The 107,058-nt window shown below is 36.5% G+C and overlaps 4 protein-coding genes and 2 long non-coding RNA genes across 10 annotated transcripts; 4 read left to right on the forward strand and 2 right to left on the reverse strand.

Annotated features, from left to right (window-relative positions):
* Nucleotides 1-16,852: 16,852 nt before the first annotated feature.
* LOC129923484 (uncharacterized) lies at nucleotides 16,853-23,648 on the forward strand. Its single transcript, XR_008775454.1, has 3 exons — nucleotides 16,853-17,136; nucleotides 22,988-23,130; nucleotides 23,545-23,648. It is a non-coding gene; the product is annotated as an uncharacterized LOC129923484 (long non-coding RNA).
* Nucleotides 23,649-25,445: 1,797 nt separating this feature from the next.
* On the forward strand, nucleotides 25,446-34,159 carry LOC129923520 (uncharacterized). Of its 3 annotated transcripts, none has more exons than XR_008775487.1 (6): nucleotides 25,446-25,650; nucleotides 25,722-25,825; nucleotides 26,069-26,262; nucleotides 26,985-27,093; nucleotides 27,573-27,750; nucleotides 33,498-34,159. It is a non-coding gene; the product is annotated as an uncharacterized LOC129923520 (long non-coding RNA). The 3 variants fall into 3 exon arrangements; XR_008775486.1 differs by having other exon boundaries at nucleotides 25,447-25,650; nucleotides 26,968-27,093; XR_008775488.1 differs by having other exon boundaries at nucleotides 25,448-25,584; nucleotides 26,968-27,093.
* Nucleotides 34,160-39,722: 5,563 nt separating this feature from the next.
* Nucleotides 39,723-50,817, forward strand: LOC129923256 (uncharacterized). Its single transcript, XM_056013436.1, has 3 exons — nucleotides 39,723-40,364; nucleotides 43,279-43,333; nucleotides 49,238-50,817. Exons 1-3 carry the CDS (start codon nucleotides 40,338-40,340, stop codon nucleotides 50,203-50,205), a joined length of 1,050 nt encoding a protein of 349 aa, XP_055869411.1. The 5' UTR covers nucleotides 39,723-40,337; the 3' UTR covers nucleotides 50,206-50,817.
* A 7,039-nt stretch (nucleotides 50,818-57,856) lies between these two features.
* On the forward strand, nucleotides 57,857-68,100 carry LOC106075941 (uncharacterized). Of its 2 annotated transcripts, none has more exons than XM_056014436.1 (7): nucleotides 57,857-57,998; nucleotides 61,826-62,025; nucleotides 62,433-62,560; nucleotides 63,641-63,833; nucleotides 63,952-64,006; nucleotides 65,429-65,485; nucleotides 66,644-68,099. In XM_056014436.1, the coding sequence occupies exons 2-7, from the start codon at nucleotides 61,876-61,878 to the stop codon at nucleotides 67,630-67,632; spliced, it is 1,572 nt and encodes a 523-aa protein (XP_055870411.1). In that variant the 5' UTR covers nucleotides 57,857-57,998; nucleotides 61,826-61,875; the 3' UTR covers nucleotides 67,633-68,099. The 2 variants fall into 2 exon arrangements, with proteins under 2 accessions (XP_055870411.1, XP_055870412.1); XM_056014437.1 differs by having other exon boundaries at nucleotides 57,899-58,002; nucleotides 66,644-68,100.
* On the reverse strand, nucleotides 67,640-70,390 carry LOC129923304 (trichohyalin-like). Its single transcript, XM_056013576.1, has one exon. It carries the CDS (start codon nucleotides 70,388-70,390, stop codon nucleotides 67,640-67,642), a length of 2,751 nt encoding a protein of 916 aa, XP_055869551.1.
* A 1,056-nt stretch (nucleotides 70,391-71,446) lies between these two features.
* LOC106079184 (uncharacterized) lies at nucleotides 71,447-86,052 on the reverse strand. Of its 2 annotated transcripts, none has more exons than XM_056013369.1 (9): nucleotides 86,003-86,052; nucleotides 84,869-85,093; nucleotides 82,828-83,004; nucleotides 81,860-81,999; nucleotides 79,886-80,088; nucleotides 76,064-76,217; nucleotides 75,333-75,419; nucleotides 74,705-74,766; nucleotides 71,447-71,588 (listed from the first exon to the last, which is right to left on the reverse strand). In XM_056013369.1, coding segments are annotated over exons 2-9 (912 nt in total). In that variant the 5' UTR covers nucleotides 84,871-85,093; nucleotides 86,003-86,052; the 3' UTR covers nucleotides 71,447-71,501. The 2 variants fall into 2 exon arrangements, with proteins under 2 accessions (XP_055869344.1, XP_055869343.1); XM_056013368.1 differs by having other exon boundaries at nucleotides 85,991-86,052.
* Nucleotides 86,053-107,058: the final 21,006 nt, after the last annotated feature.

The following is a 107,058-nucleotide window of genomic DNA, read 5'->3' on the forward strand; positions in this document are numbered from 1 at the left end:
AATTAAAACAGTTGTTTTTGTAACCTTCTCTGTTTTGAAAGTTTTTGTTACCTTTCCTTTAAATTGAAATAGTTTGACCTCCCTTTGCAATGGAAAATAATAAAAATTTGTTACCTCCCTTAGCACTGAAACAATTCATAGGTTTTGTTATCTCCCTCAACTTTGATAAAGTTTACCTCCCTTTGCATTGAACATTCTCGCTACCTCCCTTTGCACTAAAATAGTTTTTTTTTTGTTATCTCCCTTTGCATTGATACCTTCCTTTGTATTGAAACATACAGCAGTGTTTATTTTCCTTTGTAGTAGAAGTTTTTACCGCCATCAGTTTTTGTTACCCCCTTGGCATTGAAACACATACAGTAATTTGGTACTGTCCCTTGCATAGAAACATAGTTTTTGTTACCTTCCCTTTGTATCGAAAATGCTGTAGTTCTCGTTGCCTCCCTTTACATTGAAATGCATACAGTTATGAAATACATTGCTTTTGCTGTCTGCAGTCTTTCTAAATTGACTTAGTATACTTTTACTACACCATTGGGGTCTCCTAATAATTTTCTTCAAGTTGGATGTATAGTGATGTCACACTTAGTTTTGTTGTGGAGTATATTTGTAAAAATGTACACCATCAAATAGCACAACTTTTCTCTATAGGCGATGACTTCATTTGAGAAATTTTATTTTGTGTAGTTTTTTTTCCTTGTTGAATCATCATAATTTAGAGGGACATAATTTATAAGCTTTTATTTTGTGGTGCATTTATAGTGAGCTAGACTTTGTGTGGTCTTGAATTATTTATACTACTGGACAGCCTTAGCATATTTTTATGAAGTGAAGAAATTGTGATTTCATTGAAGTCAATGTTATCAGGCAACATAACATAACTACTTTATTAATGCTATTTAAGTAGGCAATTACATAGAATGAAATTATGACTTTGTCAGTCTCATGAATTTAGGTCTTATTATTTTCAGACTTATTTCTGTATTTCTCCTTACTTCTCATTCATATCCATGCAGCTCTACATCATTGTATAAATATCATTGCATTCAATTCATATTCTATTTTAAATCATCATACACACAATATTAGTTTGATGTACAACTGAGTCTATCGGGTCTGTCTTGTTACTCTGAACTTCTGTACTAGTATATTTATCAAGGAAAATGAAAAGTATTTTTTTTTTTAAATAGACACACATACTGTAGTTAAGTCTGTGTCTTGCTTTATACATCAATTTTCCAAAACAAATTTGTCTTACTTATTGTTTCTTGTACCAACTTCACTTTCCACGTGACTAACTCAACAGTAATGCTAAAAAAAATGCCTATTTACTTCTTAGTAATATTAGGCCTACTTGGTAAGTTTTAATATTGCTTTAAGATATTTGTACCACACCATTATGATATTTCTCACAAAAATCATAATGAAACGAAATCAAAATACATCCAAATGCAACAAATCCACTAGATGTTTCCTTTCTCATTGTTGACAACACACACACATGACTACTTTCCAGCCCACTAACTGGCCAGGTACTTTTGACCAAGTCACGGTTGGCCACACATTCCATATAATGTCACAACACTCTACTTCTATTACTTTAACTCTTTTACATTTCCTTTCCAGAGAAGTCAGAACTATGATTTACTGCTTTGATATTAGCCTAAACTTGTATCTTGTATTGGTGAACTTGTATCTTGTATTGGTGAACTTGTATTTGCAAATTATTTCTTGTACGCAGAAGACAATGGATTTCTTCTTGATTACTATTCATTATAGTCACTAGGTATGTCATGTATTATAGACATTACTTCAAAAAAGTAATATGAAAATCTGCTTTTACTTTACTTTGGGAACTCAATGTTTCCATAATCTTCCTTGACATATTTTTTAAAAACATTATGTTGACCACTTGGACATGTGTGCACCCTGTTTTAGTTCATATTTTTAGGCCTTTTGTTTTTCATTCTAATTATCACTTTACTTATCACAGATGGAGTTATGATTCTTGTTTCAAAATGGTTTCAGAGTAATACATTTTTTGTGTACTTTCTAAATAACTTAAATTGTACTTACCACACATGCATAGCAATCATAACATTATTTTATTTGTCTTGACCTGGTACAAAGTTGTTTGAGAAGAACATTTTTTTTATTCTTCTAGCTTTCTAAACTTAACTATGCTAAAAAAGATGTGCAACAGTGCGTATTACTTTCATATGTTGACTCTTTTTTTTTCCTTTTCATGATCCCTTCATTATTTTTCAAAATAATCATTTATATATCAACTAGGCAAAAAAAAAAAGATGAAAAAACAAGGACTGTTATCTATATTCTGGGTTTTCTAATCTATACTCTGGGTTTTCTCTTGTCTCTTCTATGTCTCATTTTCACTCTTTGACATGGACAGACACACAATTTGTCAATATTGTTATTTCGACTTGGAAGTACAAGAGTAGCACCTCCTGTACCTATCTAGTTTCGCTGTGAATCTGTATAGTATTAAATGATATTATTACGCTTGTCACTGTATACAAATTTATACAGGAAAGTGGAATCCCTTATTTCACTTCCTTTTGCATTAGAACAAATACTATAGTATTTATGTTACTGCCGTTTGCATTAAAATTGTCTTTGTTACCTACCTTGGCATTGAAAGTTTTATCTCTCTTGGCTTTGAAATATGTACAGTTTTTTGTTACCTTCCTTTGTTTTGAAACTCGTAGTTTTTGTTACCTCCCTTGTTATTGAAATAGTTTTGACCTCCCTTTGCAATGAAACATACAGTATTTTTTTAACCTCCCTTTGCATTAAAAGTTTTCATCTCCCTTTGCATTGAAACTGTAATTTTTGTTGCGACTCTTTATATATATACAGTTGGATACCGCCCTTGCATTGAAACAAATACAGTTTGTATGTTACTACCCTTTGCATTGAAACATAGTGTTTTTTTTTATTACTCTTTGCTTTAAAACAGTTTATATTGAAAAAATGATATTCTGGGTTTTCTCATCTATATTCTGGGTTTTCTCATATCTCTTCTGTCTCATTTTCACTCTTCTACATGGACAAACACACACACAGACACACAATTTGTCAATATTGTTTTTTCAACTTGCAAGTACATAGATGGAGACTCCTGTCCCTATCTAGTTTCGCTGTGCACCTGTATAGTATTGACTGATATTATTACGCTTGTCACTGTATACAAATTTATACAGGAAAGTGGAATCCCTTATTTCCCTTTCTTTGGCCTTTTGCATTTGAACAAATACTATAGTATTTATGTTACTGCCGTTTGCATTAAAATTGTCTTTGTTACCTTCCTTGGCGTTGAAAGTTTTATCTCTCTTGGCTTTTGAAATATGTACAGTTTTTTGTTATCTTCCCTTTGTTTTGAAACTCAATTTTTTTACCTCCCTTTGTATTGAAATAGTTTTTGACCTCTCTTTGCAATGAAAGTTTTATCTCTTTTGGCTTTGAAATATGTACAGTTTTTTGTTACCTTCCCTTTGTTTTGAAACTCATATTTTTTTTTACCTCCCTTTGTATTGAAATAGTTGTGACCTCCATTTGCAATGAAACATACAGTATTTTTTTTAACCTCCCTTTGCATTGAAAGTTTTCATGTCCCTTTGCATTGAAACTGTAATTTTCGTTGCGACTTATTATTTTAAAACAGTTGGATACCGCCCTTGCATTGAAACAAATACAGTTTGTATATTACTACCCTTTGCATTGAAACAGTTTTGCTGTTTTTTTGTTATTACTCTTTGCTTTAAAACAGTTTGATATCATCCATTGTATTGAAAAAACGATGAAAAAACATGGATTGTTATCTAAATTCTGGGTTTTCTCATCTATATGCTGGGTTTTCTCTTGTCTCTTCTATGTCTCATTTTCACTCTTCTACATGGACAAACACAGACCCACAATTTGTCTATGTTGTTATTTTAACTGGGAAGTATATGGCCACCGCCACTTGTCCCTATCTAGTTTCGCTGTGCACCTGTATAGTATTGACTGATATGATTACGCTTGTCACTGTATACAAATTTATTTAGGAAACATACAGTACCAGTATTTATTTAACCTCCCTTTGCATTGAAATATACACTAATCTATGTAATGACCCTTTATATGAAAACATTTGGATACCTCCCTTGCGTGGAAACAAATACAGTTTGTATGTTACTACCTTTTGCAATGAAACAGTTTGTTTGTTTTATTACTCTTTGCATTGAAACAGTTTGATAATATCATCCAATGTATTGAAACGTGCAGTTTTTATCTCCCTTTGTATTGGAACATTCTACCTCCCTTTATATTGAAACACATATAGTATTTTTGGTACTACCCTTTGCACTAAAGCACAGTTCTTATGTTACCTTCCCTTGTATTGAAAATGCAGTAGTTCTTGTTACCTCCCTTTGTAGCACTTTCCGCATTATTGAAACACTTTATCAGAACTCAATAGAATACCTTTTTGTTTGTAACTTTTTAACTGGAGTACATGTTGCATCTTTACAGGACCATAATTAAAAGTAATATACAAATGACTATTTACTTTGATTAAAACATAGTTTATAGTTCAAACTTGTGTCATATGAGATTGGGTTCTTTATTCTTTTGACGAGTTATTGATTGCTGTGAATATGTAAAAATATGAAACTCTTGTATTACATCCTTTGTATTTAAATGGATGGAAGCTTTATTTTTGTTTTTACCTTATATACAGTAATCTATGTTATGACCCTTTATATGAAAACATTTGGATACCTCCCTTGCGTGGAAACAAATACAGTTTGTATGTTACTACCCTTTGTTACCGTGCCCTTTTTAAACAAAATTATATAATAAACTCAGTTTGTCAACTTCGTTATATGCTACTTTTGATCAACTAAAACTTGTACATACATACACATACATATATAGGTTGAATAAAAAGACAGTAGTTCATGAGTATACACCTCAAGTATGACTTGCATTTTGATCTGCGGTCTAATACAAAATTATTTTTCTGTCTGCCTAGTCTTTCTATATTGACTTGTGATGGATGTATAGTTTGCTATTCTGTAATATTTTTACTACACAATTTGGGGTCTTATAATAGTTTTCTTTAACTTGGATGTAAATGAATGCCGCAGTTAGTTTTGTGGTGGAATGTATATGTGTAAAAATGTAAACAATCAAAAAACGCATCTTTCTTTTATAGGCAATGACGTCATTTGTGTCATTCTGTTTTGTGTAGTATTTTTCTTGTGCATCATCATAATTTAGATTGACGTAATTTATAATCTATTTTGCCTTGCAACATACAATTGATTTGGGATTGAATTTGAAATGCTATACCTGACGATATTTCGCTTTTTTTTTTTCCCGTTGTCATGTGGTTTGTTGGCAACTGGGTCATGTGTTATTAGAAACTATGCATGGTTGACTCTAAAGCTGTTTCTATCAGTTCATAAGAAATGTTTTAAGATACTGTTGTAACACAACACAACGATTACATAACAATTAACATGTAAACAATTAACGCAAAAGAAAACACATCAACTCTGATTTTAAAAACATGACTTAAACTTTTGGACCTTCCCTTGTATGACAATGCTAGTAGTTAATTACAACATCCAGCATTGGGTCATTTTGATTATACACTAATTTTATACAGCTTTATACAATCCTTTTCCTCATAATGTACCATCTCATTATCAACTTTATCATCTTTGTGATATTACGCAATTAAAGCGCTCGGGTTGGGGTATTCTAAGTAATATCTTTACCATCTTTTGAGTTTCCCTGTCAGAAAATAGTCTGCTCTTCTGTATTCAGTTCAATACAATAGAGATATATTAATACAGTGATCTCTTCATTCTATGGGTAAACAACATGCAGCTTTATGTTTAAACAAATGTTAAATAGTAGTCTTACGATACAATTGGTTATGTGTTCATTTAATACTGAAAGGAATCATACATTAATACATGTGTTCATTTTTTTTTCTTACAAATGTTCTTCCTAAAGAGTTAATGTCCGGGGAAGGTATGGCCAGAGTGAATATTTTGTTTACATGGTATGAAAGAGTTGTATCCCTTTGTTTATATCCCCAGGTATGAATGTGCACATATACAAGTTGTTTTTTTTCCCCTATATTAACTCTATGATTCTGGCAGCTACTTTTGGACATTAGTAGAGAAAGGGCTATATGACATATTGTATTTTGAGACATGATTCTATTCCTTATGCTCATTTAATCACATGCTTGCTTATGTTGGAAGTTGTTTTTTTTTGTTGTGTTGTAATATTATAGATGTTCAAGCTTAACTCCACACGCCCACAAATGAATAACCCACGCTTAAGTCAATGTGGTTTCTTATAGATGTTTATAAAATTGTGTATATATATATGTGTGTGTGTGTGCGTGTGTGTGTATATATATATATATATATATTCATTTATGAATGCATGCATATATATGAATGCATGCATATATATGTGTATATATATTGAATATAATGAAGTGTAGATTCACTGGATTATAATGACTAATCTTTTTATATTTAATCTATTTTTCAGCTTTCTAGATTTGACAAAATATTTTTGAATTATCTCTTATACCAGATAAAAAAATAATGTACTTTTGGTCTTTGTTTCAGAATCTTCTGTAGAAAGAAATTATTATTGTGCATGTTGTTGGTTTTTTTTGTTTTTCTTTTGCATGCTATTAACATTACTAATGCCGATGACAGTGAACTCGAGAAATAGTAAATGGATTGTTTGCATTGTCTGAAAGGCAAAGGCTGGGATTGCATGTTAGTTTTGGTTGTGAGCTTTGAGTGAAATTAGAAGCAACTCACCGTTAGGATTGGTTGTGAGCTTTTAGTGATTTTAGGAGCAAAAGTGACTTGACGAATGTGATTTCTACCGTTGCAATCCGTTGCGCAATGAAATTCCGCTCTACATCGTCGCGGACGGCCTTGTTTTTACTAACTACTAACCCAGGGTGTAGGGTAGTGAGAAAAGTGAATGACAGCCATATTCTTTCAACTTAAGAATAGTCATTCACCTAAATGTCTCAACTACCTAGCTCATGTATGGCTCCTCGAATGCCACATCCTGGGCAACAGTCTTGGCTGACTGGCTAAATACATGAGTGATTAATTTATGAGCTTAATACATTTTACAGGGCAGTCCACCATGTTTTGTAAGAATAAAGCAGGAAATGACAATTTGTTACACAAGAAGTATGTATGTCAAAATCATTTTTTAAATTCACTTATCACTTTGTGGTTGTAGATAAAAAATATTCTATTATTTTATTTTAGTTTCTGCATTAAATTAACTGAATTATGACTAGTAATAAATTAGTTTTTTTCTTTACTTTAAATTGTTAATCTTCAATTTTGATAATTTGAGGATTTGAATTTTAAGTGTGGAAAGAAAAGCGAGAGAATCACAGGCAGTGCACCATTCCTTCATAAAGAAAAAACTTTTCTCACTTTCATTTATCTTTGAATATTTTGAAAAATAAATGTATTTCTTGTTAGGCATAGATTGAGTGCTGTGTCTACCATGGTCATGCAATCTTTGATGGCAAGCAAAGCTGTCACTTTGAGACATTCTGTTTAATGACACTAATTCAATTAAATTAGTTCTCGTAATTTATATTTGTGGTCTAGATTTTTTGTATGTATTCTTTATTATTGTATTTTTTTTACCCTCAGATTATTTTTCATTAGCAATGAGGAATCTTGATACAAGACACCAATGACAAAGACAAACAGACACTCTTTTGTTCCCCTGGCAATCAAATCATTAAATAAGAACAAACTGATAAACTTTGTCAATGTAATTATGAGTGAGTCTGGTGTGAATGTACACTTTGGTTTCTTATAGTTATAATGCTTTTTGTTTGGTGTAATGCACAAATTGTAAGACAAATTTCCAAATGGACAATAAAGATTATTATTATTATGATTATTGTTTCCTAAACTAGGTGTAGTACATTATAGTAGAGATACAATAGATCCTTTGTTCAGATAAATAACTTGTCCAGATAGTGTTTATATATTGTTCGATTCATAATCCCAAAGAGGCATTTCTTAAACATGGCACCATTTTTATGACTAATTTATTGTTGACATTTACATTTTTTAAAGCATGAGATGATGCTAAAGTGGGTGTTGGGTTTATTTTGCCAGTTAGTTTCTTAGAAACATGTAAAATTTAATCTTAATTCATAATGAAATGAAAAGCATTTAAACTTTTACAGATCTCATTGTACTATATGAAAATATATTTTATCAGTTGTTAAATAGGTTACGTTCATCATTTTATAACTGTAGATAAAACTAGTTTTAGAAACCACTAAAGTATGTCATTTTTGTTTAAAACTATGTGTAACATTTCTTAAAATAAAAATATTTTAACCACTATTTTTTCTTTAGTTAATGTGATTTTGTTTGAAAGATGTCAAGTGAAACTGTCAGGAACATAATAACTAATGGTTTCTATGAATAGAGAACTTTTTATTTACATAGGATATAATATAATATCAAATAAATGAAAAGGTAAATAGTAATGGTAATCAGTTGTAGTAATCAATCAAAACCCACAAAAATGTAAACTTGATTAGATAGCAGATATTCAAAATCAAGATTCTCTACACATACATCAAGAATCAAACTCATCAGCTGCTTCTAGTACAAGTTCAAGTGTTGTCACCTTGTCTAGTCAGGGACTCAGGCCATAAAACAATATTGTAACAATTTACTATTTTTCTAAACTACCGAAAATTCAATTTACTTACCCACTAAAAATTAAACATATCAAACAGTACTTCAGTCAACAACATGGCCTTCAATTCAAAGTACACACTGGTCATTTTTAAGTCATAACGAAATTCATATTGAGTTAGACAGACTAAAAGTCACATTCAATAGACTTTAAAATAGTATGAACATACTGACATAACTACATTTGTATGCTGTCATCCAATAGACTTTCAAACAGTATGAAGATACTGACATAACTACATTTGTACACTGTCATTCAATAGACTTTCAAACAGTATGAAGATACTGACATAACTACATTTGTATGTTGTCATTCAATAGACTTTCAAATAGTACGAAGATACTGACATAACTACATTTGTATGCTGTCATTCAATAGACTTTCAAACAGTAGGAAGATACTGACATAACTACATTTGTATGTTGTCATTCAATACATATACTTTCAAATAGTACGAAGATACTGACATAACATTTGTATACTGTCATTCAATAGACTTTCAAACAGTATTAAGATACTGACATAACATTTGCATACTGTCATTCAATAGACTTTCAAACAGTATGAAGATAAATTGTATGTTGCTATTTAATAACGGGATAAAACGTTCACACCAAGACTGCAAACAGTAATTTAAACTATTGCATCCTGGCTTACCAAAGCTCTCAAACAGCTCCAGCTCCCACAAGTTACATGAGGATTATTTTTACTATAACTATGGTATCTGTGAAATTGACAGTGAACAGGCAGATGTGTATTTCCTAGTTGTCTTTGTAATGGTTATGCTTGCCTTGGTTGTGGCAAAATATGTAGGTCACAGTGGGGGCTGCGTAGCCACGGGAAATACTGCATTCCTAATTAATCTTTGGGCTCAAAGACAAGCCTTCTTGTAATTGTCCTAATAGTCCGAGTCGAAGAATCTAAAACTTTAAGATCTTGAAGGCTACCATTCATCGGCCTGTCTTAACTATTGCTCAGTCCGGGAGGGACCAAAGCAGATGTAATTTGTGACATGTTTACTACTAGTGGTTCGTATCCAAAGACGTTGTATTAGAACCTAAAAGGAATGGGTTTCCTGTTCAGGCAGAACTTAGCCGTGTGTATGTTTCTATAACATGATTGACACATGGATTTGAGTATGACGTAATTATCTTATGCTAAGAAGAATCCTCTGTAACTTAGATGCTAAACGTAACGTGACTAGTGATGGGAACTAAAAAGTTACTTTAAAAATTAAACTAAAACTAGTTTTCAACTAAAATAAAGTAGTTAAACTAAAAGTTTATCATCAATTTCAAAATCTATTTATATAATTCTCTTCATGGCTCAAGAGTTTCGCGACATCACGCTACGTAATTGAAAGATCACTCTTTTGTTTTTGCCAGGTGGACGGGTTAGAGCAGTGGTTCCCAAACTTTTTTGTCTGGTAGACCCCTTGCCATGTTTTCTGGTTTTCCGTAGACCCCCTACTTAACTTGTATTGGATTTTTGCAAATTCATAAAAAAAAATTAAAGCAAATTTCTAACTGTAGTGAGCCAAAGTGTGGAAAAGTAATTGAAAGCTACATATGAAGTTATAGAGATCTATTTTTAATTGATAAAATTTAGGTTTAAACGAATTAAAATAACAATTTATATTTTTACTGGAATCACCAAACACACTGGAAATGTTGTATTTTTTTTTTTTTTGAACATCTATTCTCCGTTGCTACGGATAAATGTTTCACGTAGGATATTCTTGTTCTATGAAGTAGTCCTTCAAATATTAAATAGTATTCAATCAATTAATTAATTTGCCTTATGTACAGTGGCGTAGCATCCATGGCGCGAAGGGGTTCAATGAACCCGGGCCCACAAGCAATTCTAGGGGCCCACAGCTGTGGCGTAGCAACCATGGCGCGAAGGAGCTCATTACCCTCGGGCTCATGCTTCAAGGCCAATTTTAGCCCACATTAGAACTTAGGAAGAATATTTGTTTGTTCATTTGAAAAACTTTTAAGTCGTTTAACTCTGTTAAGAATTTGTAAAAATATTGACTTTTAAGACACTATTGCTTATATATATATATATGCAGTCCTAACTGAATCAAACGTTATGACATAATTACTTTTTTAAAGAAAATGGTACTATCTATACATTGGAATGTCTTTACATTTAGTTTACTCATTTTTATCACACACTAAATTTGTCTTATTGGCTGGAGAGGAGCCCATCAAGATGTTCTTGAACCCGGAGTACTAGTGTGATATTTACTTGTGTAGCAGGCAGTGGTTACGTCGTATACATCTACAGTCTCTGGCCATCACCCAAATTAAAATTTAACTTAACACTAATAGTCCAATATTTAAACTACATGCTTACATATTACTTCCTAATGTGTCTTAAAACGAATAGATATTAATTAATAATATCGTTTTATCCCGTGCTTTTAAGAATGTGCGCTTATAATACTGTCTCTAATTCAGTCACAAGAAGCACTGGAACTTGATTTCCAACATCAATGCGGCCCAACACCAAGCCGTGTTTATGCCATCTCCCATTTAGCTCGAGCCTGTCACACAAGTCCTGGGTTGGATCCCGATACTAAATGAAATATACGATGCAATGCCCACACATTCACATCGTATGACTTTAAAACCATCCATTCGAATAACTTATTTTTTTTAAAAAAAGGTATGATCTTTACATTGGAATGTCTTTGCATTTAGATTACTCATTTTTGTCACACACTAAATTTGTCTTATTGGCTGGAGGGGAGCCCACCAAGATGTTCTTGAACCCGGGCCCACGGTACCTTGCTACGCCACTGCTTATGTATCGTTGTAAAAGTTTTCGCAAAGAGCAGTTCTCGTGTGGCTCAAATATTATTGCGCAGAACTATTTTCACTAACAGGAGAAGGGGTGAAGGTGAGTACCTAGTGAGCACCTAAACCAGTCAGCTTTGGGCAGGAAGGGCTCATTAGACTTGGCTTGCACCCTGCTTAGAAGAAGGAAAACTGAATTCCAACTGTGATGCCTTGCAGCTATACCCGAACATTGGAAAGGTTTTGTGGGTCAACACTGTTAAAATAAGGAGCCGGCCACCCTTAGCAGCACCTTCGCCCTTAGGCAATTTGCAGCACACAGCGATACACCCTACCAGAGTCTGCGACGCCGATGACCCCAAACTGTATATATGTCGTTTGCTAAGAATTACATAAGAAGCTTTTAATTTTATAACTCATGCCACGGATGTGACCTTGAACTGTATTGTTGCTTAAAGAAATTCGTTTAATAATATCAGAGTGTAGGTTCTTGTAAAACAGTTTTTAAAACTACAACGGTTAGTAAAATCAATGTTTTACCTTTAGTGTTTTCCATATTTTGATATAAGTAAAGAGATATTGTAAGACTCTCGCAAACCATCATCTTCTCTAAATGATGTCGAAGAGAGATTTTGTGGGTCTATTCTTTATCTTTGAGTGTTCTAAAGCTAATCAAATCATCATCTATTTTGTTAGGGTGGAATTGTCTGAAATGATCTTCCAGCGTCATTGGTTTCATATCGTTATGAAAAGGCAATTAGGCAACCGCGAGTATGACAAGGAAAGAATAAATACCAATTTAAAATAATCAACGCTGTAATTTCTACATTCTTTTTGTTAAACATTAGTTACATGTAGACAAAATTAAGCTAGTTAAAAAAGTATTGAAATTAAATATCACAATTTTTCGTTTGAATAGCAGGATAAATACTTAAAAGATTAACTCGGGTACAAATCAACAAATCATATATTTGTGTATAAAAGAATTACATTCATTTGATGTTTAATTAAAGTCACATGTTTAAATGAAATCTATTATCGTAGACCCCCGTGGACATCTCATAGACCCCCAATTTATTTTTTCCCTTTCGTAGACCCCTTGGAAGTCTTCGTAGACCCCTGGGGGTCTACATAGACCACTTTGGGAATCACTGGGTTAGAGTTACCGTACGTAATTTAAGAGGCGAAAAAAATGAGGGGTTGGGGGGAGGGGGAGTGAATCATTGTAACCTAGTAGTCTACTCTGTATTCACCTGTCACAAAAAAGCAGGGCCGGATTTAACCATTGTGGGGCCCTATGCGAAACGGATTTTTCAGGGCCAAGTTTGGGTAGGGATACGGATAATAAGTGAAAATTAAGTGCTTGTATTAGAAAATAAATTCGTCTTTGCATTTTATTTATTCTTTACTACGTACAGAATTACTTAACGAGCCTTGCGTGTATAGAAGAGATAGAGGACCACGTGGCTAAATGTTGTTTGTTTACGATTGGTGAATGAGGTCCAATGGATAATTCCCTATACGATCGAGTCTCTATATTATGTAATGACTCTTAATCAGGAGTCATTTTTATCCACACATTCTCATGATTGTCACTTTGTGTGTGTTTTTTTTTTTTGTCCCATTTTTTTGTCAGCTTTTCTTTAGCTAGAATCGAATTATTTTTTTAATTATTTTCAAAATTAAGGTCACTAATTAAAGAGTGCCTAATTATCCAAATCCTAAATTTCCGGCTGCCTAAATTTATCTTATGTGTTATTTGTTGGCTAGACAACTCAAGTCTTTTAAGCACAAGGAAAAACACATGGCAGTCTTTTCATATTTTGTAGCAACTAGTCGACATATCGACTACACACTAGACTAGCCCTAGCTAGAGCTATCTAACCTTCAATACACACTGGTCTGCTATTTACTTTTGGGCAGATAGGGAGGGGTGGATGAAAGTGTTTTTTTTTTCTAGGGTTGGTTACCCGAATGCTAAGAATTTAACTGTCTGTCAGTGTAGTCCGTGTAGATCAAGAAATCTAGATCCTGCTCGCGCTTCGGTACCTTCCATCAGAGGTTTAATTATTTTAGTGTAAACTATTAAGAAATGGACCACTACATTCTCCTGTTAATAACTAATTATGGTTTGGCGCTTGTTGATGTGTGTTTTATATAGGTTGCACCAATCGGTGTTTGGGAGTAACATCCCTTGTAACTGTTGTTGTCAACCAATATGGCGTGAGATTAAACAGCTGATTTCATGTCTTATAAGTTATATCCAGAGTCTTGTTATTATTCGTTCATAATAATTAACAGCGCTAATGACTAAATTGAAACCACTAAATATTGACTTGAAACGCTTCAGAGTTCCACTATAAGTAAACTGAAATTAAGCACGGCGCGTGATGTAAACACAACCACCGCGTGGCTGGGAGGAAATTCGGAAAAAAATCATTCTACAGAGGCGCCACCGGCCAAGGGAATCTCGTTGAACTATTTGTCGTGGCGCCTTTCTTGACCTCCTCCTATCCCTTGGTCTGTTAGCCCATTGGGGCACCACTCATGATAGGTCAACCTTCCTCCTCCATCCCTCTCTGTCCTTTGTTTTGAATAGAATCGCTTTCAAAGACAGGCACGTCCATTCTTTAATGTTGTTCTCTAGTCGCTTTCTTATCCCACTGTCGGTCAGAGTGTTACAAGAACATAGTCATAAAGCGCTGGTTGTGTATGTGTTTCGTGTGTGAATGTTGTTCGAATTTTTAATCAATATTGTTTTTGTACAGTAGTTTCGCTGAGCTTGTCAATTGTAGTCAAACTGAATTTCCATTAGACTGGATCAGTAAAAATTAAAATCTTATCTTTTCTCTGTCTGCCTCTTCTCTTTTTACTGATACTTTTCTCTGAAGGAAGGACTTAGCAAGCACAGAGAACTTAGTGGTATTATCATAATAATTTTTTTTTTTAAAGTGGTCAGCAGGACTTCATTAACCTATAATAATGTCTTGAATTACTTCCCTTATTTCCGACCCAGTGCAGTCTTGCCAATGTTGGCATTATTTTGACAAGAAACTCGTGCGCTAATGGACACACGCGATGGCTGTGTAGAAGCACGGAGATACTTTTGGGCTGTATGACACGTTGCGGGGTTGACTGCAGACGCTTGGTACTAGATTGACACACGATATGACATAATTATCTCGTATTTGAAGTAACGCTTGTAATATATAAGATACGAAGTTAAGGTTACGCAACAAGATCCACTTAATTTAGAGTCTTATTATTATTTTATGCGTTATGGATCTAGATTTAGTCTAGAATCTAGACGTGGGAGGGGGGAATATTATTGATCTAATTGTTATAGCAATGTTAAAAATTTAGTTTTCGGTTTGTCATCACCGGGAAAATATAAATCTATGGTAACCAAAAAGAATATGATTTTTTTTTCAATTTATTGTAGTACCGGTATCATAATAATATTGGGTTGGAAATATTCCATGTCTCTTGCAAAGCAACACCAAGTACGCAACGACATTTCCAACCATTAATAACCTTGACCTCATGCTAGTACACGTAGGGAAAGAATAAGGTCATCAGACGTCTGCGCATCCGTGCAGACAACTCTTGTTACCTGCCAAGTCTGAGTGTCAAGTTTTGGTGACGTCGCTAGGCTGTGGGGGAGTTAGAATATCCAATCAGGAACAAGATAACAAGTTCAATAAATGTCTTTAAAACCTAGATTAAAAAAATATATTTAATTTATGGCTGTGTACTGTGTACCAATCAATAATTGTATGTAAATAGCCTATTAGGTAATGTACCAATCAACAATCAATGATTGGAGAATTGGAGGTAATTAAGTAGTGTATCAATCAATCAGCGTTGGTTATTAACAATATAGACTTTCAGTCAGTGATTGTAGGTAATAAACTAGATTATTTGTTTTATGTTTGATAACAAAAAAGCCAAGATTTCATTTTGGAAAGGGGGCGATATGGTAAGACCATTGATTTTTTTTTTTGACGGTACGTTATTGTTATTGTCTTTTCTTCTATTGCTGTGTGTGTCTGCGGGGGGGGGGGGGGGGGGGGGTCGCGGCTAAGTGGGGGGATTGTAAAAATGGGTCGCCGAGCATAAAAGGTTGAGAACCGCTGGGTTAAGTGCTTAAATTAACTTATTGACACGAGTCGCCGTGGGCGAAGCCAGGATTTTATTTCGGAGGAGGGGGGGGGGGGAGGGGTTTAGGGGGATTGTTTCCCTCCCCCGTTTACGATGGGGGATTATTTACGAGGATGGCTGCCTAGTCGTGCCGTATGCGCGCTGGACTGTCGTTCGTACTTCTCGATGGTCCCGGGTTCAAACCCTGCCCGCTCCCGTCGTCATGCTGGAGGTTTGGACTAGGAAGTAAACTATCTTCAACTCTGAAGGAACATCCGAAACATGTCAAACATTTGACAAACAAACATTTGACAATAATTGAGTGTCAGAGACATATGTTATTCTGCAATGCTCTGCGTACGACATGTTTATAAGTGTTTTATTTAGCCATCGTATATGTCGGCACATCTGGGAAGCGTGGTCGAGAGGCTAAGTAGCCTACGCTTGAACTTATCTTGGCTTGGCTACCTATGAAGGGGACTCGAGCAGAGTTTTGTTGACTGAGAGCCTACAAGCATGAAAGTAGCGCTATATAAAAGCTAAATTTGTTATTATTATCTCTTCACACAACTTCCATTCTACACTGCCAACATAAATTCAACACTCCTTCATCATAGCGAATCGTTCAGCAAAGACACTCTGTTGCTCGGATGTGCCACGTAGTGCGCAGAGAATAAAACAATACAAATTAAACCCTAGCTGGCAAAGTCCTGATTATTTCATTGCTAAATATGTTTTGGGGCTCTATATAATAATAATAATAATAGTAATGATAATGATAATTTTAGTTATAAAGCGCTGTTAACAAATAGAAAATGTAGGCTCAATGCGCTGTGATAAATCCTAACATGTGTTGCCTCTAGGTAAATCCGGACCTGGTATGATACTATGTTTAATTTGATGTAGGCCCCCCCCCCCCCCCCAAGCCTAAGACAAAGGTACCGGTAGTCGCGAGATTGTACTTTAAATCCTAATTATTTCAATAAAACTGAGTTTGTAACTCTGATCAAACTTCAATTTTGTATTGTTTAGATTTCTCTCTTTTGGTTGACGAGTTTGCCGCCCACAGGTTAATAGATTGTGTGTATGTGTATTGAGGGGTCACGGTCAAGGTGTGTACAATTAGTAGGCTTAGGGCTAGTGCTGGATGTAACATAGAATCTACACATTTTCACATGTCTCGGGAAAAATTGACCAATCCCTACGTCTTTTAGATTTAAATCAAGTTTTGGCACAGAAGCTTATTGAGTCACTGGCGCCACTGATGCTCAAGTGAACAGTGATCCATGTGTTTGCTAGCATTCAAACGGGACCCTCCTTTTATCTAGATCTAATCTTTTAATCTACCATAATCTTATATCTATCTCTTGTCATCTCGTGACATCTTCGGTTGAAGGTAGGCCTGATTCTGTCAAAGATTCAATAACTTCTATAACATGATAGATCTAGACTAGATCTATACTTAAACTTATAGGGGTATAGACGGCATAGGCGCCATAGGCCAACCATAATGATAAAGACAATAAAGTAATTTGCTAAACGGTAATACCAGCTTATCTGTATATAATCTAGCTCTTACTTAGTCTTAGCTGATCTAGAATCTATATTATTCTATATAGATCTAGTTATTCTAGTTATCTAATATCTAGATCTAGATGTAGGTCTAGTTATCTAGATTCTTCTAGTGCCGTAGTGGTCTTTTTTTTTTCTAGATCTGTATCAATATCAGAATATCACTTCAATATGCCCATATATTATTACTATAGATAGTATAGATCTAGATTCTAAGATCTAGATCTAGTAGGCTATATTATTAATATTAGCCTATTTCAAGGCTAAAAATCTAATCTGTATATGGATCTAGTAAACACTGAAAACAGTAACTACTGACACTACTGTTGTTTTTTTGTTACCTGTGGGCTACTTGCGTTGAAATCAAAAACCAACGTCCTAGCATACTTAAAGTAAGTTAAAGCACCATCTCTGTGCAGACACCCACCACAAATTTTTTTCCCAAGAAATCTTAGTTTCCAAGAAATGAGCCTACTTTATTAAATATATAGCGTGCTGTAGGAGAGGTTGTTTCAATAAGTTTGTAAAATAGAAACTCTTGAAAATCATGTAAACCAGTAATTGTGAACAATTAGCAACGTCTGTGAATTCATGAAACTGGATACTAAATATTGGAAGTGGAGAAGATATTGCCTGAATTACCTGATCAATAATATCAGCAGAACTATTCTCAATGGGAAAAGTCATTAGATAAGAAAATTGCACTAAATTTAGTCACAAATTCAGCTCCATTCATAACTCCAGCAATTTTAACTCCTTGGCAATGGTGTGAGATTTCATAGATCTGTCAATTCAGAGAGAAACCGAATTGGAAACGTCTGCTGTTTTGATAATGAATTTAGGTTTTTAAACTCTGTGAGCTTTGAAGTTAAATTACTGGATATCCTAATCGCAAAAGCTTAGACACAATCTTTTGATGAAATATTCTATTAATGATTCTGAGTGATACCCCTATACTGTATTCATTAGATTGTAAATGTTTACCATCTTTAGTACAAATGTGTTTACTACAACACATAAGAAATGACCAAAAAAAAATTCAATGTAAAAGTTACGAAAAACTGTTTCCAATGGTCTTAGGCTACCACTGGCAAATGGTCATTAGACACCCAAAGGGGTCGCCACCCACAGGTTGAGAACCCCTTCTGTATAGCCTAACTATTTGCGAAAAGAAAATGCTGCCCTAATAACATAACTAGTTACTTAGTTTAGATTTTGGGTCTTAAGTTGTTCATTTGTTTCGAAATATGCATTGGACAACTTGGTCTGCATAGCCATGTGAAATACTGCAGGCCTACACATCCATAACATTAGTATTAAAGATGGTGTCACACATCCACAACATTTGTATTAAAGATGGTGTCACTCATCCATAACTTATGCATTAAAGATGGTGTCACACATCCATAACCTACATATTAGAAGATGGTGTCACTCATCCATAACCTACGTATTAAAGATGGTGTCACTCACCCATAACATTTGTATTAAAGATGGTGTCACTCCTCCATAACATTTGTATTAAAGATGGTGTCACACATCCATAACCTACATATTAGAAGATGGTGTCACTCATCCATAACCTACGTATTAAAGATGGTGTCACTCACCCATAACATTTGTATTAAAGATGGTGTCACTCCTCCATAACATTTGTATTAAAGATGGTGTCACTTCTCCATAACATTTGTATTAAAGATGGTGTCACTTCTCCATAACATTTGTATTAAAGATGGTGTCACTCCTCCATAACATTTGTATTAAAGATGGTGTCACTCATCCATAACCTACATATTAAAGATGGTGTCACTCACCCATAACATTTGTATTAAAGATGGTGTCACTCACCCATAACATTTGTATTAAAGATGGTGTCACTTCTCCATAACATTTGTATTAAAGATGGTGTCACTCATCCATAACATTTGTATTAAAGATGGTGTCACTCACCCATAACATTTGTATTAAAGATGGTGTCACTCACCCATAACATTTGTATTAAAGATGGTGTCACTCCTCCATAACATTTGTATTAAAGATGGTGTCACTCATCCATAACATTTGTATTAAAGATGGTGTCACTCCTCCATAACATTTGTATTAAAGATGGTGTCACTCACCCATAACATTTGTATTAAAGATGGTGTCACTCCTCCATAACATTTGTATTAAAGATGGTGTCACTCCTCCATAACATTTGTATTAAAGATGGTGTCACTCCTCCATAACATTTGTATTAAAGATGGTGTCACTCCTCCATAACATTTGTATTAAAGATGGTGTCACTCCTCCATAACATTTGTATTAAAGATGGTGTCACTCCTCCATAACATTTGTATTAAAGATGGTGTCACTCCTCCATAACATTTGTATTAAAGATGGTGTCACTCCTCCATAACATTTGTATTAAAGATGGTGTCACTTCTCCATAACATTTGTATTAAAGATGGTGTCACTTCTCCATAACATTTGTATTAAAGATGGTGTCACTTCTCCATAACATTTGTATTAAAGATGGTGTCACTTCTCCATAACATTTGTATTAAAGATGGTGTCACTTCTCCATAACATTTGTATTAAAGATGGTGTCACTCCTCCATAACCTACATATTAAAGATGGTGTCACTTCTCCATAACATTTGTATTAAAGATGGTGTCACTCCTCCATAACCTACATATTAAAGATGGTGTCACTTCTCCATAACATTTGTATTAAAGATGGTGTCACACATCCATAACCTACATATTAAAGATGGTGTCACACATCCATAACCTACACATTAAAGATGGTGTCACTTCTCCATAACATTTGTATTAAAGATGGTGTCACACATCCATAACCTACATATTAAAGATGGTGTCACACATCCATAACCTACATATTAAAGATGGTGTCACACATCCATAACCTACATATTAAAGATGGTGTCACACATCCATAACCTACATATTAAAGATGGTGTCACACATCCATAACCTACATATTAAAGATGGTGTCACACATCCATAACCTACATATTAAAGTTGGTGTCACACATCCATAACCTACATATTAAAGATGGTGTCACTTCTCCATAACATTTGTATTAAAGATGGTGTCACACATCCATAACCTACATATTAAAGATGGTGTCACACATCCATAACCTACATATTAAAGATGGTGTCACTCATCCATAACCTACATATTAAAGATGGTGTCACTTCTCCATAACATTTGTATTAAAGATGGTGTCACTCCTCCATAATCTTTGTATTCAAGATGGTGTCACTCATCCATAACCTACATATTAAAGATGGTGTCACTCATCCATAACATTTGTATTAAAGATGGTGTCACTCCTCCATAACATTTGTATTAAAGATGGTGTCACTTCTCCATAACATTTGTATTAAAGATGGTGTCACTCATCCATAACATTTGTATTCAAGATGGTGTCACTCCTCCATAACATTTGTATTCAAGATGGTGTCACTCATCCATAACATTTGTATTACAGATGGTGTCACTTCTCCATAACATTTGTATTAAAGATGGTGTCACACATCCATAACATTTGTATTAAAGATGGTGTCACTCATCCATAACCTACATATTAAAGATGGTGTCACTCATACATAACCTACATATTAAAGATGGTGTCACACATCCATAACCTACATATTAAAGATGGTGTCACACATCCATAACCTACATATTAAAGATGGTGTCACTCATCCATAACCTACATATTAAAGATGGTGTCACTCCTCCATAATCTTTGTATTCAAGATGGTGTCACTCATCCATAACCTACATATTAAAGATGGTGTCACTCATCCATAACCTACATATTAAAGATGGTGTCACTCATCCATAACATTTGTATTACAGATGGTGTCACTTCTCCATAACATTTGTATTAAAGATGGTGTCACACATCCATAACATTTGTATTAAAGATGGTGTCACTCATCCATAACCTACATATTAAAGATGGTGTCACTCATCCATAACCTACATATTAAAGATGGTGTCACACATCCATAACCTACATATTAAAGATGGTGTCACACATCCATAACCTACATATTAAAGATGGTGTCACACATCCATAACCTACATATTAAAGATGGTGTCACTCCTCCATAATCTTTGTATTCAAGATGGTGTCACTCATCCATAACCTACATATTAAAGATTGTGTCACTCATCCATAACCTACATATTAAAGATGGTGTCACTCATCCATAACATTTGTATTAAAGATGGTGTCACTCATCCATAACATTTGTATTAAAGATGGTGTCACTTCTCCATAACATTTGTATTAAAGATGGTGTCACTCATCCATAACATTTGTATTAAAGATGGTGTCACTCCTCCATAACATTTGTATTCAAGATGGTGTCACTCATCCATAACATTTGTATTACAGATGGTGTCACTTCTCCATAACATTTGTATTAAAGATGGTGTCACACATCCATAACATTTGTATTAAAGATGGTGTCACTCATCCATAACCTACATATTAAAGATGGTGTCACTCCTCCATAACATTTGTATTAAAGATGGTGTCACTCCTCCATAACATTTGTATTCAAGATGGTGTCACTCATCCATAACCTTTGTCTTTGTATTCAAGATGTGCCTACACACCCTTAACATTTGTATGAAAGATGGTGTCACTCATCCATAACATTTGTATTGAAGATGGTGTCTCTCCATCCATAACATTTGTATTCAAGATGGTGTCTCTCCATCCATAACATTTGTATTTAAGATGGTGTCTCTCCATCCATAACATTTGTATTGAAGATGGTGTCTCTCCATCCATAACATTTGTATTGAAGATGGTGTCTCTCCATCCATAACATTTGTATTGAAGATGGTGTCAGTCATCCATAACCTTTGTATTCAAGATGGTGTCACTCCATCCATAACATTTGTATTGAAGATGGTGTCAGTCATCCATAACCTTTGTATTCAAGATGGTGTCACTCCATCCATAACATTTGTATTGAAGATGGTGTCAGTCATCCATAACCTTTGTATTCAAGATGGTGCCTACACACCCATAGCGTTTGTATTAAAGGCTGTGTGTACTTATTCATAACCTTCACAGTCCTTTGTATTAAAGGCTGTGTGTACTTATTCATAACCTTCACAGTCCTTTGTATTAAAGGCTGTGTGTACTTATTCATAACCTTCACAGTCCTTTGTATTAAAGGCTGTGTGTACTTATTCATAACCTTCACAGTCCTTTGTATTAAAGGCTGTGTGTACTTATTCATAACCTTCACAGTCCTTTGTATTAAAGGCTGTGTGTACTTATTCATAACCTTCACAGTCCTTTGTATTAAAGATGGTGCCAACACATCCATACCCTTTGCATTAAAGATGGTGCTTGGTATGCTAGAAATATTACTTTGATCTAGTGCTTAAGAAAATTTAACACCAATGGACCTCATTCACCAATCGTAAACAAACAACATTTAGTCACATGATCTTATTGATAAAACAACGAAAAAAACTGTCACGTGACAACCATCATGAATTAAACATGAGATTGTAAATTATATAGAAGAGATAGAGCACCACGTGGCTGAATGTTGTTTGAATGAGGTCCATTATATTTTAAACAGGAGTGTTGTAGTAAATAGTTTTTAACCTTGCAGATTTTGTTTTTCAGATCAAAACACAGATCTCTTCTTTGTAATATAAAAAGGGAACATCATACAGATTGCTAGAGATTATTACCTTTGAGAAACAGACAAGAAATAAAAACACTATAAAAAATTGGTGTATCAAAGATGCCAGCATTCTTTAAGGGACGTAAGTCATTTACAAATCTAGAATTTTAACTATTTTGAATTTAATGTCATTGTGTCATAGTTTTCTTAATAAGCAAGGTCAAGCTATGAAACTACCGATCTAGCAAAGCAAGTATCTTTATAAGTTTCATTCTTTTTGTGTGTGTGTTGCTTTATCTTTTGTGTTATTGCATGCAAATTGAGCATGTTTTTAATTATTATTTTAAGAATAATTAATATTATTTTAAGAATAATTGTAAGATAATTACTCATTTTGCTCCATATAGTTTTTATAGATCTATTTTAAAAAAAAAAGGTTTTAATAGTTAAGTTGAAATTTTATCTTCAAACATACTTAAACTAAACAACTCTGATGATTTCATAGACTAATGTTTTATGTATTCATTATCATAATTACAATTTGGAACATTTTCAGATCAATGTCTAGTTATCAGATGATTAGAACCATCACTTGTGAGGAACTGGCCAGAAGGTGAAACATGTGTTAAGTGCTATGCCACAAAGTGTTATTTAAGGCAAGTAATCTATTCAATATGCTTTAGGCATTTTACATTTCATTTCATAGTTTCTTTTGGTTTATGCTAATTAAGAACAGGAAAGCTGTGAAACTACTGATCTAGCAAGGCATGTATTTTTTTTGAATGTTTCAGTTTTATTCTTTGTTTTTTTGTGTTTTTTTTTTGCATGCAATTTGAGAATCTATTTTCAGTGTTTATATAACATTTAAAGAATAATGTTCTGATTTTATAGAACATTTTGTAATTAAAAATATATGCATAACAATGGTTGAACTTCTTTATGCTTGATGTGCAACATAGATTTAGGAGTATAATAATATAAAGTTTAACAGCATCTCGAAATAATGAAATAAAACTTTTTATTTGTTAGCAGCCAAAGCTTCAACACAAGCTTCATGTCACATTAAAAATGTTCAGAACAAGATTGTGTACAGACTTTGAGTGCAGTGAAGGAGGACAGTCAACAGATCATGTGGAGCCCCAACAGGCCAACAGACTAAAGGAACAGGTGAGGGTGTTGTGATGGGTGATCAAGTTTGTTTTTTTAAAGACAAGTATTACTTCAAATACTATGTTTTTTATAATTTAGACTTAAGTTTCTTTTGATGCTTGTTAAATAAAGAATAGGCAGGCAATTGGTATATATAGATATAGAGCAGCACAGTAAGTAAGCTTTCAATTGTATAGTTTGTTTTTTTTACTTTGTATTGATACCGCCTACTAATTAGACCTGTTTTTAATATTAACATAATACTTTTGTTATCTTAGTTTTTGGAAACTAGTTTTAAATATATGCATATTAGAAAAGCCTCATTATGACTGATGTATCATTTATTGAGATAGATAATCTCAGGTTTAGCCTTACTAACTTTATAATAAAATCAGTATCTTGACAATATAGTCTTTCTCTGCAGCCTTAGCAATATATTCACATTCTCATATTTTATAACATTTTCAGTTCCTAATGCAATTTACAGCCTGGTGATCTAGTAATGGAGCATGAATACAGATTATGAGAACTAGGACTAAGAGACATCTGAGAAATAAAAAGCACATATAATCAAAATTGTAGCAAGCTTGTAGCAAATGTTTCTTAAGGCAAGTGGTCCTTTCCAAATGTTACAATTTAATTACTTTAAATTTACTTAGTTTCTTTTCATATATGTTATATAAGAACCAGTTTCTTACTACAGATCTATCAAAGCAAGTATATTATTTCTATGTATTTGTATATTTTAATTGCTTTTTTTTTTTTTTTTTGTTGCTTTTTTATTGCATGCTAATTGAACATGTTTTAAATATTTTCCTAACAATTTAAGAATACATGTTTTCTGTTATCTCTTAGCCTTATGGTAATTAGTTTCAAATGTATACATAACAATAAACTTATTTTTCAAAACTATGAAACTACAGATATTGCCTTACAAGTGTATAGTGATTAATTTTAAGCAATTTTTTTTACATGCAATTTATTTACTTAAATGCTCAGCTATTTGATATCTGGTTGAATTCAGATAACACTTGTCTCTTAATCTGTAATTATCAAATTATTTATTTAGCTTGCAGTGTTTTTTTAAATAGTTCAAGATGTTAAGTATTGATTCAACTTTTAGCCTGGGAGATAAATAGCCAAAGCTGTAAATAGACAGGCCAGGTAATTGAAACTAGAGGTAAACATCATGGAAACTCCAATTATAGGGCAAGTATTTTTCCTTCATATCTTATTTAACATAATTAGTCAAACTATGTAATACTTATAGGCTTAACTATTGTTTCCATGGAAACGACATTTTTTTAAAATACCATGAGATATAATATTGTATTTAAGAGATATTCTAGCTCAGTATATGATGTTTCCATATATCATCAGCTTAACAAGCACACATTCTCTGCTGCCAACAGTACCAATTTGTCAACCAAGCAACAAATATTCCTTGGTAATCTGCTATCAGATAACAGTTTTCTCATTGGCATTTTTATGAATTAAAGCTTTCAAGGCTTAAGTAAGACTTACTTTTTTTTTCTTTGACTGCTAATTCTAAAATAATTTACATATTTCTCTACCATTTTTCAGTGTTTTGGTCAAGTTTCAGATTTGTTTAGCATAATCCTGTACTACATATTAACAAATGTTTGGTGTGTCTAGTTCATCTCTCTCACTATGAAGATGGCTACACAGTGAGTACAAAGTTTTATTTTCATTCACAACACAAATTTTACTATAGAAAAAAATAATAAAAGCTATAGGTATTTAGTTTGCTAAACAACCTTCTTGTTATAGTGATCAAGTTTATTTGATGCATAACTAAGCCTTGAACAATGCATCATCATAACTAATATAATGTTAAAAGGCATTTATTAGTTTAAAATTTAGGCCAATCAAATAAGATAATGTGATCTAAACTGTTTTCTGGGTACCAGCTATCAGCAATGCACCCCTATGATATACAAGTCTTCATTGCCAAGTCACTCTGCCAAACAGTGTGTACACCTTTCTTGCAATGGTAGTACTTTACTGTACTTCAATCACTTCAGGAGTCTGGATATGTCAGCCCAAGGCCAAGGAGATCAAGTTTGTGTCCAAGGTTACTTAGGTAATTCTCTAAGAACAATAGGTGAGTTGAATTCTAGTGTACCAGTCAAATATCTTTTAGCAAAATGAAAAAAAAAAATAAAAATTTTTATAACATATAAAAAATCTATTATAAAAACACAATGTCTAGAGTTTTAGAGTACTTGTTTCAGACCATCTGATCATAGGTCAGATAGTGTTAAGCTCAACTGTTTCTATGGTCAATGGTTAACCATGGGTTGTTTGGCCAGCAAATTTTCAGATATTGCTCTAGTTTTAGGTTTATAAGATACATTTTCTTCTAAAGGGAATCAATTAGGACCAAAATGTAAACTTTTATAAAGTGGTGTACTTAATCACGCAAGAGCTGCTTCACATTTACTGTAAGAATGTTTGAATAGTGCATACATTTTCATAATAACTTACCCTCTGATTTGTAAGGTTGACAATTTATTATATATATATTTTTGTTTTTAGAAAGTATACTGTATTATATAAAAAGAGCATGCATTGTCCTATAATTCTATACCAAAATGTAACGTTTTCTGATTACAAACAAAAATGTTTTTGAAGTTTAATCATAACAGGGTGGAATTGAAACATTAACAATTCTGTCAGAATGTGGAAAATAATTAGGGAGAAAAATTTATACACATGGGCAAGGGCAATTACTGTGTTTCCTTTTTTTTTTTTAAAATATATTATTGCCATTTTTCTTTCAATTTGTAAATTTGCTTCAACATTTCAGGGTTTTTTTTTTTAAAGACACACACTACATGTTGCTGATCTGTGGGTTAGTGGCTCAATCATTGTGCACTGATTCTCCACTGATGCCTTGATTGCCATAAGTTTATCTACTGATCTACAGATCAAGGTAATAAATATTTTTCTACTCTATAACCCAAAAGCTTCTTGTTTAGGATACATTGTTTTTACACTATGCGCCTAATTCTGTTGTATGTTTTAGGACCCTAGCAATAGTTTCTTAAACTTTCAGACAATCAGAGCTAGTTTAGAATGAAAGCACAAAACAAAAGCCAGATCTGTATAGTGTTTGTTTTTTTCTGAAAATGTTTTTAAAGAAAAGTCCAGATATAGCAGCTTATAAGGCCAACTTGGGAAATTAGGTATTTTTAAAACTTGTACTTATACTAAAGATATTTGAAGTATTTTTAAACTAGCTCTGTTTTTCAAGTTTTTTATTTATTTGTTTGCATTAGATTTAAATTTTTTAAATTAATTATTTGAAAAAAAATATTTAGTTGCACTATTTTATCAATACTGCATTATATGGTAATGCATTTAGATGTGATATATATCTGTTAAACTGTGAGTTTTTTTCAAATCAACTAGGGACTAAATGGTCTATTAAACATGAGGTCAAGGAAAAAGGATGAACATTTCAAGGCTGCAGGAGGAACATTAAACATCTCTCTCACTGTGAAAAGATTCTACTGATCTACAAATGATCAACATGTTTTATTTAAAGTTCATCTGCCATTTCTTCAAATGGAGCCATAGTCAGAATAAGGTAAGAAATATTCTTATACTTCACAGCATTTATTTTGTGTAAAATGATGATCCTGCATTAGTTGTATGTTGTTTGTGGATGTTACTTTAAATATACTGTGTTAGTTGTATGTTGTATGTGCATGATACTTTAAATATCCTGCATTAGTTGTATGTTGTATATGTATGCATGGTTCCTGTATTTGTTTTGTATATTATGATGTCAGTAATTACTTCACAAACACATAACAACTTCATACACAACTTGTAAGTTCACCTGTCTAGTTAAAGAAATTTGTATTGTATTTGTTTTAGTAGTGTCTAGTTATGAAAGTAAACTGAATTTTTATTTGTTAAACTTAGTGATATACCATTTTAATTTCAGTTAAAATATGTGGATGTTCCTATTAAATTTTTCAGAAAAACTGAATTGCTCTGAAATAATTCCAACTGTATAAATGTAAATATATTTCAACAAATAATGGAATAATGGAATTGGATTCTTTGTCATTTGGATTAATTCAATAGTAATGTATTCTAAATATGGAATTCAAACACAAAAATGAAAAGTTGTGAATCACCATCAACTTTCATTTTGCCACTTGGAGATTGGGATGATTCAAGTTACTGGAGATTGGGATGATTCAAGTTACTATTGTAGCAACTATGTGTTAATGTGCATGGTCTTTACACCCCAGTACTTAATTGGACAAAAAAAAAGGATCTGCAATTCACAGTGATATGATGTACTATTGCATAAACAAGTTGACTTGACTTCATGTAGATCTTTAACTAAATAAACTTTTTCAATTCTTCAGTGTGTGATAGTGTGACAAAAAACATTCATGGTTTCTTGTGATTATGTGCAATATAATGACATATTAAGTTGACTTGAATACTCTTAAACTGTTTCATTTCTAAGGTGTGGAAAAATTATATTTTCATGTTGGGAGTTAATGTTAATGTGAAAAAAAAAATCTACTATTCCATGTGATATGATATACAATTGCATGCAAAAAATCCTAACCCTAACACATTCAATGAACAATCAGTATGAACGTTTCCACCAAATGAAATGTTGCCGCTCATGATGCATCTATTTATTTGGCTCCAGATATTCAATGCACATTGGCAAAACAAATGTAAAAAAAAAAGATGTAATCCATTACATGTATATAATTGTGTAGGAACATTTGGGGTTGTCATTTGTATCACACTCATCTCTCATTCATTGAGACTCTACACTTAATCTGGTGATCTAAATGTATTTGCAATTCACAGTGAAATCATTCTTTGAGTGCTTAAAAAAGAAATTCATACGGATGTATAACTGTGTTAGACGTCTTCATTTATATTCCGATGGAAGGTTTGTAACAATAATTAAGTCACACTCAAGGAACATAAGAACCTGTCCATCAAAGGAAATATCGCCGCTCGTGATGCAACGCACACTAATCAACATTTGTACTTGCAGACCAACTAAATAGTTGCGGAGAAAACACATTTAATTGATGACTTTACTATGTTTAGCTTAGGACTTTTCAAAAGCGAAGACCGGACTCTTTAGCCATCTTCGTGTTCATAGGAATGATTAATGGAGGACTTTTAAAAGCGAAGACTGGACTCCTTAGCCATCTTCGTGTTTATAGGAATGATTAATGGAGGAATTTTAAAAGCGAAGACTGGACTCCTTAGCCATCTTCGTGTTCATAGGAATGATTAACGTAGGAATTTTAAAAGTGAAGACTGGGCTCTTTAGCCATCTTCATGTTAAAAGGATGTAGTTGAGGACTTTTTCAAAGAAGATCGGTCTCGGTGGCCATCTTTGTACTTATAGGAAAGGATATTGTATTATGTTTTAAACATGAGGATTTTTAGCTGAGGACTAGATGTAGTAATATAGTCATCAATTGAATTGTTGATCCAAGACAAAATAGTTGGTTATGTCTGTGTGCATTTGTAGACAACCCAGCAGTGCACATCCTTTTTCTTGTTTTGCTTTTTTTCACGTGCTACAATGCCTTGGACAAAGCATCATCATAACTTGGAATGTTTAAAGGCATTATAAAAATATCATAGAAGAATGAGTTTGTGAAATAACCGGTTATTTCAGTTCAGTTGAATAATAGTTGGGACATAATTAGTTGAGTGCAAGCTTTGAGGCTGATTCAACTCACTCAACATTAGTTGAGTGCGAAGTTTGTGAGGCTGATTCAGCCCTCAAACCGGATGCTTGTAGACCACCTTCAATAGATTTAACACGACGCCATCGTAAAAATTCGTTGCAGTCAGTTTATCAAAATGAAGTTGTCTGTCGACAAGCTCAAAACAGGAGTCAGCCGAAAATGCAAGCCTAAAACTTTTTATTGGGCTCCAGCTATTCAACTGATGCACGTTTGCAAAACAAATGTTAAAATAAAAAAAAGGATGAAAATAGAAGCCATCAGATATATGATGATTGTGCAGGAACAGTTGGGATTTGTGTCGTTTGTATCACGCTCATCTCTCATCCACTGAGACATTGTGAAGCGATGTAACCAGTGATGTTTCGAAACATCTCTATTTAATTGTGATGAGGATATCTACAAACGTTTGTGTACAAATGTGTGATAATTCGCAGATTTTTCATCTCTGCACATAATGTGGTGATCAAAATGTATTTGCAATTCCCAGTGAAATCATTCTTTGAGTGCTTAAAAAAGAAATTCATAAGGATGTATAACTGTGTTAGACGTCTTCATTTATATTCCGATGGAAGGTTTGTAACAATAATTAAGTCACACTCAAGGAACATATGAACGTGTCCATCAAAGGAAAAATCGCTGCTCGTGATGCAACGCACACTAATCAACATTTGTACTTGCAGACCAACTAAATAGTTGTGGAGAAAGCACATTTAATTGATGACTTTACTATGTTTAGCTTAGGACTTTTCAAAAGCGAAGACCAGACTCTTTAGCCATCTTCGTGTTCATAGGAATGATTAACGGAGGACTTTTAAAATCGAAGACTGGACTCCTTAGCCATCTTCGTGTTTATAGGAATGATTAATGGAGGAATTTTAAAAGCGAAGACTGGACTCCTTAGCCATCTTCGTGTTCATAGGAATGATTAACGTAGGAATTTTAAAAGTGAAGACTGGGCTCTTTAGCCATCTTCATGTTAAAAGGATGTAGTTGAGAATTTTTTCAAAGAAGATCGGTCTCGGTGGCCATCTTTGTACTTATAGGAAAGGATATTGTATTATGTTTTAAACATGAGGATTTTTAGCTGAGGACTAGATGTAGTAATATAGTCATCAATTGAATTGTTGATCCAAGACAAAATAGTTGGTTATGTCTGTGTGCATTTGTAGACAACCCAGCAGTGCACATCCTTTTTCTTGTTTTGCTTTTTTTCACGTGCTACAATGCCTTGGACAAAGCATCATCATAACTTGGAATGTTTAAAGGCATTATAAAAATATCATAGAAGAATGAGTTTGTGAAATAACCGGTTATTTCAGTTCAGTTGAATAATAGTTGGGACATAATTAGTTGAGTGCAAGCTTTGAGGCTGATTCAACTCACTCAACATTAGTTGAGTGCGAAGTTTGTGAGGCTGATTCAGCCCTCAAACCGGATGCTTGTAGACCACCTTCAATAGATTTAACACGACGCCATCGTAAAAATTCGTTGCAGTCAGTTTATCAAAATGAAGTTGTCGGTCGACAAGCTCAAAACAGGAGTCAGCCGAAAATGCAAGCCTGAAACTTTTTATTGGGCTCCAGCTATTCAACTGATGCACGTTTGCAAAACAAATGTTAAAATAAAAAAAGGATGAAAATAGAAGCCATCAGATATATGATGATTGTGCAGGAACAGTTGGGATTTGTGTCGTTGTATCACGCTCATTTCTTATCCATTGAGACACTGTGAAGTGATGTAACCAGTGAGGTTTTGTAACAACTTTATTGAATTGTAATGAGGATATCTACAAACATTTGTGTACAATTGTGTGATAATTAGCAGGTCTTTGACCTCTGCATTTAATGTGGTGATCAAAATGTATTTGCTATTCCCAGTGAAATCATTGAGTGCTTAAAAAAGAAATTCATACGGATGTATAACTGTGTTAGACGTCTTCATTTATATTCCGATTGAACGTTTGTAACAATAATTAAGTCACACTCAAGGAACATATGAACGTGTCCATCAAAGGAAATATCGCCGCTTGTGATGCAACGCACTCAAGGAACATATCGCCATTCAAAGGAAATATCGCCATTCGTGATTACAATTATGACATCCTTTTTTTATATTTAGTCCTTTTTTTCAGATTTCTAGATTTAAGAAAATATTTTTGAATTATCTCATATATATACCAGATAAAAAAAATAATATACTTTTGGTCTTATTTTCAGAATCTTCTGTAACAATAATTAAGTCACACTCAAGGAACATATGAACGTGTGCATTTAAGGAAATCTTGCCATTCGTGATTACAATTATGACAAATCCTTTTTTTATATTTAGTCCTTTTTTTCAGATTTCTAGATTTAAGAAAATATTTTTGAATTATCTCATATATATACCAGATAAAAAAATAATGTACTTTTGGTCTTTTTTTCAGAATCTTCTGTAGAAAGAAATTCTTATTGTGCATGTTGTTTTTTTTTCTTTGTGTGTGCATGCTATTAACCTTACTAATGCCGATGACAGTGACCAATAGAAATAGTAAATGCATTGTTTGCTTTGACCGAAAGGCAGATGCAAGGATGGAATGTTAGGTTAGATTGTGAGCTTTGAAAGAAATTAAAAGCATGTGTGACTGGCCGTTAGGTTAGATTGTGAGCTTTGAAAGAAATTAGAAGCACGTGTGACTGGCTATTATGTTTGGTTGTGAGCTTTAAGTCAATTTAGAAGCAAATGTGACTCGCCGAATGTGATTGCTACCATTGCAATCCGTTGCGCAATGAAATTTCGCTATAGATCGACGCGGACAGCCTTGTTTTTTTACTAACTACTAACCCGGGGTGTAGGGTAGTGAGAAAAGTGAATGACAGCCATATTCTTTCAACTTAAGAATAGTCATTTACCTATATGTCTCAACTACCTAGCTCATGTATGGCTCCTCGAATGCCACATCCTGGGCAACAGTCTTGGCTGACTGGCTAAATACATGAGTGATTAATTTATGAGCTTACTAAATTTTACAGGGCAGTCTATGTTTTGCTAGAAGAAAAACAGGAAATGACAAGATATTATATAAGATGGATGTCAAAATCAATTTTAAAATATTTCACTTAACATTTTAGAATTTATTTTTTTTTTAACTATGAATTACGACATTGCAAATTTTGTATTGTCTTTGATAATTTTTAATATTTCTAGGATTTTAATTTTCAGAGTGGAAATCAAAGCATGAGAATCCTAGGCAGTGCACCATTCCTTCATAAGGAAGAACTTTTTCCAGTAGCATTAATCTTAGAATATTTTTAAAAATAAATGTAGGACCTATTTTTCTTGTTACTACACTAGGCATCAGTAAGTATTATAGGCCAAGCTTGAGTTCTGTATCAAGCATGGTCATGCAATCTTTGATGCAAACTGTCACTTTGAGACATTATGTTTAACAGCACTAAATAAATTAAATTATTTCTCGTAATTCCTATTTGTGCTCTAGATTTGGTTTATGTATTCTAATCAGAAGATGGTTATTCCAGGTTGAACCTATTAGAAATAATTTAAAAAACATTTCTTTCTTTCTTTCTTTTTTTTTTACCCTCAGATTATTTTTCATTGGCAATGATGAATCTTGATTGGAAAGCTCTTTACTTCATGTATATTGGACAAGAATTTTAGAAATATGTGCATGTGCTATCCATTGTTTAAAAATGTTTTATAATAAAATTTCATTTTAAAAATGTTTTTATATATACTGTATTATATTGTTAAATGTATGATTACTGTTTCCTAAACTAGGTCTAGTACATTATAGTAGAGATACAAAAGATGCTTTGTTCAGATAAATAACTTGTCCAGATAGTGTTTATATATTGTTTAATTCATTATCTCAAAGAGGCATTTCTTAAACAGGGCACTTTTTGGGGGGACTTGTCTATTGTTGACATTTACATTTTTTTTAAGCATGATGTGATGCCAAAGTGTGTGTTGGGTTTATTTTGCAAGCTAGTTTTTGAGAATCAAAATTTAAATTTTACATGTACACACTAATTTTAATTTATATTGAAATGAAAAGCATTTAAACATTGTTTTCCAAAATATTATTGTATTATTGAAATTTGTTGTTATCAGCTGTTAAATAGCTTTCATTCATCATTTTCTCATTATGTAGATACAACACTTGAAATGGTTGTACAAACCACTAAAGTATGTAAAATTTTGTTTAAATTATGTGCAAAAGTTCTTAAAATAAAAATATCATTCAACTACTTTTTTTTTTCTTTATTTAATGTGATTTTGTTTGAAAGATGTCAAGTGAAACTGTCAGGAACAAAATTTTACAAAAAGATTAGATGAATTACAGAAATGGGAATCAAATTGGAGCATGTCTTTCCACCCAGAAAAATGTCAGTTATTAGAGTAACAAAAAAATCTAAAACAAATTAATTCCACTTATCTTATTCATGGTAAACCAGTAACACAGACTAAAAACGCAAAATACCTAGGTGTTATAATAAATGAAAAACTGTCAAGGAATCCCCATATTGATGAAACTATCAAAAAATCAAAGGATTAGGGTTTAATAAAAGAAATTTCTATAAATCAAAAAAGGACATAAAACTAAAAAGTTATTTAACTTTGGTTATGCCAATAATGGAATATGCATCCTCTGTTTGGGACCCCTCAACTCAAGAAAACATTAAGAAACTGGAACAGACACAAAATAGAGCAATGAGATTCAAAACAAACGAATAGTCACATTTGACTAGACATCTTTAGTTAAATCACTAAATTTAGAAATCCTTCAGGACAGAAGTCGCAAAAGTAAAGTAGCAATCATACATAAAACACTGAACCATAATCTTCAAATACAAAAACAAAATTTAATAAAATACTCAGAAAGACACAAAGATAAAGGCACATTCCTCGTCCCATATGCTAGGACAAATTTGTACAAAAACTCTTTCCCTAGTGCTATAAGAGCATGGAATGGGTTGCCTGAGCCAGCCAGGAAAACCAGTGACTTGGCAGAATTTAAGTCATTGGTTAATATGCATGACTGAATGCATGACGCGTAGGACGTAATCATCTTCTTTTTTGAAGTAACTTCTGTATCATATAATATAAGGAACATAAAAACTAAGGGGTCTCTATGAGCAGAACAGAAATGATTTATTTACATATTCAAAAAACCACAAAAATGTATACCTGATTAGATAGCAGATATTCAAACTCAAGATTGTATACCCAACCACTATTAATTAGACTCATCAATTCTTTACGTGGCATCTTATTGATTGCAGTCTGTGAGCAGACAGGGTTTCATGCTGGCCATAAAACAATAGTGTTAAAATTCATTATACAGTTTAACTCTAAACTAATACAAATTGAATTTACTAACCCACTGAAAGTGGAAAGATGGCAAGGGTTATCAACAAAAATTATGTTAAACAGTACTTCAGTCAAAAATTATGTTAAACAGTACTTCAGTCAAAAATTATGTTAAACAGTACTTCAGTCAAAAATTATGTTAAACAGTACTTCAGTCAAAAATTATGTTAAACAGTACTTCAGTCAAAAATTATGTTAAACAGTACTTCAGTCAAAAATTATGTTAAACAGTACTTCAGTCAAAAATTATGTTAAACAGTACTTCAGTCAACATGTCCTTCAATTACATGTTACAGGTTGACTTGCTCTCTATTCAAATTATACACTCTGGCCATCTAATCAAAAACAACGAAAGTCTAATGGAGTTACACTAAATGTGAACGCTGTGATTTTTACTTTCCGTATCTTTAGGGCGCCTCTGAGCCCACCCATCTCTAATGGGTACCTGACATTAGTTGGGGAAAAGTAAAGGCGGTTGGTCATTGTGCTGGTCACATGACACCCTCGATAACCGAAGGCCACATAAACAGATGACTTTTACATCTGCCCTATAGACCACAAGGTCTGAAAGGGGAACTTTACTTTTTTTAAATTTTTACTACCAGTAGTTCGTATCCTAAGACGTTGTGTTAGAACCTTAAAGGAATGGGTTTCCTGTTCAGGCAGGACTTAGCCGATTGTCTCTAATTAACATACATAGCATAATTGACACATGGATATACGTATGACGTAATTATCTTCTGCCAAGAAGAAACGTCTGTAACTCATAAGATAATAAGCGAAACGTGACTATGTTATAGCATTAAAATATTTCCTAATGGATCATACATCAGCACCATCTACTGTCAAGATATATTTGACAGGTATTTGCTATATCATAATGTTTTTGTTAATTTGATTTGCTCTGCTGTAAAAGGCCAATAACTGCATAACTTTGTGTATTAAAAAATTAAACAAAGAGTTATCTTTCTTTCTTAATTCAAAGAGTTATAAGACCGAATAACTTGATTTAAAGGTAAGAACTTTTTAGCAAGCAGTTCAAAACTTGGCGGTAGATGTCTCAAATTGATAACCCATTGTGAAACGTTGACAGCAGACACGCTTGTTCTTGCTGTCCATTTTATACACATGTGCCGAGAGTGGCTGCGACTATACACAACTGTGCTGACTACAGATACAAACTTTATTTTACAGAACGACTAACGAGGGTGTCATGTGGCCAGCACAACGAACAACCACCTTTACCTTTCCCCAACGAACTGGGTGAATCTGAGACGCCCAGAGATCCCGACATTCTTTTCTCTCCTTTTTCCAACTGATCATCTCTCTCTCTCTCTCTCTCAGTATTAACAGATATGGCTAAATTTGTCGTGATTAATCCCCTTGAATAATTTTTATAGCTAATTCTATCTCACGCACTTTTCATACAGTATATCATAATAATTCTGTTTCCCACATAGATCCCGCTCAATAGCAAGAATTACCAAATGTTTCAATCTATCTTTAAGAATTGTTGACCTCAAGTAATTCTTCATTAGTTTGAGGCACGAAAAGCTTCTTTCACCAGATTACACAATTACGGCTAATGCATAATGCTGTTTTTATCAATAGCGCTTAGGATTTTCCATATTGAATGACACCCCAAAATGACAATTTTTTAAATGTATTTCCGTATATTTTAAGGACTTTTCGTATATTTTGCAATTTCGGGAGATTTCCACGAGCTCCTGGTAAATCAACAAGAGTGGCGGGAAATCTGTTTTAAGTTATAAAATGGTTTAATTGAATAATGTATACACCTTGAATTAGCGCGGGTTCCATGAAAGTGCGGATCCTTCGGTCACATAGGTTGCAGTGGCCTAAGACCGGCCCTGCAAAATAGCGGCGTATGCTATGCCGCCGGTCGACTAGTATTGAATAAATATTCAATAAATAAACATTAAAAAAAATAAAACCATGAAAATATGCTATGACGTCTTAATGTAACACCGTGATTGTGTCGCTATTACACACACGAATTTCAAGGCGGATGAAAGAAAAGGGAAGTAAAAAATGCACATCACCGGCACACACAGTTTTTTTTTTTGACGTGCGTGTGTATGTGTATGTTGGAGGTGTATATGTGTGTATGTTTCTAACGGTGCTTTATCGATAGAGACTCGAAATGCTTTCAAATGGTGGGAAACGTGGTCGAGAGTCTAAGTGCGCTTGAACTTGTCTTGGCTAGAAGGGGGCTCGAGGTTCGACATCCGACTTGTGTTTGTGTTTACTGAGCGCCTAAAGGCAGCACGGAAAACCATCTCTTAGATACCCCCTCCCTCCCACTGGTCCACAAATGAGATTGGACCAAAGCGCTCTGAGCATGCCATTAGCATGAAAGTAGCGCTATATGAAAGCTATATAAAAATGTAAATTTTTAAAATAGGCCTCCATATAACAAATAAAATCACCCCCGTCCCTTGTCGCCATTTTCAAAATCTGTACGATAGCTGAGTTCAAAGACTCGTGTTAAAATGATATCCTCCTGTAGTGGTAGTTAGTCTAAGCTTACACATAGTGCCGGATCTAGGTAAGTGGACGCCCTGAGCAGGATTTTTTTTTTTTTTGGAGACCCCTATCCGCTTCAAGCTTCAAATTAAATGTTGTTATGGAGTGTGTGTGTGTGTGTGTGTTTCTTTGGTGACGGTGGGAGGATGCTCATGATTGGTTGTGAATGATGCAATATAGGTGGCACTGTCGTCATTTGTCTTAGGACAGACGACTCCAGAACGTGAGACTGAAAGGTTTTGTTTATGTAGTGAGTTAGAGTTTGTTAAAAATACCATTTATATTATGAATAAAATCTACAATATTTATTTATTCTGATTCCACAATGTTCACAAGAGAAGTTATTCAAATCATTTCAAGATTTATAAGTTTAAGATGTAATATACCTACAGCGTTTTAGTTGTCTACCAGCAGTTTGGTGCTGTACATGAACCACCGTCCACAGCAAATGTACTTTTAAATAGTAATACATTTAAAAGCATGTCATATCTGTGTTTGGCAAGAAATAGTGTGTTTGTAAATTTCATCCAATTTTTTTTTGGGGGGTCATCATTGTGATCCTGTTTTGTAATTCCTCCCTTGTGATACGGTTTTTGTTTATGATGTCATTCTGTAGCATATCAATTCTATTTTAGGATCTCCCTCTCTAATTTCAAGATTTGCACACTTTCCAAATAGTCTAATCCAGTGATGCCCAACCTGATTCGATCCGCGGGCTGTTCTAATTTCAAGATTCGCACACTTTCCAAATAGTCTAATCCAGTGATGCCCAACCTGATTCGATCCGCGGGCCGTTCTAATTTCAAGATTCGCACACTTTCCAAATAGTCTAATCCAGTGATGCCCAACCTGATTCGATCCGCGGGCCGTTCTAATTTCAAGATTCGCACACTTTCCAAATAGTCTAATCCAGTGATGCCCAACCTGATTAGATCCGCGGGCCGTTCTAATTTCAAGATTCGCACACTTTCCAAATAGTCTAATTCAGTGATGCCCAACCTGATTCGATCCGCGGGCCGTTCTAATTTCAAGATTCGCACACTTTCCAAATAATCTAATCTAGTGATGCCCAACCTGATTCAATCCGCGGGCCGTTCTAATTTCAAGATTCGCACACTTTCCAAATAGTCTAACATCCTTCCATTCAGATCTATCTTGAGCTTTTCGTCTCCATGCCCAAACTCTAAATTGTTGTAGATCCGCCTCTGCATCGTCAATCGCAAAAAACAAACAAAACAAAAGTTGTTCTTTCCAGGCCTAAGCCTTCTTTCACTATGATCTTCCTGGTTTTTCTTATGTGCAAAAGCTTTTGTAACAATATATTTTTTTTCATATGACAAGGTTGTTAGCCCTGCGCACAACCACCTGGGGGGGGGCGGGCTGCCCCTTTCAGCTCTCTGGATATCTGACATTATTTTCTCCTCCACTACCTGGAAGGCGGCAGGTTTGATTTTTATCTGTCCCGGGTATTTTATTTCCCGAGGCCCACCATATCTTTAGGTTATTCCCCTATCCGCCATTGCGATCAGCCACTCCACATGAAAATGGGTCCGAACTAGCTACTTGTGTAGAGACCTCTTTAGGTGACTGCCAGCGAACGCGTAATGGACCTCATTCACCAATCGTAAACAAACAACATTTAGTCACGTGATCTTATTGATAAAACAAATGAAAAAAACTGTCACGTGACAACCATCATGAATTAAACATGAGATCGTAAATTATATAGAAGAGATAGAGCACCACGTGGCTAAATGTTGTTTGTTTACGATTGGTAAATGAGGTCCATTGTCACGACATTCATTGAAAGCGAGACTAAAGCTTACATATAGATAAACGGACAGTTTGGGGCTAGGCTTTTATAGGGGCATCATATTTGTAATAGCGACTGAGACTAGACCGCTCCCGTTCTGGATTAAACATTAACATATTATATCTACACCTGTTGATTTACTCTATTACATGTCTTGATCTGTAAGTCTGTTAATAAGAACTCAGAGTAATACGACGCGTACAGAAACAATCAATCTTCTGATCAGCACAAACTCTACAGACCCAGATTATTGTAAATGTCAACCGGTTCCAACAGACAGGAATTAGGGTTGTTTTATATTATTTCCTTATTTCTTTTATCACGCCAATCTTGAAAAAGAAAACTGTCTCACAGAGTGACGTCACGAGCCCTTAGATCACTTGATCAGCAAGTAGGCCATCAGCTTGAAGAACGGAAATTCATCGACTGGAAAGCGTGTGAATTGGATTGTGTTCTTTCAAGACGATACCGATTATTCTTGAGATGTCGATTATCTCTATAAGAAAGCGTTAGATTTTCTGGTATCGAAAAGTGTAGGCCTACCAAGGTCTCACTTTCAAGAAGACGAGTACTTATTTTTTTCTATTTCTTAAATAATGAATTGTCCATAACACAGGAATTTGTACAACAATAGAAACACAAAAACATTTTGACTTTACTCTTCTCTTGACAGTCTTGTTATTATTTTCGGTGATGGCTGTGATGCATACAATTAAACAGGTTTGACACATTAAACTATTTTAATCATATTTTTTTTTTAAATTTTTATTTTAACATCCAAAATAATTATTTTGCGCTGGCTAAGCGGTAAAGCGCTAGGGTTCGAATCCTGGTGAAGAATGGGATTTGTAATGTCGGGGTCTGTAGGGCGCCTCTGAGTCCACCCAGCTCTAATGGGTACCTGTCATTAGTTGGTGAAAAGTAAAATGCGTATGGTCGTTGTGCTGGCCACGTGACACCTTCGTTAGCCGTATGTCACAGAAACAGCTGACTTTTACATCATCTGCCCTATAGACCATAAGGTCTGAATAGGGAACTTTACTTTTTAAAATGTAAATATACAGTCAAAGCTGAAAGAATTTATGGAATAATTTCAACAAATAACTGAAAGCATGGCTGTTTCTCTTGTATCAAATTTCCTTTATACCTCTAGTTAGAAGCTCATTTGTTTTTGAAATAGGTTTCCAGTCATAGAAAGAAAGTCCATGTCACAGACCTATATATGTTATATCTAATCTGGACATGGAGAACAAAAAATGTCGTGAAAATTTGTTTAGAAAGTTGAATCAAGGCGTTGTTTTGTAAAGTAGTTAAAAGAAGTAAAGTTATTGTTTTTTTTTTCAACCCTAACCTATGTAACATATAATTTTATTTTTAGATCTAGATCTAGTAATTGAACATCGAAAATAAAAGCACTCTCGTCTCTTAATTATTATTTTGCAATTTTTAGAAGCACAATCTAGAAAGATCTAGGTAATCAATCTATTTAAATGTACATCAGATGACTAAAATCAATAGACTTGAATTATTTCGATCTAGGATTTTCGAAATATTATGTTAATGGAAACTAACAGGAAATGACTTTATTTTATGAATTTACGTGAATATATAGATCTATGATTAATACATAACTATATATAGATCTGTGAGTTGATCCATCGCGGATAAGATTTTTTCCCTCCGTTTTCCAGTCTAGATTTAATATATATAGGTCTGTGAGTTGATCCATCGCGGATCAGATTTTTTCCCTCCGTTTTCCAGTCTAGATTTAATATATATAGGTCTGTGAGTTGATCCATCGCGGATCAGATTTTTTCCCTCCGTTTTCCAGTCTAGATTTAATATATATAGGTCTGTGTGCAATAGTCTGTCACTTCGCTGCTAGTTTCGGGGATTTCCAGACTTCCACCCACCATTTTACTTCCAATCTTTTTTTTTCTTTCAGCTATGAAGAGATTGTAAGCTAAGTATTGGGGAATTGCCATTTAGATCGCAAAGTCTGAAAGGGGAACTTTTTAAAATGTAAATGTACAGTCAAAGCTGAAAGAATTTATGGAATTTATGAGTGAGTCTGGTGTGAATGTACACTTTGGTTTCTTATAGTTATAATGTTTTTTTGTTTGGTGTAATGCACAAATTGTAAGACAAATTTCCTTACGGATAATAAAGATTATTATTATTATTATTATTAAAAAAAACGGGGAAGGCAAACACCATTTGAAACAGTATTTTGTTGTACTCTGAACATTGATACTCACCATTGGGAAGACATAGCCCTAGAACGCACTGCGTGGAGCTAGATGGTGACCAAGAAAGCTAAGGACAGCGAGAAAACATGGGCCTCAGGGGCTCAGCTCTGGAAGAAAAGCGTGTCAAGCGAAAAAATGGCCGGCTTCTCTACCACCAAAGCGAAAGTCAACTTAACCTGCTATATATGTGGGCGGGAGTGTCTCTCTTAAATAGGGCTCCACAGTCACATGAAAAAGTGTTCTACGAGATGAATCATAATCGTCTTACGACTGAAGAAGGCCAATAACAACTCTGCTGTTCTAAGTGAAGACATGAAAGATAAGAAAATAAAATCTCTTGTCTAGATATTATTGTAGAGCATTCTAAAGTCTAATCAAATGTGAATTTTCGTTAGTTATAAATCCCAGGGCTCTATTTTGTGTTTGGCATAGAGGAAAGTAGCTGGCAGCAGATTGCCTCTGAAAAAGACAGTTGGAGAGCTCTCACAAATGCTGCGGGACAAACATTTGAGACTCAAAGAAAAGACATTATTGAAGACAGGCGCATAAGACGGAAAGAAAAAAAAAATAGACCGCCGGTGGGCGACGGCTTTGTCTGCACGAGTTGTGTGAAAATATGTAGGTTACAACTGGGTTTGCGTTTTCATGTAAAAGACTGAACTCATCCTTAATCTTTGGAATCGAAGACATTACAATAATCATTGCCATTTTGCGCCTGTTCTAGTTTCCATATGTCACTTAAAATAAGGGTTCCAATTAGAGGTTAAAGGTTAAGGTTCAATAATATTTTAGTTTTATATTCTAGTTTTGATTTGTAAAAATTTCTTTTAATAAGCCCTAATGCCTCGTTTGATTAGTTGAAATAATTTCCTCGAAATAAGGATTTTAAGATCATTTTTTTATTCGTTTTATTAGTCTAAGGGAGGCAATAGCTGACTCAATCAACGTTTTTTTTAAGCGGCCCCTGTAAAGCGGAAAAGCCGCTATTAGGTTTGTGAAAAATGTCCGTCTGTCCGTCCGTCACACTCAGATCTCGAAAACTAGAAGAGAAATGAAAAATATTATTTCACCATGCGTTGTGTTTTCTTAATTGCTTTTGAAAAGGCAGCACAGAAACTTTCAATCCCCACTCACCCCCGAAGTGATTGGATCATATCGCACTTCGCATACTTCAAGCATCATAATTACGCTAATAACCCCCCCCCCCAAAAAAAAAAAAAAAAAAGTAATAAAGTATTTTTAATTGGACAAATATATAATCGTCAGTCTAGATGTATTAAAACTTTATTACATGATTGGTTAAGAATAATTGATGCAATGTCACCCAATATATAAGCTTTATTTTTTATGTTTATTTTTTTTTTTGATACCTTTTCTCCTAACAGCGGGGAGTGCGAAAGTCACCAGTGATGGCCATGGCACCAAAATACTTTGATCTAGGTAACCTGTTTTGAGTTTAATATATTTAGAAGATTATGTCTGCGCGTTTTGTGAAAGGAAACGCAGTATGAAACTACCGTCAACACCTCATAGTTCTGACATATTGTTGTTGGTCGGTCGTTGACTTATAGCACCAGATCGCTAGTACATCTAAGCCGATGTAGGCGTATTTTTTTAGTTTTTGAACTTAAAATAACTAGAGCAAAATTAAAAAAAAAAAACAACTAAATATAGCAATTTAGACAAATTCATCTTGAGATAACCTGAAATAAATGTAGTACTAATAAGATAAGATAGTATTTGAAACAAAATCTAACTCCTTACAAAAACACATCTTGACTGTTTCAAATCTCTGGCTCTTCAGCTGTTCTCAGCACTGCTGCATATCCACCAAACAATCTTCTCGCCGTAATTGTAGAAACACTTAATTAAACACAAATCCTCTTATCTTATACATTACAGAAGTTACTTCAAAAAAAGAAGACAATTACTCCCTACGCATTTCATGTGTCAATCCAGTCATTCATGTTAATCAATGACTTAAACTCTACCCAAGTCGTTGGTTTTCCTTGCTGATTCAAGCAACCCATTGCATTTTCCAATGGCACTAGAGAAGAAGGAGCACTTACATGACTTTGCTCTAGCGTATGGGATAAGAAATGTGCCGCTATCTTTGTGTCTTTCTGAGTATTTCATTCGGTTTTGTTTTTTTATTTGTAGTTATGGTTTAATGTTTTATGCATTATACCTACTTTCCTTTTTTTATTCTTCTGTACAGAAGTGTCTCTAAGTGAATTTACTAATGGTGTTACTCTAATCAAATTAGAATATTCGTTTGTCATAAATCTCACTGCTCTATTTTGTATTTGTTCTATTTTCTTTATGTTTTCTCGAGAGATCCCAAGCAGAGGATGCATATTCTAAAATTTGCCTTAAAGTTAAATAGCATTTTAATTTTCTGTTTTTGTTTGATTTGTAAAAAAAATCGTTTAATAAGCCCTAATACTTTGCTTGATTTTTTAAAATAATTTAATCAATATGGGATTCCATGGCAACCAGGGGCGGTATGGGTGTTACGATAGACCCGGACATTTCTATACAATTCTGCCCACAAATTGTATATCAGATGAGAGACATCTATTTCTAGGTCTACCTGTCGCCAAAATATTTCTGTTAAGTTTGATAATGCATCGATAACTGAACGCATGCATACAATAAAAGTCTGTATCTTTATAAAAAAAAATTAGGGTTTATGTTGCTTTTTTAATCGCTAAGTGGAGGTCCTAAAAGGATGAAACCTGCTAGTAGCGCTGTCTGCGGATGTAGGCTATTACATTATTTCGGAAAATGTATTTGATTAAATTAGTATTACACTTTAGAGTCTGTAAAAAGATTTTTCTTTAAACACGACACTCAGAGGGCCCCTTTCTCAGGAGAATACTATAAAACCTTTGACAAGTTATACATTTTATAGTGGTATTCATGAAGCCTTACCTCCAATTAGGACATTTGCCTGAATGCCCATATAATAATAATAATAATCGGAATCTGCCTATCTAGGTCGCCATAGCCAAGTTTCAAAGCTTATACACCAGCACTTGGCTTTGACACCTATTTTGATCGGTAAGGATATACCTACTTATTACAAATACCACAAGAGGTTCTCGAGTCTACTGATTTTCTGTACTGGGACAGGCCTATCTTGACCGACAAAACAGTAGATTTTAACCGCCCTGATCTGCTTCTCATCGATAAAAAAGAAAAAAGCCGCTACCATTATTGATATCGCCGCACCACTGTCTCATAGTTTAAGGAAAATTGAGATAGAAAAACGATGAAACTATGGGAACCTTGGATTGGAGATTAAGTGTTCGTGGAAGTTATCTAAAACAACAATATACCCCATTGTTATATCAACCGAGGGGGTAACCTCACAGATACCTTCAAGGCCCATGGCATTCCTAGGAACATTCTCGTTCCTGTCAGAGGGCGGTACTGCTGCAGACCTGCCACATCACCAGAAAATTCCTCGGTGGAAACTGATAAAGGGACTACGATGAATTTTGTTTCCCTTTAACGAAACTCGACCCTGGCTGCGCCAAAGAATGAATACTCGTTCTTTTCTAACACAATAATAATAATAATAATAATAATAATAATAATAATAATAATAAAATCCTCAACACCAAACTGTCTGGCAGTAATCTCATCACTGAAATAAACAGCTTGGCCGTCCCAGTGCTCCTTTACACGTTCGGTGTGATCAAATGGACTGACACCGATCTACATGACAGTGACAGACTCACTAGAAAATTACTAACCAAGTTTCGATGCCTACACCATAAGGTTATACCTGCCCAGGAAGGATGGGGGTCGTGGATTGCAGAACATCTTCAAATTGTGTAAGATGCAAGTTTTAAAAATACGATCAAAACTGCTCGCCTCCAGCAACAAATTAGTTTCCTTTCTACGCAAATATGACTGCGAAGCAACCCCTCTGAACCTACACAATGCTGATGTCAATGTCGGTTTGGACGACGTAGGGCATGAGATTCGCCAATGGGAAGAAAAAACACTCCACAGCTGATTCCCGGGTTTATTATATAGGGACAACATTGACAAGGCTGCTTCCTTAGCATGGCTCAAAGCAGGTCATCTCTACCCTGAAACAGAAGGCTTTGTTACAGCAATACAGGACAGAGTAATCAGGACAAAAAATTACGAGAAGCATATCCTGAAACTCAATGTTGTCGACAAATGCCGAAAATGTGGAAATGTGGGCGAGTCGATTGAACACATTATGGCAGGATGTCCAGCCCTATCAGAATCAGCCTACCTAGGTCGCCATAACCAAGTTGCAAAGCTAATACACCAACACCTGGCTTTGACGTACAAATTGATCGGTAAGGACACTCCCCCTTATTATAAATATTCTCCGCAAGAGGATCTCGAGTCCACTGAACATCTGCTGTACTGGGATAGGCATATTCTGACCGACAATACGGTAGATTTCAATCGCCCGGATCTGCTGTTCATCGATAAAAAAGAAAAAAACCGCTACCATTATCGATATCGCCGTACCACTGTCTCATAATTTAAGAAAAACTGAGATAGAAAAACAAAGAAAATATGGGAACCTAGGCTTGGAGATTAAGCGTCTATGGAAATTACCCAAAATAACAATATACCCCATTGTTATATCAACCGAGGGGGTAATAACAACTGACCTCACAGACACCTTCAAGGCCCTTAACATTCCTAGGAACATCTTCGTTGCCTGTCAGAGGGCGGTACTGCTGCAGACCTGCCACATCACCAGAAAATTCCTCAGTGGAAACTGTTAAAGGGACTACGATGAATTTTGTTTCTCTTTAGCGAAACTCGACCCTGGCAGCGCCAGAGAATGACTACTCGTTCATTTCTAACATAATAATAATAATAATATTCATCTCCATTCGCCTGGATTCCCATACTGTCAGTCCGTCCCTGATGATAACTTTTTTTTACACTCCATTACGCGTATTTCCTAACCCCCAACATCGTAGGAAATTGAGTGATTTTGTATTTAAAAACATTCGCGTTATTCAGGTAATAGCCATTATTGAAGGGAGTCTTCATTCCATCTTTAGTCAGTCAGTCATGATACAGAGTAGGTAAAATGTCAGTTTTATGACACCTATCGTATCGTATCTTATCTATCTATCTTATCTATCTATCTATCTATCTATCTATCTATCTATCTATCTATCTATCGATCTATCGATCTATCTATCTATCTATCTATCTATCTATCTATCTATCTATCTATCTATCTATCTATCGATCTATCTATCGATCTATCGATCTATCTATCTATCTATCTACCGATCTATCTATCTATCTATCTATCTATCTTTCTATCTATCTATCTATCTATCTATCTATCTATCTATCTATCTATCTATCTATCTTTCTATCTATCTATCTATCTTTCTATCTATCTATCTATCTTTCTATCTATCTATCTATCTTTCTATCTATCTATCTATCTTTCTATCTATCTATCTATCGATCTATCTATCTATCTATCTACCGATCTATCTATCTATCTATCTATCTATCTATCTATCTTTCTATCTATCTATCTATCTATCTATCTATCTATCTATCTATCTTTCTATCTATCTATCTATCTTTCTATCTATCTATCTATCTTTCTATCTATCTATCTATCGATCTATCTATCTATCGATCTATCTATCTATCTATCTATCGATCTATCGATCTATCTATCTATCTATCTACCGATCTATCTATCTATCTATCTATCTATCTATCTATCTTTCTATCTATCTATCTATCTATCTATCTATCTATCTATCTATCTATCTATCTTTCTATCTATCTATCTATCTTTCTATCTATCTATCTATCTTTCTATCTATCTATCTACCGATCTATCTATCTATCTATCTATCTATCTATCTTTCTATCTATCTATCTATCTATCTATCTATCTATCTATCTATCTTTCTATCTATCTATCTATCTTTCTATCTATCTATCTATCTTTCTATCTATCTATCTATCTTTCTATCTATCTATCTATCTTTCTATCTATCTATCTATCGATCTATCTATCTATCTATCTACCGATCTATCTATCTATCTATCTATCTATCTATCTATCTTTCTATCTATCTATCTATCTATCTATCTATCTATCTATCTATCTATCTATCTATCTATCTATCTATCTATCTTTCTATCTATCTATCTATCTTTCTATCTATCTATCTATCTTTCTATCTATCTATCTATCTATCGATCTATCTATCTATCGATCTATCTATCTATCTATCTATCGATCTATCGATCTATCTATCTATCTATCTACCGATCTATCTATCTATCTATCTATCTATCTATCTTTCTATCTATCTATCTATCTATCTATCTATCTATCTATCTATCTATCTATCTATCTATCTTTCTATCTATCTATCTATCTTTCTATCTATCTATCTATCTTTCTATCTATCTATCTACCGATCTATCTATCTATCTATCTATCTATCTATCTTTCTATCTATCTATCTATCGATCGATCTATCTATCTATCGATCTATCGATCTATCTATCTATCTATCTATCTATCTATCTATCTATCTATCTATCTATCTATCGATCTATCTATCTATCTATCTATCTATCTATCTATCTATCTATCTATCGATCTATCTATCTATCTATCTATCTATCTATCTATCTATCTATCTATCGATCTATCTATCTATCTATCTATCTATCTATCTATCTATCTATCTATCGATCTATCTATCTATCTATCTATCGATCTATCTATCTATCTATCTATCGATCTATCTATCTATCTATCTATCTATCTATCTATCTATCTATCTATCGATTTATCTATCTATCTATCTATCTATCTATCTATCTATCTATCTATCTATCTATCTATCTATCTATCTATCTATCTATCTATCGATCGATCGATCTATCTATCTATCTATCTATCTATCTATCTATCTATCTATCTATCTATCTATCGATCGATCTATCGATCTATCGATCTATCTGTCTCTCTCTTTATATAAATATAAAAAATATATTCAGTGGCGTAGCTAGGGCTGGGGGGGGGGTCCAAATTTGAAAATCTCCCATGGCACCCACTTGAGAAATTTGTTTTTACATTAAATGTTACGCCATTATCGCATGTCATGATGTCAAATGTCAAATTGCAGGGGCCCCTAAAGAAGTCAAGCCCCCCCGGCCCCCAAATTCCTAGCTACGCCACTGTATCTATATATAATTCTATTAAATTCTATTAAACAAGAACAAAAGAAATAGAATCTACAATGATGCAGCTAAATGACTAATACATTGCTTCTATGTCAGCAGATCTAACAGAATGTCAGGTGTCAGAAGGGGGAGAAGCTGATTTGCAGAAACATTTTGTGAATTGTAGGAAGAATCCATGTCATCTCAAGTTTATCCCTATCAAAGACTTCTACATTAACCATTTCCCGGAAAAATACCAAGACGACGACTTGTATCAATTTATAAAATCTGTTGCAGACCTCACCGTCCGAGTCGGTGTCAAAATGACCAGTCCAGACAGGTTAGAATTCTGGCCACTGACCAACTCCCCTTACCCTTTCTATCACCTCAGAAACGAGAGCACGCTTAGGGTTGGGAGCGGAAGGATATATGTTTACAAGTATGTAAACGGACTAGGTTTTGACGGGGATGGAGATGAGTGCGATGAACACGGATTTAAATACGAGAGGGACTACAAGACATGCCCCTGTAAAAAGTGCCAGCAATCTAGCAATGTGTGGTGGGAGATACACGTGGACACTGCCGCACATGTGGTGTTTGATGATCTGGAAGCGAGGCACACGTCATGCAGACTATTTTTTGACGAGCGCAATTGCCCTGTAGTCAACCTGGAAATGGGGCGTATTGATACGGTCAACATCATGGACGACTTTTGTAGGCTAAAGTATGTCACGTGTGACGTCACGCTTGGGAACAAACTGTTCGAAATGGTGCAAAGGCATTGCGAATTCTGGAAAAAAGTCAGGAACAAGTTCATTATGAAACCTACAAGCAATTTTATCTTCATAGTGTCGCACCCCCACGGATGTCATAAGCACATAAGTTTTGGCTATCAGGTTAACAATAGAACAATCAGTGATTTGAATGACGATCTGGTGACCACTAAACTGACCTATACAGCTAGTACCTGCCCAGGGAGTAGCGGCGCCAAAGTTAATTGTGTTGGAATTCCTTGTGGTCATGTTCACAGTGGCACCTCCGTGTATGGTCAGATTAACTGCAGTAATATTAGTATTTATTTAAAATAATGCTACCAAAAAAAAATACAAATGTGAAAATCTAAGTGATGATTTAATGAAACGTTGTGTGTATATAGCAACCAAACCAGGTGCACACGTTTTGATGTCCAAAAAAATGGTGCATTGAATATGGCAAATCAGTGGAAAATTCTGACCAGGGCACTGACCATCCTAATCGACAACTTGCCTTAATAGCAATTTATGATGAGATGATTAGCTAACGCTGATCTAGATTTTCTGAATAAATCTTTTAAATCGGTGGTACCGCTATTTTCTTCCCGGAATTCAATTGTCACGTGACTCCCAAAATCCAGCCATCAAGCCACCACATCCTCTTTCATGGCTCTGTTAAGATTGCTAATGCTATTGATGTATTTTGCGTGATCACTACAAATCAATTAGCGGACATGCAAATGATACACACACAGCTCTGGTTCAGTGTCAGCTGCGATGGGTAGGTCACGTCTGCTGAATGGATGACTTTCGCATCAACAAAAAGGCTTCTTTAGGACGACCAGCTCACAAGAGAAAAGTGAACTCGGGCTGGACAAAACAACAACAACAATAAACGATTGAAGGTCGCCTTCAAAGCGTCCTTAAGAGTTTTCAACACAGACTCTTGACTTTAAGGGAGAATAGAGCTTCAACCCAAGCTGTAACAATAGGCAACAAAATAACCTTCAAAAAGAAGGAGATATATGAGATATAGCCTATATCATCTGTAAGTAAAGTAACCCTTTCTGACACTACGCTATAAGGGGCAGATGATGTAAAGGTCATCTGTTTCTGTAGCCAACGGTTTACGAGTGTGTCACGTGGCCAGCACAACGACCAACTAATTTGAGGTACCCATTAGAGCTGGTTGGATTCAGAGGCGCCCTAAAGATTCCGAAGTAAAAAAAATCCTAGTCTTCACTAGGAAAATCATGTTCCCGTAGGCTAATAAGCCAAGATATTTATCACTCTGTGACAAGGAGGTTATGCATTTGTCTCGGAAACAGAAGGAAAGCCTACTGATGATTAAAACATCGATTTAGCGTCCAATCGCTAAATACCATTTAGGGAAAAGACCCGAAAGCTATTGCTAGTTATAAGCTTAATGGCAATAGTTGGTACTCAATACTTTTGTTATAAATAGATTCATATGTCAAAAAAAAAATCTAAACTTTGAAAATCAGCGACAGGATTTTATTTTATAGTTACAGGTCAAGGCAGGAATAGCGGATGTCGTCATTGGACAGTGCTTTCAAAAAAAGGTTTACGACATTAAGTCTCAGTGGGACTTTGCCGATAAGCTTCTTGTGTAGATTACAACAATACTTACATCAGAGTTTCCAGGCTTATTTCCCTTCATTCATTCACCATTCACTCTTGCTCGGCTAAACCAGATCTGCAGGACCAGGGATGTTTCTCAGAAATATAGAGACGGAAGTGTTCTTCTTAATAGATGTCAAAGAAAGTTTAATATAGTCTGCATCATTCTATTGTATCTGTCATATGCATCAGTATGAAATAAAGTTCTTAACATGTGTATGTTATCTTAACATTATAACATATGTATGCATTTTTTATGTATGTAAGTTTCCATACACCTGTTTATCTATGTGTCTATGTATGTAAGTATTCATACACCTGTGTATCTATGTGTCTATGTATGTAAGTATTCATACACCTGTGTATCTATGTGTCTACGTATGTTAGTATTCATACACCTGTGTATCTATTTGTCTATGTATGTAAGTATTCATACACCTGTGTATCTATGTGTCTATGTATGTTATATCTATGTATCTACGTATGTAAGTATCCATATCTAATATCTATGCATCTGTCTATGTAAGTATCCATACATAAGTGTATCTAATATCTATGCATCTACCTGAGTGCATGAATAACAAAAAATAATACAAAGAAGAAATAAAAAAATAAAAAATTGTTTTGGAAAAATTCTCAAAATTATAAATCAGCCATTAAAACAACAACATTGCACAAATAATTAAACTTAACTGTCACTTGTTTATTTATTTTTTAATATCTTCCTAAAACTACAATTTAATACTCTGGTACAGTGTTTCCCAGAGTTCGGCGGAAACCTAGTCAGAAGACCAATGAAGAAGGCAGCTTTTCCCGCCCCAGCTGCAACCACATATTTTACCACATCCCGGAGTAGACAGCCATTTTAAGCGTTACCTGATCCTCAAATTTGTACACTTTGAGATCTTATAAGTGTAATCTCTAACAGTCTCGTTTTAAACTTAGAAAGAAATGCTTAAATTAGAGCAGTGATTCCCAAAGCGGTCTATATTGACCCCCCAGTGGTCTACGAGGACTTCCAAGGGGTCTACGGAGGTGAAAAAATAAATTGGGGGTCTATGACCTGTTAATGGGGTCTACGATGGTGGAGCTCATTTAGCATGTGGAGACTTTAAATTTCATTTCCCATTATTGATTTGTACCTTAGTTCATCCTTAGAATTGTTATTCGAATTATTTTTTGTTTATTTTTAAATTTAACATCTTATTTTAAATATTGTAATTTTGTCTACATTAAAGTAATATTATACATGGCCGAGTCAAAAAGAACTGTAAAATGTACAGTGTTTGTTATTAGACGTTTGTCTTCATTCTTTCCTTGTACAAACCATTTCATTTGTGCTTTGTATGCATCAAAGTTTCAATTTAAGCCGCTATGAAACATTCAAAGCTGGAACATTATTTGAGACAATGCCAACATGAAAAATACATAAAGATTTGAAATACTTTTCAACACTTTAAGTTTAGAATTAGAGCCACACTAGAAAAAAAATGTTTGATGAAACATTACAAAAGAGAAGAAGTTTGTAAGAGTTTGACAATATTTTTACTTAGGCCTATATCGAACTTTGGATTCACAGTTTTCCTTCTCCTAGATGGGTAGCCCTGTGGCTATACCCAAACACGGGAAAGGCTTCGGGAGACAACCCTGAGGAAACATCAGGAGCTGGTGACCCTTAGGCAGACTGTGGCACACGGTGCTACAGCCTGGCAGATCCTGCGTCGCTACTGATCCCAAACTGTATCGGACACTCCGTTCCTTTGGTCACATCAGCTGCGCGGAGAGGGGGGGGGGACTGCTGTGTGGGCGACATCGTTCCGACCATCAACAATGCCCAGGCTTTCATCTCAGACTTTAGTGTGCTCTGAAATGAACCATAGTCGTTCTACGACTGAAGGAGGCCAATGATATCGAACTTACGAAAACTACACACTATAGGTAAACGACGAACTTCTAAAAAAAAGTGGATTGGTTAACCTTTTCCGATAATATTTTGTTAATTATTATATTTTCGTTTTGTTATGAATCAAGAAATCCACAAAGAACTGCTAATTGCCTGAAACTTTGATCAATTGATCCTTCACACACTGAAGTATGATGATTGTCGAAGGGCTTATGTTTGACACCATTCTTTTCTGAGTTCTTGGGTGCTAAAGATCCTATTTTAAAACCAAAAAAATTAAGCGGGAATCGGATATAGTCTATTTCACAGACTTGTTTCATAAATTTCACGAGATTAACTTGCAGCTGCAAGGTGATAAACTAAATTTGATCAAAACGAAGGCGTAATCTCAATGTTTCGTGTGAGGGTTAAAGTAATGAAGCTTACAATGGACGGGAAGAATTTTTACATTTAAAACAGAGAAACGTTATCTAATAGAGGCGTTTTAATATTAACTCTTTATCTCCGTAATTATTTACCACATTCTGGTGGAATCAACGTTGGTATCGTCAGTTAGGAAAGAAAAACCTAACTAAATTGAAGCCCATTACTGAAATTATATTTCAAAATTGCCCACCAATTGGCGTTTTTTTTTTCTCTTTTTTTTGGTTTAGTCGATTCATGTAAACAAATAAAGTTCCCCTTTCAGACCTTGTGGTTTAGAGGGCAGATGATGTAAAGGTCATCTGTTTCTGTGGTTCACGATTAACGAGGGTGTCACAACAAGCAACCGCCTTTACTTTTCCCCAACTAGTGTCAGGTACCCATTAGAGCTGGATGGACTGAGGCGCCATGAAAGTCAATTCATGTAATGCATATACAATTTTATTTTGCTTCATTTTAATTTCATCAATCAATCTATATGGCCTAGAAATTAGTGAGAACAATACATTTGACGTTAAATGAATTTTCCCTAAAAAAATAAAGGGGGGACTACCGAAAACTGGAAAACATGGCGAGGGGTCCACGAGACAAACAAGTTTGGGAACCACTGATTTAGAGTATGGTTTTTTTTTTATTTAAACAATGAGGAGGATCGCAGCAATGGAATTGAGATGCTACAGAAGGACCCTAGGCATCACATTCAAAGACCGCATCACAAACCAAGAAATCAGAGACAGGGTTACTGTAGCGATCGGAGCCCATGACGACCTGCTAATTATTGTGAAAAGACGAAAGCTTAAAACCTTTGGCCACATAACAAGATCTACGGGGCTCGCAAAGACCTTCCTTCAGGGAACAGTGTCAGGGAAAAGAAGAAGAGGCAGACAGAAAAAGCGATGGGAGGACAACATTAAAGAATGGACGGGCCTGTCGGTGCGTAGATTATGGCATTCTAGCACCAATGTTTATAAAGTGCACAATTTTTGAACGCACTTTCTTTTTTTGTTGCCTTGCTTGTACGTTTATGGAGTGGTTTTGTTATTATGCTGTTTTAACGTGTGTTTGAAATTCTTCTGTGTTCCCCTGTTTAGGGGAGTTAGTTATGGCATTATCAAGATTTACATTGGAGTTTGTTATCGGCAGTGTGACAGTGTTGAACGTGTGGCGTTGTGGGATAGCAACGTGCAGAACTATTGTTTAATTTATTCGAATATTTTAGACTCAATGTCATTACTCCATCAGTTGTCATTATTACTTATATTCATGTCATTAAACAGTTACATTGTCAACACTGAGTCAATTATTTATTGTAAGCACGAAGGTGCCTGTTGAATGTCAGGAGCCCGGGCAAACGAGCTAAGACTTTAAACACAACCCTAACAGGGCCTGCCATGAGAGAGGTACTAAACAAGGCAAAAAAAAAAGGGAGGAATGGAGAAAGACGGTCGACAAATCTTGCTTGGTGCCCCAACGGTCCAACAGACTAAGGGATAGGTAAAGGTAAAGGTAAACAATGAGAAAAAAAACAACAACCTAATAAAAAGCAAAGTGTTCTGCTAGATACTCAAAATGTGTGAAGTGTTCCGATACGAAACAAAAAATTGGGAAGCACTGCTCTAGTAGTTCATAGCAGAACTTTTTTTTGTATCCCTCATTATTGAACTTGTTCTAAAAATAGCAGATGATATCAGATTTCGGTGAAAGCAATGAAAGAAGGAAGTTATGCTATATGTCAACTAGTAGTCAAATAGTGTAATATGTGTCATTCCTAGTAAAAAAAAAAAAGATTTGTTCCTCAGAATGTTAGAATAATGGGGATTTCCCTTTTTTTTTTTTTTTCAAGAATCTGAAATGATCTAGATCGGGCAAAGGCTTAGATTTATACAGTGCACGACTGCACTGAGGCGAGGCCTGGGACGTAGCATCGAGCTACGGGGGGGGGGGGATTTTCAAATTCGGACCCTTCCTCCCCCACCCTAGCCACGCCACCGGGTGCCCCCCCCCCATTCTTCTGTAAAAACAACTCCAACAATCTAGCATCACATTTGTAGATGACACGTGTGACGTGTTCACTAACAAATACTTTTGCAATGTTATAATGTTGGCATGGTCCCTCTGGTTTTCGATTATGTTAAGTTGGACAGCATGCAACATCTGGGCAACTGGTTCAAGAACAGATAATCCACAACAATGGGAAGACGTAGGCAACACAGGAGCAGGCATTGAACAACACGTGCAGTTCGTCTGCTAGCACTAGCGGCTGTTAGTTAAAGATCTTCTCATACATATATTTATTGTTACGAGCTTCTCCTAATCAGGCCTTCTGTAAAACACTGCTAAAAACAACACAGCACATCTAGCACATCAAAAACTTGACAACAAGAGCTCTAAATTACCGGGTACTTTAATAATGAGTGAAAAAGTAGATAACAGCCAATTTTAGACTATCGGCAACACATCAACAACTAAATTGTTACATCACCGTACAAAACTCTACTGTCTCTATCTCTTCCTGGACTCGTACATAACACTTGAGGACTCAACCAGGATCGATTTCATGGCCGACTAACAGTCCCGGTCTCCGGTCTTGAACTGCCGCTTTCTTACACACTGTGTCTCTGGACCACGCAGGCTTTCGATCACATGACCAGAACATAATATGTTTGCATCCTTTAATTCCTGGGGGACTATTCCTGCTCCCAGCACAAACTTAGCTGTACATGGAGTGGCTTGATTAGGGCATGCTTTCCACCCTGAATGGCTTCTGCAGGAATACCATCTCCTCCGGGTGCTTTCCCGTGTGCTAGCATGTCAATGGCTGTGCTCAGTTCCTTTACAGAAGGTGTCTCGTTTAATTCGCTCAAACCTGAAAGTGGTGGGAAGTTAGACAAGGCAGTTGGCAAAATTACATTTTCAATCTGGTAAAGTTCTACATAGTGCTCTACCCATCGCTCCATTTGCAGAGCACGATCACTGATGATTGAGCCATCTTTTGACTTGAGAGGGGCTCACTTGCTGGTGTGAGGTCCAAAGACTTTTTTTTACATGCCCTCGTTTAGTCCTCTGATGTTACCACAGTTGGCACAAGATAGGATGTTTTCACATAGGTCCTGCCAGTATTTGTTAGCGCACTGTCTTGCTATTCTTTGGGCATCGTTTCGAGTAGATCTGAGCGCTTGTACGTTGCTAGGGGTGGGCTCCTTCTTGTAGTTTAGCATGGCTACTCATTGTTTCTAGTGGCAGTTTCCATTTCTGGCAGACTTGCTTCAAACCAGTCTTCATTTTTCTTTGTTTTGTTCCCAAAGACCAGTGATGATGTTTGGTACATAGCATTACGTATGAGCGTCCAGCTTTTTTCTACCTCAGTCACTAAGAAATTTTTAAAAGCTTCCTTTAATTTCTTTGTGTATTTGATGAGATCAGGATTGTTTGTCCTTGCAGTATTCAGGCGTGCTTTTCTTTTTCCCTATGATGAGTGGCAGCAGTCTTGTCCGGCAGGCAACTAAATTGTGATCGGTATCATAGTCCGCACTTTGAAAGCTACGTGTCAGCAGTATGTTTCCAATGTCCCTTTTCCCTGTCAGTATCATATCCAGCTGGTGCCAGTGCCCAGACCTAGGGTGCTTCCATGAGACACAACGCTGTGGTTTTGTGTTCATTCCCCTTATTTGGACATCAAAATAAATCATTGATCACCAATAATTAATCACTAGTTAGTTAATTTTTTTTATCGATTCATGTCTTGTCAGGTTTAATGGATAATTGTGCAAAGTTTTAACTTAATATGAGAATGGGAAATGGGAGAAAAAAACATGTTCAAACTTTTTACCAGACAGGCAGACAGAGTTGATATAAGCGTTGTAAAACAACAACAACAACAACAACAAAAACAGTGGATGAAAAGTTCTTGATACACAAAAAGTATCACAATGTAAAATCAACACGCCGTAGGTTAACTGTTAAACCAGCACACAAGATGTACCAGTTGGCTGATCATTAACGATTTTCTTGGAAAAGAGAAACAGTCGTAAAGTTATATATTTAGATCAACAATATTTGGAGCGTGACGACCCCTCAACGCCAACCTGTTCTTGACAAAGACACAGGCATAGTGATGTCAAAATGGCCGCTGGTTTATTATTGATATGAGTCCGCATTACTGGTAGGTATGAAACAATAGCCTTAATTTTTAACTATAACCACAAGTTTACAATATTCACATCAGCATATATAGTACTTTGTACATCAACAACCTAAAATTTAACAGTTATCTAGTAAGCACTTGTTCAGTGGTCGAGTCAAAACAGGATAGGCAATGTAAGCTGAATCTTTCAGGAAAACCAATGACTTGGCTAAGATTAATTCTTTAATTAACATACACGATGAGACTAGCATACATAGGACGTAATTATCTTCTCTTTTGAATGAATGCCTGTAATTTATAAGATAATCTTCTTGAAATGATAAGATATTAGCTTATACACGTGATTTCCTACACACTATGGCTAACTTGTTTAATGGAGGTCCGGAAAGCTTAAAGGACCTCATTCAACAAAACGAATGGTCACTTGATGACCGTTAATAAAGTAACGAAAAAATACGGTCACGTGATATCCATGTTTGATTCGAATTAGGACGTATGTTATTTAGAATAGATCCGGAATCACGTGACCGAGGGAGGCTTGTTTACGATTGGTGAATGACGTCCATTAATAGTTGCATCGTGGAGAACATTGCTGACCTTATCTTATCTTATCTTATCTTATAAAATACAGACGTTACTTCAAGAAAGATGATGATTACATCCTACGCGTGTTCCTAGGTCAATCTAGTCACGCATTTTAATCAATGACTTAAATTTCCGCCAAGTTATTGGTTTTCCTGGCTGACTCAGGCAACCCATTCCATGCTATAATAGCACTAAGGAAGAAGGAGCATTTGTACAAATTTGTCTTAGCATATGGAACGAGGAATGTGCCTTTATCTTTGTGTCTTTCCGAGTATTTTATTAAATTTTGTATTTGTATGTATGTATGGTAGTTACTTTACTTTTGAGCCTTCTGTCCTGAAGGATTTCTAAATTTAGTGATTTTACTAAAGGTGTTACTCTAGTCAAATGTGAATATTCGTTTGTTATGAATCTCGCTGCTCTATTTTGTATCAGTTCCAGTTTCTTAAAGTTTTCTTGAGTTGAGGGGTCCCAAACAGAGGATGCATATTCTATTGTTGGCCTAACCAAGGTTAAATAACATTTTAGTTTTATGTTCTTATTTGATTTATAGAAATTTCTTTTAATAAACCCTAATGTTCCGGATTAATGTCACAAATGGGTATCATCCCGTCCCACCCCTTTTTCCATTTAACTTTTTATTTGACTTGCGTTTTTTTTTATGTAACTAAGATAAACAATGTACTTTCGACCAAAGGGATATGATATTTTGGAAGCTTGCGATGCAGGAAAACGCTTGACCCCGGTACTGCAATGTAGACCTTCTACAAGCTGTCACGGGAGTACAAAATGTGACAATGCTTTACTTGTGACACGCGTGTGTAGCTGAGCTACTAAAGTTGGGCCATTATGACCTAGCAGTTTATTGTGTGTTGCTGCGTAGAATGCAGCACAGGCATGAGATGATGTGTTAAGTGCAGGGCATTATAAATGATAAGCCAATCACGTGCCTACCAATGATTGCCAGGTCTTAAAATACTGTCTCACCAATTCACCTAAAGTCTGTTGACATTAACAAGTATGTAAGTGTGAAGATATAAATATATAATAATATATAACAAACATATACATAAATAAGTATATAAAATTATATTTATAGCCTAGGCCCTATATATACTAATTCACATAGTTAATATATTGTTAGGCGCTTCCGCGCTGTGCCTTATGGAGATAAATCAAACTCAAATAACGAAATCCAATAACACAGGCGAAAGGTCAACAATATAAGTTAGTCGACGCTGATACTGAATGTCGAACAAGACGTTTAATAATAACGAAGGGAAGCGTCGAATGTTGTCAAGCTAAATCTCTATGTCCATAAAAATGCGTATCTCTAAAGCCTTCAGAAGTATTCTGTTTTCAATATTGCAATTGTTCCTCAAAGACTAGTCTTGTTTTTACTAGTCGCGTCATTGTTTAAGTCAAAACGTTCCCTGTTTATGAAACAAATAACTAATTCCTAATTCGTGCCATAACAGTATATCATTTCTATTGATATCTTATCTTATCTTATATAATACAGACGTTATTTCAAAAAAGAAGATGATTACGTCCTACGCGTCATGCATTCAGTCATGCATATTAACAATGACAGGCAACCCATTCCATGCTCTAATAGCACTAGGGAAGAAGGAGTATTTGTACAAATTTGTCCTAGCATATGGGACGAGGAATTCACTAGAATTCACTCTAGAATTACACCATTAGTAAAATCACTAAACTTAAGAGACTGTAAATCTATGCATCCCAATTTTTTTTCCTAAACGGAACACTTCGCACGTTCTGATTATTTAGCGGAACACTTTGCTTATATTCTAATTTTAGAAAGATTAATAGGTGTAGTGGCCTACTAATTAATTATTCCAGAACACCTATTCAAACCTCGCGGAACCCCAGGGTCCGTGGAACACAGTTTGGGAAACACTGCTGTAATGGCAAGCAGACTCAATAGTAAAGTAGCCATTCGACATACAACACTCAACCATAATTTACAAATACACAAACAACCTAATAAAATACAAGTCTAGTCCAAAGTACATTTGTATACTTATAAATCTCATGGCTCTATTTCGTATGTTCTATTCTCTTCATTCTTTCTTGAGTTGAAGAGTCCCAAACAGAGAAGGAACAATTTAAGATTTGACTTATCAATTTTAACTAGCATTTAAGTTTTAGATCCTTGTTTGATTTGTAAAAACAATCTTATACTACTAATGTATGAAATATAGATATAAAATGAATAAAATAAATACTTAAAATAAGATCCACTTTAGGTAGTAAATTAAGGATAGCATTGTAGTGTACAATGGCGACTTATCATTACGCACTCGGGCGTATTACTTGTTTAGTATCATCAAACAAATTCATCAAAGCACCGCGCTGTACCATTTAAAGACTTGAAATGCACGAGAAATACACCACAGGTGTCAGGGCAGGGTTTAGACTTGACTTGAGCTGTTTGAGATTATCACCACCTTCACTGTCATCTATCCCTTAGTATGTTGGACCACACAAGAATTGTCGACCGTCTTTCTCCATTCCTTTCTTTGTACAGAACCTCTTTCAATGGCAGGCCCGTCCATTTTTTTATGTTGTCTTCCCATCTCTTTCTCTGTCTGCCTTATCTTTTTACGGTAGTGTTCCTTGAAAGAAGGTCTTTGCGAGCCCCATTTTTTACAATGGTTATTAGGTCATCGTGGGTTTTATTCGATGTAGTAAACCTGACAATAATCTCTTCGTCTTTAAATGTGATACCTGGGATCCTTATGTAACATCAGATCCATTGCTAGGATTCTCCTCTCTAGCTCTGCAGTCAGCGTCCAAGACTCACAAGCATATAAGAATGTGGCTATGACCAGGTAGCCTGGTTTAGGTGTCGAGGGCTATGCCTTTGTCTTTCCAGATTGTTTTGAGTTTCCAAGTGCTGCTGCGGACTGTGCACTTCGGGCCAATAGTTCGGGTTTCGTTCCCACATCTGAGACAATAGCTCCGAGGTATTTGAAGCTGTTAACACTCGTCAGCTTTTCACCTCCAATACTGATGCCTGTTTTAAAGCCCTTTTGGCTATTGAATATAATTTCAGCTTTTCGGCATTTAGATAAGATAAGATAATATATTGATCCAATCAAATGGAAATTCAGTTTGACAACAATTGACAACCTCAATGATTCCAATTGACTTTTACATTCTTTTAAGGACGGGTGTATCGTGAACGGGAAAACAAAAAAAAAAACATATATAATTTTTTACTTTAAACACAGAAAACAGAAAACAGAAAAACGAAACATTGGGTGAGATCAAGGCTCCCTATATGAGGCAAGTGAAACCGAAGTTAAGTGTTTCTTTGATGGAAGGGATGGAACACGTGGCCGATAAACCAGACGCTGAGACAGAGTTACCGGACCTAAGATTAGTGGAAGAACAACACAGGCGAGCCGGGAGTCTTGCAGAGAAAGAAAAGGTAAATTTAAATAAAAAATAAATCATTTTGAATTCTAGCGTTTATCAACGGATAATGCAAACTAAACTGGGTGCAAAATACATAGAAACGTAATTAGGTCGGGGTGGGGGTCAAAGTTTGAAAGTCCCCCCTGAATGTCTTTTTTTTTTACATTAAATATTACGCCAGTGCCATGTAACATGTAATCTTGTTACTCACGTGGAGACAAAAATACTAGACAGTATTGATCTAGACTCTAGAGCAGGGGTGGGCAACCTTTTTGTATAGAGGGCCGCATTAAAAAAGTTTTGGGAATTGTGGGCCGCATGTGGCCCCCTGGCCGTAATTTGCCCACCCCTGCTCTAGATGCCTTTGCTGCACATTATTTGTATTCATTCTAAGTGTTGTTTTTTTTGTTGTTTAAATAGGGAAATGAGTTTTACAAACGTGGACAGTTAGATAGAGCAATAGAAGCATACTCCAAAGGTTTAGAGTTCCAACCCAAAGACCCTCTTCTTTTGTCCAACAGAGCGCAAGCCTACCTCAAGCTTCAAAAGTAAGTGTCACTTCTGGTTTATTCACAGGACATCACACTCACATAATAACAATGTCTGCCTTGAGTACTGCATCTTCATAAGTTCTAGACATGGGCGAAACTGCGTTATCCTCTCTCCCAAAGCCTATGTGCTGCCTTTGTGGCCCTCACAAGGCTGTCGACACCGTCAGTCACGATGGCTTATGGAGGATTTTGACCTGGCTAGGATACCCACCTATGTACCTATCCATCCTCAAGCAGTTTCACGTGGGACAAAGAAGGCCAGATCAGAAACAATGGTGCCCTTTCTGACCACTTCCCAATAGACAATGGCGTAAAGCAGGGCTGTGTACTAGCTCCTACTCTATTCGCTATCTTCTTTGGCGTAATGCTGGATCAAAGGAGACATTATACATTGAACGGAGTGACTTTTTCGACCCAAATGTAATGTTTCACAGCTCACTGATTAGTAGAGGAAGGGATATCTCTGGTTCTACTGCCACATAGTGAGAAAAAGAGAGGCTATATATTTGTGGTTTCACGCTTCACTGATTAAAAGATGACGATATATCTGATGCTTCTGTCCTTCGAGAAGCTTATCTTTAATTAGATTTTGATTTTAAAAAATGACAACCTCCATTAGGATTCGGGCGAGTCCATCCAGCTCTAATGGGTACCTGACATTAGTTGGGGAAAAGTATAGGCGGTTGTTTGGTCGTTCTTCTGGCCACATGATACCCTAACTGTAGGCCACAGCAACAGATGACATTGACATCATCTGCCATATAGACCACAATATCTGAAAGGGGAAGTTTACTTTATTAGGATTCGGGATATTCCCGTTCCAAATGACAAGCAAGCCGACGGACCCAATGGACCTCATAGACCTCATTCACCAATCGTAAACAAACAACATTTAGCCACGTGATAATATTGATAAAACAATGAAAAAAAAACGTATCACGTGACAGCCTTAGTGTATTACGTAATTTGTATAGAAGAGATAGAGAATCACGTTGCTAAATGGTGCTTGTTTACGATTGGTGCAAGAGGTTCATTAGTCATATAAAATAATGTTAACTTTACATTCATGTGTTCCAGGTACACCGAATGCGATGCAGACTGTAGCCTGTCGCTTCAATACGATCCAGTCTATGTCAAATCTTATTTAAGGCGGTCGTCTGCAAGATCGGCCCTTGGCAGACATGCCGAGGCCTTAGATGACCTAAAACAGGCACTGGGCATAGAACCAACGAACCAAGAAGCAAAGAAAGCACTCGAAAGGCTTCAAGACGTATGAGAATAACGTTTTCTTGTAGATGTTCACCTCATGATTTATTTAGTCAGATTTATCACTTAAGCCAAAACAGACGGGAAAACCCTATCCAGTAAATGTATGTTTTTCTTTTCAGTTGCTGTCCAAAAAGGATGTAGGTCATGACCAGAAAAGTGACGAATACAAGAAAGGTAATTAATAAATTTTGAATCTTAATAAAGATATCGCACAAATATATATATATATTTTCTACCCCAGGTGTAATTTATGATTATTGAAAGAAAGTAAAAATGGTGTCATTTTTAGTTTATTGAACTTTCAAGTCCCTTAATGACTTACGTAGGTTTACAAATTTTATGTATTTAAGAAAAATATTTTGTTTATAAGAAGCTACGTAGATGCTGCATACTTCAATTTATTTTTGCATTGAGAGTGCAATGCCATTATACAAAGCTTATATTAACTCACTCCGTCGGTCTGTCTGTTCGTCTGTCAGGACCATTATACGCGTAATTTCTCCCACTCGGATCAAGTTCAATTTTTTAGGTCGATAAAAACATATGATTTAATAGAGAACAACAACAAACAATTGGTTTATTAATTAGTTCCAATTAATGAAATTTGTTTTATATAGAAAAGGTGAGACAAAGCTTGCGGTATTAATAATAATAATTTTATTTACAAAGCTCAGTTAACTCGACACACATAACGTAGGCTCAAGGCGCTATAATAACACAACAGACATAAAAACCAAAGTTTAAATGGCAAACTAACCTAAAAAACTTTTAAACAGATAGGTCTTAATGTTCTTCTTGAAAGTAGTGTAGCATGTTGTCTGTCTGAGATCCATGGGGAGTGAGTTCCAAACCTTCAACCCATGCACAGAAAAAAACCCGCAAATCGTATTTTTTGTCAAGGGAGAAAGCTCTCTAAGATACAAGGACTAAAGGCCTTTCTTTAACTCCTTCTCTCCTAACTGACGATACCAGCGTTGATTCCACCAGAATGTGGTAAATAATTACGGAGAGAAAGAGTTAATGGAGATGCACGAGGACAAAGTGTGGCTCGCATTCACCTACAGCCTTTGGAGTGTACGCAAGAGAGCTGTACCAGAACTTATCTTCTTATCTTATCTTATCTTATCTTATCTTATATATTAGAGACGTTAATTTAAAAAAAAAAATTACGTTCTACGCGTCATTTAATGTGTCAATCTAGCCATGCATGTTAATCAATGACTTAAACTCTGACTTAAAGGCTTTGGAGTGTACGCAAGAGAACTGTACCAGAACTTATCTTCTTATCTAATCTTATCTTATATATTAGAGACGTTAATTTAAAAAAAAATTACGTTCTACGCGTCATTTAATGTGTTAATCTAGTCATGCATGTTAATCAATGACTTAAACTCTGCTAAGTCGTTGGTTTCCTGTCTGATTCAGGCAACCCATTCCATTCTCTAATGGCACAAGGGAAGAAGTACTTGTACGGGTTTGTTCCAGCGTATGGAATAAGAAATGTGCCTCTATACCTTGTGTCTTTCTGAGAATTTCAATAGGTTTTGTTTTTCTATTTGTATTTTGTTTAACAAACTATTTTCTTGTACACTACAGTTCCAGGTCACATGACTCAAGAGACATTGGACTTAAAGCAACAATACTCTGTATATGGTAACATTTAGACTTTATTTTATATTCTAAGAAAAATTATGGCCTAAAGAAAACATCCAATAACCTTTTTTGTTTCAATGAATCAATAATAACTATGTTATCTTATAATCTTATCTTATTCAAAACATCTACGACATATAGATCATAATCATTCTGTGTTTATATGGGTCTACATTTATGTCAGAGAAAGACTGTGGACCTCACCCTCAAAGGAAGCGTTCACATTTTAAAAAGTATAAGAAAATAAGGGGAAAAAAAGGAAAATTAAATTATTTTTTTAAGCTTTTCTTTACAAATATGACATCCTTATAGATTTATTAATATTACAAAGTGCATTTATATTAAAAAATGGAACAGGGTAGGTGCCACCACAGGGGGCCCCGTGCAGGGTCTTCACTTGCTAAATTCCTTAACTGGGTATTGCAATGACATTCGAATGGCGAGTTTTGTGGCAGACTAGAGTGTAAGTACAGGGTACAGACTACTACAGACTCAACACGATTACAGGGTGGACAACTCAGATAATGTTTTATTCACGTTAGTCAGCACAGAGTTAACTCCGCTTTGTTTCTGAAACAACACATTTCTCAGTATTCCAATGACATTCGAATGGCGAGTGTTGTGGCAGACTAGAATGCCTCTAAGTACAGGGTTCGAACTCAGCACGATTACAGGATAGACAACTCAGATAATGTTTTATTCACGGTAGTCAGCACAGAGTTAACTCCGCTTTGTCTCTTATAAACACAACACATTTCTCAATCTTTTGGTGTCTTAAATGCTTTGTTGACTGTCAGAGCATGTTCAGCAAATTAGTTGCATCATTGGTTGCATCATTAGTTGCATCATTGGTTGCATCATTAGTTGCATCATCTTCTGTGCCAAGATTTATATTGTAATTTCTATTCTCTTTTGATCATCTTTCATTATATTTCTGGACTAAATTATTGATCCAAATTTGGTCATAAAAACCTGAAGTTTAAGTGAAAATGATTTCAAGGATTGCTCTGTTAAATAACACTATCACATTCTTCTACATTCTACAGCATTGCATTATAATATTTTTCTATAACATTTTCCTATAACATTGTTCTATGTATATTTAAAAAAAATGTAATACAATGTACTGACTACATTTGGTTCACTTGTCTGGTGCAGGTAAACATGAGTGTCTGATGCTGGAAGGAACAGAGGGGGACCTACACCTGCACTACAAGAACTGTACCAAGAACCCAGGACACACCCAGTTCATTCCGATCAGAGCGTTCACCTTACAACACCTTCCGGACGAGTTCCGTGACGATGATTTGTTTCAGCTTATTAAAGCCACGGCGGATCTCACTGTTCGAATCAGCGTCAATATGGTCAGCCCCAACAGGCCAGAGTTTCGGCCCAAATCGACCGACCCTTACCCTTTCTACAAGAAGGGAGGCGACACAACTCCACGGGCAGGAACTGGGGAGCTGAACCTGTTCAAATACGTAGATGGAGTCGGGTACGATTTACAAGGGCAGAGCCAAGGTGGGCTGGGAGACGCCTATGAGGCTCCCTACAAAACGTGCCCTTGTGAGAAGTGCCTGACGTCGGGCGCGCCCAGCCGCAGCTGGTGGGAGATGATCGTCTCCACGGCTGCTCATGTGGTCTATGACCAGCTGGAAGCCGAACACACCAGCTGTCGTCTGTTCTTTGACGAACGAAAGAGTCCGGAGATTCTCCTGACGAACCTCACAATGGATACAGTGATCGTCGAAAGTGACTGGAGCGAGCTGAAGTATGTCACGTGTGATAAGATCGGTGACCAGCTGTTTGCCCGGCTTCAAGAATGGGACAGCCTTTGGAAAAAGGTGGACGCCAAGTACATGAACAGGCCAGAGGTGAAATTAAGATTTATCATTTCTCATCCTCACGGCTGCCCCAAACAGGTGACCATTGGTCAGTGGATCGACAATGTCGACATCAATGCGTTCGACGAGAATATGGATATCATAAAGCTGACCTACTCGACCAACACGTGCCCTGGAAGCAGCGGGGCCAGGGTCCACTGCATTGGGTTAAGAACCATAGCAAATATTCACAATGGATCAGCGGATGCTGACAAAAATTATAGTGTAGGAGTTTACTTGAAGAACGACAAAATAATGTCCTAAAATAATTTTAAACTAAATAATGCCATTGTCCTCTGGACAGGGCCGCCAACATTAGATCTCCATAATCGTCTGTACAGGGCCTCCAAAAGTAGATCTCCAATGTCTCTTCTCTTGGGCCGACAACATTAGATCTCCATAGTCGTCTGTACAGGGCCGCCAACATTAGATCTCCATAATCGTCTGTACAGGGCCTCCAACAGTAGATCTCCAATGTCTCTTCTCCTGGGCCGCCAACATTGGATCTCCATAGTCCTCTGTACAGGGCCTCCAACAGTAGATCTCCAATGTCTCTTCTCCTGGGCCGCCAAGATTTGATCTCTATAATCCTCTGTTCAGGGCCTCCAACAGTAGATCTCCATAACTGCATCTCACGTACCGTTAATAATGGATCTAAAAAGTCCCTGTCCCGTATCGCCATCAATAGACCTCTAAAGTCCCTGTCCCACATCTCCATCAATAGACCTCTAAAGTCCCTGTCCCGTATCGCCATCAATAGACCTCTAAAGTCCCTGTCCCGTATCGCCATCAATAGACCTCTAAAGTCCCTGTCCCGTATCTCCATCAATAGACCTCTAAAGTCCCTGTCCCGTATCGCCATCAATAGACCTCTAAAGTCCCTGTCCCGTATCTCCATCAATAGACCTCTAAAGTCCCTGTCCCGTATCTCCATCAATAGACCTCTAAAGTCCCTGTCCCGTATCGCCATCAATAGACCTCTAAAGTCCCTGTCCCGTATCTCCATCAATAGACCTCTAAAGTCCCTGTCCAATATCGCCATCAATAGACCTCTAAAGTCCCTGTCCCGTATCGCCATCAATAGACCTCTAAAGTCCCTGTCCCGTATCGCCATCAATAGACCTCTAAAGTCTCTGTCCCGTATCTCCATCAATAGACCTCTAAAGTCCCTGTCCCGTATCGCCATCAATAGACCTCTAAAGTCCCTGTCCCGTATCGCCATCAATAGACCTCTAAAGTCCCTGTCCCGTATCGCCATCAATAGACCTCTAAAGTCCCTGTCCCGCATCGCCATCAATAGACCTCTAAAGTCCCTGTCCCGCATCGCCATCAATAGACCTCTAAAGTCCCTGTCCCGTATCGCCATCAATAGACCTCTAAAGTCCCTGTCCCGTATCGCCATCAATAGACCTCTAAAGTCCCTGTCCCGTATCGCCATCAATAGACCTCTAAAGTCCCTGTCCCGCATCTCCATCAATAGACCTCTAAAGTCCCTGTCCCGTATCTCCATCAATAGACCTCTAAAGTCCCTGTCCCGTATCTCCATCAATAGACCTCTAAATTCCCTGTCCCGTATCGCCATCAATAGACCTCTAAAGTCCCTGTCCCGTATCTCCATCAATAGACCTCTAAAGTCCCTGTCCCGTATCGCCATAAATAGACCTCTAAAGTCCCTGTCCCGTATCTCCATCAATAGACCTTTAAAGTCCCTGTCCCGTATCTCCATCAATAGACCTCTAAAGTCCCTGTCCCGTATCTCCATCAATAGACCTCTAAAGTCCCTGTCCCGTATCTCCATCAATAGACCTCTAAAGTCCCTGTCCCGTATCTCCATCAATAGACCTCTAAAGTCCCTGTCCCGTATCGCCATCAATAGACCTCTAAAGTCCCTGTCCCGTATCTCCATCAATAGACCTCTAAAGTCCCTGTCCCGTATCTCCATCAATAGACCTCTAAAGTCCCTGTCCCGTATCGCCATCAATAGACCTCTAAAGTCCCTGTCCCGTATCGCCATCAATAGACCTCTAAAGTCCCTGTCCCGCATCGCCATCAATAGACCTCTAAAGTCCCTGTCCCGCATCGCCATCAATAGACCTCTAAAGTCCCTGTCCCGTATCGCCATCAATAGACCTCTAAAGTCCCTGTCCCGTATCTCCATCAATAGACCTCTAAATTCCCTGTCCCGTATCGCCATCAATAGACCTCTAAAGTCCCTGTCCCGTATCTCCATCAATAGACCTCTAAAGTCCCTGTCCCGTATCGCCATCAATAGACCTCTAAAGTCCCTGTCCCGTATCTCCATCAATAGACCTCTAAAGTCCCTGTCCCGTATCTCCATCAATAGACCTTTAAAGTCCCTGTCCCGTATCTCCATCAATAGACCTCTAAAGTCCCTGTCCCGTATCTCCATCAATAGACCTCTAAAGTCCCTGTCCCGTATCTCCATCAATAGACCTCTAAAGTCCCTGTCCCGTATCTCCATCAATAGACCTCTAAAGTCCCTGTCCCGTATCGCCATCAATAGACCTCTAAAGTCCCTGTCCCGTATCGCCATCAATAGACCTCTAAAGTCCCTGTCCCGCATCTCCATCAATAGACCTCTAAAGTCCCTGTCCCGTATCTCCATCAATAGACCTCTAAAGTCCCTGTCCCGTATCTCCATCAATAGACCTCTAAATTCCCTGTCCCGTATCGCCATCAATAGACCTCTAAAGTCCCTGTCCCGTATCTCCATCAATAGACCTCTAAAGTCCCTGTCCCGTATCGCCATCAATAGACCTCTAAAGTCCCTGTCCCGTATCTCCATCAATAGACCTCTAAAGTCCCTGTCCCGTATCTCCATCAATAGACCTTTAAAGTCCCTGTCCCGTATCTCCATCAATAGACCTCTAAAGTCCCTGTCCCGTATCTCCATCAATAGACCTCTAAAGTCCCTGTCCCGTATCTCCATCAATAGACCTCTAAATTCCCTGTCCCGTATCTCCATCAATAGACCTCTAAAGTCCCTGTCCCGTATCTCCATCAATAGACCTCTAAAGTCCCTAGTGCAGAACCATCCTTTCCATCTTGTTCCACCTTCGCCTATCTCTTAGTCTTTTGGAGCGTTGGGGCACCACACAAGATTTGCCAATCGTCTTTCTCCATTCCTCTCTGTCTTTTGCCTAAGTTAGAACCTCTTTCAATGACAGGCCCGTCCATTTCTTTATGTTGTCTTTCCATTGCTTTCTCTGTCTGCCTCTTTTATATGTCTGGATCAATAAATTATTTTATCTCAATTTTGTCCATATTTATTGTTTTCAGGATTATACTATAAATATGACAGCTTATGTACTCTCTATCGTTGGGAAAATAATTACTAGCTCGTTTGCCACATTGGGAAAACTCTTAACAGGAAAAGAGCTAAGGGGTAGTAACTGGTGCTTCAATCTCTAAGTAGGAGTAGGAGGGGCTATTTACCTATCTATTATAAGGAATACTCCAAACGTCCGCTGTCTTGCATCTTTATCCAAAAAACTTGGGGAGACGACCCTGGGAAATACCAGTAGCGGATAACCCATATGCAGAACACATTGCTAGGCACTGTCAAAACCGTGTAAGTCTCATCGCTCTGAGGCACCGTGTTGAGAAATCTAGTCTTTGACAACACGGACAAAGAAAGCAGCAGTTCCTTGCATTGTTGCATACCAGTTTCTTTTCCACTGTCAGAACCTGCGGCGCCATTGATCCCAAACTATATCGCAACTAATTGAAGATGGCCTAAATCACCTGGCTACCTAACAAGGGGGCCCGAACTCTAATATTGTTGTACGCTCGGAAGTTTTAATTGGATTGGACTCGAACTCAGTTTTGTTTACTGGATGCTCAAAGGCAGGAAAGAACTTATCCTCCTCCTGCATGCTCAGTTAAGAGATAGTACTAAAGGGCACCGAGAATATTGCGGCATGAAAAAGCTGAATTACACTAGAAAAAAACAATAAAAAAAATGTATTTTAAAAGCGCTGAAAAGCAAAATGAATAAACAAGTCATAAAATCATTTCCTATTTTTAATACTTTTTTTTAAAAAAGATTTTAAAAATAACATAATGAGTTTGAATTCCGTGAATGGATTTGTGCATGCTATAGAAGCGACTTCTCATAGCTTCAGAGTAGCGGCCATGATCAATGATACAGAAAGAAGCAGGATCACCGGGCTGGGCGTGGCTTGTGAGTTTCTCGAAAACTGAACGTTAAGAAAGTAATGGAAACAATTAATTTATTATTAAAGGAAAACTTTATAAGAAAAATATATCGTAAAGAGATGGCGCCTTGAATCAAACCTTCCAACGGAGGGCTGGGGAGATTATAGCTAGCAAGTTTTGGACAAGAGATAGTCTTTAGAAAGTCAGTAGTTCTGACAGGTGACGATTGAATTAATTTGGGACTAAGAAATAACTTGTGACTATTGAAATCAATTGTGTCCATTAGAGAAACAGCTTGTGACTATTAAATGACTTGTGACTATCAAAATACCTGTGACCATTTAGATACCCGATCCACTATTAGAATGCTAATTGACAATATAGAGATAAACGAATGATGTTAGATATATAATTGATTACAATAATTTATGAATAATATTTCAAATAATATAACTCAATTAGATTAATAAACATTATGCTAATTCAAGACGCCCTCAGAACATAAACAGACATAACAAGCTATACAATTGATAATACAAACAATTCATACTTTATGTAGAAATAAAATCGGATCTGATTTATTGGATCTGATTTAAATCGGAACTCATTTGGATAGTATCAGATTCGGATAGGATCTGATTTAGATCGGATCGACTAGAATACGGCTCGGGTCCTATCAGATTGAACCTGATTTGAATGGGAACTGATCCGAATTGGAACTGATCCGAATGGGATCTGATCAGATCGTCATTAAAAGCAAAATGACCAGTATATGGATTGGCACCACCCTATTTGCACTATTAGCGGGACACTCTTATCAGCTACGGCGTCATTTTCGGGAATTTCCGGAGTTTCCACCCATCCATGATCCAACCTTTACCTTTAAACTTTTAACCCCACGAAGAGATTGTAAGTTTGAAGTTGAAAAAAATGTTAAAAGATCAAACTAATCTAGGTTTGGAACATGTAGGTCTTATTAATATGCTACATTTTGGCATAGCCTTTGATCTCGCTGATCCAATACTGTATCGGCACCTGTTGGGACAGAGTCGTGGCTGACATTGGATACTGAGATTGTTTGACGTTTACAGTAAGGCGCGGTGGCTGAGTGGTAAAGCGCTTGGCTTCTGAACCGAGAGTTCCTGGTTCAGATCCTGGTGAAGACTGAGATTTTTAATTTCGGGATCTTTGGGCACCTCTGAGTCCACCCAGCTGTAATGGGTTCCCGACATTAGTTGGGGAAAAGTAAATTCGGTTGGTCGTTGTGCTGGCCACATGACTTCCTCGTTAACCACAGAAATAGATGACCTTTACATCATCTGCCCAATAGATCACAAGGTCTGAAAGGGGAACATTTGTACAGTATGATTGGATTGTGAACTGTAAGGTGCAGATTGGTTGTTACAATCTTTGTTTCTCTCATCAACATGTGTTTGCATCACCAAATAATTATATTAAATATTCATATCAACAAAGTTTGAAATGAGTACCACCATTATCAACCCCTTCATGTTTGTTTGTCAAATGTTTTACATGTTTCGGATGTTTGACATGTTTCGGGTGTTTTATATGTTTCGAATGTTTTACATGTTTCGAATGTTTTACATGTTCCCGCTGTTTTACATGTTTCAAATTTTTTACATGTTTCAAATGTTTTACATGTTTCGGCTGTTTTACATGTTTCGGCTGTTTTACATGTTTCGGATGTTTTACATGTTTCGAATGTTTTACATGTTTCAAATGTTTTACATGTTCCCGCTGTTTTACATGTTTCGGCTGTTTTACATGTTTCGGCTGCTTTACATGTTTCGGATGTTTTACATGTTTCGGCTGTTTTACATGTTTCGGCTGTTTTACATGTTCCCGCTGTTTTACATGTTTCAAATGTTTTACATGTTTCGGCTGTTTTACATGTTCCCGCTGTTTTACATGTTTCGGCTGTTTTACATGTTTCGGCTGTTTTACATGTTTCGGCTGTTTTACATGTTTCAAATGTTTTACATGTTTCAAATGTTTTACATGTTTCGAATGTTTTACATGTTTCAAATGTTTTACATGTTTCGGCTGTTTTACATGTTTCAAATGTTTTACATGTTTCGAATGTTTTACATGTTTCAAATGTTTTACATGTTCCCGCTGTTTTACATGTTTCGGCTGTTTTACATGTTTCGGCTGTTTTACATGTTTCAAATGTTTTACATGTTTCAAATGTTTTACATGTTTCAAATGTTTTACATGTTTCAAATGTTTTACATGTTTCGAATGTTTTACATGTTTCGAATGTTTCTTCAGAGTGGAAGATAATTTACTTCCTAGTCCAAACCTCCCTCGGGACTACGTGAGGTGGGAGCGGGCAGGGTATGAACCCGGGAAAACCGATAAGTCCTTACCACAGTCCAGCGCACACATTGTAAATATCCATCGTATTATATATTTGATGTTATTCAATCATATTCCATTGATAGGCCCTATTTATTTGTCACTTGTTACTTTCTAGAACAGGGGTTCTCAACCTGTGGGGGGTCGATTGACGATTTGCCAGGGGTCGCCTAAGATCATCGAAAAAATGGATTGTTTTTGTCCATTCTTCTATTGCTGTGTGTGTGTGTGGGAGGGAGGTCGCGGCAGAGTGGGGGATCGCAAAAAGGGGTCGCCGAGACTAAAAGGTTGAGAACCGCTGTTCTAGAACGTCTGGGGACCTGGTCAAACGAGCTAAGGCGTAAGCCAGACCCGACAGAGGCCACAGGAAATAGGGATTCTTTGAAAGACTTTTAACTTTACAGTCGATTCCGGTTAATCGGAACACATTTTTGTACTTATAACCAGTTTGTTCAATTGGCACAAACCAGTGGCGTAGCTAGGTAGGGGGGAGGAGGGGGGGGGAGAATTTGAAAAGCCCCCCTGGCCCTCCCTTGAGGGGGGCCCCCAAATGAATTTTTTTATATTAAAAATTAAATATTACGCAAAATGCAGGGGACCCCATAGAGGTCAAGCCCCCTGGGCCTCCAAACGATGGAAAATTCCTAGCTACGCCCCTGGCACAAACATGCCTTGTGTTGCAAAATCGATTCGTTCTTGGATGATTTGGTCCAAAAATAAGAACTAGACCGATGAATGTGTGGTCAGAATAACTGAATTCGACTGCATCTAGAATTACCGAGGTCTCCGTTCGCGAGCTCAACAGGCCATTAAGGTCAGCGGTCATTATGACCTTCACACCTGGATATAACAAGAAAAATAGTGTTACAAATACTTTAAATTGTATCAATTAGTTTGGATCAGTCATCTAATCTAACTTGTAATAGACATAGACTAATAATAATAAATCTATGCGATTAGAAACATTTTTATCATTTTTTTTTTGTGTGTTTTGCCCAATATCATTCTCAATGCGCTATGATCCTGTCACTTGTCTGGACTAGTGGGGAAAAAAAAAAGGGGGGGGGGAAGGGGGTATTTAAGTCAATGTTGTCGTGTTCGCATTAAAAAACAACATGTTCACTCAGGGCTTACGCCTATTCAAGGGGACTAATTCAACCTATACCACTAGTCAAGCAGGATTTCTTACCCTTGATTAAGATAACAAAGAAAATAATTAATTACCAATTGTTAATTGACTGTTTGTTTCACTTTTTAAATTGATTCTTGCGTTGTCAGGTAAAAGAAATAATTGGGCAAAAATTTCAGCTTGATCCGAGCTTGGGTGTGGGAGAAATGACGTGTGCAAACTTTTGACCACAAAATTAGCACGCGACAAACACCGAACCTTTTGATCCCCGATTTACCTGCACTCCTCATTGTGCTGACTGCACTCATGCCAGTATCCTCGGCCACGGCTCGGGTGGCGTCCCTCACCACGTACGTCTCATAGCCTGAATGGAGGATCAAGTCATAGGTTTTAAGTCATGGCTTTCAAGTCATAGTTTTCAAGTCATAGGTTTTAAGTCATGGCTTTCAAGTCATAGGTTTCAAGTCATAGGTTTCAAGTCACTCCCTTGTTTTTTTTTTATATTTTACAAGTTTGAAAAGAAAAAAAAAACAATTAAAAAAAAACACTTGAAAATAATGCTTATGATTACTGCAACATCAATGATTACTGCAACATCAATGACTACTGCAAGATTTATCTCCGTTTAAAAGGAAACACAAATAAATAACTACTAATAAATAAACTAATTGGTACATTTAAAAAAAATGATGGATGTATCGTCATGGCCAATAGTTGTGCAGTTTCAACTTGATCCGAGAATGGTAAGAGCGAGATTTGTACTTTTTCTCTTTCTCTTTTTATCGCTCCCCTTTCTCTTTCTCTGGACTCCTTTTTTTTCAATGTGTGCATAGTAATGCTCTCTCAGCTAGACTCTTTACTTTCTCTCCTTCTCTGTCTCTGTCTCTCTCTCAGTGTCTGTCTCTGGAACCGCCCATTATTTTTCACTCTGCCCCCGTTATGTTCTCTGACATAGACTTTTGACTTGAATTGAACAGTTTTCGGGTCAAACCAGGGTGGATAACTCACCCAGTTGCTTGATATCCATCGCAGTTTCAAAGACGCAGTAGTCAAGGGCCAGTCCCACCAAATACACAGTGGTCACGTGATTGGACTTCAGGATCTCGGGCAGTTTTGTGACGGTGAAGTTACCATTGTCCCAAACAGCGGAGTAAGAGTCTCGCTGGAGAAAACACACAAGATAAAGAAAACTTTCTACTTAACTCTTTCTCTCCGTAATTATTTACCACATTCTGGTGGAATCAACGTTGGTATCGTCAGTTAGGAGAGAAAGAGTTAATGTTTTGTCATTTAATTTTTCAAGGGTTCTCTCCCTTTATTAGTGTACTTACTAAATTTCATATTTTGAGGTTTTGGCACATCGGCACAATTCAGGCCATGTCATGCACATAATCCCTCAAGGGTTACTTCCCCTGTTTAGGTCAAGTGCTAAAAGTTACGCACCTTAGTTATTAAAAATAAGGTGGACTCACAAATGAAATAGTAGTAAAAATGCGTATAATCTAATAAAAACCTGTTGTAAATATGTACATATTTACAAGTACGTTGACCGATCTCAACTCATATTTTAGTAGACGACCCCGAATAAAGCCCAGTACTTTTCCAGTATGAACTTTCAGATTACAACCGGAGAGGGGTTGGTGGGAGATATAGATGGCTTCTCAAGGGGTTTCCGATGTTCGAAATATTGCCAAGCTGAGCGTTTGAAAAAAGCATGTCATATATTTTGTGTTTGTTGCGCGGTGGCTGAGTTGTTAACCACTTGGCTTCTGAACCTGAGGTCCTGGGTTCGAAATCTTTACTTTACTTTTTACATCTTGTGTACTTTATAGCACTGCACATTCAAGTAGTAAATATCTTTCGATTGTAAAAGTATTCCTTTCAGACCTTGCGATCTACGGGGCAGATGATGTGTCTTTGACCAACGGTTAACGAGTAGAGTGTTATGTGACCAGCACAACGACCAACCACCTTTAGTTTCCCCAACTAAAGTCAGGCACCCATTAGAGTTGGGTGGGCTCGGGTCGCTCAAAGATCCCGAAATAAAAAAAAATCCTAGTCTCCACCAGGATTCGAACCCGGGACCCAAGCGCTTTTCCCCTCAGCCACCACGCAACCTCTTTCGCTTGTATTACAAAATGATTGAATGATTGAATGAATTGAAAATGATTGATTTCTAGTTTCTATTTGGGGATCCTAAAATTTTAATTGCATTTTTTAAAAATTTTAACTACATACGTTTTACCATGTCGCTGAAAAGAACTATTGTAGAATTTAGTGCCTTTACATTGTTTATTTTTCCTCGTCAATTTATCTCAAATTATTCTAAAGTCTTTTATTTTTAAAAGTAAGTGCATTTTTTCCTTAAGGCTTCATTATATCGCCATAACATTACTCTACATTGCTTTCTCTCCATTTTCCTTTTTACAAAGCTTCTATCAACTCTGTCTGTCTGTCTGTCCGTCTGTCTGTCTGGTAAAAAGGTTGCACACGTTATTTCTCCCACACCCATTCTCGGATCAAGTTGAAACTTCGCACAATTATTAATTAACATAGACAAGACACGGATCATAAAAATAAATTAGTCCATTAACCACTGGTAATTTATAATTTTGTTTGATATCAAAAAAGAAAATCAATGCTGTAGCATTAACAGATACGGCTAAATATGTAGGGTTTCGTCCCCTTAGATAAATAAACACGATATATTTCCACAGCATTTTTGGATCAAGCTAAAACTTTAAACAATTATTCATTCTACCTAATTAGACAATAAATTGTTGGTAATTGATTATTTTGTATGATAAAGAAAAAAAAACGCGACCCCCCCCCCCTCTTGCTCACATACACAGCAATAGTAGAATAGACAAAACAATCCACTTTTTCGATGGTCTTTGGCGACCCCTGGCAAATCGTCAGTCGACCCCAAAGGGGGTCGCGACCCACAGGTGGAGAACCCCTGACCTAACACAAGCTAGTGAACCAAAAGACTTTTGGCAGCTTATGTTTTAATACTGGTGGAAGCCAAATTATCCCCATCTTATCTTATAAACGACAGAGGTTCCTCAAAAGATTAGATGATTACCCCCCCCCCCCCAACTCGAATCATGTACTAATCTAGTCACGCATGTTAATGAAACTCGTTGGTGTTCGTGGCTGATTCAGGCAACCCGTTACACGCTTTGATGGCACTAGGTGAAAACAATAAGACATAAAAAAAAAATACTTCCTTTTTTTTAAAGAAACAAAGCTTATACGAAGTGCAATTGTATCAATTAGTTTTGGATCAGTCATGGCATTAAATTTGTCAATGACTTACACCAAAAACAAATAATTTGTGCCATTAATAATAGTTTCACCAATTTTATGGATTTTACCGTGGTTGGTTTTTAAAATCGTTTATAAAAAAAAAAGGTACTACCTGAATTGGACCTCGTGGGTCACCCCTGCACGGGCCGACGTGCTAACCACTCAGCTAATGAGGTGCTAATGACTCGAGAAGATTGTACAGTTACTTATTGTTTGGTTCAATTTAGAGAAGCGACCTATCAAGGGGACTAATTCTATTTTGTATATATGTGTATTTTTCTGTTGTGTTGTCTTTATATGAGAAAAGAGTCCTTGTAATCACAACAAATTTCCGTAAGGATCAATAAAGCAGTCTTAGTCTTAGTCTTATTCCAACACTTCAGTCAAGTACTATTTCTTTCCCTGTTTATAATTAATAAACAATAGTTAATTGGCCACTTTTTTTTTGCATTGATTCTTATGTTTTCGGGTAAAATAAATAATTGTACAAAATCAGAGCAATAACATGTACACACTTTTTACCAGATGTACAGATAGAGTGAGTTAATATAATGTAAAATAAAAAGAAGCACTTGTACACAGCACCAGGGAAAAAAGAAGCACTTGTACACAGCACCAGGGAAAAAAGAAGCACTTGTACACAGCACCAGGGAAAAAGAAAGCACTTGTACGCAGCACCAGGGAAAAAGAAAGCACTTGTACGCAGCACCAGGGAAAAAGAAAGCACTTGTACACAGCACCAGGGAAAAAAGAAGCACTTGTACGACATTGTCCTTGCATACGGAGAAATAAATGTGCCTTTATTTTTTGTGTCTGGGAATTTTATGAAATTTGTTTTTGCATGGGTTTGTTTTTAAGTTATGTTTCAGTGTTTTCTATAAAGAATTGGTATTGGTCTATAACATGAATATTTCCTTGCTGATTTGTCTCTATAAATCAATTGAATTTAGTCAATTTACTAATGGTGTTACCAGGGGCTGACTGGGTGTAAAGATCAGCCCGTGCAATGCTATACAGTAGTAAAAGTAAAGCAAAGTTCCCTTTACAGTCCGGCCCACAAATTATATTCATCAAGAGTATTGTGTAAAGTTTAATAATGTATCGAAAGTAGTTAGCTATATGAATAATTTCACGGGAAGTACTGGAATACACAGAATCTTCAAACTCGAAGACAAGCCTTATTATTAATATATGAACAATTTATTAGATGATTTTGAAACTATCAGATATATGTTGCTTTAAATAAGAATATTATATTATCTTAAAACAATTAACTGGCATTGATGTGGTACTTTTGGTGTCCCTACGTAGCATTAGTCCGAACACCCATATGGCCAGTCTGCTATGTTACTCTAGTAAGGTGTGAATGTTTTTGTTTTTTAAAAGAAATCTCACGGCTCTATTTGTGTGTGTGCTAGTATCAGTTAGCTTTCTTGAGTTGAAGAGTTTCAAATTTAGCTAAATGTGTCATATGAAAGTCTAACACACAAGAGATTAACACATTTATTTCTGGTTTCTAACCTGACAATTATCCCCCTTGAGCACAAAGATGTCAGTGCGGGTAGTTACGAGACCTTCAGCGATTTCCGAGGACGCTCCTCCGGTGGTGACGTTGGCGATGCAGTGATCTGGCCAGAGTTTCTGCTCCACAGCTTTGGTGGTCTCATCCAAGGAGCAAGTCACTGTGCTCGGCACATTGGTTCCTTCATCATCACAGAGTTGACCTGTCGCATGGAATGTTTGTAAAAATGTTTGTTGGTAAAATGTTTGACATGTTTCGGATGTTCCTTCAGAGTTGAAGATAGTTTACTTCCTAGTCCAAACCTCCCGCAGGACGACGGGGGATGGGAGCGGGCAGGGTTTGAACCCTCGACCGTCGATAAATTCGAACGACAGTCCAGCGCGCAAACCGCACGACCAGGCAGCCATCCAATGGAATTGAGACAAGAAAAAATATTTCCAACTGTACAAACATTTATCATTGTATGACAAACGAAAGGAGAGATATTATTTTTCATTTTCAGGGGAAAAGTCTTAATTTTATGTGACCCAAGTCATTTCTTACTCACTACCGGAACCACTTCCACATGATATGTCTGAGAAAAGTACTGAATGTCAAATGGCCAGACAAAATACCACACACTCAAGTCCTTCGAAGAGCGTGTCTGCAAAGCATCCACACAATCCTGATGCAGTCCCAGCTGCGATGGGCAGGTCACGTCTTCAGAATGGAAGACCACCGCATCCCTAAACGACTATTGTATGGCCAACTAAGCGAAGGAAAGCGCTCGCAAGGTGGTCAAAGAAAGCGCTTCAGGGACACCCTCAAAGCTTCTCTGAAGGCGTTCAGCATAGACCCAGGCACCTGGGAGACAGAGGCACATGACAGAGCATCATGGTGTCGCGCTGTGAGAACTGGCGCACAGGTTGCTGAGGAAAAAAGAACAATGCTGGCAGAAGAAAAACGCCAGAGAAGAAAAGCAAGGCAATCGACACTAGCTCCAGCTGGAATAACCTGCCCAGTGTGCGGTCGAACATTCCGGGCTCACATAGGTCTCACCAGCCACATGAGGAGGCATAAAACCCCAGTGCAAAGCCCTCAGCCCCCTGGATGACAAAGTGGTCATCACCGAACCACGATGGACGAACTATATATATATACCGGAAATCAAATTAAATTGTGAAGTAGGTCAAGAATATTTTTTGCTCGCGTTGCCAATTTATCTAATTTTGTCAGAAGAATGAATCTAATTTTTTATTTTTAGTTTCTCTTTATTACATGTAACATTTGATTAATTTTGAATGTATGGATAAGGTTAATAAGTTTTATTTAAAGAAACATCAGTGTACGCTAAATGAATATATAGGAGGCGCGGTGGCTGAGTAGCAAAGTGCTTGGCTTCAGAACGGGAAGACTGGGATTTTTACTTTCGGGATCTTCGGGGGGCCCCTGAGTCCACCCAGCTCTAATGAGTACCTGAAATCAGTTGGGGGAAAAGTAAAGGCGGTTGGTCGTGAGCCATTACATCGTCTGCCCCATAGATCACTTGGTCTGAAAGGGGAACGTGACTAAATGAATATATAAAAATCAACAACTTGCACTTGAAAAAAAGTACTTATGTTTGATTACATTTTGAAAGATTGAAACTTTAAAATATAAAAATTAATTTAATTTTATTATTATTTTAGTGCCCAGTGATTTTTAAAATTGTGTTTCTTTCAACGATCAAAACAAGACCATGGTTTGAATATTCCTGGTCCATTGGTGAATTCGATGGGGGGCCGCCGCTGTGTTTGTGTGATAACACAAACTCCCTTTGTAATCTTGTTATTGTTAGTCTAGATCTATTACAAATTTAATTACATGACTTATCTTAACTTATTGATTGAAGTACGCTTAATTAATATAAGCTTTGTTTTTTAAACAAGTATTTTGAATGTTTTCTTGTTAATTTCCAACTCAACTGTTTTAAAATGATTACAGCAGAGATGTACCTTGTGAGTTGTACCTCAGTGTGATGTCACTGAAGGGACTGTAGTCTTCGTGTGACGAGGCGAAGGAGACGTGGTGCTGACAGTGCCAGTCCTTGGTCAGGACTACCAGTTTAAACACTTCCCTCCAGGTGGTTCGAATCCTGGAGGAAGGGGACCATTATAAAGAGTTTGTTTAGACCACATGATTTATAGAGAGACAGAGATTAACAGAGAAAGAGAGAAAGAAAGAGAGAGAAAGAAAAAGAGTTGTAGAAAGAAAGAAGGCACAGTGAGAAAGACAGGGAGATAGAGACCGAAAGAGCTAGATAGAAAGAGAAGATAGAAGAAATAGAGGGAGTTCTAGAGAGACACAAAGAGAGAGAGAGAGAGAGAGACAGACAGAAAGAGATAACAGACCGAGATACATACATACAGGCAGAAAGAAACAGAGAGGCAGAAAGAGAGGAAAGAGAGAGAGACAGACACAGAAGGAAAGAGACTCGAGACACTCTTACACTCTTAATCTTTCTGTAGAGTCAAGACATTCAAAATTTCTGTAGAGTCAAGACACTCTTAATCTTTCTGTAGAGTCAAGACACAACCTTGCCTACCATCATCTTTAGCCAAGAACCAGAGGTCTTGTAGATCACCATGCCGAGGCCTAGTAAGTAAAATGTGCGCCCTGGGCAAGGAACTTTATTGGCGCCCCCCGCCCCCATATAGCATGAACATCAAATAGAAATATAGGCTTATTAATAAAAAGTATGCATATCTTTCGTGTATTATAAATAACTTTAGCAGGTATTTATTAACTAATAAATCTACAATATTTTTTTGGGGGGGCCTCTGAGTGTCTCGCCCCCCCTCTCGAGGGAGGCGCCAGAGGCCTCGTGCTCCTTAGCCCTCCTCACTACGCCTCTGTCACTATGTTCTCCAGCTTATAAACTCAATTAAAAGTCAAACACAAAGGGGCATAACGAGATATTTACCTATTGATAACATTAATGACTGCATCGCCATCTGTAACTGCTAGATTACCTCCCTTCAGAAAGCATTTCTGGACGTCAATGATAACTAAAGCCGGCACCATCTGGCTCGCTGTTGTACTGGTCAGTAGGTGTGCAACAAGTAGTGTTATAAGAAAGTCACATTTCTGGACACAGGACCTGTGGTATGGGACAGCATCAACTTCTATTACACAAACACATATACATTACACATTAACTTCCGCAGTTATGTATCATTACATAGAAATGAAAGCCTGGGCATTAGCTATGTCACCTACACAGCAGTCACACCCCCCCCTCTCCACGTAGACACTTTGGGATCATCATCATCATCATCATCAAACTCCATTAGAGTGAGGGCTTGAGAGGCTCAAATCCTCTCTTGCAAAAAGCCCTGGACCGAAACCCTGCTGTCTGGCGTAGTGCATAAATGTCGCCATACAGGTCGAGAATTTTTAGTTTCCCATGACCTGTCGAGACGGAGATCAGCAAATCTGGGGCAGTCCAACAGAATATGAGGCACGGTTTCCTCTTCTTCACCGCATGCCTGAGCATGCTATTAGAACACTTTGGGATCAGAGGCGTCCCAGGCTTTTCCCGGGTGTAGCACTGCGTGCTGCAAGCTACCCAAGGGTCAACGGCTCCCGCGATTCAACCAGGGAAGACTCCCAAAGCATTTCCCAACTTTGGGTATAACTGAAAGGCAGCATAGGTTTGAATTCACATTTCTCTTCTCCTAGTTGGGTATAAGCCTGCTGTCCCTCCTGATTAACACCTGCTGTCCCTCCTGATTAACACCTGCTGTCCCTCCTGAATAACACCTGCTGTCCCTCCTGATAAACACTTATATAGAATCTGAATAGTCTCCATATAATTAAGTGTCTTGATGGAATCTTGTACACGTTATTTCTCCCACTTCCCATTCTTGGGTCAAGCTGAAACTATTGCACAATTACTCATTCTCGATGACAACACATGAATCAGTCTTTAAAAATTTACATACCCGTTAATCATTTAGTCTTACTTTTTAAATTTTGTTTTATATGTATATAAAAAATATACTAAGCTAGAGGGAAAATAAGCCTTGAGTAAAGAATTAGGTAGGTGGCTAAAAATTTTAAGCTAACAAAAGACTATTAAAACCTGCTATTTTTATAAGTACTTAAATAGCTCAGGAACAGCACACCAATATCCATCGTAGAGGCTGGGTTTTGTTTTTAAATTGCTTTTAGTAAGGCAGCTCAGAAACCTGCTAGATGGCCCCCCACTCCCCACTCCCAGAGAAGTGATTGGACCATAAGTGCACTGAGCAAACTAAAAAAAAACACACACAAAAAACAAACAAACAAGAAAATATATTTTAAAAAACTTTTTAAAAAAAAAAGCTTATACAAAGTGTAATTGTATTAATTAGTTTGGATCAGTCACTTAATATAATTTGTAATAGATCTAGACTAACAATAATAAATCTGTGCGATTAGAAATATATTTACAAAGCTTATATCGACTCATTCTGTCTGATAAAAAGTTTGTACAGGTTATTTCTCCCACACCTAATCTCGGATCAAGCTGAAATTTCGCACACTTGTTTCTTTTAGCAGACAAAAGAAGAATTTAAAAAAAAAATTACTTGTGTAATTTTGGTAATTAATTACTTTGTTTGGTATCGAACAAGGGAAAGAAATTGTAATTGACTGATGTGGTGGTATAAGTTGAATTAGTCCCCTTTATACTTTGAAGAGAGAAATAAGTCGCAGCTTTTAAGTTTGAAACTAACAATAGATTACTATAAAAACCTTTTATTTTCATAAGCACTTTGTTGGCATAGTGGCTAGAGTATATACTGGAGGAGGCTTGATGAATTGGTAAAACGAGAGAGAGAGAGAGAGACAGAGAGAGAGAGACAGACAGAGAGAGAGAGAGAGAGAGAGACAGAGAGAGAGAGAGGGGGAGAAGGCGATGCACAAAAATGAAAAAAAAAAAAGTGCAAATGTCATGTGCATTAGTCTTTGCCATTGCTTACATGTCGAGTGTTTGTCCAGATGACACGGAAGTGAGAATGCTAACTCTACGCTGATCACTGACACCCACTCCAAGGAAGAGTTGGCTCAGCCACACCTATGTATTCGACTCTCACGTTCTGTGCTCGCCTTGTTTCGTCACCTAGTTCGTCATGACACGACGAAATCTACTGCTCACAAGTAGAGAGCTCGTTGATTCGAAACGTTGTCACTGCGCAGGTCACCTACTGGGAAGGTAAAGAATTGGTTTATACACAGACTGCGGCCTTTTGGGAAATGCAAATACAAAGTTTTGATAGAAAAGCTTGTGGTTTTTCGCCATTAGCGGTGGTCAGGGAGCGAATCTGTCAAATCCTGTTTTTAGTGAGCGCGTAGAAGTAAAATAGAACCTGTGTACGAAATTTCTGGCAAATCCGTACGACAGTTAAAGAAATTTCTTGATCAATGACTCAGCCAGTCAATCAGGCGTGACTTATAAATAAAATAATAAATACGACAATACGTGCTAAATATTTTGGATAACTTTTTCAAGTCTAGAATATAGGCCAGTCCTAGACCTGTACCTAGCTCAGTGATAGGCTACAAAGAGGCTTCAAGGTGTAGATCTATTTTAGATATGATGTATCATCTAGACTTTCTAGAGCTGCCTATTCTACTTTTTAACTTCTAGTACTAGTAGTAACTAGTACAGTAGTAGATCTAGATCTAGTAATAATAGACTAAATTACAACAGAGCCAAATATTAGCTAATTATTGCTTTCTAGGCAGATTGTGGCACAACGTGCTACAGCCTGGCAGAGCCTGCGACGCTACTGATCCCAAACTGTATCGGATATCCCGTTCCTTTGGTCACATCAGCTGCGCGGAGATGGGGGAGCTGCTGTGTGGGCGACATCGTTCCGACCATAAATTTAACAATGCCCAGGCTTTCATCTCACTTGACACTTGTGTGAAATGAACCATAGTCGTTCTACGACTGAAGGAAGGCAACAAAATTGCTTTCTAGACTATTTCTTGAAAGCCTAACTATAATATTATTGAATATATATATAATGTTACTCCTAAAAGATCTTTAAAAATATAGCAGCAATCAAATAATTGTTTAATTATGGTCTACAATTTACCCTTAAACCCACCAGCCGACTTAAATCAAAAGTAAAATTGAGATCTAGTATTTGCAAAACAACCACTTCCGTTTAAATAATTAATACAAATGTAGGTTTAGATACAACTTATAAAGGCGCGAAACAATCTTCATTCTGACGAGGAAGCTATACCTGGTGTGTTGTTTGCGCTTCTGACTATCATGATGATGTTCCCGGCTTCAGACCCTGTCCGGTTCCATCCCCTGCCGTCATGGAGTAGGTTATGGCTTCTGAATCGTCCATAACTTAAAAAAAACAAGCTAATATTATCTTTAAAATTCACCATTCTTTTACCTTCACCTATCCCTTAGTCTTTTGGAAGTTTTGGGCACCACACAAGATTTATCGATCGTCTTCCTTATTTTCCCTGGTACTGTTCAATGAAGGAGGGTCTTTGCAGGTCCGTAGACCTGCTAACTATTGTAAAAAGACGAAAGCTTAAAACTTATGGCCACATTACAAGACCTACGGGGCTCGCAAAGACTTTCCTTCAGGGAACAGTGCCAGGTCAAAAAGAAGAGGCAGACAGAAAAAGCGATGGGAGGACAACATTAAAGAATGGACGGGCCTGCCATGGAGAGCGGTTCTAAACAAGGCAAAAAAAAAGGGAGGAATGGAGAAAGACGGTCGACAAATCTTGCCTGGTGCCCCAACGGTCCAACAGACTCAGGGATAGGTAAAGGTAAGGTAAAGACCGTGTAATATGGTCATAGAGTTTATAAATCAATGCTAAAATAAGAAAAAATGGTTAGAGATATTGCAGACGTTATAGACGCCATGTTGTTTTTGCTTGCTTTTTTGTTGACCATTACCTCACCATATAAACCCAAACATCATAAACTTAGATCTAGGTAGATCTACTAAAGCAAAATATTTTGAGATGATCTCAGTATCTTTGTAACTCTATGCAACATTTAACATATACATATATATTAAAACAAGAAAGGAAGAAAAAGAAACTTAGCTTACACACAAAAAAAAACAAAGATTTACTGCTGCAGGGGTAAACGACTGTATAGAAAATACGAAAAACATGCATATATGTAACCCTGCCGGACCAAGTAAAACAAAGGACGTTTGGGCCACGAGGCCTTCATCAGCTACAAAACAAACACAAAATAACAAACAATTAACACAAAATAGTCTTAAGTTAACTTATCTGTCCGATGTTGTTCTCTCTCGAGGAAGAAAAGAAATGAGCTACGCTGGTGTAAAAGCGCGGGAAAACGGAAGGGGGGCGGAGATGTCAGGCAAAGATGAATGGGAAAAGGGGGGGAGGGTACCGTAGTGATAGTGCCCATCGCATATTAAATAAAAGTGTGCTGGTTGTTGATCCCGTTAGGTTGGAGGGTGCCTGACATGTAAATAAGTTTGTTTTCGATCTGCAGACGGGTGTTTTTGTCATTGCATTGTTGTATAGCAGTGACTAGGACACACTAAACTCCACAACATTTCAAGTGAACCTGGCACTTGGCCATGTAAGCGACGTAACTGTCAGACCTGCAAACACACGCTCGCCACCCCCACCATCACCTGTCCTAAAATGACCATCAAGATCAGTGGCTAATTTAACTGTAACCGTAGAGGAGTCATATATGCTATAATATGCTCACGGTGTCAGATGGTCTATGTTGGGAACACAGGCAGGACCTTAAAAACACGACTCCAAGAACACCTTAGAGACATTCGTAACTTTGCAACTAAGCCCGTCTCTATCCATTTTAATAGCACACATCATAGGGGTACCACCGACCTCCTCGACTGTATACATATTAAGAATAACTTCACAATGTGAAATAAAACTCATCCTAAACAGGGGTCAAATAATCCTTCAAGAATATATACCAAGGCCAACGCTAAGGCTGTCCAGTACCAAAGACACGAGGAGAATTCAAGAACTGAAAAGATACAGCCTGCTTCAGTCGAGCAATATGGCGGGAATACTCCAAACGACCAAGAAGACAAATTTGACGTCATATGAACATTGACGACGACGCAACAAGGGGAGAACACTAACACTGCACAAGAAAATAAAATAGCACAAATGACGTCATCACCCATTGATGAAAGCGGCGCTATTAGAGAGAGAACATTTTTACTATGCATGCAACTAAATAATTAGTTGCGACAGTTGGCATGCACCTAATGATACAACTTAATCAGTGAGGAAAGGTTCAACAAGTCTAAAACAAATAATAACTGACGCATTGAGCTACGCCCTCAAGGAAAATCCCAGAGTTTGTATAAATGAGACAATTACTTTGCAATATTGGTACGAACGCTAACAAGATAGTTTTGTACTTGTGTAAATGAAAATGTTTTTTTTAAGAAAGCAGAATTTGTGTGATTTTTTTAATGAATGCATATGTTTGAAAACGTGATGTGTTTACGAGAAGAGCCGGCACTAGGTATAGGAAAACCAGGTAGAGCCTAGGAGCACTAATTTGCTGGTTAGTAGTTAGAAGACCATTGTCGTTGCTTCCTTTTTTTGTGTGACAATGTCGAATCGTTAATTTGAGACTGTTGAATCTAAACTAAATAGGACCCCACAGCCATATGAATAAGTGTTCGAGATGAACCATAGCCGCTCTACAACTGAAGGAGGTGGAGGGTATGTGTCACATGAATTTCCCGCTCTAAACCAAGTTGCACGAATTTATACATGTTACATTTTTATAGTTTTTAATGGCATTTAATTTTATTCTTATCTAATGTGTTAAGCTTTTTGTCGTGTAAATAAAAATGAATATATTAAAAATTTCTTATTTCATGATTTGTACAATTGCTATTTGTTAGATAAAATGATCTGATGATAAAGGGAACAGGAGATGAAATGACCAGGGGATGACATGTCCGGGGATGAAGTGACCGAGAACCTTTTATTAAATTAACGTATATATTTCATAAGTTAAGAGAAGATAAGATAAAAGCGTCGACACGAGACCTCAAAGATACAGATCGCGCGTGCGATATACAATATACAATTTCACTTCATTAATGTAAACTTTTTAATATATCAATTTCGTTTCGGAAGATGTTATGGTTTTGACATATTTACATGCATTTCAGAAAGACAGTAAAAACACTTCCCTGTACGGACTAGGGACTACTTTGAACGTATTAAGCTCCTGACACCACACAATGCATGGCTAAGCGTAAATTTAAAGCTAAATAAACAAAAAAATTAAGTTGGAAATTAACAGAACAAATATTTTCTGTCTTGAAAACATTTTTAATAGTTAATAAAAATGCTGACACAATGAATAATTCAAGGTCTTAGACATTAGAGTTATATAAATAGTTCTTCCTTGTCGGTCTTTCTAAGCCTGGGTTTTTCTTACTAAATAAATAACATATTGAGTGGTCAAACTAATAAAAAAAAGTTCCCCCTTTCAGACCATGCGATTTACGAGCAGATGATGTAAAGGTCATCTGTTTATATCTTCCACGGTTAAAGAGAGTGTCGTGTGGCCAGCACAATGACCAACCACCTTTAGTTTTCCCCAGATAAAAAATTTCAGATACCCATAAGAGCTGGGTGAGCTCAGAGGAGCCCTAAAAATCCCGAAATTCAAAATCCGAGTCTTCAACAGGATTCGAACCATGGACCCCTCGGTTCGAAAGCCTCGAAGTGATCAAACTAATAGGAATAAAAACATGAAGAGAATAAATGATTTACATTTACTTTGAACACATAGAGCTAGTAAAAAATAACTCAAGGTAATTACTAAAATCACTAATGAGAACTAGAGGAAAATGAGTCAGCAATCAAAGCTTGCCTTACCAGGGACTAAGACTAAAAGAAAACTACGAGGATTGACTGAGTGAAACAGAGGTGAGTCCTCACGCCTCCAATGTTGCCACAAATCATCTGCCACAAAATCGTCTGTCCCAAATCATCTGCCACAAATCATCTTCCACAAATCATCATCCTTAAATCATCTGATACAAATCATCTGCCACAAATCATCTGCCACAAATTGTCAGCCACAAATCATCTGCCATATATCGTCTGCCAAAAAAATCATCTGCCTCAAATCGTCTGTCTTTTATTCGTAGGGGAAACAGGAACTTTTCATACAAGTTACAACCCTTGACGCCTGCTGAATGAAGAGTTGTGAATTCGCTTCAAGGCGTTTATGACCACATTCACACCAACTTCTCTTTACTTGCATCTAACAGCCCAATCCCACAATCATCATGCGTCATTCGGTTGAGCCACTTTCTTTGGATTTCTACGTCATCAATTTTTAAATTTCTTGTCTCGAAAACAAAACATTTTAGTACCTTTCCTCGGTTCAACCAGCGCCACACTTTACTATGAAAGAGATCATCTTATAAATTGGTTTAACCAGTGCCACACTTTACTGTTATAGAGATCATCTTATAAATTGGTTTAACCAGTGCCACACTTTACTGTTATAGAGATCATCTTATAAATTGGTTTAACCAGTGCCACACTTTACTATGAAAGAGATCATCTTATAAATTGGTTTAACCAGCGCCACACTTTACTATGAAAGAGATCATCTTATAAATTGGTTTAACCAGCGCCACACTTTACTATGAAAGAGATCATCTTATAAATTGGTTTAACCAGCGCCACACTTTACTATGAAAGAGATCATCTTATAAATTGGTTTAACCAGCGCCACACTATACTATGAAAGAGATCATCTTATAAATTGGTTTAACCAGCGCCACACTATACTATGAAAGAGATCATCTTATAAATTGGTTTAACCAGCGCCACACTTTACTATGAAAGAGATCATCTTATAAATTGGTTTAACCAGCGCCACACTTTACTATGAAAGAGATCATCTTATAAATTGGTTTAACCAGCGCCACACTTTACTATGAAAGAGATCATCTTATAAATTGGTTTAACCAGCGCCACACTATACTATGAAAGAGATCATCTTATAAATTGGTTTAACCAGCGCCACACTATACTATGAAAGAGATCATCTTATAAATTGGTTTAACCAGCGCCACACTTTACTATGAAAGAGATCATCTTATAAATTGGTTTAACCAGCGCCACACTATACTATGAAAGAGATCATCTTATAAATTGGTTTAACCAGCGCCACACTTTACTATAAAAGAGATCATCTTATAAATTGGTTTAACCAGTGCCACACTTTACTATAAAACAGATCATCTTATAAATTGGTTTAACCAGTGCCACACTTTACTATAAAAGAGATCGTCTTATAAATTGGTTTAACCTGTGCCACACTTTACTGTTATAGAGATCATCTTATAAATTGGTTTAACCAGTGCCACACTTTACTATAAAACAGATCATCTTATAAATTGGTTTAACCAGTGCCACACTTTACTATAAAACAGATCATCTTATAAATTGGTTTAACCAGCGCCACACTTTACTATAAAGGAGATCATCTTATAAATTGGTTTAACCAGCGCCACACTTTACTATAAAGGAGATCATCTTATAAATTGGTTTAACCAGTGCCACACTTTACTGTTATAGAGATCATCTTATAAATTGGTTTAACCAGTGCCACACTTTACTATAAAAGAGATCGTCTTATAAATTGGTTTAACCAGTGCCACACTTTACTGTTATAGAGATCATCTTATAAATTGGTTTAACCAGTGCCACACTTTACTGTTATAGAGATCATCTTATAAATTGGTTTAACCAGTGCCACACTTTACTGTTATAGAGATCATCTTATAAATTGGTTTAACCAGTGCCACACTTTACTATGAAAGAGATCATCTTATAAATTGGTTTAACCAGTGCCACACTTTACTATAAAAGAGATCGTCTTATAAATTGGTTTAACCAGTGCCACACTTTACTGTTATAGAGATCATCTTATAAATTGGTTTAACCAGTGCCACACTTTACTATAAAACAGATCATCTTATAAATTGGTTTAACCAGTGCCACACTTTACTATAAAACAGATCATCTTATAAATTGGTTTAACCAGCGCCACACTTTACTATAAAGGAGATCATCTTATAAATTGGTTTAACCAGCGCCACACTTTACTATAAAGGAGATCATCTTATAAATTGGTTTAACCAGTGCCACACTTTACTGTTATAGAGATCATCTAATAAATTGGTTTAACCAGTGCCACACTTTACTATAAAAGAGATCGTCTTATAAATTGGTTTAACCAGTGCCACACTTTACTGTTATAGAGATCATCTTATAAATTGGTTTAACCAGTGCCACACTTTACTGTTATAGAGATCATCTTATCAATTGGTTTAACCAGTGCCACACTTTACTGTTATAGAGATCATCTTATAAATTGGTTTAACCAGTGCCACACTTTACTATAAAACAGATCATCTTATGAATTGGTTTAACCAGTGCCACACTTTACTATAAAAGAGATCGTCTTATGAATTGGTTTAACCAGTGCCACACTTTACTATAAAGGAGATCATCTTATAAATTGGTTTAACCAGTGCCACACTTTACTATAAAAGAGATCGTCTTATAAATTGGTTTAACCAGTGCCACACTTTACTGTTCCAGAGATCGTCTTATAAATTGGTTTAACCAGTGCCACACTTTACTGTTCCAGAGATCGTCTTATAAATTGGTTTAACCAGTGCCACACTTTACTATAAAACAGATCATCTTATAAATTGGTTTAACCAGTGCCACACTTTACTATAAAAGAGATCGTCTTATAAATTGGTTTAACCAGTGCCACACTTTACTATAAAGGAGATCATCTTATAAATTGGTTTAACCAGTGCCACACTTTACTATAAAAGAGATCGTCTTATAAATTGGTTTAACCAGTGCCACACTTTACTGTTCCAGAGATCGTCTTATAAATTGGTTTAACCAGTGCCACACTTTATTATTAAAGATCATCTTCTTATACAGACTACTTCTATCAGAAAATCATTCATAGTTCTGTAGTCCAGATCCTACAAGCTGATAAAATTGACAGTAGGTCTACATAATTATCATTAAATGGTCGAGGTTCACAGAAGCCTCAAAAGAGCGGATATATTTAATCTACACGAGTGTAGGGTAAATTAGAGGACAAAATGGGTTCAGTTTGACTCAACGACTTCTCGAAGAGCTCGTGCTACCATTCCGATGTGACTTTCCATCATACTTCTGGAACCCTCAGTGATCGCTAGTACTGAAGTTTCCCAAGAAAGAAAAGGATCTATATGATGGTTGAAACTTTTAAGAGCAGGTCATCGCCCAGTAGCTAGGGTAAAGGGAAGAGAAGGGAGGAGAATTTGAAAATCCCCACGGGCCCCCACTTGAGTGGGTTTTTTTTACATTAAAAATTTAATAGTACACAAAATGCAGGGGACTCCAGAGAGGCCAAGCCCCCCCCCCCCACGGCCACCAAAAACGATGGAAAATTCCTAGCTACGCCCCTGTCTTCACCTGTGGTGGTCCCATGCATGCTCCTCATGGAAGCGCTTCTGTTTTTTTTTTTTTTTTTTTTTTTTTCAGAATCTCTGTTTATAAATAAATATCGTTAGTTGACGGTACCAGAAATGTCAATGAACTAGTCAACAGCAACAGAAAACATTTCGTAATTCACTGCTTAGTCACTTTGTTTTAATGGAGATTTTTACCCATATATTCCAATTGCTTTCCAATTGTCACGCAAGAGAGGCCGGAGGCTACTTCTCAATTTGTCTGGAGTGAGACAATTTCTCCAATCACTGCGAACAAGCACGTTTCACGCATTTGCTGTTGAAAAAATGGTTTCACTTATTTGCTTAAAATGATAGCAGCTCTGTAGTTTGCCATCACTCGTGTTTATGCAAATAGAACACGACCCGAAACGTACACATTTTCCCCTGGAACAGACAGACACAAAAAAGAGCAGTAAGATTTGCAACAGACGGATATTTACATTTGTCAAGAGTAACACCTTTAGTAAAATCACTAAATTTAGAAAGCCTATGTGTGGTCAATCGTGACACACGGTCAAGTGTTGGGTATCGGGGAGTTAGGGGACTTGCGGGAAGTGACGAGTGTGTTAAAGATAGGCAGAAGGAAGCCATCTAGTGGAGTTGGTGATCTGTAGATAATGTTGGCCTTGTCAATATGTTATGTTTGAATGCTTCAAAATAAAAGGCAGTTTATACTTAAAAGGACTTGTTTCTTCACAGAAGGCTTAAAAGTAATGTATTAATTATACATAAAACATACCATAATCTTCAAATACAAAAGCAAAACCTAATAAAATACTTAGAAAGACAAGATAGAGGCACATTCCTTGTTCCATATGCTAGGACAAATTCGTACAAATGCTCCTTCTTCCCTAGTGCTATTAAAGCATGGAATTGATTGCCGGAGTCAGCCAGGAAAACCAATGACTTGGCAGAATTTAGGTCATCGGTTAGCATGCATGATGCTTAGGACGTAATCATCTTATTTTTGGAAGTAACGTCTGTGTTTTATAAGATAAGATAAGAATAAACGGAAATTACTCTAAGAAAGCTTAATGAACGCAATAAAGGGAAAGGCCGATTTTTCCTCTTTTTCATGTGATTTTTTTCCTCGCGGGCTGTATTTTGAGCATCTCTGGATGAAACAAAGAATATAACATTTAATGGGAAGTTTGTGTCTTGCAAGGCGCTTGCTAAATTATTTATCACCTAATGCGTGTATATATTTGGGCCCGTTGGGGCAGCCTCCGAGTTTGTGCGTTACACGAACTCCTGTTTTTATCTTCTTACTATCGATTTATGTGTACATAATATTCCACGGTCGTTGTGATCGGAATTGTGGGGCGTTGACTTGCTATATCAGTAACGACAACTCTTTAATTAAAACTTTTTTGTCCATAGTTTCTCCCCCTTTTGCAGTAAATTTAAGTGTCCTTTAAGCTAAACTGAACAGATAAATACAATTATAATATATTTCTTGCTTTAAAAGCATCCAGGAGTTTAGCGTTTTGTTTTTTTAAATCGGTTTAGGTCACGTTGACCTGGCGCCATTTGACACTTTCTTATGCTTCCTAATCAGATCAAATTAACGCGGTGATTCCAAAACTAGGACCTGGGTGCTATTTCCAGACTTGGTTTATAGTGATATCGGGCCCCACAAAGCTTCTACCCAAGCTCCATACTGCTCGCAATCCCTGCAGCTTTACGTAAGTATTCGTTTTATGTATATATACAGCTCGTGTTGGGAATTAATTTGGTGCCCATGATGAAAAAGGGAGAGCACCGCCGATTTAATGTATTCATGTCTCACTTAATGAACACAAATTAATATCGTTCGCGTAAATACGTCAGTGTTCTAAAATATCCAGTGTCGTCTGGAAAAGATTGTCAGGACGATGATAAAACCGGAACCCACGTGACGACCGTATACGTCTGTAGAGGATTGGAAGGAAACCAAGGCGACGTGATTATAAACTAACGATGTAGTGTCGCATTAAAGCAGGGGTTCTCAACCTGTGGGTCGCGACCCCCTTGGGGGGGGGGGGTCGATTGACGATTTGCCAGGGGTCGCCTAAGACCATCGAAAATAAAGATTGTTATTGTCTATTCTTCAATTGCTGTATGTGTGTGTGTGTGTGTGCGGAGGTCGCGGAAGAGTGGGGGATTGTAAAAAGGGGTCGCCGAGCATAAAAGGTGGAGAACCGCTGCATTAAAGTGATATTAAAGTGACATTAAAGTGATATTAAAGTGACATTAAAGTGATATTTAAGTGGTATTGCATGATCTGTCCCTTAGAAACATAATATCTATTAGGGATGACTACTTCTGGACGTATGTGTGGGTGAACATGCTATATATGTCTTCTTTTAAACAAGTATTTAAATATAAATATTTGAAAAGGGTAGTCTTTAGATATACATAATAAACTGTCAAAGTGATGGCAAGGCATATATAACTTAGACTTAGATTCTCCCGTTCGGCGCATTGGGGGGGGGGGGGGCTGTCTCCACAAAGATCTGTCGCTGGTAATGTCTAACGCCTTTTCCCACCTGTCTCGCAAACCTCATACGACAGTCACAGCCTCACTAAGTGGTTCGGGTATAGGATTTCCCTGATTGAGACCCGATCTCTATAATTGGCTCGTTAAAATCCGTCTCAGCCATTTTTGTTGAGCCACATTTAGTCTTTTCTCAATTTCGGCAGATGACTTCCATGTCTCGCATTCATATGTTGCTGGTGTGTTAAGCATTTTTTGTCTCAAGTCAAATAGTTTGGCTTGTCCTAATAGGTGGTAGCCTCTTGGAAAATGCTCCGTACCTTTCCTATTCTGCACGTTACGTCATGGTAGGCATCCCCATCGTTTGTTATGATGCTGCCAAGGTATGTGAACTTGTCCAACTCTTCAAGCTCTGACTCGCCAAGTCTGACGGGATCACCCTTCGCATTAAATCCCACTTGCAAAATTTTAGTCTTATCCAAGTTTATCGAAAAGGCCAATTTTGGGTGCCTCTGTATCTAGATTTTCAGTCATTTCTTGTATGCCTTTATTTGTAGCCGCGAGTAGTGCCACGTCATCGGCGACGTCCAATTCCGTCATTCTGTTCACGCCATTGAATACGGAACTCGTTGCTCTCCCCATTATGTAGTCCAGTGGTCTTCAACCTTTTTTGGCCTACCGCCCCCTCTTCGAATTTTTTCTTTACAAAAGTTCGCCAGCGCCCCCCTCTAAGAAAAACAGTTATAAAGAAGCGTGAGAAAGCAAATTTGAACAAAATATCATCTATCTATTAATTTTTATGCTGTCAATAACACATATTCCGCTTGGGGGACGACCGCATGCCAAAGGCGATTGTTGTGAACTCCTTGGCCTATGACTGACGAGCTTTGAGGAGGACTGAGTTACAGAGGTGCCCCCCTCCCCCGTGAGCGCTATAAAGATTTATTCAGGCGCCATTTCGCTCTCACTGGCATAGAGGAAAGTACCTGGTAGCATTCTCTGGCAGCAGATAGCCTCTGAGAGAAACAGTTCGAGAGCTCTTACAAAAACTGCGGGACAAACATTTGATACTCAAAGAAAAGCCAGCATACAACGGCTTTGTCTGCATAAATTTCGGGAAAATATGTAGGTCGCAGTTGGGTTTGCTTAGTTATGTGAAACACTGGACTCAGCCGTAATCTTCGGAATTAAAGGCAAAAACAGGCAATATTATCATTATGCAAAAATTATGTCAAATAATTTGCAGTGATTACCCACAAAAATTAATTGTAAAGACTTTCTTTCAAATCCTAAAAAAAGTTTCCGTTAAAATTTTGGAATATTAGGGCCTACTGTTTTTAGGTTTAATTGTAAATTTAGTTTTACTTTTTAATATAAATATTATTAGTGCTGAATTCACTACAAAATGAAATTAAGCTATTGGTAACCTTGTGCCTCCTGCAGTCTGACAATATTAGAAATTTCAAGCTTTAAGTTTGCCAAAGCGAGGCAAAGGTCTCCTCTAGTGGCTACATCCAGTCTATTTCTTTGCTTATTCATTAACTTTGTTACGCACTAAATCTAGGTTAAACATGTATGTTGAAAAGCTAAAACATAATTCTAATTTCGACCACAGTTTTTGAATTTTACTGAAACATTTAAATGCAGCCACATCTCTGTTGTGCCTCCGGGACGTAGCTAGGAATTTTCATCGTTTGGGGGCCAGGGGGCTTGACATCTTTGGGGGCCGCTGCATTTTGCGTAATATTTAATTAAATTAATTAAAAAAGCACTAATTTGGGCCCCCTGTAAATGGTGCCCGGGGGATTTTCAATTTCCCCCTCCCCCCCCCCCCCAGCTACGCCACTGTGAGCCTCCTATGTTTACATTCTTTTTACTGAAGACATAGTTTTGTAAATCTATTTTTTCATGCAACTCAATTTGAACGTCAGTAACAGATGTTTAATAATTGTCATTTATTATCATCTGAAAATGCCATCAAATTAGAACTTACTTTTTTCTAGTAGCTATTCACTAAATCTCAAGGAAATATCACATGACATCCCAGAGAGTTTTCGTAAAAACATTTTATCAATGTTTTTTGTTTTTAAAAAGTTAATATTCTATTAAATGTTACATTTAATGTTTTTTGCAATTAATATTTTAATATCAATATATTAACATATCTAGATATAATCTAAAAGGCGTATTACCTAGTTAGTCCTAGTTTGTTGATCAAATCTTAAACGTTTATACGCGCAAGATCCAAGGACAATAAATACTCTCCAATCACAGTTAAAGTAGCAAGAATTTAAAAATAGAAAATGGGATTCCCAAACTCATTTTCTAACGCTGTTTTTGTTCTTAAATTAGAAGCAAGTTAACTATAATTTGTCTATATTTAGTTTCCCAGCTTTAATGTTGAAGAATTTTTAAATTTGTTCTGTTTCAGAGCACCTTTAGTTTCTTCTTTATGCCCAGCGCCCCCTTACCGTCCCATTTTGTGCCCAGCGCCCCCCTACCGCCCCTTTGGCTCTCAGCGCCCCCAAAATCTCGAAAACGCCCCCTAGGGGGCGATATCGCCCCCGTTGAAGACCACTGATGTAGTCGATGGTAAGGAGGAAGAGGAAGGGAGATAAGATACGCCCCTGTCTCACACCTGTCTCTAGATGCTAAAGAACTCTGTTGTTCCTTCTTCTGTTTTAGTTGTCATAGAATTTGGACGAATTTTTCTGGGTTGCCATATTCTCTATTTTCCATAGTGATTTTCGTTGGACACTATCAAATGCTTTCATAAAGTCTACGAAACCTGTTTGCCCTTGTTGGTACTCGAGACTTTGTTCTATGACATTTCGTTGAACGAAGAACTGCTCTGCACATGATCTGCCTCATTGTTCTTCTCTGAGCCTCTCATCTACAGTCTGTTAAAGCCGTCTCAACAGAACAATGCTTAAAATCTTTGCCCCAGACTTGGAGGAGGGTAATGTCCCTTCATTTGTTGCAATCTTCCAGGTTGCCCTGTTTAGGAAGCTTTACAATCACTCCTTTTTGCCAGTCCTCAGGGGCCATAAGAAAATGAGAAAAATCAAGGACAATAATGTTCAAATGTTTTAAATCATGAATTAATTTTGGGTTGCGTCCCTTTCGTTGTTGTTTTTGCTTCGAAAATGTTTTTATTACGATTCCACTTTTTAGTTTCCAAATTCTTCACAGGCAAAAAAAAAAAAAAAAAAAAACCTGGGTGGACACGGATCTTGAAAACGGTTCTATCAATTTTCCTGGAAATTTGACAGTTTATGTATATATTTGGAAAAAGAATTACTAGCTAATTGGCCACACTGGGAAAAAACTCTGGTTTGAGCGTTATTATTTTTTCCAATTATAACCTTTAAAATTAAATTTTGGTCAGGAGGTCTAGAAATTCTCTATCTTGAACACACGTATCTCAGCGGGTATTCCCACATGTCTTAATTTAAGAGTTGAATATCCTATACTCTTAAGCGAGCAATTCTTGTATGTATGTATGTATGTATGTATGTATATATATTTATATTTATATATATATATAAATTTTATTTCGAAAACGGCTCTAACGATTTTCTTTAAAAGTTCATGGTATGTGCATAATAGTGAGAAAAAAATTCTCAACTCATTGGCCACATCGGGAAAACTCGAGGTCGACCGTTATATCGGTTTGAAAATGCCTCATTATCGAAAAATTAGTTTTGGCTAGAATGTTTTATGAATGAAAATTTTCCATGACGTAAACGGGAAAAACGCTGCTTACGTCACTAGGCTTACCGCAGTTCCTATACTCTTAAGCGAGCAATTCTTGTATGTATGTATGTATGTATGTATATATATTTATATTTATATATATATATAAATTTTATTTCGAAAACGGCTCTAACGATTTTCTTTAAAAGTTCATGGTATGTGCATAATAGTGAGAAAAAAATTCTCAACTCATTGGCCACATCGGGAAAACTCGAGGTCGACCGTTATATCGGTTTGAAAATGCCTCATTATCGAAAAATTAGTTTTGGCTAGAATGTTTTATGAATGAAAATTTTCCATGACGTAAACGGGAAAAACGCTGCTTACGTCACTAGGCTTACCGCAGTACACTAAAATATTTCTTTGCAAACAATAACGAGTTCTAAAGAATCAATAGACCTAATGAAACATTTGCGCACCATCTTAATGTAGATTGATTTATTATAGAACTATGAAAGAAAAGTAATGAAATTAAATGTGCCGATATATGATTAGTTATTGTGTTTTAAGTGCTTAATAAGTTGTTTACACTTTAATTGTGTAGAGCGGTGTAGATACCTTTTACTTTGTTGTTTATTTTGCTGGTGACCTCCAGCTGTCTCGTTCTGAGGTTGCATGCAACCATGTGCTCTCTTCTATGTCAGCTAAGTCAAGTTTGCGCCATAAGCTGGTCTTTTAAGGGTTTCGGTGTTACGTCGACCACTTTTTAGCTCACCAAAAAAAACACTGCCTTTGGCATGCGTTCGTCTAAGATTCGTCTCCCATATAGGATACTGCTCTGTCCAGCGTAACTGTCGGACTTAAAGAATTCCCTCTATACAAAGGCCGCGGATACACATTTGAGACCAAAAGAAAATTTGCTGCCGAGGACAGACGCAGACGCTAAAAGAAAATCTTAATCGAGCATCGCGGACAATGGTTATGCTTGCCCTGGATGTGGCAAGATATGTAGGTCACAGCTGCAATCCTCATTAATTTTCGGACTCTAAGACAAGCCTTATTATTATTATTATTTTGCTGGTGAATTATTACCATGTGTTCATGCTTCAGTGTCTACCTCTCCTGTACCAAAACAAAGGAACTGGTCATAACACAGCTTCTCTACGCCTTACTTGCTCACACTAAACATGATATCCATCTAGCGGTCAACGAGTTTGAGTACACTGCAGCCTCTTTTGATTTAACTATAAACCTCGGTAAAAAGCTTGGAGTTAGGGCCAGGAGAGATCTGAATGGATGGATGTGTAAAAGCAGGCCATAGTACCACAAGGATGGATGGATGGCAAAAGCCGGTATGAACTTCCTATAGTCCGACTGTCAGGCTGGGCAGGGCACGTATCCCGTATGGGTAACGAGCATATTGTTTGGCGTAACAGAGGTGCCCCACGGAAACGTTTCTTTAGAAAACTAATGCCATGATTTAAGTCTAATAAGAAAAAATGCGCCATTTTACTTTGTCACTAAGTGCATGTTTTACCCTATAACGTAGAGAAGTTACATTGCAAAGACTTTCTTCCAAGCCAATAATAGTAAGCCTACAATAGTTTTACGCAAAAGATAGATTGTAAAACTATAAGACGGACGTGAGCTGTAGTTTGTCTAGACTGTAGGAGGACTTAAAAGACTTTAAATTTAATCGACATGTACAATTAGGCCTACAATTAGAACTAACAGAACACTAAAACAACTCTTCAGATTAGTAGTCTTTATCCGATCGTTCATTTTCGTAATTACAAGAATATTCCCAAAATGACTTCGGGTATATAACCTTCCGAAATTATTTAACAGAGCGAGGTTCGGCCACCTGGTACAAAAATATTCTCAAAATGACTTCGGGTATATATCCTTCCTTAACAAATTATTCATCCGAGCGAGGCTCGGTCACCTGATATTAAAGAATTAGACGTCAAGAAACATTTCATGCACCGTCTTGTAAGTCTAGATATATAGAAGTATCGTTCATGATAAAGGATAATGAACATCTACAATTAATGAAGTGCTTTGACAACGGTTTCAGCGGAAATTCCCGCAATCGACTCAAATGTTTCTTTGAATTTGGTATAGAGTTAAATACATAAAAAGAAAGAAGTGCTTAACCTCTAAACATCAGAATTGTAAGTCCATTTTGTATGCACTCATTGTAAAACAGCTCAGCACTTTAAGGGTTAAAAATGTCACCCACAGTCTTATATAATTCTAAGCTCCGAGAATGTGTTTTTACAATATAGAAATGTAAAATTTAGACTTGATATAGATTTCAGGCAAGCCATAACCTGGAACCCCCAAAGGAAAGAGGAAGAGGGGACGGCCCAGGAATACATGGCGCCGCGATTAGGAAGCAGATGCCAAGAATTTGGGCAAGACATTGGAACAGTTGGAGAGACTCGTCCAGAACCGAGATGCCTGGAGGAAGCTGGTTGGTGGTTATGTCCCAGAAGGGCCCACAGGCAGAGATGATATGAGAAGTGATAGATTTCAGATTACTGCGATATATAGGTCCGACTTTTAAAGTCAGAGTTGGAATTGGATAGGGCTGTGAACTAAATATCTCGAAGTTTAAACAAAAACCCAGTCTTAACCGAGATTCAAACCATGTGTCATTTCTTTTCTTTTTCAAAATAAACATATATAGTTCTGTGATTAATAGGCTATTCTATTAAAAACTCAGTCAAATGGTATTGCATTATTTCTAAACTTTGAAAACTAGAGATCATTATTTTTCTAAGACAGAAGATATCGATTTTTGGGATTCGGAAGCGACTTCCCTTGCAGCTTGAAAAAGAGTTACGTACACAACAATCTCTCTGTCTGTCTGTCTCTCTACAATACATATATGAGCCAAGAATGGGAAATGGTAGAAAAAGCACGCTCAAATTTTTTTACCATACAGACAGAGTGAGTTAATATAAGTTTTGTAAAAACATAGTTTTCACTGTGGGGTCAATTAGCTACTCAAATTTGTAGGAAACTTGTTAGAGCCGTTTTACAAGATCCTTTTCTAGGTTTTACATGTTACATTTAGTTGCGAACTTCTTCATAGCATGTGGATTATAAACAAAAAATTTTCATTAATATCTAGGTGCATAAAGTTTGAATAAAGTGTTTAAATTGTAGTCGTTTCCGTTTGCATATAACATACAAGGAAGTGGGCATAGCAAGTACTAAATAACAATTAGCTAAAAATAGCTTGACTTAATTGGCGTGATGTTATATAACCATTTCTTCTACTTTTATAATTTATCATTTCTTAACTCTTTCTCTCCTAACTGACGATACCAGCGTTGATTTCACCAGAATGTGGTAAATAATTACAGAGAGAAAGAGTTAAAACTAAATATTTTGGGCGTTTGACGTAACAAATTGAAAATAAATGCAATTTCTTTTTTTGATTCGACACTAAAATAATATGCATATTAATGTTTATATTTAATTTTTTTTATTAATAACCAAGAAACTATCAAGTGCAAGAGGGTCAATTTTCTAAAAAAAAATATTGTCATGCAATTCATTGTTAATAGATCTAGAATAACAAGAATACATTTGTGCAAATGGAAATATTTTAATCAAATGTTTTTGTTTAGCACAAGTCCATACTTTTTTTTTCAGAACGCTGCGGACCAGTCACGTGTGCTCTAGTTAAGGGAAACGGGTGCGGTCTCCCTGCTGGTTCTTCAAAAGCAATGGACCTCATTCACCAATCGTAAACAAACAACATTTAGCCACGTGATAATATTGATAAAACAACGAAAAAAAAACTGTCACTTGATAGCTATTGTGTATAACAAATTAGATCGTAATTTCTATAGAAGAGATAGAGAATCACGTGGCTAAATGTTGTTTGTTTGTTTTACATGTTTCGGATGTTCCTTCAGAGTTGAAGATAATTTACTTCCTAGTTCAAACCTCCCGCAGGACGATGGCGGATGGGAGTGGGCAGGGTTTTAAACAGGGACCATTGATAAATCTGAAAGACAGTCCAGCGCGCAAACCGCACGACCAGGCGATTGGTGAAGGAGGTCCATTAAAAAAGAAGGAGATATTAAAGTAAATCCTTTAAAAACAAACAAAAAACAACAAAATCTATCTAACGAGAAGAACCCCACACTTACAACTATATCTCTCAATAATGTAGAAGTTATTTCCCTTAATTGATATGAAACAAAATAATTATTCATCAATAATTAATTGACTAATTAGTTATTTTTTTTTTAATTCATTTTTTTAGGTATAATAAATAATTGTTTAAATTTTGAACTTGATCCGAGAATGAGAAGTGAGAGAAATAATGTGTTCAAAATTTGTACTAGACGGACAGACAATCAGAGTGACAAACTTTATAAAATTATTAGTCAATTCTGAGCTTTGTATCTATAAAATTTTTAATCGTTTTGGATCGTATAAAAGTATTTAAAAAATTAAATAAAACAAAACTTGAGTTCGGAAGGCCAAAGTTTAAAAAGGTCAATGACACAGCGCGCGCTGTACACATACTTTCGTGTTCATCTCACGTCTGCTGACAACAGGCTTGGTGACCATACTGACCTCAGGGTTTTCCCGCCATGACGTTTTCACGGCTCCCTTCCTACGTCCCGTCAATATATATATTTTTTTACTCTTGTCGTCTGACGCTTCCACCAGGGGGCGCTAGTTTTCTGACAGTTGATGTCGCACCTTGAGGCTGCCACAAGAGTTTAAAAGGGGGTTGAAGCGGAGGGGGGGGGGCGAGAAATTAAAAAGAAATGCGTTTGGATTTGTCTCCTGGTCCATGTTACCGGAGTTTAAGAAAATGGGAAAGTTTTAACCAGTGCAAGTCACTTACTTACATGTAAGGTCCGTATGTGCCTTTGAGTGTGTTTGTGTGTGTGTGAGAGAGAGAGAGAGAGAAAGGCGCCGAGACAGAGAGAAAGAGAAGGATCTAAAGAAGAAATAATTCTGACAGAATGTAATGATTTGTTAAGAGTATTGTAAGGCTAAGTCTAAATATGGATCTCAAGAAGAAGTAAGTCTGACAGAATGTAATGATTTGTTAAGAGTATTGTAAGGCTAAGTCTAAATATGGATCTCAAGAAGAAGTAAGTCTGACAGAATGTAATGATTTGTTAAGAGTATTGTAAGGCTAAGTCTTAATACGGATCTCAAGAAGAAGTAAGTCTGACAGAATGTAATGATTTGTTAAGAGTATTGTAAGGCTAAGTCTTAATACGGATCTCAAGAAGAAGTAAGTCTGACAGAATGTAATGATTTGTTAAGAGTATTGTAAGGCTAAGTCTAAATATGGATCTCAAGAAGAAGTAAGTCTGACAGAATGTAATGATTTGTTAAGAGTATTGTAAGGCTAAGTCTAAATATGGATCTCAAGAAGAAGTAAGTCTGACAGAATGTAATGATTTGTTAAGAGTATTGTAAGGCTAAGTCTAAATGTATCTTTTCAGAGAACAGGGGAGAACGAAGGGAGAAGAGAGACTGCAAGAGAGTGAGGGAGAGTAGGATTACATAATGTATTTTATTTATACGTGTGTGTAGTCTGAAAACTATCAACAATACAAAAGCAGCCTTAATGAGTTTGAAACTTTTTAGTATTACTTATAGTTTACAGACCTTTTTTTTTAAAAAAAAAAAATTAAGATACGTCCTACGCATTTCATGTGTCAATCTAGTCATGCATCTGGATCTGTGACTTAAAATATGCTAAGTCATTGGTTTTCCTGGCTGACTCAGGCAACCCATTCCATTTAAAGATTAGAGAATCGCAGAACGGTTAGAGAAGCGCTTTCTTCATGTGAAAACCTCTTGTACATTCTCAAAAACGCGAACTGTATATGAATATATCATGACCCATTATTTAAAATATAAATATAAATCTCCTTTCATTAAATATTGGATGTGACAGCGCTATATTAACTATTATAATTATTATAAGAATTTCCATCATCAATAACTTCATACTAAGCATAAGTTTGCCATTGATCTATTATATAATTAATAGTAACATTTTTTTTTAATTAAATACTATTCGAATTTAAGTTATTGACGTATTTGAATTCTGCGTAAAAAGTTGTAATAGTAAACATTTTGCCATTTTTTTATTTTAATGCTTAGAAACATTTATATTTAATAAATTCTTGACATCTCAAAAAAAAAAAAACAAAAATGGGATGCTTTGAGATTTCGTTTTTAGGTTAGGAATACGTCACTTCCATCAACAATACTGAAAAGGAAACTAGATTTAACCAATCGTATCGCTTCATTCTTACAGGCTCTTGGCTTAGTGACGGCGATTTCCAGAGCTATGGTACATGTATATGTGTTATTATTATAGCTTTTATATAGCGCTACTTTCAAGCATGCTCAGAGCGCTTTTGGTCCAATCTCGTTTGTGGACCAGTGAGGGGGAGGGGGGTATCTAGGAGTTGGTTTTCCGTGCTGCCTTTAGGCGCTCAGTAAACACAACTCTGCCGAGTCAGGTGTCGAACCTCGAGCCCCCTTCTAGGTAGCCAAGCCTCTCGACCACGCTTCCCACCGTAGGTAGATCTAAAAGCATTAGGATAACCTACTCGAGAAAAAAAGTAACATTTAACATCTAAGCCTCTCTTTTTCCCAAGAAATAAATAGATCGTGTGTCTGACTGATTCGAACAAACTGGTCAGTGTAAGGCTAGTCAAGATTACGTGTAGTCCAGTGGTTCTCAACCTTTTAGGCTCGGCGACCCCTTTTTACAACCCTTCACTCTTCCGCGACCTCCCCCCCCCCCACGCACACACATACAGCAATAGAAGAATGGGCAAAAACAATCCATTTTTTCGATGGTCTTAGGCGACCCCTGGCAAAGCGTCAATCGACCCCCAAGGGGGTCGCGACCCACAGGTTGAGAACAACTGGACTGTAGTCGGTCAAGACAAGACAACCCAGCGATAGTGTTTGTTGTGTGTAAATCTCCTTTTAATACGCATTTTTTTTCTTTGCTTACAAGATCCTAGATCTAACTGCATAGACGAAAATATATTTCTTTTACGCGAATGTTAACTTTGCTGTATGGTCTCCTGTTATACAATAAGTCAATAGTTTAAATTAGTAGGCTAGTGTGACGTCACATAGAAACCCGGTGAATGTCTGACTGTTTTGGATGCGCAGGAAAATTACGTTAGAAAAACATCAATTACTAAGTTATTATTGCAAATAAAAAAACAAAATAATAATATATTCATTATCTGTAAATCAAAACACATATTATATCAAAAGTTGTCAAAACTATCGGAGTTTCCCTTTAAGTTTATCATTTTTAGATCTTACTTATCGATAGTGACGCACTAAAAATTCACACGTCATGAAATATTTTCAAGTCCCTCCCTTTCTGCCTCACACC

This window comes from Biomphalaria glabrata, chromosome 16 (genome assembly GCF_947242115.1).
Source record: "Biomphalaria glabrata chromosome 16, xgBioGlab47.1, whole genome shotgun sequence".
NCBI classification, from domain to species: domain Eukaryota; kingdom Metazoa; phylum Mollusca; class Gastropoda; family Planorbidae; genus Biomphalaria; species Biomphalaria glabrata.

What these genes read in the sequence shown, in the direction of transcription:
- LOC129923256 (XM_056013436.1), top strand. Translation starts at nt 40,338, where the DNA reads ATGGCTGTGATGCATACAATTAAACAG. An exon ending in TGATGCATACAATTAAACAG is followed by an intron (nt 40,365 to 43,278) that starts GTTTGACACATT and finishes TTCTCCTAACAG; the next exon opens with CGGGGAGTGCGAAAGTCACC. An exon ending in ACCAAAATACTTTGATCTAG is followed by an intron (nt 43,334 to 49,237) that starts GTAACCTGTTTT and finishes CTATGTCAGCAG; the next exon opens with ATCTAACAGAATGTCAGGTG.
- LOC106075941 (XM_056014436.1), top strand. Translation starts at nt 61,876, where the DNA reads ATGAGGCAAGTGAAACCGAAGTTAAGTGTTTCTTTGATGGAAGGGATG. An exon ending in CACTCGAAAGGCTTCAAGAC is followed by an intron (nt 63,834 to 63,951) that starts GTATGAGAATAA and finishes TTTTCTTTTCAG; the next exon opens with TTGCTGTCCAAAAAGGATGT. An exon ending in GCAACAATACTCTGTATATG is followed by an intron (nt 65,486 to 66,643) that starts GTAACATTTAGA and finishes TGTCTGGTGCAG; the next exon opens with GTAAACATGAGTGTCTGATG.
- LOC129923304 (XM_056013576.1), bottom strand. Translation starts at nt 70,390, where the DNA reads ATGGAGATACGGGACAGGGACTTTAGAGGTCTATTGATGGAGATACGG.
- LOC106079184 (XM_056013369.1), bottom strand. An exon ending in GTCATTAATGTTATCAATAG is followed by an intron (nt 82,000 to 82,827) that starts GTAAATATCTCG and finishes CCCTTCCTCCAG; the next exon opens with GATTCGAACCACCTGGAGGG. An exon ending in ACTGAGGTACAACTCACAAG is followed by an intron (nt 80,089 to 81,859) that starts GTACATCTCTGC and finishes TCCATGCGACAG; the next exon opens with GTCAACTCTGTGATGATGAA.